Source organism: Mus caroli, unplaced genomic scaffold, assembly GCF_978045245.1.
Source record: "Mus caroli unplaced genomic scaffold, Mus_caroli_1 scaffold_11, whole genome shotgun sequence".
NCBI lineage: Eukaryota > Metazoa > Chordata > Mammalia > Rodentia > Muridae > Mus > Mus caroli.
In genome coordinates, this window is record NW_028227266.1 from 11,920,413 (window position 1) to 12,063,489 (window position 143,077).

Below are 143,077 nucleotides of genomic sequence, written 5' to 3' on the forward strand. Positions count from 1 at the left end.
CCCTGAGTCAGCAAGGCTCAGTGGTTAAGGTGGAGGGAAATCAGATACTGGGCAGAACTTCTGGCTTCCATGTGCACGTGCACTCTTGCTGTGGACATGCAAGCATGTAGCACATACACACATGTGGCCTTTCCCAGCCTTGAACATGCTGAGCAGTTTTCCAAGCTTTGAGCAAGGCTAAGCAGACCTTGAACATCTGCCATGACAAGCCTTATCAACCTGGACAGAGACATCTGTTTTGGCTGCAGTTGCAGGTTCCCATGGGAACTTTGATGTTTTGGCTGTCTGCGTTGACCTTGCTGCTACAACATACTCCATCTGAAGAAGGGGATGGACTTTGTGGGTTTTTCCTTTATACACACAAAGCATATTGTTAAACTTTGAACCTTGATCAGAACCTTTGTCTTGGCTTCATCCTTCTCTCGCCCTCTTACCTTATTCCCAGCCCCCATTTCAGGTAAACCCAGTTTGCCCATGGTTGCTGGATGGCTACACATACACATGTAAAAAATAGTAATATTGTTTTTTAAAGATATATATACACACACACACACACACACCAGAAGAGGGCATCAGATCCCATTACAGATGGTTATGAACCACCATGTAGTTGCTGGGACTTGAACTCAGGACCTCTGAAAGAGCAGTCAGTGCTCTTAACTGCTAAGCAGTCTCTCCAGCCCAGTAATATTGTTTTTGTTGAAGTAAGATATTAAAAGAAACTATCAGCTGATCAGCTGGGCAGTGGTGGCACATGCCTTTATTCCTAGTATCTGGGAGGCAGAGGCAGGCAGATCTCAAGTTCATGACCAATCTGGTCTACAGTGTGAGTTCCAGGACAACCAGAACTACATAGAGAAACTCTTGTCTCAATAAACAAACAAACAAATGAGAGAGAAATGAAAAAAAAAACAGTATTAAATGATTTTATTCAGTTTCACCTCAAAAATCATGTTTAATTAAAACTAACAGTATTATTAAAAATAACACAAGACATGTGCATTACAAAGTAAAGAATCAGAAAACGTTTAGGGCTTAGTTCTAAAGAGTTCCTAGACCCACATCTTATTGCCATTAGAAAGGTTGGAAAGTTGATTTCTGGCTAACAATCATCACAGGTTCTATGACACAGAACAGCAAGGAGTTTTCTAACCATCATCACCATATGCTAGCCATTAATCTCAGTAATAGTGTAATATCCTTTGAAAAGCACAAAAGGATTCCTTGAATGTAGTCACTTTGGGAAGAGGAATAAACAGGTCTATGGATTCCCACCCCTCCCCCACCATCCTGCAGAATTCATGCTGGGTCCTGGCATGAGGTTCAGGTTTAAATAGAAGGCACGAGGTATACCTAACTAAGCAGGTCAAGCTGTGGTCTTGCCCACCACTGTTGTCTGGGTTCCTGTTTGTCCTGTGACATCTCTTTCCAGAAGACAAGCTCCTCTCCTCTGGCTGGCACCAGGCTTCAGCCTTTCCCTTCTCCTGCCATGAAATTCCTGAGGGAATTCCAATTTCTTGTGGTTCACTGTCTCAACAGTCTATATAGCCAAAGAAAGGGCACAAAAGTATCTCTTTAAGACACCACATAATAAGAGGGTAGTTTTATATCTCATGATGGGGAATGGCTGTGTTTGGTGTTGTGTTTTGTTGCTGTTTCTTTTCTTTCTTGTCTTGCAAACAGTATTACGAAAGTACAAACTGTTGGGTAGAGACCTAATGCAGGAAGAGCCTGGCTCTTGGGTAGTTACTAACATCTGTGGAAGGCAACTGCAGACTTCTGAGTGTGGGTCGTCCCCTGAGTGCTGAGAACACAGTACACTGATTTCCAGAGTGGGCTTTTAAAACTCAGTGCAAAGATTCCACACTGTTGAGTCTAATACTCCCTTAGCCCTTGTGAGATGAACTTGAAAAATTTAGTAATGCCCCCCAAATGTAAGTTATTCCTAGACAGCAGGAATAATGGAAGGTCCCTGTCCACATTCATATCTGTGGTATGAAGAGAAGGTAGACTTTGCTGGGCTATAAAGACAGAAGATTGGTTTACTAAAGTGAGCATCTCAGTTAGTTATCTATGTTCCCAATACGCTCCCCTCACATGAAGATGTTAAGTAATATGATGATATGATGAGTGTCATATGTCCACATCCTTGCATTTCAAATGCCATAAAAATAGTGCTTGTGTACTGATTACTTTTACTAGCTGTGCTGAGGATTAAGGTAGGGCCTTGGCTGCTTGCTAGGGAACACCTCTCTCTCTCTCTCTGTCCCCCTCTCTCTCTTCCTCTTTCTCTCTCTCTCTGGTCCTCTACTGTATTTTTTAATTACTATCAGTTGCTGGGTTAGTAATTTTACCTTAGCTAACCATTACACAGCTGCTTTAATCTCTCCCAAAGGCATGGGTCTCTTTGGGCTGATCAATGCGATAGAGGAACTGTGCAGGGGAGAAGTATCCAAGGTACTCCACTGTGTCTGGAGTCGTATCGTAGTGGTAGTGTCCACCTTCTCCATGATGACTGAAGAAATGTGTGTGTTCCAGTCGCAAATCAAGTCCCTAGGACAGCAGGCAGTCTGTTAGTATGGATTCAAATCATTTTGAATATAGTGTATTGAGGGGGAAGGAGTGAAGCCTTTTGGTACTTTTTCTTAAAGGTTTTCTTTATGGCAGGAACTTATTGTGGCTGAGACTAGCTTTGAACTCCCAGTCTTCCCACTGTATCTTCTGAGTGACAGATCACAAGATCTACCCCTAAACCTGTAATTCAATGTTTTGTAGTGCTGGTTGGTCCTTGACTCCAAGGCCTGATGCATGCTAAGCAAGGGCTCTATCATTGAGCTACATCTGCAGCTGACCAGTTTTTAAGTAAGCAATGGAGTCACACTAAGGAAAAGCAAGGATGCTGGCGGGTACAGTCGGTGCAATCACTAGAGTGCACTGCCCTCTTTTTCTTTTCTTTCTTCAAGGCAGCAGATATGAGCACCTTCCTTCATGTCCTTCCAGGAAGACTTTCACCATTTTTATTCAAACTGTAGCTTTCTACACTGTTCTGCATATTGCTTATTCAAAAATTACCAATGTAGGACGTTGGAGAGGTGCCTCAGTAGTTAAGAGCACTGACTGAATTCCCAGAAGATCCATGTGCAATTCTCAGCCCAACATGGCAGCTCACAGCCATCTGTAACTCCAGTTCCAGGGGATCTGACACCCTCTTCTGGCCTCCAGGTGTACCGCTGTGGCATTCTGCTCAGGGCCTCACTGTGTCAATGGACACATTTCTAGTATTTCTACTACTATAGAATGTTGTCCTTGGTAGCCTTTTAACTGATCACTGTGGAGCCTCATAAAGATAAGATCTTAGCAGTCACTGGCTTAAAAGATCCACCAGTGAGGACTTTGGTAGCTGTGCTCTGAATTAGCCCAGAGCACTTTTTTTCTGGCATGTAGCACATGTAGCATTAGGATAGGATGAACACCAGGCAAGATGGCAAGAGACCTGAATCTTGTGCTTTATTATTATTATTTACTGTTTTTTTTTTTGGATGGGGCTCAAGACCAGTGTGTGTGTCGCCCAGGATGGCCTGCTCTCACAGAGATCCTAAAGAATGCTGGAATTAAAGGATGTTCCAACACACCAGCATAACTTCTGTGTTATTTAAAATGCCTGATCTTTTACTTTATTGAAGGTAAAGTCTGCTCTGCCAAACACTCTGTGCAGAAAGCCACATATCCCTCATCTTTCAGGATAATGCTCATAAACTGGCCATGGTGGCAGTGCCTGTAACCTCAGCAATGAAGAGGAAAATGTAAGCAGAAGGATCAGAAGTTCAAGGTCATCCTTGACTACAAAGGGAATTGGTGGCCTGGATTGATGCATAAGGCGAGGAAGAAAAGCCAGGTGAGGTATTATATACCCTTAGTCCCAGGACTTGAGAGACAGAGGCGGGTGGCACCTGGTCTACATAGTGAAATCTGGGATAGCCAGTAACATTAAGTCTCAAACCCTGGGACAGATGGCTGAGATGCCTATTTAACATATGAAAGCAGCCTTGGCAGCGAGGCTCTCCTAGTGTCTCTCAGTCCCTATCTGTTACAGGGGATGGCTGCCATACTCTGCCTTCCCCCAACACCCCACCTGGTCCCCCAGCCCAGGGCCTGGGCTGCCCCTCTTCCAGAGGCTCTTTCCTATATAATTGAGCCATTTTGGTGACCTGCTCTATTTTTAACTTTTGCCCTCCTGGCTGCTGCACTTGGTTCCTCTCTCACCCCCCCCCCCCCCATCTTCCTCGAATGGCTCAGGGTCATGCCCACTCTGCACTCTCCCAGGTGTGCCTGCTTCTGGTTATGCTCTAGCTTTTATCTACAGTCAACCTTCTCCTCCGCCATGCTCGTGGTGTATCCGCATGCTTAAATAACAAAAACCCAAACCTCCTAATCCTAAAACAATGAGGCTGGCAAGATGAGCTGGCAGAAGTGCTTGTTGCCAAGCCAAACAACCCAAGTTTAATCTGTGTATTCACATAGTAGGAGAGAATTGATTCTCACATGGTGCTCTCTCATCAGCACTCATTTGCTTTAGGATGCCACACACACACACACATGTATGTATATACATACATACATATAGCATATATACATGTAGTACATACATTAGTGTGTATATATACACTATATATATACACATACATATATATAGTGTGTATGTGTATGTATATATATATATATATATAAATCTAGAGAGAGAGAGAGAGGCAGAGAGAGAGAGTGCAAGTATCCCACCAAGCATTTTCACTGTATATAAATGGAAGATAAAAGACTCACAGGGTCTTTGGAAACAAAAACTGGTAGACAAACCAAGGGAGCCTTCATCTCATAGAAGTGTAGCCATTTATTGACAGCTTCGTCCGAGTTCAGTGGGCAGGAAGAAAACTCTTCAGGCTGCAATAAGAAATTGTTAAACAAGGAAACACTGACTATTAATGAAAATTAAAATACTGACAATAAATAAGTATGATGTCATTGTTATAAGTTTTATCCTTCCCACTGAGTGCCCTTTGGCATCAGTCACACACGGCAGTATTTGAAGGACTAGCCAATCAGTCTGTACAATGAAAGCTTATTCCTCATTCATGAAGTGAGGCACTACTGTTTTTCTGCCCACGGATAGTCAGTCTTCTTGTTGTACATTCTTGTTCTCCATTTATGTGTGATTTTAATTTAATTTTTTTGCAATATTGGGAATTGAACCTGGGGACTTGTACACTCTAGGCAAGCACAATACCACTAAGCGGTAGCATAGCCCCAGCCCCTCCCCAGGCTAAAATATTTTTCTCATACAGTTCTGGGATTAGAACCAGGGCCTCCTGCCTTCTCGGTAAGCTCTCTACCACTGAGCTGCTCCGCTTCTCCTCTCCACTCCCTTCACCCTCATCTTTAGGTTTTCCTCAGTGCTAGGGTCAGCCCCAGGGCCTTGCTCATCTAAAGGCTCACCTCTGAGCTCCAGCTCGTTCCTCTGTTGTCTGTGCCTCCTAACTGCTGCCAGGACAGCAAGTGGGTGGGGCAGGGAAACATGCCTCTAGAGTCGGGCAGAGGCATCAAAGAGAATAAAGAACTTTTTTGTAATAAGCTTAATCAAGGAGGTGAGAGAACATATATAGGAAACTATAAAAATTGATGAGAGAAATCAGAGTGGGGCCAGGAATCTGGTGCAGCAGGTAAGAGCCACGAAAGCATGGTGGCCCGAATTCAATCCCTACAGTTTACAACAGAAGAGAACCAACTTCAAAAAAAAAAAAAAAAAAGGATTCTTTTTTTTTTTTTTTTTTTCGAGACAGGTTTCTCTGTGTAGCCCTGGCTGTCCTGGAACTCACTCTGTAGACCAGGCTGGCCTCGAACTCAGAAATCCGTCTGCCTCTGCCTCCCAAGTGCTGGGATTAAAGGCATGCACCACCATGCCCGGCAAAAAAAAGGATTCTTGATGTGTGTATGCGTGATGGGGATGTGTGTGCCACAGTGCCAAAACTGGAGGTCAGAAGGTAACTCCGTAGCATGTTTTCTCTTTCTGCCTTTACGTGGGATTTGGGCATTAAACTCTTATCTTCAGGCCTCCAGAGTAGGTGACACTCAGCCTGAGGACAGACTTTTGAAAGTTGTCCTCTTATCTCCACATGTATGCTCCTGTGTTTACACATACAGCACTACACTAAGGCAACACAGAAATTAGAATGGAAAAATATACTGCATTTAGGGAAGGTAGAGATGACAGGAGATCAAGATGTCAGTGTCACTGAAGGCTATGGACTTGGCCCTGTGCTGAGGGTGTCTTAGCATTACAGTCCTTGCCTTCTGGGAGTAAGGCCTTGGCTTCTATCTTATTCTAGAACCACCCCAACCCCCGAAAGCAAAAACCAATAACAAGACTCATCATTGCTCTGTGGTGTTTGTGAGGCCCTGGGTTCGATTACCAACATGGCAAAAGGCAAAGCAGAGACAATCAGTGTAATTGCTATTTAGATGCTGGTCTCACTATGTAACTCTGGCTGGCCTGGAACTCACAGAGATCTGTTTGCTGCTGCCTCCCATGTCCTGGGATTAAAGACATTTATCTTCATACCAAGCTGCTACTTAAATCTTACCAATTTCTTCTTTTTTTTTTTAAGTAGAAAAATGTAGCTAAAATTCTATGAAATTTTAAAAACAATTCTGTAAAAGAAGTCAGAAGTCTTCATGTCTTTTTTTTTTTTTTTCTGGTTTTTTGTTGTTGTTGTTGTTGTTGTTGTTTTTCTGAGACAGGGTTTCTCTGTGTAGCCCTGGCTGTCCTGGAACTCACTCTGTAGACCAGGCTGGCCTCAAACTCAGAAATCTGCCTGCCTCTGCTTCCCAAGTGCTGGGATTAAAGGTGTACGCCACCACTGCCTGGTGTCTTCATGTCTTAACTTCTAAATATACAAGTCTACTGCAATCGACGGTGCCAGCTGCACAGACAGGCATGTTTTATCTATTACTTTCCATTGCCGTGATAAACCACAACCAAAGGCAGCTTGGTAGGAAAGGGGTTGTTTTATCTTACAGCTTACAGTCCACCGCAAAGGGAAGTCAGGACAGGAACTTGATCGCGGCAGGAACTGAAGCACACCATGGAGGAGTGCTCTTTACTGGCTTGTTCTCCATGGCTTGCTCGACAGGCTTTTTTTTTTTTTAAAGATTTATTTATTTATTATATGTAAGTACACTGTAGCTGTCTTCAGACACTCCAGAAGAGGGTGCCAGATCTCGTTACGGGTGGTTGTGAGCCACCATGTGGTTGCTGGGATTTGAACTCTGGACCTTCGGAAGAGCAGTCGGGTGCTCTTACCCACTGAGCCATCTCACCAGCCCCCTCGACAGGCTTTTTATACCACACTTCCCATAACAAGCTGGGCCCTCCCACATCAATCATTAATTTAGAAAATACCCCGCAGAGTTGTCCCAAGGCAAATTTATTGGAGGCAATTCCTCAATTGTGGTTCTCTCTTCCCAGGTGGCTAACCTATGTCAAATTCATAAAAACCTAACCAGAGCATCCCAGCATTTGGGAGGCAGAGGCAGTTGGTTCTCTGAGTTCGAGGCCAGTCTGGTCTACATAGTGAGTTCCAGGACAGCCAGGGCTACACAGAGAAACCCTGTCTCGGAAAACCAACCCCCCCTCCCAAAACAAACAAAAGACAAAAACCCTAACCAGATGTTGCAGAATAGAGAGGCCAGAAACAAAGCATTCCATGTGGTGGGGGCAGGGTGCAAATGGTTTTTGTTTTTTGTTTTTTTGTTTTTTTTTCTTAAAAAATGTATTTATTTTTAGGTGGTTTCATGTTTTTCCTCCATGTATCTGTGTGTACCATGTGCATGCCTGGTTCCCATAAACCTCAAGATAATGAAAGTTATGACCCACTATGGGGAGAGGGGGAGGGGATTGAACTCAGGTCCTCTGAAAGAATAGCGAGTGTTCTTAGTCTCTGAGTTGTTTCCCCTGTCTGGGTGAATGATTTTCAACAAGAAATGATTTTCAAACTCTGTCTTGAAAAGAAAAAAATCTCTCTCTCTCTCTCTCTCTCTCTCTCTCCCTCCTCCCTCCCTCTCACTCACACACATACACACACACACACACACACACACACACATACATCAGCTATATGCAACTCCAACAATCTTATTCTTCAGCACTTTGGTGCCAGCCAAAGGGAAATTTGGACACACACATGCACAGTGATGGATGAAGCTAGACTCTGCACAATATATAAAAGTTACCTTCAATGGGGAAAAAGAATGGCAGCTACAATTTACGGAAAATGTACAAAAACATGGGAAAATTCTTGACATTAAAGGTTATGGCTTATTGGACCTTATGAAAAGTAAAAACTTGTACCATGGATGGGGTATGTATCTGTAATGCCAGCACTTAGCAGGCTGAGGCAAAAGGCTTGTCAGTCCAAAGGCAATGCAGTCTGTGTAGTGCATTTAAGTCTAGCCTGAATTGTGGAAAGCTAGCTGCTGTGTCAGCGAGGGGAGCAGACACAGTGCTTACCATGATGTGGGCTTTCACTTTCCCTTTCTGCACAATGAAGGTGCCTCCCATCCCCACAGGCTTGTCACCATAGTGCTCCTCCAGTGTCTGTCTCATGCAGCTCACAAAGTTAAGTTCTCCTGTTCTTCTCTTGGCTTGCACTTCAATGACCTGCCGAGGGAGAAATGGGACACATAACTGCATAAACTGTACAATTATGTGGAGATAACTACCTAAATGGACCACTGTAAAATTACTGCCAACAGGTAAATATTCTTATCTCTTCAGCACACAAAGGTGAGAGTTGAAATGCCTTATTCCTGTCTTAAATCTCTCTCACTGGGCATGGTGGCGCACGCCTTTAATCCCAGCACTTGGGAGCCAGAGGCAGGTGGATTTCTGAGTTCAAGGCCAGCTTGGTCTACAAAGTGAGTGAAAAAAAAAAAGAAAAGAAAAAAATCTCTCTCTCCCTCTCCCCCTCCCCGTCCCTCTCCCCTCTCTCTCTTCCCCTCCCCTCCTTGCTCTCTGTCTCTGTCTCTGTCTCTGTCTCTCTCTCTCTCTCTCACACACACACACACACCAGCTATATGCAACTCCAACAATCTTACTCATCAGTACTGAGCTGAGTCCTATTCTGAACTCTGGAGATCAAGGTGGTTCAGAAACTTTAAAAGTTACTGGGCTGAAAGAGATTCACCTAGGGTAATGGGGTGACATATTTACAAGGCCTCACTTCCTGTAAAATTCTGGATGAGTTTCCCCTATGTTCTTGGGTACTTTCACACCTCCATCTCACTTCTCAAGGCTCTCTCCTTTCAAGAGCTAGGTCCCCACTGAGATCAAGCAGGCATGCATTCTCTTTGTCACCAACACTTCTAGCTCAGTGCAGGATAATCTGAAACAAACAAATGCCTAGTTACCCCCCCCCCCCCCTGTAAGTAGCCATGATCCTATTGCTTTATTCAAGTGATAAGTGAACTAGATTTGTATCTTGTTACGTTTTACTCAGAAAAGTAGAGCCAATGGATGCTTTGTTTACTAAGTAAACATTCTTAACTTTGGGTTTTAAAAAAGGCTTTTTCTTTCCCTGTACTATTCTGAATCTTTTTTTTTCAAACTAAGTAGGTCATATAAAAACTTTGGCATTGGCACATCCGATTTTTTTTGGGAGAACTAAATTGGGAACAATAAAAACTCAAATTTAGTTATCTGAGAAGATGTAAAGAATGCTATGTTCTTATAAGCATAGTCACCTTGCCAGGTTGGCCCTCACTGGCAAAAAGATTAGCCAGTAGTGCACATCCAAAATCATGGTATTTTTGGCTGTATTTCTCCAGCAGGCACTCTCCATCTGCAGGGTTTTTATGGGCAAAGTAACTTCCATTCACAGGTCGGTTGTGTTCACTTGCTGTTTGAACAATTGGCATGAACTGGAAAGAAAAAAAAATCAGAATTAGTGTAGTAATTAAATTTTTTTTCTCTCAGATGTTGGGCGAATTTTTTTTTTCTTTTTTTTTTTTTTTTTTGAGACCAGGTTTCTCTGTGTAGCCCTGGCTGTCCTGGAACTCTGTAGACCAGAACTCAGACCTTGAACTCAGAAATCCGCCTGCCTCTGCCACCTAAGTACTGGGATTAAAGGTGTGCACCATAACTGCCCGTCGTGTTGGAAAATTTTATCTCAGGTCTTTTCCACTATATTCACATATTGCACCCAGGAGATTGAACCCAGGCCTTTGTTCATGCTAGGACAAGGCTCTACTGCTGGCTAACGTTCCTCAGACAACAACAGGACCACTCCCTAGTGCCACTTCAGCAACAGATTAACCTGTCTGTGGGATGTAGTGGTTCGGGGGAAGGGGCTTTGCTCCCTGCTGTCTGCTTCCTAGCTGCAGGAAGCTGTGTCCCACCATGGCCTCCTCACTGTGCTATCTCCACAAAGGTCCAACACACCTGGGAAACCAACCCTGGATTGAAACTTCTGAAACCATGATCAAGAGTGTCTCCTTTCAAGCCGGGCGTGGTGGCGCACGCCTTTAATCCCAGCACTGGGGAGGCAGAGGCAGACGGATTTCTGAGTTCGAGGCCAGCCTGGTCTACAGAGTGAGTTCCAGGACAGCCAGGGCTATACAGAGAAACCCTGTCTCAAAAAACCAAAAGAGTGTCTCCTTTCAACTATCTGTTGCCATTATTTTGTCATAGCTGTGGCCATTCAACACAAACGTTTCATAAAATTCTTTTCTAATTTCCTTTTAGATTCATTTATTTTACACGTGTAAGTGCTGTACCTACACATATGTGTGGCACACATCATTCTCACAGAGGCCAGAAGGTGGCATTGGATCCTTAGCACCACAGTTACAGAAAGCTGGGAACTGAACCTGAGCCCTCAGGAAGAGCAGCCACTTAACCTCTGAACCACCTCTTCATCCCACTTATATAAAATGTTTACAGTACCTCCTTTTTGGAAACAGCCTCTTGCTGTGTATCCCATTAAGCTGCTGTGAAGACTACCTGGCATTGCACTCACAAATTTAAATATAATCCTCTTGCCTAAACTCTGGGATTTCTGTGTCCACCATGCCACATGACAAAATTTTGTTTGTTTGTTTAGAATAGGATCTCGTTCTATGGTAATGGCTGGCTGTGTAGACCAGGCTGACCTTAGACTTATAGAAATCCCTCTCAACCTCTCAAATATTAAGATTACAGGTATGAGACATCATGCATGGCTCAAAATGTCTAATTGTAGATTTTAACTTTTTTTCCATCTTGCATACTGGGAAAATTCTATCACTGCTTCTGCAAGAGAAGTTGTGTAACTTCTGAACAATGCCCTATCTGATGAAGTTATAAGAGAATGGCGGGCCCTTCTCATTATCATGAGATGTAGACAGTGGCATCTTACTATCACGTGGCATATGCAGTACACACTATGTTTAGTATAAATGTAACAAGGCACATGGTAACACACCACATACAGCATGTACAACTGGCACTAGTACTAGCCATTTACTTTGAAAGTAGCCATTGTTTCACTCTGACTGTCACTTACTATGTTTTTGTTGTTCTTTTTGTTCTCTGTTTAACAGCCTTGGCTGACCTGGAACTTAGTACATAGACCAGGCTGGCCTCGAACTCATAGAAATCCGCTTGCCTCTGCCTCCTGAGTTCAGGGATTAAAAGCATGTACCACCATGACTGGCTACTATCTGTTTTTTATCATAGTCCATGGAGTTCCTCTTTGGATCCTTTACATGACCGCAAGGATTTATAGTGATGAGAGGGATCCTATGACATGTAAGAAAAATCATAAGCCACGTGGTAGTTCATGCCTTTGATCCAGCACTTGGGAGGCAGAGACAGGTGGATCTCTGTGGGTTTGAGACCACTCTGATCTACAGAGTGAGTTCCAGGACAGCTAGGGCTACACAGATAAACCCTAGGCATCCAGTGGACATGGCAATCCAGAACTAAATAGGCAGAGAAAGGCGACTGTAATGAGGTCAGCCTGGATTACATAGCTAGATTCTGCTTCAAGAAACAAGGGAGGGGCAGTGGTGGCGCACGCCTTTAATCCCAGCACTCGGGAGGCAGAGGCAGGCGGATTTCTGAGTTCGAGGCCAGCCTAGTCTACAAAGTGAGTTCCAGGACAGCCAAGGCTACACAGAGAAACCCTGTCTAAAAAAAAAAAAAAAGAAGGTGGTTTTTGGTTTTTTGTTTTTCCCTTAAGACAGGTTCTCCCACTGTAACCCAGGCTGACTTGGAACTCACTATGTGGCCCATGATGACCTTGAATTTACATAATCCTCCTGCCTCAGCCTCCTAAATGCTAGAACCACATGTAGGAGCCACCACTCCTAGCTCAAGGTAGATTTTTGTCAGGCCAGTAAGGCCAGGTTGTGAATAAATGTCAAATTAACGAAATAAAATAATCCTATTTACACACTGACCTCAGAATTGAACCCAAGCGTCTGAAATGGACCTGCCCCCGCTCCAAGGATAAAAGCTCCGGGCAGCTTTATTACTTTTGCAATTTCATTTAGGTCATAAACCTATAAAAAGGAAAAAAAATATTGAAGCTGTACCATGTGAATCTCCTGATTTACTTTTTACAACAGACCACTGACTTCCTCGCCTGCCACACCCGCTTTCTAGTCTGTGAATACAAAGAATAAAAACATACTTACTTTTTGTTTGTTTACAAGAGGCAGTAAGTAAGGCACACCTCCTACTTCTGCAATTCTAGTTTGCCCACAGATGCCTAAAAAACACAAGCCATCTTAAAAGTAGGCGAACATATCATTCAGGTATGAAATTCCAGAAGACACCAATTTATTCGGAACACATGTAAGAGAATCTCAGTTGGAACTAGCGGAGATGAAAAGACACAGTGGTCCCTGCTCAGTTTTGCTTTAACTGCACCAACATCATCATCCTGAGCATGGCCCAGAGGCCAGTGGCATACCAACAACTGATTTCTAAGAGGGCAGGGGCCAACTTTTGGGCAGAGTTTCTACAATTCATTTGCCTAATCCTTTAAAAATCTCCCCAGGTGGTGTTTTCATTTTTAGAAAATGTATTTTTTTTTTGGTATAGGTTGTATTTTAAATTTTTCTAATTTATTTATTTCCATTTTATGTGCATTGGTGTTTTGCTTACATGTATGTTTGGGTGAAAGTTTCAGACTTTGGAGTTACATACAGTTGTGAGCTGCCATGTGGGTGCTGAGATTTGAACCTGGGTCCTATGAAAGAACAATCAGTGTCCTCGACTGCTAAGCCATCTCTACAGCCCCATATTTTAAAGTTATTATCATTATTATTATTATTATTATTATTATTGGTTTTTCAAGACAGAGTTTTTCAGTGTAGCCCTGGCTGTCCTGGAACTCTCTCTGTAGACCAGGCTGGCCTCGAACTCAGAAATCTGCCTGCCTCTGCCTCCCAACTGCTGAGATTAAAGGAGTGCGCCACCACTGCCCAGCTTATTTTTAAATTTTTACAACATTTTACTTTGGTAGAATGTTGTTCTTTAGACCCATGCTGAAATTTTTTTTTATAAGTTTATATAAATAAGTTTATAAAAGTAAGTTTATACAAAAAACAAATAATGATAGATAACCTTTGGATACTAGCAATTTTCTATGTGTGTATTTCTGTAGTTGTGCAGGTATTTTGTTGTTTGCTTTGTGCTAGGGATTGAACTCAGGATAAAAACATACTGTACTACTAAGCTGTCATTCTCCCAACCCCTGTATCTACTTACATTTTAAAATTCAATGTTAAGCTATTAAAACTAAAATTAGACTAAATAAATTAAATTGTATATTATACTTTACTTGCATTTTAACTGATTGATTTATTGTATATGTATATATGAGTGTGGTGTGTGTACGGTATATTCAAATATGTTTATGTGCGTATACTGCACATATATACCGTAAATAGAAGCCAGAGAAAGATACTGGGTGACTTGCTCCATCACTCTCCACCTTATTCCTTAAGGGCCTTTCCTGAACTTGAAGCAAGCTCCAGCAATCTTCTATGTCTGCCTGAGTGCTGGGTTACAGACAAACATGGCTACTTCCAGGTTTTTATGTGGGTGTTGGGATCTGAACTCAAGTCCTCATGCTTAAGCAGGAAGAGCTGTCACCCACTGAGTCATCTCTCCAGCCCTTCTACTTATATTTTCTTTAGGACGTTTATTTATTTTGTATGTGTGTGGTAGTAGAGGGTACATGTGTCAGAAAACAACCTGTGGGAGTCTTTCTCTTCCACCATGTGGATTCTTGGGATTGAACTCAGTTCACCAGGTGTGACAGCAAGGGCCTTTCCCCCCCTGAACCATCCTGCCAGCCGCATAACTTACATTTTTAGTATTAGAACAACACAGTGAGGCAGTTTGGGAGAAGGCACTTTTTAAAGCAGTGTAGAAATTTATTATCTTCTACTTGAGAAGTCTTTCAAGGTTATCATTAAGTGAAGTACATTTAATCAACCTGCTGTTATGCAGAGGAGAGATGCAAAAAAGCCTTACAAGTGCTTTTTGTGTTTGGGGAGGAGCTTGGGAGACGCAGAAATTATCCACAGGTTGTGCATTGAGTGACAAGATGCTGGTGGCTGGAGGAACTACTACAGGGAATTCCCATAGCTGTCCAGGGAATAGGGAAGAAGGAAGCCCTAGGTAGAGAGATTTGCTACACACAAGTGGACATTCTAGGGATCTAGGTGAGACAGAGATTTCAAAGGTGCTTAAAAGTACAAGGTAAGATGAAAAAAACTTGGATTCTACAAAGTAGGTGGATGCCAGGGAAAAGATCCTGCAAAACACTATAAAGCGACTTCTAGTAGACAGAGGAAGCTCGAGAAACAAGGAAGAAAGAGTCATTTACTCGCAAAATGAAAACCAGAAACCACAGATGATTACAATGTGGAGGAAAAAAGAGGTGATCTCAGTTTGTTCATTCACAAGATTGAACTGTGGCAGGAGAGATGGCTCAGCAGTCAAGAGCACTGGCTTGGCCGGGCGTGGTGGCGCACGCCTTTAATCCCAGCACTCGGGAGGCAGAGGCAGGCGGATTTCTGAGTTCGAGGCCAGCCTGGTCTACAAAGTGAGTTCCAGGACAGCCAAGGCTACACAGAGAAACCCTGCCTCGAAAAACCAAAAAAAAAAAAAAAAAAAAAAAAAAAGGGCACTGGCTTACTGTAACTTCCAGAGGACCTGGGTTCAGTTCCTAGCACCCACAACCATCTGTAACTCCAGATGGATCTGATGTCTTCTTCTGGCCTCCTTAGGCACCAAACATGCACAAGGTGCACAGTTAAACACACATACAAAGTACCCAGTACGTATAAAAAAAATGTTTCCAAAATGGTTTCTAATAGTTGCAAAGTGTTGAAAGAGACTACAGTCACAGACTGTTTAACCTGAAAGACTCTTACAACGCTCAACTGATCTTTCCTGTTTAATGTATCTAAGGCTGTGGGACATTATAGGGCTTAGTCCAAGTAATGCGATGAATAGACACTAGGACCAGTGTCTAAGAATTCCAAGCAGGTTACTTTGTGACCAGCTATGTCGATTAATATAAAGGAAACAGAGAAATGCACTATGTTCTAATTCCTTATCACTACAGGCCATAATAGAGGAGGAGGTTAGACTTTTGGTTATGACTCACACGGAGTTTACATGGCCTCCCTCTAGCTTCAGTTTCTCACTAGTAAGCTGGAGCTAGCGCCTTGGAGTGCTGCTGCCACATACATCGGACCCAGGTGTCTGTCACCCTGAGGCTGTTTTACTCAACCAGTATTCAGTTCCTTCCCTTAGTACTTCAAACTTGGCAAATTTCTGGAAGGGGTCTAAGCATTTAATAGATGAATCAACTATAAAGCCTAAAAAGAGGCTTACTTAATTTTAAATTATGTATATGATGTCTGAAAGTTGTAATAACAGCTTTTATTCATAGAGGAAAATAATACTGGTTTCCAAAAAAAGTGTATGACTGAAAACCAAAAACCTTTTTTTTTTTTTTTAAATACGCACCTTTTACAGGAAAGGTAAATGGCTCCTTTGTTAAATCTGGGCAGTCAGCCACTGAGACCTGGACATCAGCAAAGTTGTCCTTTAGCCCCTTCTGCAAAACTAATAAAAGACACACAAAGACGATATTTAACATTTGGTAAAACAATTGGCCACCATATACTAAATCTTTCTTCAAAGTTTCTTTGTTACACTCATAATCGTAACTTATATTATAAAAGAGACAGAGGGGACAGATAGACAGACAGACAGACCAACCCAGGGCTTAAGTGCAAAGTATGTAGTCTGCCACTGACCTGCACCACTAACCCAGGAATGCTCTTTGTTTTTTTATCTTTTCTTTTAACTTCTTGCAATCTTTAAAAAAAAAGATTTACGTATTATCATATTTATATGTACACTGCAGTTGTCTTCAGACACCCCAGAAGAGGGCGTTAGATCTCATTACAGATGGTTGGGAGCCACCATGTGGTTGCTGGGATTTGAACTCAGGACCTCTGGAAGAACAGTCAGTGCTCTTAAGCGCTGAGCCATCTCTCCAGCCCCACAATCTTTTTTTTTTTTTTTTAAGTTTACTTTTCATTTAATATGTGAGTGCTCTGCTGCATGTGCACCTGCAGGCCTGAAGAGGGCATCGGATCCCATTACAGATGGCTGTGAGCCACCACGTGGGTGCTGGGAAGTGAACACAGGACCTCTGCAAGAGCAGCCAGTGCTCTTAACCACTGAGCCATATATCTCCCCAGTCCCAGAATAATCTTACTGATGAATAAAATTAAACTTTAATGTGCTCAGAAGACATAATGTACTCTCTGACACATAAATACCCATAGTTACTAACTTTGGTGTGCTGATTTAAAGAACAATGGCCCCCATATTTGAAAGTTTAGTAACCAGGGAGAACTGTAGAATGGGAATTAGAAGGTGTGGCCTTGTTGGAGGAGGTGTGGCCTTATTGAAGATTTATGTCCCTGGGAGTGGGCTTTGAGGTTTTTTTCTCTCTCTCAGCCAGCTGCGGCCTGTTCATCTGGATGTAAAACTCTTGGCTCCTGTACCATACTTGTCTACTTTCCTCTATGATGGTCATGGACTAACCATCTGAAACTGTAAGCAAGCCCCAGTTAAATGCCTTCCTGTAGAGTTGCTGCCTTGGTGTTTTTGCTGAGCCCTGGGTCCATCACTCTTTTTCATAAGTTCAGGTTGTAACTGTAACAAAGAACCTTTGAAGGAAGGTTTATCATGTCTTGTCCTGGTGTCTCTTCACAGCAACTAACAGACGCAGAAAGGGAACAGACTGCACACAGGTGAGAGCTATTTTCCCTTGAGGGAATTTCAAAACACCTAATGAAAGGACTCTCATGCCATAAGTTCAGTGGTGAGTACAGGTAAATTACGGTGTAAGCCAAAGAAGCCAGACAGAAGAGCAGAGGCTACATGACCCCACTTTAAGTGTTGCAAAGACAGGTGTCTAAGGTGACCTCCGGGGATAGTAAGGCTCACTGGAAGGTCCACGAGGGAGCCCACTAAGGTGCTGAGTATATATTTCATCTGAATGTCAAATTACACCTGCTCACATAGGTACATGTGTTCACATTCTGCAGTCACTATACTTATTGTATAGTGTGCTGTACACTGTGTGTGCTGTACACTGTGCTGTAATACACATGTAGAAAAGCATAGTGTCTTAATATTCCAGAGCCTTTTTTTTCCTAGAACTTTATTATATTTTTTTTTAATTTTTATTTATTTTTATAAAGATTTATTTATTTATTATATGTAAGTTCACTGTAGCCATCTTCAGCCACTCCAGAAGAGGGCGCCAGATCTCGTTACGGATGGTTGTGAGCCACCATGTGGTTGCTGGGATTTGAACTCTGGACCTTCGGAAGAGCAGTCGGGTGCTCTTACCCACTGAGCCATCTCACCAGCCCCCTGTTTTTTTTTTTTTTTTAAAGACAGGTATCTTCCTGTGTATCCCTGGCTGTCCTGGAATTCATTACATAGACCAGACTAGTTCCAAATTCATAGAGGTCTTCTTGTCTCTGTTCAAGAGACATTTCTTGTGTGTGTGTGTGTCTGTGTGATAACAAAACCATAGTTTTTATTTCAACAATATCTATAGTTCTTTTTGTTGTTGTTGTTGTTTTTGTTTTATTTAAGATTTTTTCACTTTTTAGAAAAATTAGGTATTTTCTTCATTTACATTTCCAATGCTATCCCAAAAGTCCCCCAAACCCTCCCCCCCCAACCCACTCCCACTTCTTGGCCCTGGCGTTCCCCTGTACTGGGGCATATAAAGTTTGTGTGTCCAAGGGGCCTCTCTTTCCAGTGATGGCCGACTAGGCCATCTTTTGATACATATGCAGCTAGAGTCAAGAGCTCCGGGGTACTGGTTAGTTCATAATGTTGTTCCACCTATAGGGTTGCAGACCCCTTCAGCTCCTTGGGTACTTTCTCTAGCTCCTCCATTGAGGGCCCTGTGATCCATCCAATAGCTGACTGTGAGCATCCACTTCTGAAACTATTTTTTTTTCTTTTTCTTTTTTTTGAGACAGGGTTTCTCTGTGTAGCCCTGGCTGTCCTGGAACTCAGTTTGTAGACCAGGCCTGCCTCTGCCTCCCGAGTGCTGGGATCAAAGGCGTGCGCCACCACCGCCCGGCCCTATTTATCTATTTTTAATATGTATGAGTGCTATACCCACATGTATGTCTGTGCACCACCTGTGTGTCTGGTGCTGAGGGACGCCAGATGAGGGCACCGAATCATCTAGAACTAAGAACTAAGAACTGTCACCATGTGAGTTCTGGGGACAGAACTCAGGCCATCTGAGTTCAGCCAGTGCTCGTAACCACTGACCCATTTCTCCAGCCCCAGCAGACTGTATTTAAAGAATATTATTACTGTCAATAGTGCACAGCTCTCTGGGTTCCTTTGCTAATTTTCATTGCATAAACGTGGTAGCAACAAGATGACTATAACTATTGATATGGTGGGTACTTCTGGAAGGATAGTTTATATCACTGTAAATAGTAATATGGTGGGTACTTCTGGGAGAATAATTAGATCACTAGAAATAGTGATATGATGGCTATTCCTGGGGGAATAACTGAGATCACTATAAATAGAGATATGGTCATTATTCTTGGAAGAATATTTTTAAAAAGATTTATTCATTTATTTTATGTATATGAGTACACTGTAGCTGTATAGATGGTTGTGAGCCATCATGTGGTTTCTGAGAATTGAACTCAAGACCTCGGCTCTCTCTGGCCCAAAGATTTTTATTTATTATTGTATGTAAGTACACTGTAGCTCTCTTTAGACACACCAGAAGAGGGCAGCATCAGATCTCATTATGGATGGTTGTGAGCCACCATGTGGTTGATGGGATTTGAACTCAGGACCTTTGAAAGAGCAGTCGGTACTCTTACCCACTGAGCCACCTTACCAGCCCAGAAGAATAATTTATATTACTATAAATAATGTATGGTGGTTATTTCTGGGAGAATAATTCATATCACATAAATAGTGATATCATAGTTATTCCTGGGAGAATCAGCAGAGAAGGAGCCAACACTAGGGTTGGAACAAAATGAAATTTGAATTTACCTATAATAATATATTTTTAATTAATTTATTTATTCATCTTGCATTTCAATATCAGCCCCTTTTCCCACCCCAGACCCTCACTCTTGAAGCTCTGTCCCTCCTTCCCCCTCACATTCTCTTCTGAGAAGAGCTACCTCCCCCTCACACATATATACACCAGTCACTGCAGGACTAGGCATATCTTCTCTCACTGGGGCCAGACAAGGCAGCCCAACTAGGGGAATGGGATCTACAGGCAGGCAACAAAGTCAGGGACAGCTCCTATTCCAGGTGTTGGGGAACCCAGTGAAGACGAAGTTGCACATCTGCTACATATGTGTAGTGGTTGGGACTGGCTTTTAAAAGTATTTTTTAAAAAAGATTTATGTATTATTATATGTAAGTACACTGTAGCTGTCTTCAGACACACCAGAAGAGGGCATCAGATCTCATTACGGATGGTTGTGAGCCACCATGTGGTTGATGGGATTTGAATTCAGGACCTTTGGAAGAACAGTCGCTGCTCTTAACCACTGAGCATTCTCTCCAGCTTGGGACTGGCTTTAAAGGTATTATTATGTACAGTTTCATGTGATGATAAGGATCTTGAATTAAACAACTTCTATTTTGTTAAGATCAAGATGGGATAATAATTGTAAATGTTTATAAATAACCCAGCTTAAAAACGTATACAACTTTGGTGTTTTCTTTTCTGAGACATAGAAATTTGGATTTTTTAAAAATAAAAATAATACTGAACAGATACTGAAGCAAAAACTTCTGTATCAAAAGTCCTATTTCAATAAGCTCTAGAGAGGTCATTAGCTGCCTGTATACCTCAGGGGGCTTCTGGTTTTGTTTCCTGAAACAGTCCTTAAATACCCAAAGGCTAGCCAGGCTAGTGGCACACATTTAATTCCAATACTCAGAAGGAAGAGGCAGGAGGTTCTTTGTGAGTTTGAGGCCAGCCCGATCTACAGAGTGAATTCCAGGACAGCCAGGGATACACAGAGAAAGCCTGTCTCAGAAAAATCAAAACAAACAAACTAAAAAACCAATCACCCAAAGCTAACATCATTTTTACCTTCAGCAAGCTCCTCCAGACTTGGCATGTGAAAGGAAAACTCAATGCAAGCCATTCTCCTTCCTCTCAGCAGGGCTGCTCAGACACAGCAGCTGTTGGCTGAGAACCACGAGAGCTCTCAGGGCACCAGCATCAACAGTCCCGGCTCTGGAAATGAATGGTGGAGCTCAGTTACTTGATGAAGGCAAAGGCCATCGAGGTTTCATATCCTCAGAGTTCACTTACATAAGGAGGGCAAAGTGCCCCAAGGCCACTCAGAGCTCACACAACTTCCTGCCAGGTCCATGTGAGCAGGGGCCGAGGGACCTCTGCCCTACAGGCTGGTCTTTCCTTCTTCCTTTTGATCTATTTTTCTGTTCCCTCCCTCCCTCCTTTCTTTCTTCTTCCTTCCTGGCAGTGTTGTATGTGGAACCCAGGGCTTCAGCTACATCCCAGTCCAGATGTGTTATATGAATTTGCTCTTTATACTTTTTTCCTTTCTGTTCTCATTTCTAATTGTTTGGTCCTGGCATTGAGCCAGGAGCGCAAGTAAGCCAGGAAAGCACTTTCTCATGGAGTGCTACACTCAGCCTAAACCCGAGCTTTTCTAACACATGGTCTAAGAATATGGTCTTGAAACAAAATATATGCACTAAGAATTACAAATAATTAATTGGTTTTACAGTTGTGTGCATGTGTATGTAAATACAATCTGTACAGTTCACAGTATTCAATCTCTTAGTCAATACTCTATATTTGACATTTAAGCTAAAAGTTAATTGTCTTAGAGTTATTCCACTGTTTTTAATACTACATTTATTTGTGTTTGTATGTATGTGTGTGTATCCTTGTGTATACCTATAGAGGTCACAGGACGACTTGTAGGAGGAGTTAGTTCTCTCCTCCACCATGTGGATGCCAGGAACTGAACTCAGTCAAGCTTACTGGTAAGTAACTTCACCCACTGAGCCATCATGCTGGCCTCACTACCCACTCTTGTTTTTAAACAGAGTACACATTGTATTCTAAAAGTAGACCTCAGTAATAACAAAACAACAAAGTCTGGCATGATAATAGTATAACAGGAGTTTGTTTTGTTTTTTTTCCCTGAAGCTAAAAAAAAATCATATTTCCTTAATTTGAATTATTCCTTTTATCTGTCATTTTAATAAGGGAAAATTTTAGTTACCAATTGAAATGGAAACCTATGAGTGATTAGATTCTGAAAGTCTTTTTTTACCTTAATTTATAAATAAATATACTTACTTGGTAAGTACTTTTAGCGTTCGATTAATCTGGTAACCTAATCAATCATAATCTTATATTTTCCAAAAATGCATGGCAAACACACTTCACAAAAAACCAAGCGCATATATTCATAGATTGGTACTTACGTCCCTGTTCAGGAAATCAGCCTTATAAGCAAGCTCAGTGAGAATGGAAAGAAAAGGAGATGGGCAGGGTGGTGACAGGCAGGGCCAATCACAGCACAGGACAGCACTCAATATTGTTAATGGAACATCTCCTTAATCAGAATGGTTGGGTTTTAAAGTGCTCACACAGCAAATGAAAAGTGGGTCCCTCACTTATCCATACCCTGTCTACATAATGGAATTCCTCCGACTCACAGGTCCTGCCTCTGCGTCCCCAGTGAAGGACAATCATAGGTGGCTGACAAGGAAGCCTTGACCTGTGTGCTGAGAGTGGAGCTCAGTCCTGGTGAAAAGCAGTGTGTGCTTTTAACTGCTGAGCCAGTTCTACAGGCTCATGTTTCTTAGGCTTAGGCGTTTTTATAAATTATTTCACTAAAAGTATTTATTTGTGTGTGTGCCACAACCCCCATGTGGAGGTCAGAGGACAGCTTGCAGAAGTCAGCTCTCTCTCTGCACGTAGAACCCCTAAGCCATCTCTGGCCTACGATTTCTATTTTTGACCATACTTTCAGAACATATGTCTTCTATGAACATGCCATTGTACATATTTAGCACCTTATTTACAGCCTTTCTTTAAAGATATAGGATCCCTACATTGTCTCCACAAATCATCCTCCTGCCTCAGTCTCCAAGGTAGCTGAAATAGGTGACATTTACTTTAGTACTTTACCAAACATTCGTTTTTATTGTCTTTTAATTATTTAACACATATACTCGTGTGTTTCAAATGAAACATAAGTAATTATTGAAAATAGGTCTCAGCTGCTATAATCATACTTGAATTACTCTAAACATATTTTCAATTGATTGTTTTTAGTTGTTTAGAAGTAAAACATGCTAATTTTCTTTTGAAATAGTTTAAGACTGGTATATCATATACAAATAGAGCTTACACACTCTTTACCCAGATGCCCCATGTTAACAGTTTATCACACTTTGTACCAGGCAACCAGAGATACTTCCTAATATATGGACATGCCCAATCTGCACAATGAACAGCATATTAATCCATTGCTGATTGCTTTATTTTATTTTATTTTTTTATTGAGATAAGGTTCACTATATGGCCCAGGCTAGTTTGGTACTGTGCTCTTCCTGTTTGAACCCCTTGAGTGCTGGGCCAGTTCAATGTATGTATGTACTACCACACCCAGTCTTAGTATAGCTCAGTATATAGTGAGGAAAATGAAAGCACTTTAGATGATTATACTTGTAGTAGAATAATAGGAATTCAAATTAGAGTAACACCCCCCTTTTGGAGACAAGATTTTTCTGTCTAGTTCTGTCTGTTCTGTAGAACTCATTCTGTAGACCAGGCTGGCCTCGAACTCACAGAGTACTGGGATTAAAGGCATGTGCTATCACCGCCCAGTAATATCCCTAATTTTATACTTTTTACTTTCTTAAAAGAAAATCAGTTTGTTTTATATCCCTACCAAAATAGAGACAAAGTTTAACCATGGGAGTCTCCAGACCGAATAACTGGTTTAGAAATGTATGTTTGTGCAGATGACGATGGCAGGGGAGAACACGTGTGTGCAGAGGTTGGAGTTGGAATTAGGACTCAAAGGGAATGGTCTCCATAGATAGTCGGAGCTGCTCCAGCACAGCTTCCAGCCAGATGAAGGCAGATATTTACTTTCCTGATATAAGTGGTGGGAGCCAATGGCTCAGAAACAGGGTAGAGAAAGGGTGAATAAACAGGAAGATAAGTGCAGGGGGAGAAACAACACGGAAAGCAACAGGCTAACGGTGGCAACCATGCTGAGTGTCATGATTAAGGCCACCCTGTATTCAGAAACTGTCAGGCCCTTTAAAGTCCCTCAAAATTCTCAAATCCATGACAGACATATTGTACTTCTTATTGTACAGAAAAGGAAAAAAAATTATCCAAGGTCATTCAGTTGTTACATGGCAGAAACAGAATTCAAAAGCAGGTTCAAACCAGGCATGGTGGTGCACATGTTTAGCTCCAGCACTGGAGGCAGAGGGTTGTGGAGGCAAGAGGTTCTCTGTGAGGTTAAAGCCAGCCTGGTTTACAAATCAAGTTCCAGGATCGTGAGGGCTACATAGAGAGACATATGTCAAACAACAGCAGCAACAACAACAAACTCAAAGGCAGGTCTGTAAATCCAGAATGCACCCCACCCTAAGCTGAATCAGCAGTGAAGAAATGGCCCCTTTGGCTGACACCAGGAAGACTTCAGAATAATCTTGCAGCACCAGGAGAAGTGCCCATCTTCCGCCTAGACGGGACTTCTCCTCTCTTCCAAATATACTGCACACAATATATTGCTAATTATTAGGTACTTATGATATACCACACTTTTACGATATACTAGACTAGTAGGGTTCAAGCACAAGGCTGGCTTTACAGCTTTGCAAATAGTTCATTCAGTCACATAGGACCCTATATTCATACTGATCTAACCACACACACAGGTCTTTGCTTTTTTGTTTTTATTTATTTTTTTCTCCGTGGTGCCATGTACACTAGGCAAGCTCTCTATAATCCAGTTATATCTCTAGGCCAACAACTTTACATTTGAAATGTGTGTGTCTATGAGAACTCAAGGGATAGTGATATCTGCCCTCTCACCACAGACCTTGTCACCCACTCAATAAGGTGTTTGTAATGTTCCCTTACAACTTAGTCCTAGTGGACCTGTATGGGTGCAAAGCCAGAGTCAATGCTGCAGGATTCCACAGACTGTTGGACAGTGTGTGCAGGGGTCAAAAAGTAGAAGGTGCCGGGCGTGGTGGCGCACGCCTGTAATCCCAGCACTCGGGAGGCAGAGGCAGGCGGATTTCTGAGTTCGAGGCCAGCCTGGTCTACAAAGTGAGTTCCAGGACAGCCAGGGCTACACAGAGAAACCCTGTCTAGAAAACCAAAAAAAAAAAAAAAAAGTAGAAGGCAAGTGAGTACACAGGGACAGTACAGAAATCCATAACACATGCCACCCTTAGTCTGACAGAGAGCTTGGCACACTGCGGGCTCAGTCACCACAACAAATCGACGCTCACCTGACCCGCAGTGTCCTCCCACTTGCAGGAATGCCTTCTTTCCACTCAGGAACACAGGTTTAGTCTCCTGCCAGTCTTTTCTGATAGCTCAAGGCCAAGGGAGAGCCGGGGTACCGCCCCTCCCGGAGGCCCGCCCACCACACGCACAGTCACGCCCACCAACGTGTACTCACGCGAGATTTCATCCTTGTCCTAGTCCGGCTGCTGGGCGCAGGAGCGCTCTTTTCGACGCGGCGGGAGAGGTAAGTGGTTGTTCACTGTGGCCGCTCAGGTCCGCTGCGGGCGACGGGGCCGCAGGGCGGGGCTCTTTGGGCGGCTGTCCGCGCGGAAACGGCGCTATTGTAGGGCCAGGAGCAGCGGAGCGGGCCGGGATCCCCCCATCCGCAGGCCGCGCGAGGCTCCGGGTCGCTGTTGGGAGAGGCCGAGGTGTTCTGGGCCTGGAGGACGTTTTTAGTGCCGTGGAAGGCCCGGTGCTGCCTGCGCACTTCTCTTACGTTACGTTCCGAAACGGTCTTGCAGCCGGCCCACGGACACAGCTCACCACGTGGCCTCCAAAGCTTGTAGTCTCGGAACTGTAAAGTAGCGTACAGGTGGGAGTGATTCCTAGGAATTATCTTTGATTTACTCACAGGCGTATCGTTGGGGCGAACGGGCCAACCTTAAATTTCAGTTTTGATGGGTTAATTTAAAAAAGCAATTCATGTAGCGGGCATTTTGCAATCTAAGGTCGTAGTCACCCTGTTTTTCTTAGCCTCGAAAGTTGTGATTAGTTCTAGGATTTTGTGTAGTCCAGGAAAACCGAAGCTTTTTCTCCTTTAGTACATATGGCCGTTTTACCTGCGTAATATTTCTACACCACGTGCACGCAGTGCTCACAGAGCCCAGAAGACATCGAATCTCTTAGGACTGCTTACAGCTATTTTTAGGCTGCCATGTGGGTTCTGGAAGTCTAATCTTAGTCCATTCACAGTATTCTTAACTGCTAGGCTATCGTCTCAGCCTTAATCTAAAGGTCCTTTTACACGCTGTTAAGATTACAGGCCTGTGACCATTTGATCACTAGTGATTTTTGAGCCACTATCGCCATATCCCAACTACCCGAACTCTGTTTCAGTGTCGAGTTCGCAGCCCAGATTGGAGTTAGAAATGCTACTGTGAGGCTAGGTGGTGGTTAAAGCCATGTCGGGTTTTGGGGGTAGATTTAGAGAGAAAACACTGCATTGGAATGTGGCTTCTTTGTTTTCACTCGCATATTTAAAGAAAACTTACTATGTATGCCACATGTGTGAGGGTACTCTGGAAGACAAAAGATCAGTAACAGGGAGCTGGACTTAACAGGAGATTGTGAGCAACCCGATGTGGATGCTGGAAACAAGCCCACTCAGGCTTTAAAGTAAATATAAAATGTACTATCCATAGGGATTTTACAGAAATTCACACAGTGGGAAGGAGTATGCTGAACTTAGAATGCTATGTATGGGAAGGTACATCATTGAACTCTGTAATTGCAGAAAACTGGGTAAGGCAGAGAAAAGCGATGGCTCAATCAGAAGTGAATTCTGCTGTCTGTGTGGCATCGGATACAGCTGGAGATACTGGAAACCAAAGGTAAGGTAGCTTTTGTGGGTAAACTATAGATTCAGTCCAAATGTTCAATTTATTTAGACAGCATCTCAGTAGATAGAGCCAAGGCTGCCCTCACCTAGATAATCCTGCCCATCTAGAGTTGGGATTAAAGGCATGTTACTACACCCTACACTCCAGTAAGTTGTTTGTAATGCTTGTCCTTAAAGATAGAGAGAACCTCAATTAGCATTTATATTCGCTTGGCTAATAACAGTTTGATTAAAACTGTAATTCTACCAACCTGAACATGTAGAAATGGAAGTCTATTTTTTCCAAGAAAACTACATTTAGGGGGCTAGTTCTGGTTTTATTGGCCCATTTTTGTTTAGTAGGTAGTGATTAAGTGGTGCTTTTGAAAGTTAAAACTGAACATTTTAACCAACTATGTCTTGTTTTAGATATAATGGTAAGTACCAGTGGTTAACTGGTACTGAATCTATTCTAAAATGCTGGGTATGGTTTTAGGGGGTTGATCTTTGAAGAAATGTACTTTGAAATTTTAACATGGTTCTTAGGTTTGTCATGCTTTTGTCTGTCTTTCCTGGTGTTCTAAGGTCGGTCAGTAAAGGGTGTTGGAGCTGTGAACTGAAGGAATGCATGATTGGGAGCATGGCCTTGTCACAATGGCCCCAATCCTTGGGGAGGATTATAGCTAATAACTGATGCGGTTTCATTTTTGTTTTTAGTGATGACTCGTCTGATGGCAGCTTATTTAAAACCCAGTGTGTTCCTTCACCTACACAAGAGCAAAGACACCCTACTGTGAAACGTGCTACTTTACCTGCAAGTGTTGAAACAGATACATCAAGTGACTCTTCTATAGAACCAAGGCCTCTGACTTTAAAGGCTATTTTTGAAAGATTTAAGAAAAAGAAACGGAAAAAGAGGAAAAGGAGAAAAAAGAGGAAATATGAGCCAAAATTAAGACCAAGAGGAAGACCATCTGGAACGAGGAACACTAGAAGGTCGCAAATAGATGCAAAACAAATTAAAGACAAAGGAGCTGTGTTTCCATTCTTAGAATCCGAGAGTGGAAGAAAACCTTTACCTTGGAAGAAAATTTTAACATATGAGGTGAGTTTTTTTTTTAATGTAGGTGAATATATTAGGTAAGATTGAATGGTTTGTTGGCCATTCTTAATTGTTGGAGGGAAACCTGAAACAGATTGTTAAGCTCAGTGGTGCAAGCGCAAGGCCCTGGGTTCGGTCCTCAGCTCTGGAAAAAAAAAAAAAAGACAAAATAACAATAGTGACATCTATATAAAGTGCTCCAGTTTTCACTCTTGCATCACAAGAGAAATGTGCACAAGCATATTTACAGTGTGCACACAGATTTATGGAGTTATACTCCAACAAGGTTCCTTATACAGGTCCCTTTATATTATTATCTCTAACCTATTCTGAAGCATATCATACCCAGCTTTCTTTTCAGCAGTAATCAAACCTTTGATTACAAGGTCAGAAGGTATGGTATCATATAAGGCCCACTTTTAGAAGTACCCAGGAAGGGCTGGAGAATAGGACCATGAAGGAAGCTGCTGGTCCTGTGCATTGTTAGCCTAGGACCTCTTGCTCAGAATGGTAACACCCACAATCTAGGCAATCATACAAAGATCCTCTTTTTTTTTTTTTTAATAAAATAGGTCAGAGTTTTTTTTTTTTAAGATTTATTTATTTATTATATGTAAGTTCACTGTAGCTATCTTCAGACACTCCAGAAGAGGTCGCCAGATCTCGTTACGGATGGTTGTGAGCCACCATGTGATTGCTGGGATTTGAACTCTGGACCTTCAGAAGAGCAGTCGGGTGCTCTTACCCACTGAGCCATCTCATCAGCCCCAAAGATCCTCTTTTGAGGATCCCTTCTAGGGTAATTCTGAGCTATGCCAAATTGACAGTCAAAGTTAACTAGTCAAGGGCTAGAGAGAAACTCAAGTACCCAGATACTACTTAGGTTTCTCAAATGTTTGAGTATTAAATGTTGAATGATTGCAAGTGGTCGGAAAATGTAATCAGGATTAACATCTACTTTGTATTTCTTTGTGTATGCACGTGGAGACATGGCGAAGTTTGCCAGTTGTCTTCCTATTCACCTTGTTCTTTTTTTTTTTTTTTTGGTTTTTCGAGACAGGGTTTCTCTGTATAGCCCTGGCTGTCCTGGAACTCACTTTGTAGACCAGGCTGGCCTCGAACAGAAATCCGCCTGCCTCTGCCTCCGGAGTGCTGGGATTAAAGGCGTGCGCCACCATGCCCGGCTTCACCTTGTTCTTATTGTCTTTACTACCCAAGTCTGGAATTACAGTAGAACCATCATGCGCATAACATTTACATGGTTTCTGTGCTCTCAAATCTGGTCCTTCAGATGAACAGCAAGCCATTGTTTATTTAGCCCCTTGGTACAGTTTCAAGCTTGATTATAATTAGTATATGATGTTTTAATATTTAAGGAATTGTGTGTTCTAACTTGCAGCAAGCTGTTGCACGAGGATTTTTTCACCACATTGAGAAACTCAAGTATGAACACCACCTTAAGGAATGCTTGAAGGAAATGCACGCTGGGGAAGATTTAGAAAAGGAGGACCTTGACACTCGTAGGCACAAATACATGGATGATGATGGTTCACTTTCTCCTATTGAAGAGCCATTGTAAGTTGGATCTTGAAGGGTAATTTATGGGGTTTGTCATTTTTAAGTTAATTTAAAGACAGTCACTACTGTACAGCTTTGGCTAGGGTTGAACTCATTTACCTGCCTCTCAAGTGCTGGGTTGTGCATCTATAAAATGAAGATCCTATAAGATTCTTCAGTAGTAATCATAACTTCTAGTCCATTTAAGATTGTTTAATCCGAGGTATATGCACAGGGCCTCCGTTTTGGGAGGATTATTTTTCTTTGACTATACTAGGTAAGATTTGTGACACATTCCATTTACTGTTACAGAACTGAAGATGAAGCAACAAGTCCTCAGTCTGAGTGTGATATCAAGTTGGTTGTAAGTGGCTGGTTTTTATTCTGTTTCATTTACAGAATGTACAAGTTGTATACTATTGAAATTTTGTTTAAGAGTGGAACTACTATTTAGGCTACTTGATTTTTTTTTTTTTTTTTTTTTTTTTTTTTGGTTTTCGAGACAGGGTTTCTCTGTAGTCCTGGAACTCACTCTGTAGCCCAGGCTGGCCTCGAACTCAGAAATCCGCCTGCCTTTGCCTCCCAAGTGCTGGGATTAATGGCGTGTGCCACCACGCCCGGCATTAGGCTATATGATAACCAAGGTTTTGGTTGTTTGTTTGTTTGTTTGTTTGTTTGTTTTTGTGACTCTTCCTCTTAGCCCCAAGTGTTGGTTTGAAGCTTTGTCCACATTTATATTTATGCCTAGGTATCATACTGCTGAGTTATAATGCTAGCTTTGAATATTTGTAGGATATAGAGGCCAGAGGTTAGACTGGCATCTTTGAGACCTCAAACCAGTGGATTAACCTACCAGCATGGTCTTTGTTCCTGCTATTGGCTTACAAAATGTGTATCTGTGCCTGGCTCCAATCTTAAGAATTTTTTTTTAAATTCAGTATTATGTTTTGTTTGCATGTAAGTATACCAGGTGTATGCCTGGTGCCTGGAACTGGTAGGTGCAAGGAATTGAATCTTAGTCTTAAAAGTAAGGGAAGAAGCCAGTGTTGTGGCTTATTTTGTGCTGTTGATTCTATACTGTTTTCTACTTGACTGTGTGACTGCTTTATCAGCATGTACACCTGATTAATGGAAGAGGGCAGCAGGTCACATTTACCATGTGGTTGCTGAAATTTAATGCAGTACCTCTGAAAGAACAGCCATTGGTGTTTAACTGCTGAGGCATCTTTCCAGCCCTGAAAAGCCAGTGTTCTTAACCACTGATCTAGCTCCTGATAAAATACTAAAGAACTTTTAGCTAATCTGGTGTGCTGTCAAATGAGAAAATAGAGCTGGTGTAGGAGGAATATATTTGCACTCACCCACCAGTCAGTGGTAAGTTTAGTTACTAGGTTTTTTTTCTATTAAATGCAGGAAGACAGTTGCTTCATAATAAGTTCAGAATTCCCAAGGAAGAGAAACTTGGAACAAGAGAAGATGAAGAAAGAATCTAAATTTTCTAAAAAAGCCAAAGATGGCACACACACACAGAAAGGGCACAGAAGGACCTTGAAAGGAGATGATCATGTGACTATCGAAGAAGGTAAAGAACATAGATAACAGTGTATGCCAAGTAGATCAAGACCTAATCTGGGGAAGAAGATAAACTTGCTGGTGGAAAGCTAATACTTAGTAAAGCTTTTTTCATTGCTTGATTTCAGAGTAGAAATACTATAAGGATTATTTTACTACTACAGCAAATATGATTGTGATTCTGGAAGGAAAATGCTAACAATCCTATACATGTCTAGATTCAAGAACCCCAGCCTCGCCCTTTTGGTCTTCCGCAGAGCAAGGTCATGAAGAAATGAGTTAGGTGGTGCCGCCATTTCTTCTGTGTCCCTCGCAGAACATGTTGGGCCAGAGTATCTGGAGGTTCACCACCTCTGTGGTCTGTCGCAGCCACTATGACTATGAGGAGGGTCCAGGGAAGAGTTTGCCATTTTCAGTGGAAAAACGGCCATGATGACTGTACTTTGGATCTGGATTTGCCGCTCCTTTCTTTATAGTAAGATACCAGCTACTTAAAAAAAGGATATTTCATCCCTTTAACAGAATGAAGAAAGTTTAAGAGATGATCTGAAAATTGGGTTAAACTCTTGAACTCTTATACTAGAAAAAATAAACTAATGATAAAACCCAGCCTCTTCAGTGCTTAGCCCAAATTATTTCATATTTGTGTGTTTTGCCTACATGCATATGTGTGCAGTATTCCAGATCAGAAGGCATCAGTGCCTGGAGATCTAAAGTTACAAGATGGTAATTAACCAGCCATTTTTGGTTATGGGAGCTGAACCACAATTACATCTATAAGAATGTGATTTCCTTTCCTATTCATAGTTGGGCCTTTAATCGCAGCACTTGGGAGTCCGAGCAGGCGGATTTCTGAGTTCAAGGACAGCCAGGACTATTCAGAGAAACCAAAAAAAAAGTTATTATCTGAGCTTTCTCTTGGAACCCACACCCAGGTTCTGTCTGCAAGTCTTATGTTAAACAATCGCTTATCTTCCCCAAGGGGGGGGTTTCAATATTACTACTGTTCATTCTGTGGTCACAATTGTAAAACTGGCTTTGTGTCAGATATGTACAGCTTTGTTTGATAGCACTTGTGTTTTTGTCAGCTGTTGGATCCTCTTGCAACCCAGAACTCATTGCTCAGTATGAGTTTTGATATATACAAGAAGAAATATAAGCACAAAGGTGTTATTGATGAACTTGGTTTCTACCAATATCATACATAGTTTACCTTATAAAGGTAATGAAGTAGATGGATATTCCTTTTTTTTAAAGGCTTGCCTTGATTATGAAGTCAGAACTGGAAGATACCCATGAATGGATGTTTCAGTGTTGTAAGTAGCATGTAAATTTACATCTTCAGAGTTAACTTTCAGTGATGCTAATTCTATAAAAGTTTCAGATTGCTCCAACCCTCAGTAAATCCTAGAACATTAGAATCAATAATGAACTGAACTGGAATAGGTATGTTTAGCAGAAGAACGCAAAAGTGAGGCTTTAAGGTCTTATACTCAATTTACAGTATTATAAACTTCTCAAGCATGGTTTATAAATTACAGCAGAAATTTGCAACATCGCAAATATAGTGTTTGAAAAGTATGAGTTAACTAAGAATCAGACTGCTCCATTAGTTTTATCTACCTATAGATGCTGATAGTTAAATTTTATCTGCCTGATAGAATTGTCTCTGAGCCTTACTGCCCATCTGCTAATGAAGGCCTAGCCTTGGAAGCTTACAATCTGATGTAGGTTTAGAATATTTTCAGCCTTGGAGACTGCTGAAAAAGTTCACCCTTGACATTGTCTGGTTCATCTCAGCTGTTCTGGCTCATATTCCTTCAAGCTGACTTCTGCCTCAAACTACCTCTCAATCTGTTCTGATCTGGGCTCTTCACTCTTGGCTCATTCTGTATTCACCTGTGTCTAGCTTGTTCTCTCTTAACCTGTCTTGCCTCTTGCCCTCATACGTTGCTTCTCTTTCCTCCTGACATTTGGGCATATCTTATTCTGTTAAATCTTGTCTGCTACTTAGACATCACTTTCATGGGTGCTTTATGTTTCTTCATTGTTTAGGATTAAAGGTATGTGTGTGTCTGTATTCCAGCCAGCACAACCATGTTGCTGGGTTAAGAAAAATCACTACAGTAAAAGTGAGCTTGAGTTCAGCACTATAAGAATGTAACCTTGAGTTTAAGCTAGGCAAAATTCTGAGATTACAATGTGATTTCCTTTCCTATTCATAGATGTCCATATAAAAGATGGCTGGAGAGCTTCACAGTTGTTGAAACGATTGCTTTTGAGGTCTATCCCGATGGGGCTTCCCTAGTAGCCAGACATCGTTGGAAACGCCTCATACAGCAACTTGTGGTTTTACTTGACTCACAGGACTGACTGTTAGGTCTGTGGGAAGGAACTACAAGACAGCTAACAAAGTATAAAACTGATGTTTTAATTTTTTTGTTTGTTTGTTTTTAACTTCAGGCACTGGAACTTCCTTCATAAAGATTAGAGTTGTGAGTGTGAGGTAAGTTTTAGTGACAATAATTTTGGGAAAAGATCGTTCCAGTTCAGATGATGAATTTAACTGTTCAACTGCTGAATGAGCCAAACATGAACTAACATTAACTCTGACAGAACTGGCTGCAGATGGTAAATCATAGTAACTTGGCAGTTTTTATAACTGAAACGATAGCCTTTTTAAAAGTCATGTGTTGTTCTCTAGGAATGGATATGAGAAGACTCTAAGAGATGTTTGGTAAGTAACTAGTTTTGTTTTTTGTATAAAGAATTGTAGATCTCCAGGTCGCATGTAAGTTCTCAGCAAAACCATTGCTATCTATGTGTGTACAACCTAGAAAGTCTCACTTTGCTAGGCTAGTACATCACTCAAATGGCAGATCAGAAGATCTAGAAATGTTCATTCAGTAGGGATAAACATTTAGTACACCATGTACTAGTCCCACACCTAAAATTCTACAAGTTGAGAGTCTGAAGTGAGAAGATTAAAGTACAATCTGAGAAACGGAAACTTGTCTCAAGATCAAATTCTTGGCTGGGTAGCTGGCACAGTAAATATAAGTTCAAAACCCTAGCAGCCAGGCGCACATGATGGCTAAATCTGGAAGTGAGAAACCTTGAATGAATAGTATTTGGAGTGCTCAGGGAAGGTAATGCATTATCAGTGTGTGTGTGTGTGTGTGTGTGTGTGTGTGTGTGTGTGTGTGTATGTATGTACATGTACCCAAAGAACATTAATCCTATTTGAGTAATTTTCCCATTGGGGTAACTCTCCTGCATAAACTCAATAGTTGAAAGTCTACCCAGTAAAGGGCTTAGGATTTTGCACTGCACGGTATCTGCACTCAGCAGTTCTTTCCTGCTGGGTGTTCAAAAGACAGTGCGATAGAAACTCACTATCTGGCATCGTTGGTTTCTTGGCTTTGTGCATGTTAAACCTGGTATTTCTAATGATACAGTTTTTCATAGTACATACATTTTTGTATGTAGGTGTGTTGGGGAGGGAAGAGCAACTTGCAAGTTTGATCTCAGTGTGGGGGTCTTAACCTACTTGGTCTTAAAGCTTGGTTGCCTGATAAATGACCTATTCCTTTTCTTCCTAGGATGACACAAGTGAACCCTACCCTAAAATGGTAAGGCATTTTTCTTTTTCTTGCTGTCTTTACTTACTAGATATATCATATATGAGCCTCATTGTACATAAGAATGGGCATTGTTGGTCATTGTCCAGAACTGGTCAATGTGGCTAAATTGAGATACAGGTCATGCTTCCATCACAGCAGATAAATTACAGTGGTGACAATGAGACCTGTAACATTTGTGTGCTATACTCAACTGCAAAAACATGTTAATTCATTTTATAATAATTTCTTATGATCAATTTTGTAGGTTTAAAGATAACTTGAAGGGTCCCTAAAATAAATTGAAGAAATCCTCAAATCTTCTGGTAAGATGTTAACTCTGAAACCACATGTGAAATGAGGTAATACTGAAATTCACTGCCAGGCTTGAAAAACTACCATAAATGATGTTGTGATGATGGGCAAAAATGTTCAACTGCTCTGAATGGGCTGAATGAAAGTAGCCTTTCTGAACATCTATATTGGATAGACTTGGTGACTCATAGGTGAGCAAGATAGTCTAGCTTCACATAGCCCATCTGGGTATAAAGTTACAGTACTGTAGTTATTCATTTCCCCCTAGTTTTAGCACTCTGATTTTGAGGAGTCTTTTGTAGGAATTTATAATTCTTTGAAACAAATTTCCTCCCTAAGGTTAAGAACTTAGAAGTAGCGGGCGTGGAGGTGCACGCCTTTAATCCCAGCACTTGGGAGGCAGAGGCAGGTGGATTTCTGAGTTCGAGGCCAGCCTGGTCTACAGAGTGAGTTCCAGGACAGCCAGAACTATACAGAGAAACCCTGTCTCATAAAACAAACACCCTTAGAAGTTGCCAGGCAGTGGAGGCACACGCCTGTAATCCCAGCACTTGGGAGGCAGAAGCAGGTGGATTTCTGAGTTCGAGGCCAGCCTGGTCTACAGAGTGAGTTCCAGGACAGCCAGAACTATACAGAGAAACCCTGTCTCATAAAACAAACACCCTTAGAAGTTGCCAGGCAGTGGAGGCACACGCCTGTAATCCCAGCACTTGGGAGGCAGAGGCAGGTGGATTTCTGAGTTCTAGGCTAGCCTGGTCTACAGAGTGAGTTCCAGGACAGCCAGGACTACACAGAGAAACCCTGTCTCGAAAAATCAAAAAACAAACACCCCTGACACACACACAAAACCTTAGAAGCTGTCAAAGACTGTCTTTAAACCAAAGACAGATAAGAAAGGCAAGTTAGGGTCATTTTTATAATGGTATTCTAGAATGCAGTTTCTCATTTGCTGTGGACATGACCATAAAAAGAAGTTCCCATGAGGTTCTTATATGCTGTTGGGAACCTGTTGGGAACATGGTGGTGGATGGGTGGCTGACTGGGACATTTGAGAAAGGTATGTATATGGAAGGGGAGCCCATATACATACAATGAAGGTCATTTCAAAGAGGGCTTTTTTGGGCTATAAAACCCACAGCTCTTAACGCTGTGACCAAAGATTGATGTTCTTCACAGAGACAATCCTGCACTGTTTTGATAGTGCTGTGTTTTTCTGAGAAGATAACATACATTTCCCTGAATCATTTAACTCATTAACACATCTCTCATTGTCTTGTCTTCTCTTTCAGGTGACCTGGATGGACAGCAAAGGAATCAAATTCCTCAAATAATTTATTTGACTTAATTTAAAAAAATAAATAATTATATACAGTAAAAACATTTTATATAGTTTGTATGTATTTTGGGTCTGGAGTTTCTAGTGTTTTATTTCAATTTGTACTTTGTTGATGAAAGGCTCATCCTTTTTCTTGCTTTCATTCATCTCTTTGCTGTTTCACCCCAGCTAACTGCCTGTGTAACCTGTAAGAGAAATTTGTGGAATTAGGCTGGCACACATAGCAAAATAAGTGCCCTGAGGACAGCTTTTTTCTCTTTAGGAAGAGTCACTTTATTCACACCCTGCAGGAACCTGAAAAGCAGTGATTAATGGGTTCTTTGAGTCTTAAGTCTTTGTAATCTCTACTGTGCCTTAGGGAACCAAACAAATAGAATACAAATTTAGATACAGATCAAGAGTAGACTTCATCCCTGGATGGTTCAATATACAGAAATCCATAAGATACATCCATCTCATTAGATGCTGAAAGTCTTGGAAAGATCGGGAATTCAAGGGCCATATTTACATGCTGCCTAGCAACCAGACAGATACAAATTGGATATCACACTATATAGATATGCTTTATAACTGACAAGCATTTTCAGTGAAGTAGTTGGAAGTGGCCCTTCTCACAAAGAGGGAAACACCAAATAGAGAAAAAATGCCCTACATACCTGTAGGTAGCTTCTCTTTGGATACTTTGGTTTGAGGGAGTCGAGTTTTATTCCAGATCTCTCTCTGCCTCTGGTAAGATCGTTCCATAAGTGTCTGTCTTGTCATAAATACTTCTTGTAAACTACCTGATGTAGCTGTAATATTTGAGAAAAAATTATTCATGGGTTTCACCTCAACATTATGAGTTAATGTTATCAAGCTGATTAAAAAGGGGTTTACCTGAAGGTGCCGCTGTGGGTTGGTCCACATAAGGCTCTGATACAGCTCCACAAACAGAGGTTTCCATTGAAGACGTAGGTAGAACAACATCTGCCTAGTTCCAAGAGAGTCATTTTGGGTTTGCTAGCATCTTGCTTTCCTCCCACCTCCCAGTCTCGTGTTTATTTTTTAATACTTTTTAACTTAAAGTCGGGCTGTTTGGCCCAAGAACAGCCTGTTCTAGCAGTTTTGGTGAAGGCATTTACCTGAAAAAACTGTGCTTCATTGTCTTCTCTGTCTTCAAGGGTTAAGTTTGCAAGATCTGTTTCAGTGAAGCTGATGTCACTAGTACTCACTAGAGTGAGATCTGGTTCTTCCATTATACCATAGCCAGTATCCGTTTCCTGGTTAACAGAGAAGAACTGTCCTGCATGATGCTAGGTTAGCAAAGCCTGGGGTAATTACTGGTGTGCCCCTAAAGGTGGGCTTACAGGTCCATTTAAATTAGATTTTGGAAAGAGATGAATGCAGACTTTTCAATAAAATTTTTCCTAGTAGCTATTCCTATTTGACCTAGAAATTGCCATACCATGAATATTGCCCACAATGATATTCTCAGCTTTTGTTGTTCACTACAAAATGATTAGAATCGGATTTTTATTTCACTAAGTCACACTACCCTACCCCTGATCATTAATGCCACTGCATTCATAGGATATGTTCTTCCATGGGGACAAATAATTACATCTTTCAGCCATCCTGTATATTGGGGCTGCCCTAGTAGAATGAATCTCTATTAGGCTCAAAACAATCCCATAGGCAGATGCAGATAAAATCTCAATTAGTAGCCTTTCTACACTTAGAGACACTGATAACTATATGCCAGCTAATCTACTTGGCACCCTCACATCAAGTCAGAACAATACTTGCCTATACCATACTGTGGTATTTTGTTAGGGAAAGCAATGAAGTACACATTGCCCTTCTCAAATTTATTATAAATTTCAATAGCTAATTTATGAGGGGAAAGGTGCTGGAAAGTGCTTGGCATAATCACAGTGTGGGTTAACATCAAAGTCACTGGATACTTCTGACATAGAAATCTTATGAGGGAGCTGGGCGTGGTGGCGCACGCCTTTAATCCCAGCTCTCGGGAGGTAGAAGCAGGCGGATTTCTGAGTTTGAGACCAGCCTGGGCTACAGAGTTCCAGGACAGACAGGACTACACAGAGAAACCCTTGTCTTGAAAAACCAAAAAAAAAAAAAAAAAAAAACTTATAAGGGAAAAACTCAAAAATTAGATAAAAGAATCCAAAACCAAATGAGCTAACCTAAAGATAATTTATGAACCTATGTAGCAAAAATTTTAGGTAGGGGTGAAAAGTTTGGTTGATAGGTGTTAACCTATTAATTTTATAGATGAAATACTGTTGATATGAGTAACGAGTAATTCTAGCACAGATGTGTTAACAACTTGGAAGTTATCAGACCGTAGGTATTACTCCTCCAATTAATTTACCTAACCCTAATCTATTAGTCCAACACAGGGGTGCTTTAAGGAAAGATTAAAAGAAGTATAACTATTAGAGGCATTGCCTACCCAGTGACTAATGTTAAACTGCTGCAGTATCCTGACTGTGCAAAGGTAACATAATTTAGTCCTTAATTAGGAACTAGAATGAGGGTTCAATTGTCTCTTATTTTCAATGAGTGAAATTGACCTTCCAGTAAAGAGGCTGGAATAATATAAGACAAAAAGACCCCATGGAGCATTAGTTAACTAGTTTAATTATTAATAAATCAACCTATTGGTTCACAATCAAATTTTGAAAGATTTGGAATGGGGTGACCTCTGAGAGCCAAATCCTTTGAAATATTTTAACATAGACCACAACTCAAATGAACTTATTATTGACCCAAAAGTGTTTTTGATCAACAGACCAAGTTACCCTAGGGACAACAGCACAATCCTATTCAAGAGTTCATATCAACAATTAGGGTTTACAACCTCAATGTTGGACTTGTCAATGGTGCCGAAGCTATTAATGACTCGTTTGTTCAACGATTAAAGTCCTACATGATCTGAGTTCAGACTGGAGGTTTCAGGCCGGTTTCTATTTACAATTTCTCCCAGGAAAAAGGATGTGAGAAATAGAGCTACCTTATATACCTTATACCAATGCTCTTACATACATTTATATATGTTCAATAATTTTCCTAGACAAGGTCATTAGGGTGGCAGAGCCATGAAATTGTGTAAGACTTAAAAGCTTGTTCCCAGAAGTTCAGATGCATTTTATTAATGTATTAACATTTCTAGTCCCCATTCTTTTTTTTTTTTTTTTTTGGTTTTTTGAGACAGGGTTTCTCTGTGTAGCCCGGGCTGTCCTGGAACTCACTTTGTAGACCAGGCTGGCCTCGAACTCAGAAATCCGCCTGCCTCTGCCTCCCGAGTGCTGGGATTAAAGGCGTGCGCCACCACGCCTGGCTATTCTAGTCCCCATTCTAATGGTTATTTTTACATTCTACTTTTAGAATGTAAAATCGTAGAGTATATACAATTACGAAAAGTTCCCAACATTGTTGGGCCATTTTGGAATTCTCCAACCATTTGCAGATGCTATAAAACTTTTCATAAGGGCTGGAGAGATGACTCAGCAGTTAAGAGCACTGACTGCTCTTCTGAAGGTCCTGATTTCAAATCCCAGCAACCACATGGTGGCTCACAACCATCCGTAATGAGATCTGATGCCCTCTTCTGGAGTGTCTGAAGACAGCTACAGTGTACTTACATATAACAATAAATAAATCTTTGGCTCAGAGAGAGCAGAGGTCCTGAGTTCAATTCCCAGCAACCACATGATGGCTCACAACTATCTGTGCAGCTACAGTGTACTCATATACATAAAATAAAAAATAAATCTTTAAAATAAACTTTTCATAGGAGAACTGATACTCCCCCTAACAACCTCAGTATCATTATTTATTATTGCCCCAACCCTGTCATTGACATTAGCCCTAAGTCTATGAATTCAATTACCCACACTACACCCCTAATCAATTTAAATCTAGGGATTTTATTTATTCTAGCTACATCAAGCCTTTCAGTATATTCCATCTCATGATCTGGATGAGCATCAAACTCAAAATACTCCCTACTTGGAGCCCTTTGAATAATAGCCCAAACAATCTCGTAAGAATAGCCATTATTCTACTTTCAATCCTCCTAATAAGTGGCTCATTTTTCCTATACTCATCACCACCCAAGAACACATATGACTTATTACACCAGCCTGATCCATAGCTATAATAAGCCTTATTTCCACCTTAGCAGAAACTAACCGAGCAATTCTCATAGGAACATGAGGTGGACTTAAGCAAACACAAATGTGAAAAATTATAGCATATTCACCAATTACCCACACAGGATGAATAATGGCCATCCTCATTTACAACCCCACCCTAACACTCCTTAACTTAATTATTTATATTATCCTTACAGTTCCAATATTTATTTCACTTATAGCCTTCATCCACAACAATTAACTCAATTTCATTCCTATAAAACAAAATGCCAATAATTCTATTAATAAACTCTTTAATTCTGCTATCCCTAGGAGAGGCATCCCCCTCTTCTAGGCTTTCTCCCAAAATGAAGTATCATCACAGAACTTCTACAAAATAACTGCCTCATCCTAGGAATGCTAATAGCCTCAATAGCAGTGTTACATTTATTCTTTTATATATGTCTCATTTATTCAATTTTACTTACCATATTTCCAACCAACAATAACCCCAAAATAATTACTCACCACATAAACTTCAAACACAACTTTATTTTCCCTCCCTAAAAATTATAAGTACAGTTGCCCTCCCCCTTTCATCCCAACTAATCATGTAGAAGTTTAGGATATCAAAGTCCAAGAAAACAAACATGTTTAACTTCTGATAAGACTATATCCTACATCTACTGAATGTAAATCAATCACTTTAATTAAGCTAAGACCTTAACTAGATTGGCAGGAATCAAACCTATGAAAATGTAATTAACAGCTAAATACCCTACTTCTGGCTTCAATCTACTTCTGCCTATCAGAAAGTGGGTGGGAGAAGCCTTAGTAATTTCTCTACAACTTCAGATTGCAATTCGTCATGATTATCATCTTAAGGCTTACTCAACCAACTCTAAAGACATCAGAACTCTCTATGTCCTGTTCAGTACCAGAGCAGGAACAGTGGGAAGAGCACTAAGCATCCTAATGCAAGCTGAATTAGGACAATCAGGCACACTATTGGGTGATGACCAAATTTATAACGTCATTGTAACCACCCACATTTGGTATAATTCTCTTCATAGTAATACCAATAATGGTTGGGGGCTTTGGAAACTGGCTTGTTTCAATAATATTTGGAGCCCCTAATAGAGCATTTCCGAGAATAATACTGTAAGTTTTTGACTTCTCATTCCCTCATTCCTTCTTTTTCCAGCATCATGAATAGTAGGAGCAGTAACAGGATGAACTATATACCCACTCCTAGCTGGTAATTTAGCCCATGCAGGAACAGCAGTAGATCTGACAATTTTCTCCTTACATTTAGCTGGTGTATCATCTATTTTAGGGGCTGCTAACTTTATTACTGCCATTATTATTACTATTGTTGTTATTGTTGGTGTTTGTTTGTTTGTTTTTTCGAGACAGGGTTTCTCTGTATAGTCCTGGCTGTCCTGGAACTCAACTCTGTAGATCAGGATGGCCTCAAACTCAGAAACCCGCCTGCCTCTGCCTCCCAAGTGCTGGGATTAAAGGCGTGCACCATCACTGCCTGGCTTATTACTGCCATTATTAATATAAACCCACCACTATAACTCAATATCAAATACCACTATTTGTGAACTCTGGCATTCTTCCAGTCACAATGGTAGTGAAAACCACATGTAGCTGACTAAAGTTGGAAATAAGTAGACTCTGTACAGCCTCCTAAACCTCTGAACAAAATTTGATAGAAAATGAGTGTCTGAAGTGCGGCTTTTCAAATTTGCTTAGAAGTTTTTAATGCAGAGGAATTAACTTACCCAGATTGGAATAGGGCTCCGAAATGGACAGGATTTTAATATGTGCTCTGCTTGTGCTAGCTGACATACATTTCTTACAGCTTCTGTAGTGTCAGTTTCAATGAAGTTCTGAATTGGCTTTTCATTTTGAATACTCAATGGATTAGACCCCTGAACTGAAGCCTCCATCTCCACTCTTCCTACATGTGGGTTTATAGGTAGAACTACATTTTCATCTTCAGTGAGTCTTTGTGACATTGTAACTGCCCTTCTTGACAGCTCTTCAAATCCCAGCATTTCTTCTCTGCTTTCTAACTGTTTTACTGAGCTCTCACTAGAGACAGAAGCACACGGAGTGCTGTGCTGCAGGTGTAACTGATCAAACAGAGCAGTATCAGATGAACTGCAGGCTGGAGTCAAGTTCTCTGTTGAGGGCTGGAGAGAGAGACTTTTTTTCTTATTCTGTAACATTTCAGGATAGTTCTGCTTTTCCATGCTTTGGGAAGGACCTCTTGCTTCAATGCTATAAATACTGGGTAGATCAGCATGTTGCTTTTCCTGTGAAGAGAGTTCTGGTCGAAGCTGTTGAAAAGACTGTTCAGATCCTGCATTAAAAAAAAAAAAAATCACAAAGTCAACAGTGGATAGAGAGTCACAATTTAAGTAAACTGTAAATAGGTTTTATGAACTACAGTTTTAGAAGGAAAAGTTGATATGTATAAACATACAATAAACCCAGTGGTCAGTAATTTTCACAAAAAAGCATGTATTCTCTAATATTGTCTAAGTTCCATTGTTATTCCCATGAGAATTTTGAATAACAAAAATAGAACGTGTGTGTATGTGTGTGTGTGTGTGTACGCATACAATGTTTAGAAAGATATGACTACAGTTAGTCAGGTGGGACAAAAGGGATTTCTGATTGTGTGAGACTCAGTACTGCACACATTCAAGTCAGGTATGTATTGCATTGCTTAAATAAAGGAACAGAACCTCTGATGCAGAGAACCAGAGAGGGGACAGATGAAGAGGTGAGAGGGATAAATGCCAAAGTGATGGAGAGAATCTTCACTTGATTTAGTGGTCTCACTTAGTCACACACCCTCAGTTGTCGCATGAGCCAGGTTAATATCAAGTTGGTTCAGCCTTGGGTTAGGAGAATGTGAGTTGGCTGTCAGTGCTGGGAAGCAGATTGTGCCTGTGGACAATGCCTTAACATGTTTTTCAGATGAAGATTCTGAGCTCTGCTGAGAACAGAAAGAAAAAAGGCTGAAATACTGATCTTATACTACCAGTCAAATCCACCATAGTCCTTTGATATTCTATTCTTTAATTACAGCTTCACCATTACAGTCACAGTTGTGATGATTAAAGAACTCCATTTTCAACCAAGTACCCGTCTTAGAAGCTACTGACCTGAATTTCTGAAAGACAAACTATCAACCTGTACTCCATCCAGAATGCTGTGACTGCTGTGAGATACTGAATTCCTTGCTCTAGTTTCTATAAACGCACTGACTGGTAAGCGGGACACCTCCTTTATTGAGGAGTACAAGGAGCCACACATGGCTGAAGGGAGTGAAGCAGCTTCTCATTCAGCTACAAATTCCACCGAAACAAGATGACTGTGGTCTCCACCTTTTAATCACTCGTCCCTCAACACTCACAGCACTGAACCTCATATACCTGGTAAAAGTCTCTGTCTTCTTGAGATGTCCCAGGGGATGATAAGTCAAAATCTAGATGTGGTTCTAAGGGTTTAAAGAGCTGACGATGCAAGTGTGGAAATATGTGTTCCAATTCTCGAAAGTCAAGGTCCACAGCTGGAACTTTAAGGGCAAAAAAAAAAAGAGATAAGTTTAACTTTAAAAACTTTAATGAAGCTCAGGAAATGAGTGCTAAGAACATGCTCATTAGTGTTAAACATTTCTTTTTTTGTTGTTTGGTTTTGTTTTTTATGTTTTGTTTTTTTAAAAGATTTGTTTATTTTTATGTATATTAGTACACTGTAGCTGTCTTCAGACACACCAGAAGAGATCCCATTACAGATGGTTGTGAGCCACCATGTGGTTGCTGGGAATTGAACTCAGGACCTCTGGAAGAGCAGTCAGTGCTCTTTCCCACTGAGCCATCTCTCCAGCTCCGTGTTAAACATTTCTAATACAGCAAGATTACTTCCATTTGCTCTCCATGCTCACAAGATGCATTCAAAGTAAGTCCAAACATTACTGTTCCCCAGATAGAAAAAGGCTTCCCTGGTTAATTAAGAATGGCAGGCCACAAAAGACTACGTGGGACACTGAGCTGTAAGAGCTCTGAGCTCTCACTTAACTCACTCATCACCAGTGTCTTCCTTGTTGTGGGGCCCATGTGCCGTTGTTGATGTATACTATCTTATTTAATTTCAACTTCTTTTATGAAAGAGGTAAATTAACTTCTCTATGGTCCCATAGGAGCAAATGCTCTAAATCCCACCCAAATCCCTGCCTTAGTTATAGTGATTAATGGTAAAGGGAGCTGTTCTTCTCTTTTTTTTTTTTTTGTTTTTTTTTTTTTTTAAAGATTTATTTATTTATTATATGTAAGTACACTGTAGCTGTCTTCAGACACTCCAGAAGAGGGCGCCAGATCTTGTTACGGATGGTTGTGAGCCACCATGTGGTTGCTGGGATTTGAACTCTGGACCTTCGGAAGAGCAGTCGGGTGCTCTTACCCACTGAGCCATCTCACCAGCCCTGTTCTTCTCTTTAGGCTCTTCAAAAAAAATTTTTTAATTAAAAAAATTAAATTAATTCACTTATGCGTGTGTATGCACATGTACATGACATGGTCATCTGCCATAGTGTAGGTCAGAGGTAACCTCTAGAAGTTGGTTCTCTCCTCCGCCAATGTGGGTTCTGTGAACTGAACTCAGTCAGTTATGACATGGGTTGATAGCAATTGCCTTTAATGCTGTGATGTCTTGCTTATGTTCAGCCTAGGGAGTGGCACTTTTAGAAGGTGTGGCCCTGGTGGGGTAGGTGTGTCACTTGCTTTCGTGGGCTTTAAGACGACCCTCATTTTAGCTACCTAGAAGCCAGTATTCTGTTAGCAGCCTTCAGAGAAGACATAGAGCTCTCAGCATCTCCTGCGCCATGCCTGCCTGGATGCTGCTATGTTCCTGCCTTGATGATAATGGACTGAACCTCTGAACCTGTAAGCCAGCCCCAATTAGATGTTGTCCTTATAAGAGTTGCTTTGGTCATGATGTCTGTTCACAGAAGTAAAACCTTAATTAAGACAAATGCCAAGTCATCTTCTCACTGGTCCCTTTATATTTTTCAGTTAGACAATGCTCCCAGATACTCTGTCTCATAAATGCCCTCAATATTATCTGTGGAACAAATGATGTGCAGGCCATAAGAAATATGAAGCTCAAACAATACTTAAAAACTAAAAAAAGATGAAAGGTGAAAAGCTAGAAAAAGCTATACAAATATTCTTTTAAAATAATTTTACCCTGAAAGTCTCTTTTGTCAGGTATCAGATTTGCTTCAATTACATCCTTGTCCATGATCTGCTGAACATGTGTATGATCACATGTACTTTCTTCCTCCATGGGCAACAGAGAGTTATGAGCACCTAAGGAATGCTGTTGCTGATAAGTGACTTGTATTGAAGGGACTGCAAAACTAAGAGGATCAGTCTCTTCCTGCTTATTGGTAGATTCTTGTTCTAGATGCTCTGTCTGTTCTGAAAATGACTCTGAAATTGAATGTAATGAAAACATTTAATTAACATTTATAATACAGTAATTTAATAATGTCTGGGTACTTCATCACAAACATAATATGTCATAGCAATATATATTGCTGAGATTGGTGGAACCAAGAGGGAAAATGTGCCAGAATGCACACTTGACTTTGCACAGTACTATATTCTATTCGACACTGATGCTTTTTTTCTTTGTAGACTCAACACGGTTTCTACCCCAAACCTAATCCCTTGGACACACTATAAATAAGCAATGCTTCTTCCACTACCACACTGCAGTCCAGCCAGTGCAGTTCCTTAAATATGTTCACAAAGTCTGATAGTACCTGGATCTGTGAGGCTCAAATCTGTGATTTCATAACTTAAGAAGCTTCCAGTAGAAACAGTTACTGAAGACAATGGCTCCTGAGAAATCTCTTGTGTTTCAGCCTAAAATGTAAAAGGGAAATATTAGATCATGACCATGACACATCTAGAAAACCCACAAATCATCCACATTTGCCAGTTGTCAATTCTGAGCTCAGGTCAAGTGTAGGAACCTTCACAGTGACAAAATTCAGTACTAAAACCTTTTCATCATTGCTCAGAGATGACCACACACACACACACACACACACACACAGATATGTACACACCCTCACACCCTCACACATCCATCCATCCACCACTCTTCCTTCTCTCACCACAGACAAACTGCTTTGTAGTTTTGCTTCTCAGAACTAGAGAGATCATGCCCCAGACCAAAAGGCCTTCTGATGCTCAGATTTGGCTATTTTCATCACTGATCCACTTCAGTAGATCTCAGAGAACAGACTTTTAAGTTTTTAATGAACTAAACAAATATAAAACCAAACTGCTTAATAAATTACACCAAATAGTACTACTAACCTCATCGTCTGGCTTTACAAGGGGACCCAGGTATGTACACGCTTCTTCTTTTGAGATAGCATGACTCAATACTGCATGATCCTCAACATCAGATTTCTTGACTTTAACTAAAATGTGAATTTGAGGGATCAAAGTAGGATTAGGGGCAATTAGGACAAAGTAAATTTTAGTACCAGAGGGTGTCATTCTCTGCATTTCTATACCTTATTTTTTATTTTCCTTCTTAAAATTGCCTTACCTCAGGCCAAGGGAAAAAAATATCAACATTTATTGTCATCTATAATTCTCACCAGGGGAATAGTCATTAAGAAAAGAAGGAAGAAAGAAAGACAGAAAATGTAGTTGTCACACTAGTCAAGGGAAAAGTTCCTTTAAAATATTTAAAATTAATTATAAAGCTGGGAGAGTCAAAAATACGTATCAAAATATCAAAACTGACAATGTCCTGTACTGTTGTTCCAACTATAACACAAAAAGCAGGTGCTGGAGTCAACTCCTCTCTTGTGAACCCTCCAATAGAAAGTCTCTCATGTCCTATGTTATGCTTTAACTACAACTCATATACCAATTATCTGTGTTTAAATCAAGCTAAGATAAAAAGAAATCTTTGAAAGTTAATGACTTAATAAGCAACTTAAAATGAATAAAGTGGTGTTGGAGCTTTGCTCTGAAGGCCATCAAACAATATTACAACTGCGTATCTATATGTATTTATTAAAAGCAAGAAAATTAAATTTGGATGCCACTGGTTGGTGGAATAACTGACTTAAAATTCTCCATAATATTTATGAGTTTCTTATATTAGGCCCTTTTCTACAATGCCACAACTTTTAGAAGGTAGCTTTCCTACCACTGTATCCACAATGTGGCCTACAAAGATGCCGACTCATCATCCCTCATATACTCCCCATCATGGGACTCACTGCAGGTTGACAGTTTGGCAGTAAAAAGATTTCCTAGCACTTGCAAGACAGAAGCAGAAGGGTCTCTGAGATCCAGGGCAGCCTAGCCCTAGCTTGCATATATCAAGAGAGAAGTTAGTACCACAATGAGCTATTACTGACAGTCACCAAAGCTACTTACACTGTTGCACATAACCTAACAGTAGTCACCTTTTGTAACACTTCCACTTCCTCCATATCTTTTACCTGCTTCAGCATTGTCATCATGGCTTTTGCTGTTTTCTTGGGCAGGTGGTTGGTGACAACCAAATGGATCATGTGCCAGTGGGCTCTCCAAGAAACTTTGTTCTCTGCTTACTGAGACCCTTAATGGGTCTCGGTCTTGATAAAACTCTGCTTTTCCTGGGTGGGAAAAAAAACCCCAAAAAACTTAAAATCCAGCTCATTAAATTTCCAGTTGCTAAAATGACCATTTGTTTTTAGATATATTCACTTTTAGGTGTCTGCCTGATGTTTTGCCTGCCTTGTATGAATATACACTACAAGTGCAGTGCCTTGGAGGCTGGAAGGGGCAATGGATCCTATGGAGCTAGAATAAAAATTGTTCTGTGCATGGGTCCTCTGGAAGAGCAATTAAGTGCTCAACCTCTGAACCACCTCTCTAGTGTATAAATGGCCACTTATCATGTAAAATGGTCATATAGATAATAGGTTTTAAAAATTCAGCCAGTCTTTTAGTACAGCAAATATGCAGGAACTTAGAGGAAAGCTTCTAAAATATATGATGGGGAAAAATTTGAACTAATAGAAAATATGGAACCAGCCGGGCATGGTGGCGCATGCCTTTAATCCCAGCACTCGGGAGGCAGAGGCAGGTGGATTTATGAGGTCGAGGCCAGCCTGGTCTACAGAGTGAGTTCCAGGACAGCCAGGGCTACACAGAGAAACCCTGTCTCAAAAAACCAAAAAATAAAAGGAACCAAATCAAAAACTAACTTTTTAGTCACATATTCACAGAACAAAAGAAGGATGTACCAAGGTGGAGTGTTGGAGGAGCCCCCTTACCCCAAAAAAAGACTGTTAACTCTAATCAGGCAATCAATACATTCAGAAGCAAAGAAAAACAATAAAATAAAAGAATAAAGGAAAATTATCCAGAAAACAAAGACAAAAGAAATGAGCTACAAGGGAGAAAAGAAGGAAAATCAATACCAATTAGTGTTTTCAACTTAATTATTAACCTGTGTCCCCTCTACCTGCTCTACCCATATGAAATTTCAACCAAGCTGTAGTTTGTGGATTAAAAAAAATCACTACAAAGTTTTCACTTGTCCCTCAAACAGTTGTTATTTTGTTGGGGTAAAAGACATTTTATGAATGACCTTGTTTAGCAAGGCACACATCTTTAATCCCAACTCTTGCAAAGCTGAGATAAAGGATCACACGTTTGAGCACAGTCTGAGCTACACTGTGAGCCCCAGGACATCCCGGGCTACATTGCAAGACTCTGCTTCAAAGAGCCAGAAAATAAACGGCACGAATTACTGCAGCCATCCAAGAAAAATAAAAAACAAAAAAACAAACCAGGACAGTCAGGATTGAGTGGGAATGGAAAGTGGGCAGTTTTAAGGGTTCAAAGAGGTAAGAAACAGTGATTTATTGGATTAGGACACCAACCCTTAAAGAGGAAGTGGAGTGATGTGACTTTCCCTTTAGACAAAATGGCATTTTTATAACCTCAAACATGATTCAGTTAACTATAGGAACCAGTGATAAGGAATTTTCTCACAATCATTCTAAATTAGGCAAACTATTAATTTCCTTAATGGGAAAAGGCTTCCAAAGCTAGTGAAAAAATTCCGATTGTCATTTCATGAAACATATGTTCTTTCCTACTAAAAGCAAGGCACTGATTCTTAGAGGACCTGTGTTTCCCCACTTTCCCATATTCTTTCAGTAAGAAACCAAGGCACTTTATTTTATGGCTCGACACAAAGAGCTCATATTAACATTGCATTTTTACCTATTCTTACTTTTTTATCAAAAAAAAAAAAAAAAAGCTAATTTTCTTGTAAACAAGATTTGCTCTGGTAAATTCACCAAGAAAATTATCTGGTGACTCTAAAATCTAGAGGGTGTCAATAAATTCAAGATTTTCAGGGAGGACTTTTTTTTTTTTTTTAGATATTTAAATATAAAAGTAATATGGTAAAAGGAATTCTGTTCTAATTGCTAGTAAAGCTAACATTTTAGGCATAATTATCCTATAAAAGATACAAGAAAAAGATCAAGGCCAGCCTGGTCTAAATAATCAAGTTCCTGTCTAGAAACAAAACAAAAAAGCTCCATGCAGATGAAGGAAAAGACTCATGAGAATAGATGGAAGGGAAAAGAGAATCAAGTTCCACCTTGAAGGGTTTCCAAGTAGCAGACATAAAGAAAGCACTGTGTCAGAATGTGGGACAGCAAAGACCTTGTCACAGCAAACTGCCCTTCTCCATATGTTCTCACAGTGCATAGTTTCTTACAGTGCACACTGCCTTCCACATGTGAGACAATAAAGCTCATGTTACATGTTATATTTAAGTCAAAAAGTTAAGTACTTCAGTACATTCTATTTTATCTGTTATTGTGTGTATTTATCCGATATGTGAGAGTGTTGGTGTCTGTGTGCCATGGCATGGCATGTATGTAGAGGTCAGAGGACAACTTTTGGGAGTTGGTTCTCTATTTCTACCCGGGATCCAGAGACTTAACTCCAGCTGTCAGGCCCATGCTTTTTACTTGGTAAGCCATCTCTCCGCCCCCCCAATTTTTAATCATTTTTATGTAAACCAGTTTCTCTTTCTACAAGTACTCAAAGACTGCCTCTTGGATACATTTTAGCATACTGAGAAAAAGTAAAAAGCTAACAAACTGGTAAGATGTATTTTTATCACCTTGTTTACCTGGCATGGAAATTCTGCCACTTGCTGGTGACTCTACTTCCTGTATAGTACTAAGCTCGTGCTGGTTTAAGTCCAAAACACATTTAACTTTGGAGACAGGTGGCTTTGAGGCTCTATCACTCAGTTCTTTGGCCAGACTCTCACCTATCAAGTCAAGAAAAGGTTAAGCAAATGAAACTTTGTGACTATCCAGCAAGCTTTTCTCCTATCAGCTAGCTGCAGGGACAGGGTATAGTCAGAAGGTAACAGGGATCATCTTACCACTGTGCTCAGCATGGACATCTGAATGTGGCTGCTCACCATGAGAGCTCCCCTGGCCTGCGTCTCCCCAGGTAAGGCCTTGGGTGTGAGGAAACCACCCTCCCAGCTGTTCTCTCTTCTGCATTTCCAAGTCATTCTCACCTGTGGGATTCCTTGCCTGAAAATATAGGTAGGGAAATGGGAATGAGGGTTAAGAGGTCACATGAATAAGCCATGAGAGTTAAATCTCACTTGAGTCAGAACCTCAACTGAATGACTACGTCCATCACTATAGCAGTTTTGCCCCGCATCTCTGTAATGGCCTACTTCATGGGCTCTACAAAGTACTTGGAAAGCACCATATATTTATCACTTTTTGTTGCTCTGTAACTACAAAGTCCCTGTAACTGTTTCCACTGTTGAACAACCTATTTAGGGAAACCTGAACCCTAGAATAAACAATCTGCTTTATGTTGACAGATCAAAACTGGGACATACTTTTATCATTGAACGAGTAAAACTCCCAGTGCAAAGTTTGTACGTTGGAGCCCCACACCAAGCACTAGATTCCTTTGCACCTGTTAACACATTAGACCCGAGTGCTTCCCTTTGCCTTTTTTCCCCATTACTTTTCCTTCATAACCCCAGGATTTTAACTTCTAGGTTCAAGTACCTCCTGAACATCTAGGTGCTGCACAACTGTTTGCACTAAGGAAGTTAAGAAGTGGCCTAAAGAAGAACAGACCCATTCTAACTAAATATGTGTCTGAGTGATGACACCAGTTTTCTCAGCAACTCAAATGTAAGAAGTGTAGGTCTGGCCTCTATCAGATTATAACCATACCAAATACACCATTATGTCACTTGGGGAAAAACAGGACACAGATTTTGATTCATATACAAATGTTAACAGTCATTAGAGAACAGGATCTACCACACTATAAGAATTCTATTAACCAGCCCTTTTTATAATTTTATCTGAGAACCCACTGCAACAAAATTCCTAAAGATGCATATTCTTTAATGTTTACTGTATTTTAAAAATGACTCTATAAAGTAGATACATTTGTTTTAATTTCCACACTCTCAATAACTAAGGAGAAGGTTGGTTTAGGATTAAAATGGAATCAGGTTTAAATATCTATTATGCTGAAGTTTTAAATTCAGAACATACCTGACTGACATTAAAGAAATTTTTCAAGGTCTCTCTGTGTTTTTGGATTTGCTGCTGTAAGGATGTCTGTCTCTGCACAAGCAATTCTTCTTGGGCTTTTTGCCTAGAGTGTAGAGTTTCTCTTTGTAGATTCAGCTGCTTCTGAAGACTCATGTTATCTTGCTGAGTTAAGACAGATTGGGAACAGCTTAAAAGTCTGTCCTGCAATCTTGGGATCACAGCATCATTAGGAGCTGCATGCTTCTTTTCAGATAAATACAACTCACAAATGCTTTTAGGTTTACTTTCTGCAAAAGGTAGTGAAATGAATGGATGCTCTATTTCCTTGGACCGAAACAGAGGGAGGGAATGCTCAGAAGATTCACTTTTGTTTTGGCTCTTTTGTTTGTGTAAAAGCAGTTCTTTATGAAATACCTTTTCTAAGTCCACCTGCTCTGTCATGTTATCCTGCAGAGGCAGATGAAGCTGTGAAAAGCTCAGACACTCATCATGGGACCTGAGCATCTCCGTCTCATTACTTTTAGTTGGGAAAGACTGTAAGGTCCCGTCAGAATTGGCAATGGGCAGTGCTACCTGGGATGAAAATAGAGAGGAGCTAATTTGTTTGGAAGATACCCTTTGCTCCAATTTATTTAACCTCTGCAAAAGCATTTTCTCTTGCATTTCCTGGCCAGATCTAATGGCTTCCCTTTGCATATCTAACTGCTGTTGAAGTGCCTTTAAGTCATCATGTTGAGGCTGGATAAAATGCTCAGCAGACATCTCTTCAAATTTACATGGTCTGGGAAACATCAACCCTTCTTGGGCTTTCTCAGTAGAGTGAAAAGAATTTGTTGGTGCATGAAGGTGTTCTGGATGTGCAGTCAGATTATTCTGCTGAGGTAAAGCAGTATGTGATAAACCCAAGGTCCTGTCAGGCAACTCCAGCATCTCAGGATAACCTGAAGATACGGTGTCACTGTTGGCTGAACATAGTTCTTGTGCTCTTTCAGTATCAGAAACAGGGAATGAAGCAAGTGAATGCTGTGGTATCAGGGGAGAAAATGGACCAGCCTGCTCTGGGAATATTTTTTCCTTCCATTCTCTTAGTGTTTCTTCATGAGCTTCTTGTCTAGAGTGGATGATGGCTTCCCTTTGTGTAGCTAATTGTTCTTGAAGGGCCTTCAGACTGTCTTGTTGAGGCTGGATGAGCTGGGAAATCTTCAAAAGTCTATGCTGCAGTTCTGGTATCTGAAGATGGCTTGACTTGACTTTACTGTCACTCTCTGTTGAGAGAGGGTGCTGTGTTATACCAGAGTCAGCAGATGGCAAGGACACACACGATGGCAGTCTTAATGAGGCTTTGAAGGACGAAAAGCCTGTCTGTTGAGAAGATGGATTTTCTGGAGTCAGAGGACTAGATTGAAAGCTCTCTTTTTCTGTGTCTACCCATTCTTGGTGTTCCTGCAAATTATCTTGGAGAGGGAATGTATGTTGTGAAACTCTAACTAGTCTTTCCCGAAATCCTGGAATCTTAAAATGTCTTAAGGGATCAGTACTATCACTTTTGACTGATACAGACTCCTGGGATATTTCCCATTCGGTTGTTTGGGATGGAGAAGACAAGGCATCAGTCTGTTGAGAATAGAGCCCCTTTTCTAATTCATTTTGCTTGTGAGCAAATTCCTGATTTTTTTTTCTAGCACCAAGTATAAGCCTCTGAATGTGTGTCTCTTCCTGGAGTGATGTAAAATGTTCTTGTCTTGGCAGGCTGTGCTGTGGAAAGCCATGGGTGATCAAATGACTGGAGAGAACTCTATTTTCTTTCTTAGATGAATACACTTCCTGGAGCCGCTTAGGTACAACTTCTGAAACTGCATGAGAAGCATCTGAATGCTGAACAACCACGGAGGAGAGTGAATCTACTGGCCCAGCCTCACTGTCTTCTGAACATCTTTCTTTATATAAAAGTAATGTCTCTTGACCATCATGTCTAGGCTGAATCATACTCCTCTGTATAGTCAGCTGTTCTTGAAGCAACTTTAAAGTGTTCTGGAGAGGTAGGCTCTGCTGTAGAAAACCTGAAGATCCATCCTGAGCTCTTGAGACTTCAGACTGGCTTGGGAATAGCCCTTTCTTGTTTGTAGGTAAAGGCTGTTTCTGGATTTTTTTAGATTGTGTATCAGCCGATGTTAGTGAACTAAATGACTGCTGAGCTACCTGATTTGGCCAAGAAGACCCAGCTTGTTCAGAACGTACATTTTTATCCAGCTTATTTTGTGTATGTGCAAACAAGACCTCCTGGGCTTCCCGCCTAGCCTGAAGGTTATCCTTCTCAACACTGGACTGCTCTTGGAGAAATTCTAAATGAGTTTGCTGTGATGAGATGGGTTGTGAAGAATCCCAAAGCCTGTCCATATTGTCTGAGGAAACAGTGGCATCACTTTTTGTTGAAGATGTCTGAAAGTTTCCTGATTCAGCTGAGGCAGAGGGCAATGAAGGAAATATATTTCCAATTGGTGAAGGGAGGAATACTGGGAGACCAGTCTGCTGTTCCAGTTCTTTCTGTGTGCATAAAAGCAGCTTTTCCCGAGCCTCTTGTCTTGCCTGAAGAACTTTCTTCTGTAGTTCTAACTGTTCTTGAAGAAATCTTAAGTCACCCTGCTGAGCTGTAATATTCTCTGAGGATGACAAAGGTTGATCATGCATTTGACTGATTACAGACTTGTTTATGGTCGTAAAGGGTTTGTGAATTGTTCCAGAATTGAATTTAACTGGGAGACTAGTAAACGGGCGTTCGGGTACCAGTGGGAGAAAAGAAGACGGTTCACTTGGCTTAGAAGATATATTTTCACTATCCTCTGATGATATCTGTTGGGAATCTAGACTTTGACAAATTATTACCCTAGGAGGTTTAGATACTTCTCTAGCATCTTGCAATGTTTGTGGCCTAACATAAGACAAAGTCCTTGAAAGTGAATGAGAATCTTTAAGGACGAACTCACAGTCTCTCTGATGTGTGTCCACCTGAGAGAACTGCCACTGACGTTCTTGTGACTCTACAGGCTGCTTAGCTAACATTTCTGATACAGCCATTTTTCCTTGCCTCTGTGGAATGTGACCATGTCTTGGTACCTGAATATGACTCTGCTCTAATGCAGGGATCTGTGAGGGTTGCACAGGTTGATATTTGCTAGGACTTAGTTTCAGTCTCTGGCTTGGATCCCAAGAGTCTGAAGCAGCAGCAGGCTTTTGGGATTGCTGTGGTGGCCCTGACACAACAGAATCAGGTACCAGTGCTGAGGCTGACAGGGATGGGAATCTTTCTTTTAATACAGTTTGGTATTCGAGTAATCGTTTCCTGGCAGTTTCAACAGTCTCCTTGTGTAACCTATCAGGAACAAATAAAAAACCAAATACTATTAAATTTTAATTTAAAAAAAAAAAACCCTCAGATTCTCAAATTTTACACATTAAACTGTATAAATAGCAATCTAAGGCTGGCCACATTTACCATGAAAAAGTACAAGCATTCCCATTGCCCTTGAAGAAAACATGGCAATTTCTAAGGGAATCCCAATTAGATCCTCATATAAAACAAATAATAAATCCCAAAGATGTAGCACACTCTCACATAAATCATAACTTGGTCCATACCTGTTTTGTTGTAAAAGCTGATGTTGATAGTTACGAATCATCTGCCTGTGAGAGTCTTCATCAGAAATCATAGCATGTGACATTGAAGCACAGCAAACCTAAAAAAAAAATTTAATTTACAATTTTCTACAGTGCCAGATAAATGCAAAACCTCAACACATACCTTACTACTAATAAACCTGATCACTTTTACCCTGGCACAGCACACAAACTGAAGAGGAAATATGTCACGTTGGGTAGAACATAAAAAGCATTTTCTGGCCTTTCAATGCCATCCTACCTCAGGCTGATCAGCTTGCTTTCTTTGCTCTTCCAGTTGAGCCCGGAAACAATCAGTTTCTAACCGTAACTTCTGTTGCTCAATTTGTTCAAGTAATTCCAACTGCTTCTGCTTCTGCTCTTCTATCTCCATTATCTAGGTAATGAGAACACTATTATTCTAACTAACAATAGACTCTCAAAAGTTCATACACTGCATTAAAAAGAAACACGTCATCACCAAAAGGACTGATTATCCATAAAATAAGTAATCTTGAATCTGCCAGTGGTGTTGCAAGGGGGATTATGGGAGAACCAAGTGGAAAGAAGCACACAGCAGACACCTAAGGGGCAAATGAGTGTAAAGCAGAGACCAAATGCACCCTCTCACCTGGCTGTAAGAAAAAAACATGGTATCAAAGACACATAGATTAAGACATGTTGCACAGATCAAACAAAGCTGCAGCCCCAGGGCGTGCTTACCTGTTTGCGCCTTAATGACATTCGAATTCTGACTGCTTCTTCCTGAGGATGAAGCAGGACTGAACTCTGAGCCACAGCTGGGGCAGGTGGAGACACAGCCATTGCTACAAGAATCCCCAAACAAAAACAAAAGTCAGCATCAATAATTCAGAAAGACGACTCCACTATATTACCCTTCTTTACTAGAAAAAAGATGTGAGGAACCGAGCAAGTTTACTTTGAGGCAGTGACAAAAGTACCTTGTTCCCTTCCAGTCCCTGCTTTGTAGTACAATGGCTTATCTTCACTGCTCAGTGGTCCAGATTCTATCGTCAGCCTATCACTGTCTGTGACTGTAAAAGAAACCACTGTTATGATAGTGTCAAACTTAAAGGGAGCAAATTAACAGGAGCCTTCATTCAGATCAACTATAGATCAACTATTCTCCCTTGTCCTACACAAAGTGGACATTCAGTGAAAGCTTTGTATTCTTTTTGTTAGGTACACACATTAACCATTCAACCTAAGCCAAATACTACAAGAAAAATCAAAGACTAAAGAGAAGCTAAAGAAATGTCAATGAATCTTTACTAGAATAACTAGACTTTAGGGGTTTTAAGATACAAATCCCATCATATGAAGGTAGCTCTTTTGCACAGAGCACTCATTCAACCATCTATCATGGCATGGTAGACAACAAGGAATATTGTACTAAATGACAAGAGGCTTCAAGGAGGTTGGAAGTTTGAAAGGAAGACATAAACGTCATATAACCACCTCAGAAAAACTTAAGAGAATTAAAAACAGGCACTACATAAAGAAAACAAGGGCTGTACTATAAAATAAATAAGGATACTAGATTAGTGAGTCAGGTGTGATTTCTCTGAGAAAATGATCTTTAAGCATCACTGAAAGGTAAGGAAAGAGGTCAGGTGAAGGAGATGAACAGACCCATCCAAACACCAACAAGTATGAAGGCCCTGTGAAGGGAAAAAAAGGAAAACAAAACAAAAAACCCACAAACCACCCACCCACACACACCCACACCCACACTTCTTGGGTTACTCAAGAAACTAGAAGACTTACAGACAAGTGGTATACTCATTTGAAAGAGAAGAATGCAGGAAGGTGAAAGAGGAGACTGTCTATTCTATTCCTGCAGGGTATTTTCAAAAGAACATAATTCCAGATTCAACAAGAGCTTCCTTTTACTGGGTTTCCAACTCTGTATTCTCTCTACTTTTCTGCCTCCTGCAGCTTCTTCTACAGTTGCAATCCCTTGGGTAGTCATAGGTAAGTTCTCTTCTTATTGAATTCTTCCCTCTAAAAAGAAATGCCCATTCTCATGGCCCATTCTCATTTAAATATCTGACTTCTTGAATTCACTCTCTTGCTTTAAGCTATTCAACTAATTCAACAAAAACTGAGTACTTTTTATATACAAGGTGTCTTGAGAACAGAGGAATGAATAAAATCTTCAAGTTTCTCTCTCGCAAATGGGTTAGATATGAACAAAATAAGCAAAATAAAGTAAGTCTACTTCTTGCCTGTTGGTAAGAGCTATAAAGAAAAAGCAGGGTGAAAGAGACTGTGAAGAGATGGGAGCATTACTAGGGTGGCAAAGTCTATTCAACTGTGCTTTCTCAGCAAGACGTCTATGTTCACTTTACTTAAAATACACCCTTCTGCCCTCCCAGTAAGTGGTTAACCATTGAGCCATCCCTCCAGCCTATGTCTTAACTTTTGGCCTCTGTTCTTTGTTTTCTCATACATGAGTCAACTACCACCCTCCCACTCCCACCCTCGAAATCACCTCCTGGCTGCCAGAAATGCAGGCCGAAACCAGGGCTTTGAAGCTCTACCACTGTTCTAAGCCCCAAACACAGGTATGAGCATCCATCCTTTTACCAATGTGCCATCAGACAGAGTAGTGAAGAAAGCACCTTGCTCCTGCTCAAAGGACGTCGCTGTTCTCTCCTCCGTGATAATGGCTCCTGAGTCCATGCTTGGTACTTTACTCTCAATCTCAATGATGCTCGAAGTCACGTCACCTTCATCCTCAGACACAGATTTAATTGTCCAGAGAGATTTTTGACTTCTAATCTTGTTTAATAATCTTTTAAAAAGAATTCTTGAGGGGATTTGTTGGATCTTTGTTGTCAAGGGCACTAAAAAATCAAAACTAACTTCATTACATTTATGCAAATTGTGTTACGTTTACACTCTATAACTGCTATAATTATTTAGCTAAAACAAAAGCACAATTTTATTTTCAGTAAAAGGTTAGCAGTATATTCAACAATAACTTCTTAGTTTAACAACCAAGTATAATTTTTTCAACTTAAATTCAAATTTAGACCATTTCCAATAACATAATAAGTATATATAAATTTCAAGCTTAAATCTCAGGAGGTCACTCTGCTTGCTAGGTGATGGCAGATGCAGAACTCCCAATTAGCTTGTGACTAAGGTTAGTGTTTAAGTCATGCACTATAAGATTTTATGTTCTGTGCTAGGGAATGACCCAAACAGTTCTTAGCAGGCAGGCTTCAGAAAACAAAACAAATTTTATAGCCTTCAGAGTAAGGACTCTGTTTTCAAATCATTCTTGCTAAGACCTGACATGAGCTTGTCTGGCATCCTAAGGAAACCCTTTCACTCACTCTCAAACCAGAAACAAGTATTCTTCCACAGAGATGGCACAACCTTAACTATAAACAGAACTCAAAATTCTTTACAGGAGCAAATTGTGATGAAAGCACACGATGTTTTGTTTTAATCAAAGACTAGGAACACCAAAGAAGTAGAAAACTGGAAATTAGTACATTTTCATCCATATTCAAAGAAAAAAATCTAACAGAATAAAAAGGTAGCAAACAGTTCAGCACATAAAAACTAATGTTCAGCACAGTAATTTGCACTTAAATTCAGATGTGCCTGTCAACACTGTCCAGGCCACTGCAACATCTGCACGCAGTACCAAAAGGTACTTTCTCCTTTTTAGTCTGCATATTCAAAAGGTAACTTAACTGCTCCCTACCTTAATGCTATACAGTAATTTTATCCCGTTCCTTAATTATACACACACACACACACACAGCATATACTTAAGTAATATTTTTTTGCCTGGTTCATTCAGTTAACTATTAGTCTGTGACCTACCCATTTTTACAACAGATTGACCATCCATCCACCCACCCATGCATTCATCCATATTTTGTGTGTGTACCAGGGATGGAATTTAGGGCAAACACTCTACCACTGAGCTACATTGCCAACTTTTATTTGTAATTATTTTCAATGAGGATTTAGTTTAAGGAGGGTAATAGGAATGCCTAGCCTTTTGTTGTTGTCTTCAAGAGACAAACTACTGTTAATTTGTCCAGAGCAGCACCAAACTTCGGGATGTCCTCTTGGCTCAGCCTCCTGAAGAGATAAAACTACAGACTGTATGGTAACACACAGCTTCCTAGCTTTAGCAACATTAAGCTAGATCCTAACATAGATCAACAGGAAACAGAAGGTTTCTTTATGTAATGCTAGGCTTCAATTTTGAATAAAAAGTTTCATTAAAACAATTAAAAATAGGGTGGGTAAACACTAAACCAATCCACTCTCTGCTAAGCGCAGAGTCAGCGTCTTATAGGTGAGGAGAGACTGGTGGGCTGAGCAGACAGGGAGAAGGAAGCCCTGAGTTAGTACCATAAAGAGCTAGTTCCACCATGTAGGGTGCCTGTGATGAGATGTAAACCTGAGTAGCATGACATAAAGGAAATATAGGTAGAAAAGAGGAAAATGAGCTCAGCTCAATGGTGTGGGGGTGGTCTCTAAGGAGATACAGAAGTGATAGAGCAAAGTGTGTAGTCTGCTTTAGGTAACCAATTACCATCACTCAATGACATTCATTCATTCATTCATTCATTCATTCATAAGGGAAGGGAATATGAAGGTCAGAAGACAACTTGTAGGAGTAGGTTCCCTTCTTCCAGAATGGGGTCCCAGGAAATCAAAGTAGGTTGTTTGGCTAGGAGACAAGTGACTTTACCCACCAAACCATCTTGCTGGACCCATCAATCACCTAAGTTAGGAAGTGAACGTTCCAGTAGGCAAGAGATGACTAAGTTTAGTGCTGGATATGGGTGTTAAGCACTTGTGGGACAGTCAAGTAAGAAAGTTCAACGCTGAAGGTAGGGGTGGAGGGTAGAAGATCAAAGTTTGTATTCCTCATCATGATACATGAAGTACCCAGCAGGAATGGAACACAATAGAATGTCTAATCATCTGGTCAACTCTAAAGATTGCTAAGCTTTCAAATAACTTTAGAACTAAGCATCTATCTCATGTAACCTAAAGGTCATTACATAGTGTGACATGTGATTGGCTCCCTCCTGCAAACACACAAGCAGAGTGGCAATGCTCCCATTAGTAATCTTTTTTGCACTTAAATTGAACAGGTTTCCTAAGTATTAGCTAGTGACTGAAATGCTTTTCTGTAAGTTTTAACATGCAGCTTAAAGGCTTAGGTCCCTGTTCCACTAGAATATAGTATTTCAGTGTCTGGCACTTGACAGTTCTCAGTTTCACCTTGATTTTCTTGTTCCATTGAAAGGTCCAGTTCTTCATCTTGGAGCTGATCAGACATTGTAGGCAAAGGTTCTGGCTTAAGATGTAAAATCAGGTTTCCTTTCACCTCTGAATAAAGAAATACTGAGACATGTTTCCTTCTAATATGACTGAAAAATACTTAGAAACAAAACAAAACCAAAAAAAAAAAAAAAACCCAAAAACCAAAAAACAAAACAACCCAAAAAAAACCCCAAAACCAAAAAACCAAACCCACAAGTATTTAACTATAAAAATTTCTAAGTTTAAAGCATGAGGGTCCTTTTTATACAATAACTCATTTAAAAATAAACACTGCTTATCACTACAAATGTTATTCCCCACAAAAACATTTAAAAGCACCGGTGAAAGTCCCTTACTCCTATCTGCATTGTACATATCTTCAAAGGCAAACTCCAGCTCTCGCTGCCAGTCTTCCTTCATCTCACTCCGTCGGTATGGCAACTCCAGCATCTGTGGCGGCATCTGTGCCACGGTCTGCCTCCTACGGGCCAGGTCCTCTTTCTGCAGCTGTTTGAGTTCTTCCATCAATCGCTCCTGGTTCTTTAACAGAATAAACAGATTAATGACTGCAGAGTCAAACTTCAGATAGTTCTATTAACGGGCGAGGGGAAAACATGAAGAATCCGGCCTAAAACTACCCCCTCTCCCATTTGTTCTGACCTAAGACATATTACACTAATTTATATATCCAATGAAATATCTGGTGAGTAACATACTGTAAATAGTATGTTGACCCTAGACTAGTAATGGGACAAACTAAGTAGCAGAGGTGACACTGCTGAGACCATCAATCTGAAAGGTGTCTGCCATTACCCATTCTCTGGGGAAAGGAAAGCCGTGGCATCACTTTCTGTTTCAGTGCCAGGGCCCCTACAAGGTGCTGTAGTTCAGCTCTCCGTTTCTTTCAGGTCCTAAGAGATTGTGCTCTACCTGACAATACTTTCTGTCACTCTACACTGATTCCCATGAGTAAAGGGGAGTTGTGTAGAGGACAACTAACATGAAAGTTTAATCAGATTGTCTTAATAAAGTTAGTTGACTTAATTTTGATGGTATGGGCAAAGAAGAGAGATCAGAGAAACTTCTTCAGTTTGTGGATAAGCATTAATCATAAAGAAAATGAAGTATAGAAAAAAACAAAACAAAACAAAACAAAACCAGAGGCTATGAAGGTAACCAGAGAACAGCATATCATTTTATGGTTAGGGCAGAGGGCAAAGGGATTAGAGACAAAAAATATAAAACTGGAAGAGGACAAAATCCAAATGCCAATTACAACAGGCCCTGGAAATATATTCCCAGACCAAGAGGTCTTAGGCTAAAGGCTCAGATAAGGCAATGAAATTAATAGGAAGATGCCATTGCTCTGGATCACTTGTTTGTTCTTTTGTTTTTGTTTTTGAGACAGGGTTTCTCTGTGTAGCCCTGGCTGTCCTGAAACTCATTCTGTAGACCAGACTGGCTCTCTGATATGGATGACTTTATGTGAGAAACACTAGTCTAGAGAAAGAGGAGTGGCCTGCACAACTGGTTTTCAATGATAGCATATGTGCTACTTGCTATTTGAGTAAGTGCATTGCTCTGGCTCACTGAAAGCATGATATGTCACTCCATTAGTATTGTTCCTAATTATGATAAATTTATGAAACTCCATGCATGTTCCTATGAGCTTTATGCAGTCCTCAGGAAACAAATTATGAAACTTAGCTCAGAGGGTGAGCTAAGACAGATCAACAACACAGAGGTAAATCCAGGCAAGCTGTGGAAGCTCATTTCTGTAGCCACTCAACACTGCTGCTTTTATGGAAGGATGGACTCAACTTAATCTGTCCCTCACAGTTTCTGTTGTTATTTATCATAGGGTTACGTCTTATATAAGAATGATAAAAAATTCAGACACTCCCATAATCAGCTTCTAAACGCTGACACCATTGCAAACACTAGCAAGATTTTGCTGAAAGGACCCAAATATAGCTGTCTCTTGTGAGACGATGCCGGGGCCTAGCAAACACAGGAGTGGATGTTCACAGTCAGCTATTGGATGTATCACAGGGCTCCCAATGGAGAAGCTAGAGAAAGTACCCAAGGAGCTAAAGGGATCTGCAACCCTATTGTTGGAACAACATGATGTACTAACCAGAACCCCGGAGCTCTTGTCTCTAGCTGCATATGTATCGAAAGATGGCCTAGTCGGCCATCAATGGAAAGAGAGGCCCATTGGACTTGCAAACTTTATATGCCCCAATATAGGGGAATGCCAGGGCCAAAAGAATGGGAATGGGTGGGTAGGGAAGTGGGGGGCGCTATGGGGGACTTTTGGGATAGCATTGGAAATGTAATTGAGGAAAATATGTAATAAAAATATTAAAAATCAAAAAAAAAAAAAATTCAGACACTCGATTAACTGAGTCATAATTCACTTCCATCTTATGAAAGCTAAAAATTTGACAGAGGTCACAATCTAAACTCTACTATCTAAGTAAACGTCCTTAGGATAAGCACTAAATGTTCAACGGAGCACTTAAAAACTCTCTCCTAAGGTGCCGGGGGTTTAAAATGCACAAACATAGTCAAACATAGAAAGTAAAGAGAAACAGGCTACATGATGAACCATTTTCATGCTGTGCTACGAAAATAAGCAAAGACACGCGCCTACCTTAGAGTCAACACTCTAAGAGGCCGGTCAGTGCTTTTGCTCAGAAAATGCTTAATGGATCAACTGCAGACTTACACAATATAATGCAATAAAAACTACTACATCAAAAAAGTGATTAATCTTCTCAGTAAACATGTAAAACAAAGATACATTACGAAAGCAGCTTTATCTAACCTGAGCTTAAAAGAGGATGGCAAGGGCTGGAAAGATGGCACTGACTGCTCTTCCAGAGGTCCTGAGTTCAATTCCCAGCAACCACATGGTGGCTCACAACCATCTGTGATGCGATCCTCTGCCCTCTTCTGGGGTGTCTGAAGCTACAGTGTACTCATGTAACTAAAAATATAAAAATTAAAAAAAAAATAGAAAAAAGAGGATGGTAAAGGATATTGGGATATTTTAATGAAATTATACCAACATACTATGTGACGGTTAATGTTTTCAGCATGACAACATTTTGAATCACGTGAAAGATGGGTCTTTGAGTATGCCTGTGGGGAATTATCTTGCTTGTGTTGAGGTTGAGGAAACCTGCCCATTGTGGGTGGCGTCATTCCCTGGCTGGGTGCTAGACGGTACGTGAAAGGAAGCTAAGCAGTTGCAGGCATTCCTGCTCTGTTCCTTACTGGTGTAATGTGACCTGTTCCTGCTTCCTTCACTTGCCCTCCATGATGAACTGTACCTAAACTGTGAGGGAAAAGAAACCCTTTCTTAAGTTACTTTTTTCAGGGCATTTTATCACAGCAACAGAAAAAGACAATGAGATACTATATTCATACTCTAGGACTCTGAAACTTAACCCCCCCCCCCCAAGTAGTTCTGCAATGCCAACCAGCCTAGCAGCAGCAGTCACAGGTCACCACAGGTCACAGGGACAGCAATTCTTACTTGGGCCAAATGGATCTTTTTCATGGCTTGGGATCCCCGCACATGTGCCCTTTCAAATTGTTTCACTCTCTCCTGTGCCGCCTGTTCCCGTAGTCTTTCCACTCGTCGAGCTTCTTCTTCAGCAGCCAAATGAGCATCTGGCTAGCAGTCAATCAACACAATTTTAGATCTTTTTTAGGAAGTGTGAAACAAAGAAATAGCTTTAAAAAGTAAAGTCATTAGTAGAAAACCTTTCCTACTTATATAAAATTAAATTAGTAAAACAGGTTTTTTTGGGGAGAAGAGGGATTCGATGTGGAGGGATGGGTTGGGAGGGATTCAAGACAGAGTTTCTCTGTGTAGCTTCTGCCTCCCAAGTGCTGGGATTAAAGGCATGTACCACACCTGGAAGTAAAGCTTTTAATGTCTACAATTATCAAAATATCCAGCCATAAAATGACCGAATTATTAGTACAAAGTCTTATAAATACATTCAAAAACACATCAGGTTTTTTTTGTCTATTCAAAGATATTACTCCTTTTTTTTTTTTTTTTTTGGTTTTTCAAGACAAGGTTCTCTGTGCAACCATGGCTATCCAGGAATTCTCTGGTAGACCAGGCTGGCCTTGAACTCACAAAGATTCACCTGAAGCTGAGGTTAAAGGTGTGCACCACCACTGCCCAGCCTTACTCCATGATTTTTAAGAAATTCCTCTAAATGGCAATGCTGATTCAACTAAAAATGCCAGAATGATGACTAAGACATAAGCCTAGCTTCCTAGAATTCATGCATACACAGTGAGTATGCCACTTACCACACCGTGACACTCTTATGTGAATATTTACTCTCAAATACATATGCTTTACTTGGAAGTCCAGAAAAGGGTGTGTGATTTATTAGAGCTGTAGTTAAAGCTGGTTATAAGAAGTTTAATGGAGGTCTAGGTACTCTATAAGAGCAGTCAATACTTAACTGCTGAGCCATGTCTTCATCACTAAAGGCAGCATTTTGAATGAAAAGCTTTGTTCTTTATATGATCAAATTCTATCAATAAATTGAAACAATATTAATGAAAACATTAACTTTGATAGCTCACTCTTACAATCTTTGTACTCAGACACTGAGTTTGAAACCAATATGGACTAAAGTGAAACACTGTCTCACAGAAAGAAGACGAAAAGTCCCCAAATGCACAGACAAGCAGGTTAAGAGACTGACAGTGAACAGGAAGAATTACACTAATTAACTAAGCCTATTAAAGAAGCTTCTTTTGAAACATAGAATACTTTTGCAAATCTAAATGCCAGGCAGAACAAAAATAGATTAAATAAAAATTATAATGAGCACAGTACATTAAACAAAATAAGCTATTGAAACAGTATTTCACTCTATTCAGTCCATGAAATTTCATGAGAAAAGTTCCTATGGAGCCTCTTGAGTATGAATTTAAAGCAGAATGCCAATTCTGATAAATTAAAATCTTAAGGGGGAGGAAAAACTTCAAAAAATACACAACCCGAATGATAATTATGTCTAATGTAGAAACGCTGAAGTATGCACTATGGAGAGGAGACTAGTTATGGTGGTGCACATCTTTAATCTTAGCACATAGAAGGCAGAGACAGGTACATTTCTGTGAGTACCAGGCCAGCCAGGGCTACAAATTGAGACACAGTTTCAATCAATCAATCAAACAAACAAACAAAGAAACAAACAAACACTGAAGAGCAGTTGGGGAGATGGCTCAGCAGTTAAGAGAACTGACTGTTCTTCCAGAGGTCCTGAGTTCAATTCCCAGTAACCACATGGTGGCTTGCAACCACCTGTAACAGAATCTGATACCTTCTTCTTTCTGGTGTAGCTGAAGACAACTACACCCAATCTATAGAAAATACACACACACACACACACACACACACACACACACACACACACACACACACACGAATGGGAAGAAAGCCATTCTGATGTTGGTACTTTATAAAAGGCAGTTTAATTAACTTTATCAAATGCTATGTAGTTTGAAAGCAATAATATTTCCTCTAGAAATCTATTCTTAATATACAATCAAATATAGATATAAATGCCCAAGATTATTATGTTTCTATTATCTAGTTAAGCATGAACTATGATTTGGCTGTTAAAGGGACTGGAGAGATGGTTCACCAGTTAAGAGCAATGACTACGCTTCTGTAGGACCCAGGTTCAATTCCCAGTACGTTTATGGCAGCTCACAATTGTCTGTAACTCCAGTTCTAGGGGATCAGCTATCCCTTGTTCTGGATTCTGCGGGCACCAGGCATGTGATATGCTACACAGACATCCATAAACATTAAAAAAAAAAAAAAAAAACCAAAAAACAAACAAACAAAAAAACCAACTATTTTTAAATATTCATGTGTACATTTATACATAAAAACAGACTGTAATTCATATAACATTACTCATTTTGTTTTCTGGTAGTGGAACACTGATGTTTCTCCTAGTTTACCTTCTATATAAAGTTCCATTTCTACAGAGTCTATTATTTTATGACCACAAGTTTTAAACCCCACTTTATGTTATAATGGAGCATATTTGGTACAATGTATGATAAAAATATATTTGTCATTTTAAAAGACAGTCACAAATAGTCATGGATTTCTTCCATTATACAGGCACAGCATATATAAACTTCAAAGCACATTTAGAAGGCGTTGTATTCTCTAGAGTAGTTAGTAGGATTGTTCACATTTTGAGAGCTGGCCACACCCGACATAGAATCAAGATAAAATCCAACTGAGTGAACACAGAAATATTCAGGTGAGGTCACAAACAAATAGTAATACGTCAATCACCTGCTTTGTACCCATCTGTCTACTCACAAAGGTGGAAATATGGTGGTAGGTGGAACTGTTGGTTTTCAATGAAGGAATTCTGTTTACGTCAATGTTCTGGAAAACAGGAAATAACACATAGTTAGACTTACAATTTCAATTAAAAGAGGATCCAATACAAATAGTAAAATTGTTTTTTCTTTTTTGAAACAGTATTTTGCCTTGTAGCCTGAGACTAGCAAGTCTCCTGTCTCAACCTCCTGAGTGCTGGGATTACAGTGTGTACTGCCACAAAACTGCACTAATCTATGCTATACTTTGTTCTAAAGTCTGTTATATTTTAATCCCCACTAGAAGATGCTAGGAGGGAACAAGATACAAACTTCAGGAGTGGTGAGGGAAGTTCTTCTAATGAATAGATTCATCCTTTTAAGTGATTAATGGATCCCAAGGCTAATTGTTTATAAAGTGAATCTGCTACAAAAGCCAGTTTGCATAGATCTCCTTGTTTGTGGCTTTGATGCTCTCCATCAATTTGTGACTGCCAGTGAGAAGACCACCACCAAATGTAGCCCATTAGACTTGGAGAAACATAGTCTTTTCTCTATGAATTACTTTGCCTATTGCACTGTATTATTAGAAACAGAAATGCACTAAGACTAGTGTTAAAATCTGCTTAATAATGGAAAAATCTTTTCAGTTAAATTACTTCATCTTAAAAAAATTACTAGACCTTCTAATTCTTCAAATACCTTCGAGATATCTGTAATTAGTCAATGTTTCTATTTCAGTTCAGAAGCTCACTCTAACTTCTCAGTTGTGTAAAGAGACATTTAGTTTTGCTATAGCACCGCCTACACTCTTTACTGGGGACTTGTATCCAGGGCCTTGCACATGCAAGGCAGGTGCTCCTTCACTGATGTCATCTTTAGAACTGAGAGCACTTTCAAATGTCCTGAACACAAATGTGCTTAAAAGACACACCAAATCAAGTTAGAGCAAAACTAGTCACAAAAATTCCACTACTGTTCATCATGAATTAAGTTCTGGTCTGGAAATACTAGCTAATATTTAAGCACACTAATTCCACAAGTCTCAAAAAGCTGAAATGAGCTACTTGCCCATTTCTGTTATTTTGGCATAAAAACAGTCAGGCCATTACAACTTATTACGTATTGATATATAATTAAATCAATTATACTAAACAAGGGGTTTCTGAGAGCTCACCATAGCCAACCTAGGCATTGTAATAAAACAGAAAATAAAGTAACAATCCCTGCTCTCAAGAAACTCTTGAAAAAGTTACAATTTAAAGTTAAAAGTTAAAGTAACACTTCTAAAAATGAGTGCTTAATGAATTGACATTCTGTATGTAACCTGATGAAAGTTCCTTCACAGAGAAATGCCAACAATTTGAGTCTTTTCTGCATCTGGCTTTGTCCCTCAGCTTTTGGGGTGGGGGTGGGGTTTGAGACAGGGTTTCTCTGTGTAGCCCTGGCTGTCCTGGAACTCACTTTGTAGAGCAGGCTGGCCTCAAAGTCAGAAATCCGCTTGCCTCTGCCTCCCAAGTACCGGGATTAAAGGCGTGCGCTACCACACCCGGCATCCCTCAGCTTTTTTATGAAAAGAAAGCAAACAGTTATTTCTATGTCATATGGTCATGGTAACAATTATTGTGGGAATCACAATGTGTCTGAGAAATCACCTGATAAACCACAAAGCGGTAACACTGACAAGCGCAAGGGGAGATGTATAACCGAGGAATGATTAGACAGCTATAACATGGATGAGTGGGGAAATGGACAGGACCCCTCCCGAGATTTAAATTATCACCAATCATTATTAGTTAAAACACAACTTCCAGTGAACTAGACTTTAGAGCTTAGTCAAGTCAGTCCATGCACTGTCAGTATTGTTAGGATGACTTGTTAATGATTTTGCTGAGTTAGCATCTAGCTTCCAGTCTGAGTTCTGCTCTGCTCTAAGCTACCACTGGACTTAAACCATTAGGGTACAAGCTAAAAGCAGAGCTCACCAGTACCTGAGCCTGCTTCACCCATCAAAGGGGGAGACAAAATATTTAACTATGACAAGTCTCATAACTACACATACCTGGGTTTTCTCTCTCTCTCTCTCTCTCTCTCTCTCTCTCTCTCTCTCTCTTTCTTTCTTTCTTTCTTTCTTTTTTCCCTGCATCTAGTACTATTTCCAAAGGCAGGGCAAAAAGGAAAGGTCATGTGCTGGACACCTTGGAGACAAAAGCAGGCAGATCTCTATGAGTTTGAGGCTAGCCTGGTCTACAGAGTGAGTTCCAGGATAGCTAAAGCTACAAGAGAAACCCTGCCTCAAGCAAACAAACAAACAAAATAAAAATCAGGAACTAATTACGTCAATCCAACAGAGGTTACCTTTATTCTCAGCAGTAGGAAGGCAGAGGCAGGAAGATCTCTGAGTTTGAGGCCAGCCTGGTCTACATAGTGAGTAGGACACTCAGGACTACATGGAGAAACTCTCAACAACATTAATAAAATAAAATAAAATAAAGTAAAGTAAAATAAAATAAAATAAAATCGGGGCTGGCGAGATGGCTCAGCAGGTAAGAGTACTGACTGTTCTTCCAAAGGTCATGAGTTCAATCCCCAGCAACCACATGGTGGCTCACAACCATCAGTAATGAGATCTGAGGCCTTTCTTCTGGTATGTCTGAAAACAGCTACAATGTACTTACATAAGACAATGAATAAATCTAAAACAAACAAACAAACCAAAAAAGCAAATACCTGTGTTTGGGTTTTTTTGGTTTTTGTTTTTTGAGACAGGGTTTCTCTGTGTAGCCCTGGTTGTCCAGGAACTCACTCTGTAGACCAGGCTGGCCTCAAACTCAGAAATCCGCCTGCCTCTGCGTACTGAGTGCTGGCATTAAAGGCGTGTGCCACCACTGCCCAACCCCAAGCCTGTTTTTAAAGGTGCACTTTAGCAGATAAAACACAATGGTGTGCATGACACTGAGGTTTTCAACACTATGGCTGTTCACATTTGCAGTCTTAGTGTCTCACTAGTTTACCTTAATGAAGTCTAAAGAAGGGGATTCCTGGAAGCTAAGAGCCTTAAGAGAAAAGTGATGAGCTTGTAGAATTAGATCTTGAAATAAACTCTGGTTCTCTCCTGAGGTTAGTTAACACTTGATCTTCATGTTTCCTAACTTGAGACACAGCTGTAACCTTTACTTTGCATGGCTGTTATGGTGAGTAAATAAGACATACCATAACCATAGATATGAGTAGTGTCCACTCAGAACCTAGGAACTGTTCTTGGGTAAAAGTTTAGTGTAGATTATGTAAATAGAAACTTCGTTTCATGATTGTTTGCTTGGTTTTTCAAGACTGGGTTTCACATAGCCTACTCTAGCTTCCAAGTTGCCATGCAAGCAAAACTATCCTTGCACTCCTGATTTTTCTGCCTTCATCTACAGGAAAGGGGGTCCATGTTTAGCTAAGATGTTTGAGAAAGTTTGAGAAAGCTAAACAGTTTGCATTTCTCTCCTCAGATTTCTCATATTTGAGTTTTATGTTTGGAAAAATGGTTACACAGACACACCTCCACTCAAGATCCTTAAATGGCACACATTAACCTCAAGGGACTCAAACACTCTTAACTTAGTCCTTCAAACCAAAGTCCTATTTTTCCCTTTTATACCATAAACTCACAACCAGCTCAAAACATATTCTAAGATACAGTTCTTTCCCAGACACCTGGATAAGTGTGAATAAAGAACCCACTGTAAAACATGTTTTTGGTTTTTTTTTTTTTTCTCTTAACCAAACAAGAACACAATCACCCTAGCCGAGCAGTAGTATCACACACCTTTAATCCCAGGATTCAGGAGGCAGAGGCAGGTTAATCTCTGAATTTGAGGCCAGCCTGGTCCAGGACACCCAGGCCTACACAAAGAAACCCTGTCTCAAAAAACAAAAGAAAAAAGAATATAATCACCCAGATCTTCTTAGTTTATAAGAGCTAAATATCTATAAACAACACACGTGTGCACACACACAGCAAGGTGTGTTGAAGATCTAGAAGTGGGGCTGTATATGTTCACAGGGAGCCAGAGTTAATTTTCTGGGCTATAGAACCAAGAAGCACTTGAAAAACATGGATACAGAGCCAGCTTGAAGAGCCTTACTTTCAATGAAGAGGATTTGAACTTCCAAGAAAGATAAAAAAGAATAATTACAATAGCTGTGTGTAGCATAATAAAATCCCACATCTCCGGAATGATAGTCACAAAAATGAAAGAGACCCTACCACCGCTGCCAAAAAGGAAAAACCAAAACAACAAATTTGCTATTCTGGAACTGATAATTCTATCCACCCAGCACTCTGAAAAGCATTCTCCTTCAAGAAGCTAAAGGCTGGCTTATAAATATTAGAAAATATAATAAAAGCAACAAAAAAGCACTATGGGTTAAAATACCGCCTGCCCCTTTAATTCCCTGTGCGGTCCTGGGGGAGTAGCTGAAATAGGAGACTTCCCTGGGGGCCCGCACTGGGTCATGGCAGATGGCTCAGTGAGAGCAGGGGGGCTGACAGAGTCTGACACTCACGCTGACCACACGCACACAAATACATGACAGAGATCCTCACACCAGTATTACTTTTTCATGCTTTTTTTTAAAAAAGCTTCTATATAAAACAACTAATTTTGACAATCATCTCTATAGCCACTCCAATGACCACGAAATGCTAATGTAAGTAAGAAAAGTGAATCTTTTCTTTTTCCCTCTTTTTTTTCTTTTGAAACAAAGCCTTACTATGCTCAATAGCCATCCTCCTGCCTCAGCTTCACAAATTCTGGGAATATAGGTATGAGCTAGCACGTCCATTCTAGTACTCATACAGATTGTCCATAGAACAATTAATGTAACTTTTCAGCAAATAAAGGCTATAAAAAAGTAAAAAGCAGAATGGCCAGTAGCATGAGAGAAACCAAACCACTATGCTTTGCAAACACAAATTGTTTTGAGATATGGGTTTTGGGGAAAAACTCAACAAATATGGGAACAACAAGTATTAGGTAACACTGAGCAAAATGTCCATATTGTTATTTTGTACAGTTCTTAAAGATATACATTAAAGTATTAATGGTTAAAACAGTATCTAGGATTTAAAATACTCCATATATACTCATGTATTATTATTTAATTAAAACTCGTTTAAACAAAGCTCTAGGCAATTCACCTCAAAGGGGGATGGGACAGGCGGTGGCAGCCTGGCCATTTTAGCAGATCTCTGTTTTTCCACAAGCACTGCTTCCTTTCGAGCTTTTATGTGCCTTAAAAGACAAGAGATGCCACCAATTAGTTTCTCGGGTAATACCTGTTTTCACCAAGAGAACCAGAAATGCATTTACTTGGTATCAGTCAAAAACATAAAGCCAGAGATTCATCTTCTAGGTGAGTCCACACTCAGTTTGCTGCTTGACAAAACATATATGTTTGAACATGTTTACCAGCTACAAGAGGCTTATACAAAGGCAGGAGGTTCAACTGAGAGGGTCAATCAAGTATTTTTTACAATAAGAGCAGAACTAGAAATGTTAAAGATAGGCCACTGTGTAAAATAACGAATCCAGACCATTAACATGCAAAAGTTACTAATGACTGAAGCTTTCCAGTCCACAACTGTAGGTACATGTCTGTGTATGTGCCTGTGTTTTCAGACAGTCTCACTATATAACCCTGACTGTCCTAGGACCCAGTATGTATAGACCAGGCTGGTCTTGAACTCACAAAGATCTTTGTGCTTCTGTCTCCCAAGCAATGGAATTAAAGGTGTGTACCACCGTACCCTGTCCTAAGACCTCTGTAATGCTTTCAATCACACAAAACTTTTTGTTTTTACATCAGAGACAGTTTGTGGCTGGTGTTAAGTCTGAAATGTCCATACATTTCTTCAGAAACTCAGCTAGTAAGGCCACGCCCTGCCACATTAGTGAGCACAGGTCAGAGTGCCGTGGATACACAACCTTTCATCTGGTCCGTCCTTTCGCAGCCTCCCACACACCCTCTATTTTTTGCCACAATGATTTCAGCTGAGAATATGGTAAAAGTTATTACGTCACCTGGTTTTCTGTTTCATTAATATTTCTTTTTGATTTTTCTGCACTTTTAGGGCTTCTTTATGCCTCACTTCTGCTTTTCTTTTTCTTTCTGCTGCCCGCCGAGAAAGAGCATCCAAGTCAGGTTCCTAAAAGTATATATTACTTAAAAATTCATGTTATACAAGAAGAATAGAAATGTGTCTACATGACATCAGCATCTTACCTTGCAATTCCATCATTTCTTCCCATAGTACACAAATATCTCCCAAAGCATGGCAATGGGACCACCACCACGCCATAGTACTAAACATCTAACTTCCTATAAAAACATAAAATATCAAGCTAATTTGCACTGAGTTAAATTACCCAATAAAATATTTTATTTAAACTAAACCGCCAAATGTATGTAATACAGTTGGTTCTCTGGCCTTCAAACATCATGAGTGTCATTCAAATGAGTTAGTCTTGGGAAAATAAGGCCAACACTGACACAAAAAGGTAAAAAAATAAAAGAGAAACATTAGAACTCAGGACTGTTGGTACAAACACACAAGCTAACATTTCTTTCCTTCTTCCCTCACTCCCTTTTGCTTTTATTTTGTTCTGTTGGGTAGCTCTGACTGACCTGAAACTCACTATGTTTACCAGGTTGGCTCTAATCTTAAGGAAGTCCTCCTGTCTCTTTTCTTGAGTTTTAGATTACAGGCATCTATACCATGCCTGGCCAAATGACCATTTTCTAGCCATAAATCACAGTAAGCAAATCAAATAAACTCAAGAAATTATCTGAAAACACCGAACTCTGCATTGCCTTTAGGAAAATTATCAACAAAAACAATTGCATATTTGGTCATACATATTTAGAGGTATCAGAAATGAATTTGAATTTGGAATCTGAATTTAGCCCCCTGAATGGGTCCAAACTGCTTGAGATGAACAATTTCTGACTGTATAGGTTACCATCATCTTATACAGGCAAGATCTGGAAGAAGTAATGCTAAATTATTATTATTAATCAGAAGAAAGGTGCACTTGGCATGACTTACAAGACAATGGATACACCATTATTCTCATGGTAGATTAAACTGATTTAAAAAATAAAGGTCAGCTTGCCTCTCCCAGTTCTACACATTAAAACATGCTTATCATGTAACCATTCAATAAATCAATTTAATATAACCACACTGTCTCCATCAGTGATCAGATGAGCTTTCACCACTTACATTTTCTTTAGCCTGTCGATGTCCGTCTCCCATATGTCTTAAACTTGCCAAATATAGTTTTTCCAAGTTCTGTATTTTCTGGCTTTGTGCTTCTTCCCATTTTGTCCTTAGCTCCTCAGCCAAATGAGAAACCTGCTGACTTCGCCTCTGTTTTATGCCTTCTCTTATCTGGAAGGCAATGCCCCTTTCTTGTTCTCGAACCTGAAAGATGAGTATTTCATATAAAATACATGAAGGGGGTTTAAACATTTAAAAAAATCTGAGAATAAGAATGCAAATGAACTCTCTTCAGGTCTATTATTTTCCTAAATACTCATTAGACATAGACTATAGTTAGCAAAAAAAAAAGTTACAATGACAGAGAGAAAAAAAGGGAAAGACTATTTAGAAAATTTTTATTGCATTCATTTGTGTGTGTGTGTGGTACAGCACAGGAGCCAGAAGACAACCTGCATGAGGGTCCCTGCTTGAGGACCTGGACTGCCAAACTTGACAGTAAAATACCTTTATCTACTGAGCCATCTCAGCAGCCCTCAAAGGTATTTCTAAAATTACTTAATCAATTCTTGTGGAGCTGGAGACATGGCTCAGTGTTTAAGAGCACTGACTGCTCTTCCAGAGGTCCTGAGTTCAATTCTCAGCAACCACATGGTACCTCACAACCATCTGTAATGGGATCTGATGCCCTCTTCTACTGTGTCTGAAGACAGCTACAGTGTACCCATATAAATAAATCTTAAAAAAAAAAAAAAATCTTGTTTCATCTCCTCTCCCTCTAATAACCCGTAAGATGCTAAGAATAAGGTGATTTCACAAGTTTCACAGTTAAGGTTAGATGAGAGCTCCCTCTCTGGAGCACATCGCCTCTGATTCTAGGTAGGAATCTATTTCATGACTCACACAAGCTTTAGACTGCTAGAAAGGGAAATCTAAACTCTCCTAATAAATTTGTCTTAGACACTCATGTCAGTAAGTCTGGTTCATCTTTCCAATAGTCTTTTCCAAATTCTTCCTGAGCTTCCTTTCCTAATGCTCACCAGCTATGTACCACTGAGAAATGGGACCGATTTTAACAGCCAGAAATTGAGGAGGATTTCTGCAAATAATGTCTTCTGGATATAACGTAAGTGTTGCAGGCACGGATCTTGCTGACACAAGATCAAGTAAGTCAGCACTCCTGAGCGGAGGGAGGGCTCATGAGACCCCACCCTCACTACAGAGCTATTGGGAGCTGACAGCTGCTGGGGGACAGTTCTCTTCAGCAATATGGTCCCACAGTAAACTGCCCATGCTCCAATGGATGGCACAATGCAAATGCAGGAAGAATTAAATGAACTCTGGGTTATTTTTAAAAAAAAAGACAGAAATAGGAAAAATATGAGAGAAAGTTGGAGAGAAATTGGAGAAGAGAGGGGTGAGTAGTGATCTAGATATAGTCTATCCACATATGCAATTATCAAAGAATAAAAAAAATTCTAAAATATAGATAGTTAAATAACTATTTTCTAATACTTGAGTTAAGCAATATCTTTCAATTCTTCTCAAATCTACTTACCAGCTTATTTTTCAAATAAAAACAAGCAAGAACCAGGACTCTTTCAAGGATAGAAAAAGCTTGTAAACAAACTTTGTTTATAACAATCTAATCCAAAATATATGAATGTTTTAAGGAAGACAAAAAACTCCAAGTAAATGATACCTGTAGCAATCTTAGTTTTCGTCTTCTTTCATAATCCTCCTTCAAAATGAAGGCTTCTTCACTAGGGCTCAACCTCAGCTTCGTATTCATTCCCTTTCTTTTCATTTCTGAGTATGTTAAATATAAAGGATCTGAATTGAGGAGAAATAAACAGATCAGTGCCTATGAAACAGAATTACTGAAATATGGTAACAAAATGATTTTAAAACGTCATGTTAATATTTTCAGTATTTAAAGGCCAATCTATATTTACAGGTAAACAAAGTCCAACTAAGTTACAGTTCTGAATCTGCTCTTTAGTTCACTGGTTGTCTGTTGGATGAGGAAAATGAAGAGTGGGGAGAACTCCTCACAGATTCGCCCCCATCTATACCTGAATGACAACAGTTCAGACCTTTTTTCCCTGTCTTGGCATTTCCATACTTTATTAAGCACTTAAAGATGTATTGGCATCAAACAAATGTTTTCACAAGTACAACTTAACACTAATAATAACCTGTACCTAATAAAAATAAAAAGGTAACTTTAGGGGCCCCTGGTTGCTGTACATAATTTGATCTCTTAGCACCATTAAATCTCATGGAATATTATCAATTCCACGGGCTTCGTTTAAAAGATCCCTCAACAATTACAAACATGCTGTATTAGTTAGGGTTCTATTGTTTCAATAAAACACCATGACCAAAAGCAACTTCGGAATAAAGGGTTTATTTCAGCTTGTATATCACAGTCCATCAGTAAGGGAAGTCAGGGCAGGAACTCAAATGGCAGAAACATAGAAGCAAGGAGCTGATACAGAGGATCTATCTGCATGGTAATGTGCTGGTCGTTGGCTCACTCAAACTACTTTCTTATCCCATCCAGCATGACCTGCCCAATAATGGCACAGCATACAATAGGTCTGGCCCTTCCACATCAAGAATCAATCAAGAAACTGTATTACAGATGTGACTATAGGCAGATGTTATGTGAGCATGTTTTGATTGAATGTTCTCTCACCAGTGACTCTAACCTGTGTCAAGGAGATATAAAAGTTAACAGGATACATTTTTTTGAATGACCATTTTTAAGAATCCCTATGGGATAATTATAATGGCTTAAGTACTTAGATTCCTGGGTCTCCTCTTCTATTGCTAAGGCTGGGTGTTCCTGATGTCGTTGCCCTTAAACCTTCCTTCTGTCTCTGCAGTGCTGGGATGGAACTCCAGGCTTTGCACATTCGTGCTCATGTTTCCACTGCGCTACAATCCCATTCCTCTTCTCTAGAACTTAAGAGTTTTCTTTAACATGCTCCTATCTAGAGGAATGTGCTGTGTGAGAACTGGTGTCATTTGAAACTCTTTCCAAGTAATTCTGCTATCAACTTGTTCCTAGCACAGCATGCCATGATCTTATCTGAGATGAGTGCACATCTCTCTGGTCTCTTTACAGTGATGAGGCAGGCAAATTTATTACTGGATATTTACTGCTAGCTTGAGCTCAGATGCTGCTAAGGAGCTATCCTCCATGAATGACCTTGACTTACGCATCTCACCTAGAATATAGACTATTTATATTCATATAGGGATAGCTTTTCCTTTAGCTTTTCATTATTATTCGTCTTTTGTAGATAGGGTCTTAATAACTGAGTGTAGTAGCTATAGCTTTAAAAACTCTTAATATTCAAATATAACAACTGAAAAATACTGTTTTAATGAGCTGCTTGGGTCACCTGGTAGAAACTACCCCCCCCCCTTTTTTTTTCTTTTTTCGAGATAGCTGCCCTGGCTGTCCTGGAACTCACTCTGTAGACCAGGCTGGACTCAGAAATCCACCTGCCTCTGCCCAGCTTGAAACCAACCCTTTTTGCAGAGAATTCTTCATCACAATTGTGGTCAGGACAAGTATGATCTTATTCATCACCTCATCTCTTTTGTCTAAAAAACTGTCTTGCATCTTATAAATAATTCAGGGTGGACTGAACGAGAAAGTGATTTAATCCATATACAGTACTACATGGCAGACCCAGTCATGACTACATCCAAGGACAAATGTCAAACAGTAGTAATTGCTTAAATTGAAAACCTTTTCTGCCGGTGGGGCACGCCTTTAATCCCAGCACTTGAGAGGCAGAGGCAGGTGGATTTCTGAGTTTGAGGCCAGCCTGGTCTACAGAGTGAGTTCCAGGACAGCCAGGGCTATAGAGAGAAACCCTGTCTTGGAAAACAAAAAACAAAACAAAACAAGCCTTTTCCAATACACTCCACTGAATTCTTAAGAAAATACTCCTGAGGATGGTTGAGGCTCCAAAAGAGGAATATTTTAAGTTGTCCTCCATAGGAGACAAGTATTCCTCCCACACCTATTAAGTAGAATCCTGTTACCTGGCTTGTTCACTAGTCATTTCTACCCACGTGGACTCTTCAAGTTCTGTGTTTTAAGTGTCCAATAATGATGGACACAGTAGGACTTATCTTGATAGATTTCATTCTAAGGATTAGGCAGTATCTGACACACAGTAATCAAAGAATTAATAGTAGATGTGGATGCAAGAGCCATTCGTTAGCAAAAGGCAGAAGCCAAGTTTCAAATCCCCTGGGTCTTGTTAACTTTATTCCGTGTAAGGGGGGTAATAGCCACCACACGTGGCTGTACTATATGTATGTGTGGCTTAATTACTACCCAACCGCCGAACACATTCTAATGTAAGATTGACGACAACCATTCGCTGCTGTGGTTTGAGGCAGGGTTTATTGCCTAGGCTGGTCTTGAACACGAGACATTTCTCCTGCCTCAGCACTGCCTTGCATGTGCTGGGATTACAGGGTGAACTAACACTCTCCAATGAGACTGCCATTTTTTCAAAGCTTGAGTGTAAGACAGAAGAGTACCAGAAGAGCTACGGGTGGCCGATGCCTCAGAAGGGCCGAGCTCTCTACAGGACCGGCCTCGGGGCGGTTTAAAGGGCCGGAAGGTTCGCCAGCCTGCTCGCGGCCAGCCAGAAGAACCCTGGCGGGCCTCCATCACTCACCTGACAGCGTGTGTGGTCGGGCCTCACGACACACGGGCACCCGCACCCGGCCGGTTACCCAGCAGCCGTTTGGGTACCTGCGGGACAGCCATGACCCGGCTCTCGTCACTTCCGTCATTCAAACGGCCCGCCAATGGCGGGATCGGACGGCGGGAACCAGCTTGGGACCGCCTCCGCAGGGGCCGCCAGGAAGGCCGCGCCGCGCCAAGCCCCCGCCCACCTCCAGCTCGGCGCACGCGCAGCCCCGCCCACGTGCACGCACGCACGCACGCGCAGCTTGCGCAACGGGCCATTATCCCTCTCAACTGTCAGGGTCTTGCCCACTTGCTCTGTGGTGTTTTGTCGCCGGCAGTCAATCCTGGGTCGGGTTCAGAACATGAAGGAGGATGTGTGGAATCGGCGGAAGACTTGGACCAGGAAGTGCAGTTCACATACTATAGTCTGACACCCAGACAACTCAGGCAGTTCACATACTATACTCTGACACCGAGACAACTCAGGCTACCTTTATTTATACATCTAGTTTTTCACGTCTCTTTTAAGAACTTCCTATGTTCAACCAAGTGCACACTGTACTTCCTTCTCAGTCGCCACGGTTTCCTGCTAACCCATGAACAGTATCAAGAAAGATGAAATATAGATTGAGCAAGTGGTTAATATCTAACCCAGCACATTGATACATAAACAATTGAGGTTACAGTATAGAGAGGCGATAAACTACATACCCGAGGAATTCTGATTTAATTATTGACGCCTAGCATGTCCCCCTAGGAAATCTCATTCCTCTAATGCCCAGGGCAAATTAGTAAACCGAGTCAGTTGCTCATCCTTGCTTGGTGTACCTCTGAATATTCCTGTTAAGTCTTGGAACCAACAATCTAGAAAGACCTTCTTAAGCTTTTAATAACCATGTAACTATTATTTGGAACAGCACTGTAGGGCAAATTGTTAGAACTAAGTAACCATAAGGAGAGACCATCTGGACATTAGCTGGTGTACACAGACTAGGCCCTCTTGTTGACCAACGGCATCATTATTAACAAACATAGGACTAGTGATCAATTCCACTTTCATGGCCCTCAGAGACAAATAGGAATGAATCACAGTCCAAACTTTCTGATTCTAGGGAAACATCTGTCACAAACAAAGTGAACGTAGACACTTCCACAACAAAGTCAAACACACAAATGCAAGACAAAAGCTAGCCAAGCATTCCTTGGGGAAAGGCCAGGAGATTCTGTTCCAATATCCCACAGGTCTTTGCCATGTGGGAACCCAACTCCTCAGGCCTTGCCATAAGGAGACCCATCTGCATTAAACTCATGCACCATTCCCAGCAGAGGCATGTTCACTTGGTCGCAAGTCTGGAAGAAGAGGCATAGGAAGCACTTTTGGCTCAGTTGCCTGACACCCCTCTGTCATTTGCTGACCTGATGACTGGACAGCTCTACCCAGCTGGCGTCTTGGGCAGAAAGTACTCAAGTGGAAATCTGAGACTGAGACATGTTCTGTTTTGAATAGGAAACCAGGAGGGATCAGAGCAAGCTCAGTTGGGTGAGAGAGTGTCAGCCCATACATTGTGGGGGAACACTCTCAAAGAAGCAGGGGGACGGAGGATGAGATAGGGGTTTTTGGGGGTGGGGGGACTGGGAAAGGAGATAACATTTGAAATTTAAAGAAAATAGTCAATAAAAATAATTTTAAAGAAAAATGCCGCATTTTATTGGTTATCTACGAGGGCCAGCCTGATTCAAGTTAGGAGGAAGTTATGAGAGATGCTGTGGCAGCTTAATCCACTGTGGTGCCCTTAGTTATATTTGGCCTGCCCTCTTCCCAGGGTCCATGGAGACCCAACGATTAAGGCATGTGAAGGCAGTTTGCATATATTTTAAAAGTATAAGATCATCTGCTTAGGCTTCTTTCTTAAGCACTTTGCCCCTTGATACAGACCCAGAACCCCTAGGTCACAGAGCTATGGCCAAGACCAGGCCATTGCCACCCTCTAGCTTGCTTGCTATTGTGACTGTCCCAAGGATGGGCACATGACCTAAAGTGGTTAAACCACAGTATTTTTCAGTAATTGTTCTTGGAATCAATAAAAATGAACACGTTCTTTTTTTAATTCAAACTAGAATATGAATCTGAGAATCAGGTGACAACACAAGCTGATCTGAAAGCACAAGTGTGACATACGCCAGAGAGCACAAAGAGGTAACTCTGTGTTAAGATTCTGTATGCAACTATCCTCGAAGTCTGCAACACACCTGCTCACTTGTATTTTCTGACAGGAACTCTGAACTTAAGATGCTTTCAATATGGAGTTCTGTGTTTTCTAAATTAAAAGAGGCTGAAGTTTTGTTTGTGAGACATGATCTCACTGAATGCTCTGGAACTTGACATAAAGATAGGCTGACCTTGAACTCACAGAGATCCTCTGCCTCTATGTTCCTAATGCTGTGATTAATGTGCCATCCTGACTTGTGAGGCTATAGATTTATCTCCGTAGACATGATATTTGGTATCATGGGGGATAAAACAAAGTAATGGTTAATATGTTGGCTCTAGAGTCCAACTTCATGGTTGTAAATCTCTAGTTTACCAACTCTGACCCTGTGCTAATTCCTGAACTTCCCCTAGAAGTCAGTTTTATCAACTCAGATGTAGTAAGGCTGTTCCAAAGGTGGCTGTGAGATTTAAAGCTGTTAGGACAATGCCTGGCACAAAGTACATGACATGTGCTACTTTCTACACTTTGATTTTTAATACGTTCTTTCATAAATCTTGTTTTGGAGGCAGGGTCTCTCTATGTGGTCCTGGCTGTCTTGAAATTTGCTGTGTAGACAAAGCTGGCTTTCAACTCACAGAGATCTGCCTCCCTCTGCCGCCTGAGTGCTGGGATTAAAGGCATGGCCACCACATCCCATAATACTTTGTTTTTGACTGAAGAAAACTGAAAATAAACTTTTAAATATGTGTTTTAAGACTCTGGTTTTGATCTTAATTATGTCTTTGAACTTTATAGATGTAGAGAAGGTACATATGTTTAGATTCTAATGTTGTCCACACATTGGGAATGAGTGTGTGTGTCTTTGAACACACGTGTGCACATGCATATGTGTGTGCACATTTGGAAGTCAGAGGTTAGTGCCAGATGTGTTTTTCTATGACTCTTCATCTTGTCTTTTGTAACAAAGTCTTTCACTAATCCCAGAGCTAGATTGAGTGGTAGGAAGACTAACAGATCTTAAGGGATATACCTGTCTCCAAACATCCACTCCCTGTACCTAAAACACCACCATGCCTTGTTTTTACATGTGTGCTGTGGATATGAACTTAGTTACTCAGAGATACTTTATTCATTGGGCCATTTACCTGGCCTTGGAGTGAACAATCACTGCTGGTCAGAGGAAGCATTGTGACATTAGTGTAGCTAGTTTTTGTGTAATGTTGCTTCTCTTCAGAATATAGCTGAAGTCAGGTCAGCTTGGAGCATTGGTTACTTTAGCATCATGTGACCACAGTACCTGGAAGGCACAACTTAATGGAGGGAAGAAAGATTTATTCTAGCTTACAGTTTTAGAGGTCTTCCGTCCATCCCGGCAGAGAAAACAAGAAGCAGTTCCTATCTTGGTGGACAGGAAGAAGAGAGAGTAAAATGGGGACAAGTCCAGGATGATATTCTCTCAAGGTCAATGATCAACACCTTCAAATGAGGCCCCACTATCAAAAGTTCCCAGCTAGCACCACCACGTAGAGTGCAAGCTCTGCCAGGCTGACACCGAGGAGACAATGCATTCAAGTCACAGCACAAGAGTTTCACATACAAGAGTATGAAGAGATAGCTTCATAGCTCTGAGTTCACTTTAATCTCTTACCAAATCTGGGAAAAAACCCTAACATTTAAGTGGGGGGAGTCCTCAGAGTCTTATGTATAAAATCAAAAGAGTGTCATGTGGTGTGCACTCCTGTAATCATGGCACTCAGGACTCAGAGGCAGGAGAATCACCACAAGTTTGAAGTAGTCTAAGGTACATAGCCAGTTCCTGGCCAACTAGGGATGTGCAGTGAGATGCCTATTCAGCAAACAACTAAAAAAAAAAAATATCTTGCAGGAACAGAAGTAATCAAAGAGCTGTCTGACAGCCTGCCACTCTGGCTCTCCGCATATTAGCACCACAAGTGGCAGTTCAATGGTGGTGAGACTGGATGTGCAAGAAAAGATGGGCTTAGTCACTTCCAAACTACAAGTACCATTTCAAAGCCATGGCTCAGGGCCTTTACTCAAGGAAGAAATGAGAAGCCTGGGCTAGAGAGATGGCTCAGCAGTTAAGAGCACTTGCTCTTCTCGCAGAGAACCCGGGTTCCATTCCCAGCACCCACGTGGTGGTTCCCAACCATCCCTAACTCCAGTTCCCCCTTCTGACCTCTGCAGGCTCCATGGATACATGTGCTACAGATACAAAATGTAGACAAAACATAAATTAAAAAAAAAATGAGCCGGGCGTGGTGGCGCACACCTTTAATCCCAGCACTCGGGAGGCAGAGGCAGGCTGATTTCTGAGTTCGAGGCCAGCCTGGTCTACAAAGTGAGTTCCAGGACAGCCAGGGCTACACAGAGAAACCCTGTCTCGAAAAACCAAAAAAAAAAAAAAAAAAAAAAAAAATGAGAACCACTTTTCCATCATTTAAGTCTCTTTGGCGTATCATTCCTATGATATGTATTAAGACCATTGATTCTAAGCTGTTGGGTACATGCTTACAAAGACAGGGAAGTTTAGACAAAAAAGGAAAAATAATTTACAACCTAGAAAAGTATACAGTCAAATGGGGCTGAGTAGAGTCAGCATTAGTTTTGCTGCTGGATTCAAATGTATGAACGCCTGCTTTACCTGAAATTACCTTCTCTGAAGCTCTTGAGGATAAAAGTATGAACTTTTACTGAACATACCTGTGCCAGAAATTCCCATGCCATCTAACAGCATCCGTAAAGACAACATTTTAAAGTCTCGAGCTGTGAGGCTGGAGAGATGGCTCAGTGGTCTTCATCATTTGTTGTCCATACTGAAGTTCAGGCTTCCATATCCAGTTTTCACTCACAGGGTGTCTCTCAGCCATCTGTAAGTCTAGCTCCAGGTGATCCAACACTCTCTTCTGGCTTCGGTGGAACACACATCCCTGCAAACAAAACATCCATACATATTAAATAAATAAATAAATAAATAAATAAATAAATAAATAAATAAAAATACACTCAAACTGTAAAATCCAAATAGACTGCAATCATCTTATTTAGAAGCATAATTATAAAAGACCACAGTATGATTTGTCCACCATTACCGACCCAAGGCAGGCAACATCCATTCTAGCATTTCTACTGCTACCATCTGACTCACTTCCATTTGTTTCACGAGAAACAATCCTGTTTGTGTAGCATTCTTCATCTAAAATTATCTCCAAAGTGAGGCTAGAAAACACAATGTGAAATCATACTACTTGAGAGACAGAGGCAGGAAATTGTATTTTGAAGCCATTTGGGCTGTGCCAAGCCACCCTGCTCTATATAGTGAGAGACCCTGCTCCAAATAACCAGGATACAATTCATAGACCACAGGAAGCTCAATAAGAAGGAAGACCAAGGGCTGGTGAGATGGCTCAGTGGGTAAGAGCACCCGACTGCTCTTCCGAAGGTCCGGAGTTCAAATCCCAGCAACCACATGGTGGCTCACAACCATCCGTAACGAGATCTGGCGCCCTCTTCTGGAGTGTCTGAAGACAGCTACAGTGTACTTACATATAATCAATAAATAAATCTTTAAAAAAAAAAAAAAAAAAAAAAAAAAGAAGGAAGACCAAAGTGTGGGTCCTTCTTAGAAGGAGAACAAAATACTCACAGAAGCAAATATGGAGGTCAAGTGTAGAGCAGAGACTAAAGGTCACCCAGAGATTGTCTCACCTGGGGATTCATCCCATACACAGTTACCAAACCCAGACACTATTGTGGACACCAAGAAGTGCATGCTGAAAGGAGCCTGATATGACTGTCTCCCGAGAGGCCCTGCCAGAGGCAGATGTTAGCAGCCAACCATTGAACTGAGCGCGGATCTCTAATAGGATTTAGAGAAGGGACTAAAGGAGTTGAAGGGGTTTGGAACCCCATAGGAAGAACAACAATATCAACCAAACAGACTCCCCAGAATTCCCAGGGACTAAGCCATCAACAAAGGAGTACACATGGCTCCAGCTGCATATATAGCAGAGGATGGCCTTGTCAGGCATCAGTGGGAGGCGAGGTCCTTGGTCCTATGAAGGCTCGATAGATGCCCCAGTGTAGGGGAACCTAGGGTGGGGAGGTGGAAGTGGGTGGGTGGGTGGAGGAACACCCTCATAGAAGCTGGGAGAGGGAGGATGTGATAGGGTGTTTCCAGGAGGGAGGAAAACCGGGAAATGGGATAACATTTGAAATGTAAATAAAGAAAATATCCAGAAAAAAAATAAGAACAACAAAATACACCAACAGCAAAATTATTTTCCTTGCCCATGAGCATAGCAATACTTTATACACATTTAAACAGTTGCTGATTAAAGTGTTGCGCAGGCCAGCAGCAGTAGAGACACCAGGAGATGGTTAGAAAGTCAGGCTCTCACATCGTGCTTTGATTTTTCTGGACTAAATCTGATTTTTACATGTTTGTTTGATTTTTTTTTTTGAAGTGGTAGGTATTACACTGAGGGCCTCATGAATGCTAGACAAGTACACTCCAATCCCTCAGAATCTTTATTTCAAATAGATCTACCAATCATTTACAGCACTTTAATGTTTGAGAAGTCCTGACACATGCAAAACCCCACAGTAAGTGATAAGCCTCTGTGTTATGCTACATATGTTAGGATCAATAGATGAAAATATGGCATTGTGTTTCCAGCCACAGTGGTAATTCTTTAATTGGATTATGGCAAATTCCTTAGTACCTATCTCTTCTTTCCAGATCTAACTCCTAGAGTCCTTCCAGCCTTTCAATGTTATCCACCATACACCTGTCCCACTCTGATGTGATAAAGCTTTGGTTCTAAGAATGTGGTGGTTTGAACAAGCTTGGCCCAGGGAGTGGCACTATTAGGAGGTGTGGCCTTGTAGAGTGGGTGTAACCTTGTACAGTGGGCGTGGCCTTGTTGGAGGAAGTGTGTCACTATGGGGGTGGGCTTTGAGACCCTTCTCCTAGCTGCCTGGAAACAGTCTGCTCCTGGTTTCCTTTGGATGAAGATGTAGAACTCTCAGTTCCTCCAGTGCTATGCCTGCCTGGACACTGCTGTGCTTCCTGCATGATGATACTGGACTGCACCTCAGAACCTGTAAGCCAGCCCCAATTAAATGGTGTCCTTTTTAAGAGGTGCCTTGGTGAGCCGGGCGTGGTGGTGCACACCTTTAATCCCAGCACTTGGGAGGCAGAGGCAGGCAGATTTCTGAGTTCAAGGCCAGCCCGGTCTACAAAGTGAGTTCCAGGACAGCCAGGGCTACACAGAGAAACCCTGTCTCAAAAAAATCAAACAAACAAACAAAAAAAAAGAGGTGTCTTGGTGATGGTGTCTCTTCACAGCAATGGAAACCCTCCTTAAGACAAGAGCATCACTGGAGAATCATCTTTGACTTGTTCCTAAACAAAGGACACTTGATGATATTTGCATCTTAGGAATGATCTGACCAGCATTATTGTCCTGTGTTGCCATCATAGAACTACCTTTCCTTCTAGCTCAAAAGGTGAATCTTGAACCTGAATGCTTGCTGGCCCCGTGAACCTTAGGTTTTGAAGCCTAGAAGATAAAGATTGAATGCCACTGTTGCTACCAACAAGACTTATACCCAGAAAACCTTCTGGACTTCCTCATTTTTCTCATCTCTAGAATGGGCTTGATGGTGATAATTCAGCTCTCAGGCCAATCACTGGAGAAACAGTAGCACAATGTGATGACTTTGTTTATTTTACGCAGACACTGGAATCATGCATAGTGTCTGCTGGTGGTGGTTTAAAGGGGCAATGTGCTGAAAAGAAACACTTGTCTTCTTATCTGGGCCTAGTGGTCCAGTGACACTATGGTGTGTTATGATGTCCTTAGCTCTTTAGTGAAGCCAAGGAGATGTATGAAGACTGAGTAGATCCCCATCGCAGGACATGGGAACATTTCCAAAGTAGAACCTAGGAGAAAATGGGAGAGGCAAGGGAGCATGAGTGGGGAACCTGGGACGTGTTATCAAAAAGAATAGATTTCCTTTGAGACCTGTATCCCAGTTTGGTTGTGCCTACCTGGTTTGAGGTATTGATCCTAGACAGGCATTGTGACTTTTGAGGGAGAAGAGACACTGTTGGCATTTGTGTCTTCCTCTCTTAAGCCTATGAAGAGCCCGGGGCTCTTGGACGTCTGACTTGCCATGGACATTTCTGTCATTCCCACAGGGAAGTAATGTAAACAGTCTTATTCAGGTTGGTGAAGTTCAACTTCAAGGATTCACAGGCCTAGGTCCTTCTCTGAGGATTTCTATTGCTGTGCTCATGGCAATTCTTATAAAGGAAAATATTTAGCTGGGGCTGGCTTAGAGTTTTGAAGGTTTAGTCCACTATCACCTTGGTGGGAAGCATGGTGGCATGCAGGCAGACATGATGTTGGAGAAGGAGCTAAGAGTTCTACATCTTGATCTGCAGGCAGCACGAAGAGAATGCCACACTGAGACCTCAAAGTCTGCCCCCAGCGACAGACTTCCTCCAACAAGGCCACACCCACTCGACAAGGCCACACCTCCTAATAGTGCCATTCAGTATGGGCTTGGGGGCCGTTTCTATTCAAACCACCATGACCCTGAAAAGGGATCATTAAGCTTTATGACTGGAAAATGAGAGGATCTAGCCTCACTGTCTTGCCTGTGTGGCGGAGGAAGATAAACTGTAGGAAGTGGCATCAGAGCTTTACACACATTAGCCCTGAGGATTAAAATATTCACCACTAGAGGGTAGACTAGACAAACTTTGGAATGTTTGCTCACTATTTTTTATTTCAACTGACTTGTGGATCTAGGGAATTCAACCCAGGGCTTCACACAGGAGGCACTTGCTTTACCCATGAGCTACATCCTAGCCCCAGAATTTCCCCCACATTTCCCAAAACTCTCCTGCTTACAAAGAACAACTTAATGTCAATGGTATCAAGTCTACTATGGCATTGCCATCATTGTCTAGCTGCCACATTATCTAAATGTGTCTAGAATGCCCATTCTGCCCCAGGAGGGCACACAGGCACATGTGTACATGATATAGCCTAGCATTGAGTGCCTGCTATGTGGCAAGCACTGCACTGTGCATTTCATCCACTCTGTCTTCTTTGATCCTTACAACACCTGTCTGGTGCAGAGTTTTAAATTAATAATTTTATGTAAATTACCAAAAGAGAAATTATTTAACAGATGAAGAAACAGACTTATAGAAGTTAAATGTATTAATATCATTTTCAAAGCAAGCAGCTAATAGGTAGTAGAGTCGGGCTGTTTGTTGACATTGTTTGTTGAAAGGGATGAAATTAAATGATACATCAGCTATGATCTCTCAAGGGGCTTCAGGGACCACTGTCTGGCAGCAGTAGATTTAAGTGGAGGAAATAGTTCTAAACAAGTTCTGCTTGTTGGATGGTGTAATCAATAGCAGTATTGTTTTTATGATTTAAAAATTATTAATGTGTTTGTGTGTGTCTACATGCACATGTGCATGTGCACATATAAATGCAGGATCCCATGAAGTCCACAAGATGGTGTCAGAACACCTAAAGCTAGAGTTGCAGGTGGTTGTGATCCATGCTATACAGATGCTGGGAATTGAACTTGGGTCCTCTGAAAGATCAGTTAGTACTCTTAACTGTTGAGACAGTTCTCTAGTCCCCTATATTGTTAATCTTTAAAAAAGAAATACGCAGGATGGAACATGGTAGCTTAATATGCAGATGATTGTCTTGTTACATTCCAGAAGTTGTGCCCAAGACAATCGACTCTGATCTGTGTCCTTATATGCTGCTTTGCTGGGTGAGTATTGCTCCTGGGGACTGTGAGTGCGTTTGACGAGCTTTGATGTGTGATTCAGAGTCTAATGCCATACTTGCTGGCATTATTTTTGTTTGGTTTTAGAATTTTATGTACCTGAGTGTTTTCCCTATATGTATGCCTGCATCACATGTATATCTGGTGCCCACAGAGGCCAAATGAGAGTATCAAATCCCCAGGGACTAGAGTTACAGATGGCTGTGAGCTGCCATGTGGGTCCTGAGAAACAAACCTGGGTCCTTTGGAAGAGCAGTCAGTGTTTTTAACTGCTAAGCTGTCTTTCCAGCCCTGCTGCTTTTATTTTTGAGGCAGGTTCTTACTGCCCTGAAACTGGCTATGTAGACCAGGATGTCCTTGAATTCATAGAAATTCACCTGTCTCTGTCTCCTGAGGCCTAGGAATAAAGTGTGCACTGCCACACCTGGAGTGGCATTGCTCTTTAATAAGCCTGGTTTACAGGAAAGTATGGATACTGTCTAGCATTTTGTTTTGTTGTCTTCGTACCCACACCTCTCTGTTCATGTGTAATGTAAAGCGTCTTCCTTTCTAGTGAGATCCTAGGGTCCTTAAGTGCCAGGATTATTTAATAGATAGTGGCATGATTGAGAATAAACAGACTGATGTTATAAATGGGGCATTTGAAGCACAGTAAAATCAAACTCATGCCCAAGATCCTGCATCTGGAAAGCAATGAAGGTGGAGTTGGCGGGCTTTTCCTTTGTGTGGTAAAGGATCAGTGGAAGCTGGCCATGCAATTGCTAGAGGGGCCAGAGCAATCTGAGTTCTGGAGACAAAATTTTCCTTCTTCCTTTTTGATGTGGTGACTCAGACAGGAGCCCTGTAAAGTGGCACTATAGTGAGTAAGGATTTTTAGTAGGGAGAGCCTGGTCAATCCCCTACTGGCTATAAAACAATATCACACAAGATGCTGATTACTGCCGAGCCTCCAGATGTCCATCCTGGGGACACCTTTCAGAATCTTCTAAGATAAGAGCCCAGGTATCTGCATGTTTTTTAAAAGACAAATTAAAAAACAAAAACAGTACACACACTCCATCTTTTCCTAGCTGAATCATGTAAGGGATAACGAGTGTTGAGAATGTGCTTGGTAATTACTTAAAGTGCAGACAGAAGGCAGTAGCATTGGCTATGTAGCAAACTTACTAGAAGTTCATCGCAGGCCCAGATTCATATCGACTGACTCCAAATTTGCATTTTAATAAGATCCCCGAGAGCAGTGTGCCTGAGAGAGAAGCATGCTCTCCACACTTCACCTTCTTGGCTTCATTTCACTTTCAACACATAAAGTAGGTTTTCAAAGTGTGGATGGGATGGTAAGACCCAGGGAAGGTTAGACACTTGAACTTCAGGTAACTCTAGAACATGTGTTTGTAACCAACACACAAGAGATTCTCATAGTTCAGCATATGGAAGATTTACCTAGGGAGCTTATGGAAAACACTGACTCCTGAGCTTCTCTCTGAAATTCTGACTCCCTTTTGCAGCAGTGCTTCAAATCAACCATTTTTTACCCATTCATCTGGGGACTCTGAAACAAGATGCCACAGAACACATTTGTGCAAAATCCTGCATTGTATTATACTCACCGAACATGGTTGTGGGGAAAGAGCTACTCTGTATTTCTGGAGAACTTCAAAGTGAAGTCTTGACTGATAAAGATTTTTCTATCAAGTCCTTGACCCAGATGCCCCTAGAAATCTCTGAATTCAATCCCAAGCTTTGGGAGAAATGTAAGCCCTACTGTAGTATAAGAGACATATCAAAGCAGGGGTTTTATTGGATGCTAGACAGATACAGAGTCCAGGTAAGGAAAGATCTGACATCTATTCAAGAACAAACCCCAAACTATCTTTCACATGTTACAAAATTAAATACAAATGGCAGTATTGGTTACCTTTTAAAATTTTTATTACGATTTCATGTATAATTTAAAGCACTGGATGGCTGTAACTTTTGCTAGTTAACTGTGTACCCTTGAAAAATAATCTATACCAGCCAGCACAGCAGAAAGGTCTGTGCACTACTGAACCCCTTAGGGCATTGGCCAGTAAAGAAGATGAACACTAACAGCCATGCAGGTGCTGATGTACAGCTCAGCAGAATGTGTTGGAGAGCGTGTTTTGTTTGACATGTCTTCTGAATAGTTCAGTACTGTGTGTGTCCCCATTATGATACACACGCATGCGCATATATACACAAGCATTTACACTCCCTCTATCATCTGATGGTTCCCACAGCTGAGCCAGGATGAACACAGAACAGAAAGTGAGCTGCACAGAGGAATTAGAATAAGTAGTGATGAATTGTTTAAGCATTTCCACCCCAAGCCTGTTCCTTCATTATTTTGTTCAACAGTTCGAATTGAACATTAATCATGCTCCAGGCCATTTGGTAGCCACTTAAGTGGCAAATAGGAGTTTACCAGCTCAAGGTATCACAGTCTTCTGAAGCTGTGCAATTGGAGGAGGAGGGAGAAAACACACACGCGCGCACACACACACACACAATTTTAACACATTAGCACAATGAAGGAGGCTCTACTCTAAAATGCTCTCCACATTGGGGGGAGTCTAGGGCTTGGTAAATGTAAAGACGAAGTGTAAGCTCTCATCTCTGGAATCATCTCTGGAATGTTTCTTTGGAGTCAGACACCTCAGTGTGACCAGAATGCCCTCCCCCAGCCCTGAGCAGGCCTGATCAGACCTTGTTTGCCACAGTTGCTAGCTCACCTACTGTGGAGTCTTCCAAAGTAGGTAAAGTCTATTGTCCTGCTACATCTGCAGTTTCCTGCAAGGAGCCACTACCTGCTGAGCAGCTGAGCTTGTCCTCTAGAAGAGATCCTAGCAAAGCAATGAGATCCTGGCAAAGTGGGGGATGGGTTCCTCCCTTTATATTCAGACCTTAGAATTAAAACATTGAACCTTATCAGAGAACTTTGTCTTAGGTCATTATTTGTCTCGTCATCCTTCCTATCCACTCTAGCTTTCCTTTTAGGAACCCAGTGGGGCTCCACAGAAAAAGGAAGAGGACGGTATCCTGCATGGTAAGCAACACACAGCATTAATGTTAGCACTATAAATTTCATCTTTTGAAGGCTGCAGGAAGCGGGTGCAGCTGCATGGGCCAAGATGTTTACTGCCTTGCCCGAGCATGCACAGTGTGGCTGCATGCGTGTGCTGCCTGCCAGGCTGGACTGTTCCTGGTAATCTGGACCTGTCAGCCTATCGGTGACCAACCTGAGCTCATGCCTGGAGTGTGAGTGAATTCTGATTGGATGAGGTGGGGAGGAGCTAGATGAGGTCAGTCAGCGCAAGTATAGGAGTTTTGTTGTTGTTACAGCCCTTGCCGGAAGTAGAAGCTAGTTTTGTAAGAGAAGCTGTTTTAAGAGAAGTTGTTGTAAGAGAAGCTGCAAGAAGGATGGAGGAAGAAGAAGCTGCTGGGGAAGAGAGCTGTAAGAGAAAAAGCCTGAAGTAAAGAAGTTGCTGTGTGAACCCGCCTTGGTGTCCATGTTGTTCCTGTCTCTGTGGGTGGCGAGGACAGTGACAGAAGGCTGTTGATTACACGGGTGCAAAAAGGATACAGGCTAAACTGAGTCAGCATCAGCCCAATGCTGCTATCAGCTAGGGATTGACAGTGGAAAATGGGACTGGAAAATTCTAAATAGGCATTTGTCCAGAGTCAAGAACTGCATCAGGTGAGAGGAGTAGGGCTTAAAATAAAATAAGATAAAATAAAATAATGTAAAATGAGTAAAAAACAAATAACAATAACAACAACAAAAAGGAGATGCTAGATATACAAATGACATGAGAGAGATCAAGAGAGAAGGAAAATGGATTTTGGAACTCTCCTAGGGACAGAGGGAAATCTGGAGATGTCCTGCTTCCTCTCTGGCCTCTACAGGAGACATCCTAAGTTCTGGTTCCATCAGGTTCTCTACCCTCTCTGTATTATCTGTCCTTGGTGCACCAAATCGTTCACGAGTCAATTTGTCTGGTTTTGTTTTGTTGTCTGAATGGCTGTTGTTCTATGTTTCATGTTGAAAAGAAAATATGGTTAAACTTTATCTGCTGGTTATCCATCTCTTGATTCAGTCTCAGTTGCTCCGAACCCTTAGCCAGGAGTCAAGCACAGCAGGAGAGGCCCTGCTGAAAAGCTGCTTTTAAGAGGAGTCAGCAGCTTCTTAGTTCTAAGGCAAATTAGTTGATGGGTGTCTTTTTCTAGAAAAATCTCTGCAATTGTGATTACTGGGCTTATCAAATGACAAGGTGCCTTTTCTCTTGAAATTATACCTAGAAAAGTAAATATTCTTTGGTCTAAATTTATAAGATTCGTGTAACTGCTTCACTTGGTTTCTGGCTCGTTTTAAAGGTATACATATACTCTGCATGTCTTGGTCATAGAGTATTGGTTTGTAAGTTATCAGGTATGATTTAAAAAGGTGTAACATTGGTAACAGAAAGTTAGCTTAAAACTGGTAATTCAGGGTTGGAGTCATTTTAAACAACAAGTGGCATGAACCAGCCCAGGAAACCAGACCTCTAAAGATACTTCTATGTTGGGATAATATTTCATGTAGTTCTTATCCTAGAAACTAGACTTATAAGGGGTAAGATTTAAAACAGTGTCTCTTTAATGAAGCATTATAAGTTGCAGTGTTATGCATTCATATGTAAGAACTGGCAGCCAAACTTTGTAACGTGAAAGTGATGCTTCTGGTAAAGAGAATAGATTGCTTAAAATTGGGTTTTGATTTTCAAAAGTTATGGTTATGTTCTAGTATTGCAAAAGAAACTTAAAAATTATGGTTAAATTGCTAGTGTGGGATTGGCTGCAGTTTGCAGTTTGATTGTAAGCTCAGGATTCTTAACTCACCCATATATTGTAATTAGGATGATTGCTAGAGTAATAAACGTTAAAAACAGCTGTGGCCCATATGGGCCTGCTACCACCTTTACACAAGTTTTATCAGATACAGTGGTAGAAGCAAAATTTAACCCCTCAAGATTGGAAAGTAGATCTCAGAGGAAATTTATTGGTTACCAAACAGGAGTTTGTGGATAGGCTACTAAAAACAGCTAGTAGAATTTTTTGAGACCCTCAATCAAGGGTTCCTTTTGTTACACAATTGTCTCATGAGAACACTTAATACAGCTCTCTGCGGCCAGACAGCCATACAAAGCAAAGACAGGCTTATCTGGATATATTCGTCTTTGTGCAGAAATTGGACCCTCATACAATCAGAGTCTAGCTATGGTTGCTGCCTTGCAGGGGACTCCAGTACATACAAGCAATGCTTTCACAGCAATGAGGTGATAAGGAATGTTTTAAGTATAAATCATCTTAGGAAAGACTGTCCAAAAATTAGAGGTTTAGACAGACAGTAGAATTGCTCCCCTGGAATCTGTCCTCACTGCAGGATAATCTTTGGGTCAGGATTTAGGCAGTATGCTCAGATTAAGAAATATTTACATTTGAGTTAATGCAAAGCTTAGAGCACCCTCAGAGAGGTGTGACATTTCTTTTGTTTTGCAAACCCTGCTTAGGGAAGTTTTTGGGGCCTCACCTCACCTCGCTCCTGGGGAACTATTTTTAAGCCAAAACATCATTATTACAGATCTATCCAGGTGTTGGTCAAAATAAAGTTTAAACTTAAGTTTTATGAAAGGTCAATGAGGCTGTGGAACTTCTAAAGGCATTACAATCTGCCTGCCTACGCCATATAGAATTATTATTGATTTCGAAGGTTTTTTTTTTTCCTTTGCATCTTGTTAATTGTGAAGGGTTTGCTTCTAGTGAGTCTGTAATCATTGGAAAGTTTTGCCTCTAGGAATGGTTAAAAGCCTTACATTATGGAAAAAAATAATTGTCTCTGCTTCAGTATAAGAAGCAAGGACTTTGAATCTTTCAGTGTATATTGTTTATTATGTGGAGAGTATTTTATTAACTAATCCCTCTGAAGGGGAATTTTACTATCTTTGCTCTTATACAACAAGCTTTAAAATTTTAGGGAGTAGTTACTGCTCCAGAAAACATTCTGAGGTAATATCTTTTTCAATATTTGGGGCCTCAGTTATATCCTAGAAAAAGTGTGGTACAGAAAATTCAAGAAAGAAAAGATTTGCTTACTTCAAATTATTTTCAAAAGCTTCCAGGAGATGTTAATTGGCTAAGACTTCACTTTAAGCTCACCACAGGAGGACTCAAGCCTTTGTTGGATGTTAGCAAGGGAGATGCAAATTAATTGCTGAAAGACAATAGCTTTGCAAAATGTAGAGGAAGCTTCTGTAACCAATTGTTAGCAATTGTAATCAATTGTTAGTTATTGTTACTCAGTGTGTCCACAGCAATTCTTTGGGAAAAGAGAACATTAATGTCGATTCATCTTTTTCCATCTCCAAGCTGTTATGATGTTAATAAAAAATTGTAGGATAGAATCATGAAGGTATTTTCGAAAGAATGTCTTAAAAACCTGACACACTTGTTTCAAACAGCAATTAAATTGGTTATTAAGGAATACTGATATCCTATTGCATAGCAGACTTTTTAGGTTAAATGATAATCATTATCCAAAAGATAAGTTGTTAAGGTTTGCTTGTATGCATGCTTTTGCAATTTCTGTAAATTTATGCATGCATTCTATAAAGAATACATCTACTGTATTGATAAACAGCCCTTCTATGGGAGAGAAGTATATGTGATTGGATCACATGTTTATTCTTTTGAGTTTCCTCCTGCTTCAGCACAGATAATTGAACCATGTGCTGTAGTCAGTGTTTTTAAACTGTTAAAATCAAGCTTTTAATTTGTATATTGATAGCCAATATATGTATATAGCGCAGGGCTTACAATTGCTTGAAGTTGTTTCTCTTTTAGATACTGCTAATTCTCAAATTTTGCAATTGTTTATGCATATATAACTCAAGATAAGAGAAAATACTGTTCCTTTAAAGGACTGTCTTTGGACATTTAAAAACTCATCCTGGACTGCCTGGACAAGACCCTTTAAGGCAATGCCACCACAGATTTGTATCCCATGCAGATTATAGGCCTTACACAAGAACAATTGGTCATATAATTTCATTCTTTACATCATCAAAATAGTAATGGCTTGAGATAGTAATTTGGTATTTTTAGAGAATGTGCATGTCAAATTGAAAAGACTTGTTCTCATTGGCCTCAATTTCTGCCTGTTCCACATAATGGTGTTAGTCCTCGAGGATTACTTAATCAATTATTGCAAATGGATACCCATATTTCTGATTTTTGAAAAATAAAATATGTACATGTGACTACTAACACCTTTTCAGGCTTTCTAGTTGCAACTGCTTTAACAGGAGAAGCAACTAAAAAGGTAATCAGTCATTACCTGCATTCTTTTTCTATGACTGGTGTTCCAAATCAGATTAAAACAGACAATGGAACTGGCTATTACAGTCAAGCATTTGAGATGTTTTGTCAACAATTTAATGTTCTCCATGTTATGGGATTTTTTTTTTATCATTCCCAAGGACAAGGTATTGTGGAACTTTAAAACTATAATTCCTTAAAAAACAAAAAGGGGGATTATATTTAAATATAATTAATTTAAATTATTATTTAAATCAAGCCTTTTATTTTTAAAATTTAAAAAATTTGGATGCCAAGGAACTCTTTGCTGAGTGTCTACAGCATCTTATAACTAGGCATACTCATGCATAGGTGAGATGAAAGTATCCACTCATTGGCATATGGCCTGATCCTGATCAGATATTTAATATGGGGAAGAGGGCATGTTTGTGTTTTTTTCCACAGAATGCTGCAGGAGCTTGCTAGCTGCCAGAGTGATTGGTGTGACATGCAGACACAAAAGGATAATGCTGACCTGTGAGCTTGCTGTGTGCCCTGGCAATGATGACAGGAAAGCTGTGTTGGGTGTATGTTCCTTGACCCACATTTGTTTGCCTATGTCCCAGATTAAACATGCTGCCTTGCTTTTAGACCTTGTGGGGCAGAGAACATAGAGACTGTGGAAACTGACTTAGAAAAATTAATCAAAAGGAGGAGTTATAATTATTCTTCTCTTTCCTTTAATGTGACCAGTTATTCTTACTAAATCATGGACGGGTCTAGTGCCACACCCACTCCAGTGGAAACTGTGTCACAAGTCCAACTTGTACTCAAGTTTCAAGGATGCTTAGTCTCCTGGAGTCTGGGCACGAATTCTTCAAACTTGTCCCTTCATCAGTTGGTGAACGGATCTGTGTGCTTTCCTTCAATATTGTTTTACAATTTACTGGAAAAGAGCTGGAAATCTCAGGGCTAGTTAAACAAAGTAAACAGAATTTTCATTTTACAGTCATGTATGGAAGACTATATTACAAATTAGACGAAAGTTGGTGGCTTTCTCTGATAAATGGAGGTTCCCTACAGAAACATAAAATAACAACTAAGTCACTTCCATATACAGGAGTTTACAATGGCCTAGGAGGAAGGTGGGTTGTGGTCTAAGAAGGAACTAGAGTAAATACTTAGAATAACAGCTGAGTCACTTCCATACACAGGAATTTACAATGGCCTAGGGAAAAGATGGATTATACAATAGACTAGAATTGGAACTATGGCAAGGGCATAAAGCCCTTGCCCTTGGCTTCTAAGAATAAGCTCACCTTAGGTGGGGCTGCTTTTTATCCCAGTTGTAAACACTGCCTGGTTCCTGTTAGCTTTTATGTAATGCATTTCTGTTTTGTGTAATGAGTCATTTTGCATTAGGTAACCTCAATGTACCATGGATGACCTTAATGTATTACCTAACTTCCTTGTTTTCCTCTGTAATATAAGTCTGATGCTCGCTTTGAGAAATTACACTCAGATCCAACACTCTCTCTGGAGTTTGGGTCTATTTGTCACCTCACTGACTCCTTGCCCACCTGAGTATTGGAATCCTGATTCTCCCACAGGTTGAGGAACTGACTGAGTCCAGTCCGTGCAGTCTAGAAATAAATTATTGGAGATTCCAATTATGAAGATGGATTAAAAATCTTTATCAGCCAGCTTACCTGGCTCTTACCACTATTTACCCGAGAAGTAACAGTTTTTTTCTGTTGATTCTCAAAGCCACCTCCCCCACATAGGGAGGCCAGACCCTGGGTCTGATCATTGCTACTTTGCAACTTAATTGAGTGCTTGGGACATCTCCACAGACAATTTTAATCCTGTTGCTTTTAACTTTTGACTTTGTATTTTAAGCAGGTCGGTTACCTCCATAAGGCTCGCCTTCAGCAAAGTTCAGGTGGCAGTATACATCACTAGGAAAAAAATGCATTGAGTGCATATCATGGCTTTGTTCTGAATGGGAGAAAGGTGTGCTTTGAGGGCTGGCAGCCAAAACAGGCACCTGACCTATGACTCTTATCAACCTAAGACAGGGGCATGTGCTAAGAGGCCATGCTTGTTAATAATAAATACTAAAAGGCTATGTTTGTGCAAATAAACACAAACAAGCTGCATGTGTAAGTAAATAAATAAGTAAATCTTATGCCCCAGTCCAGCTAATTTTTAATAAATAAAAATGGAGGAACTGTGCCCTCCTTCAGCCTTAAGAAGGCTAGCTCACCTAGGGTGGAGTCTTTCAACCTAGGTAAAGTCTATTTTCCTGCCACATCTGCAGTTTCTGCAAGGAGCCACTACCTGCTGAGCAGCTGAGCTTGTCTTCTCGAAGAGATCCTGGCAAAGCAATCAGATCCTGGCAAAGTGGGGGATGGGTTTTCCCCTTTATATTCAGACCTTAGAATTAAAACATTAAGACTTATCAGAGAACTTTATCTTGGCTCGTTATTTCTCTAGCCGTCTTTCCCATTCACCCCAAGCTTTTCTTTCAGGAATACAGTAACCAGTGGCTGCTAGCAGCTATAGACCAGCAGTCTCTGAGTTTATTCCAGACTTAAAGATGAGGTAAAGTCCTGAGAGAGTAAAGACTTTCCATGGTTACATGAGGATGCTGCTTTATGAGAGCCTGTCTTTCTCAGAATTCACAGCAGCACCTTTTTGACCTTGCCATCTTATTTCCACGGTTGAGGGTTGACAGGAAGAAGAAATGAAAATTTATACCCAAAGAAAATCTGACATAGCCAGTAACACCTCTAATGACTGCTGCTGTGTTACAGGAATTCAATCTATAGTCTTGGGTAAGTGTCTGGTAATTTTCTAGAGAAGCAGGTGGCTTGGGCAAGGCTGAATAGAAGATTTTCTTTTATAAAGAATTAAAAGATTTTCTTTTAAAGCCTAAAAGAGATCTATATGTTGCAATCCGGCCACAGTCTTCTTCCTGTTGTAAAGTAGGATGCTAGAGGCAGGTAAGGTATGTTAAGGTACTTAACATGTTAAGAGAGATGGAACAGAGAACACAGAAACATCTATGCCCTGCAATTGTCAAAGGACACGTAGTGTTTTCCTGACTTGTGGATGATCATGGTGCTTTGGGAATGGGGTGAAATCTGACACTGTGTATGTGTGTATCTGTGAGCCTCTCTAAATTTGCTGCAAGAGACAGAGTTATCCAGACACGTAAGACATGATAACAAACGAGATTCCCAAGTCTCTCTCTAGGTTTATATTAATACAGGGTCATTTCTGCTCTCCATGTCAGTGAGGTGCATGCTGATGCACCCCCATCTCCCTGGAATACTTTCTGTCACTGAGAAGAGGGAAGGAGATGAGAAGTCCCCCTTCTGCTCAGTTTTTCTTGTCTAGAGGAGCCCACAGCTTCTCACAGATCAGCATGGCAAGCTCTGAACGTCTCACAGGATATATGCTTCAGAATGGTACTTGAAATATTTGTGGATAGACTAACTCAGTTAAGTGATTAATACATCTAATAAAGTTAAATAGTTAATACATTATCTTTCCTGAGAAATATTTCATTTCCATTTTGCTAGTGTGCTAGTGAAGTGTGAGGTGACTCACTGGTGGGTGAGCCATTCTGTCAGGGAGCCTCCCAGGTCTCGTCCTTGTCTTTTCCACACCAACTTTGTGATTGTCCAGTCTGAAACACAGTACAGGAAGCCTAGTACTCAGTGACATCTGTCAAGTTACAGCAACTTTCAGTGTGACAATGGAAGTATGAACCTCAAATGTTTGTACTCACCCCAAACAAAACAAAACAACCAAACCTAACAATTATAACATTAGTTAAATTTTATCAATACAAAAGTACATGATAGAGGCTCGAGAGATGGCTCAGTGGTTGAGTGCTTGTTGAGCAATAAATACATTTTACATTAACAAATATTTATTCAAACACTGTTAAAAAACAAAACCAACCAACCACCAAACAAACAAACAAACAAAAACCCAAACCATGGGTTTCTCTTTTTCTCATAGGTCTTTGGCCACCAACCCATGAGGGTAGACAGAAGCCATGAGCAGGATTCAGATGGCCATGAGTATGATGGAGGAACTTCCAGGAGTGAGCTTCAGTGAGAACACTACTTCATTGTTCCAGGTAGACTATATAAGGGCTCTTACGGGGTATGAGTGGAAAGGGCTGATTGATTGGTCCTAACACAGTACCTAATTATCATATGGGCAAGGAAGGGCTGATTGGTCCTAACACAGTACCTAATTATCATATGGGCAAGGAAGGGCTGATTGGCCATAACACAGTACCTAATTATCATATGGGCAGGGAGAAAGAGCAAGACTCTTTCTGAATCATGTAGCACTTGCAGAAAGTTCTGTGTAGGCTTATCCTTCACGTAAGGTCAGGCATTGGCGTTCAGAAACACTCTCCAAAGAAAGCTAGGTAGAGAAAGGGAAGCCCCACTGAGAAAGAGAATCCTCCATTTTGCACCAAGCTTTGAGAGCTCTCGGACATGGTAGACTGTGACCTTAGCAACCAGGTTCTCCAACAATCTAAGGAAAACCAATGGAGGAGACAGGTCTTACTACGTCCAGTATTATGGAAGGTATGGCTCCATGATATGGAATTGAGGTTCTGAGAGCCTGAGTGACTAATCTAAGGTCACACAGCTAAGTAGTTTAGCCAGACTCCTTCCAGGGCTCTCCCTCTGAATAATTCTGTTCTTTCAGTCTCTGGCACAGCCTGGACTGCTCTTGGTAACTGGAGTTTGAATCAGGCAGGACAAGAGCATGAGATCCTGGAGCAGGGATACCCATCCAAGACCCAGATGTCTGACCCACCTAGCTGTAGTATTTTGCCCTGGGGCATGCCAAGCAGAGGAGCATTCATAGATACAGAGGGAGATTTCTTTCTCAAGGGCTCCATTTGCCCGCTCCAATTACATTTCGAACCTTCACCCTGTCCTTTGAGGACTTGTAGCCCCTGCTATGGAAGCAGGTTTCCAGGGTTACCAGAAATTCATAGCTGAAATCTCTCTCTGGTTTCTGAGTCATGGTCCTTGTCAGGATCCTGACTGTCATTATCCTCATCTACTGTGTCTCTGAGGACACTTCCCTCTTAGGTTTGTTTTCAGGGAAACTGCTAAGTACAATACCAGGAAGACACAAAATAATTATAGGCCCTATGTCTTTAGTGACATTTCTAAAAATCCCTACCCAGGAGCCAGTACGTAGGATGATGTAATGGTTATTTTTGGTTATCAACTAGACCGCATCTGGAATTAACTAAAACCCAAGTGGCTGGGAACACCTGTGAGATTTTGGTTTTTTTTTTAAATTGTATTATTTGAAGTGGGATGACTTACCTTTAAACTGGAACTTCTGAGGTGGGGAGGTATACCTTTAATCTGGGCTACACCTTAGGCTGGCAGCCTAAATAAGGAACATGGAAGAAGGAAGCTGGCTCTTTTTGCCTACTTGCCTTCACTCTCACTGACAAGTTCGTTCTTTAATAAATGTCCTAATTCATACTACTTTTAGTTCTGGCATACACAAAAATCAACTGAGACATCCAGCTTTGTAGAGTGAATAACTCCTGGATTCTTGGACTTTTCATGGTCGACAACAATGTTGAACTAGCTTGTAAGCCACTCTAATAACTGTATATATTAAACACATGTTGCCCCAGATATCAACAGCAGTCCAGGCTGTGTGAATAATTTTGAAAAAAAAAAAACAAAAAAACAGAATTATTCAGAGGGAGAGCCCTGGAAGAAGTCTGGCTAAACTACTTAGCTGTGTGACCTTAGATTAGTCACTTAACCTTGTTGAACCTCAATTTCCATACTGTGGAACCATACCATCCAAAACATGGGAGGTAGTAAGACCTGTCTCCTTCATAGATTTTCTTTCGATTTGTTTTTTTAATTATGTGACTGTGTCTATGTGCAAGTTCAGAAAAAATTCTCTGCTACCCCCAATAACCAATTTGTTAATACCTACTACTTAGAAGGCAGTATTAGGTCCTAGGAATATAAAATGAAACAGACTTAACCCTGACCTTAAATATATATTAATATCTGTGTATAATAGAGTATATATCTATATTAATATATACCATAATCACATATATAACTGGTACTATATAATCATATAATATGGAAAAGAAAGTATATATGTGTATATATATATATATTTATGAATGAATGAAAACAAGAGCAAAAGTGGAGATTTATTTTATAGTTCTGTTCCTCTAGAGACCCATGACTAACAAAGGTAGGAACTACTTCACTCCTGGTACCAGCAGAGCTGGGGTGGGGTCTCTGCTCAGTCACTTGCTATGTGTTTCTGACTTAACCACTGCATGGATCCCATTTTGGTCTCATTGCTTGGTATCTGAGATGGAGAACAGCAAGTACCTTATTACAATAGCTTAGGAGGCTTTGATGAAAGGAATTTATCAAGCAGGGATGCACAAACATGGTATGCAGGGGACTCAGGCTCAAGGATGCATGTTAAAATACGGCTGTGTGCATGTGTGTGCACATGCATTGCAGACCAAAGGATGACAAGTGCCATCCTCAGCAGTGACATCTTCTTTTTTTTTTTTTTTTTTTTTTTTGGTTTTTCGAGACAGGGTTTCTCTGTGTAGCCCTGGCTGTCCTGGAACTTACTTTGTAGACCAGGCTGGCCTAAAACTCAGAAATCCACCTGCCTCTGCCTCCCAAGTGCTGGGATTAAAGGCGTGCGCCACCACGCCCGGCGCAGTGACATCTTCTTGGCTGGGATGTAAGCCCCAGGGATCTTTCTGTGTCCACCTCTCCAGCTTTGGGATTATAAGTGCATATTACTATGCCAGCATTATTTTATGGGTTCTGTGAATTTAACTCAGGGTAAGCACTTTATCAATTGAGCCAGCTCCCTAGCTCTAATACGCAGATTTTTAAGTCAACATGAACCAGCTTTTAAAGTCTGAAGCCACCCTTGAGATGCTGATTTCTCCCAATCCCCCAAATAATATGACAAGGTCGAGAACCACTTACCAAAGACACATTAGAACATTGTGGGGCCACAGTGTGTAATGAGCGTCTGAATGCCAAGGGGCATGGGGAGGTACAGAAGTATTTCTGAAATTTTCCAATTTGTCCTTCTTGATATTTAAAGTGTGTCACAGGGGCGAGTCTAACTGCAACATTTATTGTTTTCCCCTTTATTACAGGAGTAATGAATGGTCTTTGAGGACATAAGGCTAGCTCATATCTCAATACTTTTCTTGGCTGACATCCAGGCAGATTTACAGTGCCAAGGTCTAAAGGCTTGAAAATATCCCAGCATTGTATTGCTCTAGCAGCTAAATCAAACCTGATGCCCAGAACCTGCGTGAGCAGAATAATGAACTGTACTGCACTCCTTCCAAGTCCTGCCAGTGGGGGAGTCTTGTAGGGCAGGAGGAAGCCGCTGGGAATGGAGAAGCTGTGTTACAGGAGTAAGTCCCTGCAACCATTCACCAGCAGGCAAATTATTGTTTGCGACAGATAAATGTACCATTTCAGTTTGCCTAAAGTTTGATGAATTCTCAACACAAAGAAAGTAAACAGTTTAGTTACATCCAACCTCATGTCGTTGGATGTGCTTCTGTGTCTAGAGGTTATATCCCACTCTGAGAACTAGACTGTCTCAGAAAGGCTTTGTCCAGTTATACAACTGGCTAGAGAGATTGTTATCTTCAAAATGATCAAAGCTAAAGCCACCACTGCTCTATGGGTTTAAAAGCTCTAACTTATATCAATCATTTTATCTTTATGATTGTAAGCTGAATAACATCTCCATTTTCAATCTGTGGGAATTTGTGTGCTGTGTCTAAGGTCATGTTATAAATGACATAGCTGGAAGGTAAATCTGTCTTTGGACTATTGCATTTATTCTTTGACTTACTTTAAAAACTTCTTCAAAAATACTAATGCCCAGGGGCTGGGGTGATAGCTTAGCCTTGCAAGCACATTAACCTGAGTTCAACCCCTAAAGCCCACATAAAAAGACTGGCATGGTGGTATGTATTCTAAATCATGGCACCAGAGAGGCAGAGACAGGGATTATCCCCAGGACTTTCCAGCCAGCCAGTCAGTCTAGCTTTTGTGGGACAAGATTTCTCCTGGGGAGATGCAACACATATACCTACTCAACCCAGAGAGGGAACCCATGACAGATTGAAAACAGATACCACCAAAGTCCAACTTGGTGAACCAATGAGCTTATTGGAGTTCCTTACAGGAATATGGGGGAGGGGTTACTTCCAGGAGCAGAAGTGACTCAGAGACAGCTGCATCACCAAAGCTCACCCCAGCATGGGTGATTATAAAGCTGGGAACCTGGAGCACACAGCACAGCCTGCAGGCAGCCCAACAGGTTGGAGAATGTCCTTTCTAGGTGCCTCAGTTGCTCTAAACCTCTTCTGGGCAGCTAGTCTGGTCTGAAACTCTTCTCTGCAGCTCAGATTTCTTCTGTCAGTTTTCACTGCTTACTCTGACAGAGTAAGCAAATCTGGTCAATTTCAGGAATTTCCTGAAGCTATTTTTGAGTTGTTTGCCTTCCTGCTCAAAATGGCAACTGAATGTTATTTTATTATTATTATTTTTTGGGGGGTGGGGTTCAAGACAGGGTTTCTCTGTCCTGGAACTCACTTTTCGGACCAGACTGGCCTTGAACTCAGAAATCTGCCTGCCTCTGCCCCCAAGTGCTGGGATTAAAGGCATGCGCCACCACTGCCCGACTTGAATGTTATTTTTTTAATCTCAGAGAAAACCATTACTTGGCTAGGTCCAAGTTCAGTGACAGACTCTTCTAAAACAAGGTGGATGGCTTTTAATTGTTCTTTGACCTCTACATGCATGTGATGTGGGTGTTGGGACTTTAAGAAATTCATTCACCAGCCTGACTCAAGTTTCAGTTCTAGTAAATTAGGGACTTTTTACTCAAAAGAGAAATGTATAGGACCAAACCAGAAAGAGTTCTCTAGGTAAGGCCCCAGCTATTGTTAGTCAAAAGATTATAAAGGCAAAACTACAAAGTTAGAATTTTGAGGGAGCCAAATTTACTTGTATTCTGTCTGGTTTAAGGTAAGGCTTGATTTTGTAACATGTCCAGCAGGTGTCTCAGCCATTCACACCAGCAGATCTTAGCAGTTAACTTGTTAGTCTTGTGACCTTGTAGGAATAGTTAAGGCAGTGAAATATTTTACAACAATCAACAATTAAAGAATAGCCAAATTGGATCAAGAATTGGTCCATCTTGGGCTAACTGACAGCATACATTCAAGGCAAGAGCAACTTTCTCAGGACTTATAGTAGAAGCTTAAAACAATTTTATTTTTACAAGTTTTATCACAGCAAATTTATCCTCTAAACATAATATTCACTACTATCTCACATGCACACTTTTGTGCCTATGTGCACACACACACACACACACACACACACACACAGAGAGAGAGAGAGAGAGAGAGAGAGAGAGAGAGAGAGCACGAGAGCGAGCGAGAGAGCACATTGTCAGTGTTACAGCTCAGAAGGGAAAGGTATCCAGGAAGTCAGGAACCAGTCACACTGCACAGCAAACCTCCCGTAAGAGATTTACTGGGACAGACACAAAAATAGTGGTTGCCTCTATTAGGGCAAGAAACAGGACTGAGCAGGAGAAAGGTTTATATAGGGTTTCTTAGAGAAAGAGTTTTCCGGGATGGAAAATTTCAGGGTGGGGATTGATGTGATTTCAAGTCAAATCCAAGGATTGGTTAGATTTCAAGCTCAGGGATTGATGGGGTTTGATAGGTTTTCAAACCTGGAAGTGGGTTGAAACCTTTTATCCTATGCACACCAGTCTCCAGTTCTTACCATAGCCATCTCTGGGGTAGGGCTACTCTAAGAGTTGTAAGTATGAGGGTGACTCAGAGTTGAGAGAAGTTGTTCTGAGAGGTTCAGGGACTGCCAGAGGGATTTTTTTTTTCCTTCAAAAGGAAAAATACTTGTTTACATAGAGCCAAACTTCCTTCTTTTAGTGTGTAATTTCTGGCCTAGACTCCTGACAGACTAGGAAGAAGGAACCAATGTTATCAAGCCTCTTCTACGGACAGATGGCCTGCTGGCCAAACATGTGGTGGAGTACTATCTCCTTTTATGAAAAAGATACTAATACATGACAAATACAAGTTCTTCATTCAAAAGTGCACTACACCTTCCAAGCCAGATCCTGCATGTTCTGCAATGGCAGCTGATGCTGAAGATTCCGATTCCCCGGGCTGGAGTGAGTTCCAGACTCCAGCATGGTTAAACACTTTCCAGGTGATTCTAATGTATAATCAAGATTGCAAGTCACTGCCATGCAACTCTCCTCCTGCAACAGACTTAGAACTCATTTGTGTATATGAGGGTACTAGATGAATCCATCCATATGCCCAAACATGAACACATACTCAGTTTACCTATACGCCACCCCCACACTCCCACTCATTCTCCACTCTTTGAGAATGTTCTTTTTCTTTTCTGTGATACTAGGAATTGAGCTCAGGGCCCCATGCATGCCAGGCAAACAATCTACTCCTAAGCCATATGCCCAAGTCAAGAGCACTTGTTAGAATATTAACTTCATTCACTCACATACATGTTTCAAGTTTTTCTGGTGAGCACAGCTTGACACCAGACAGAAGAACAGATAAGGCTGAGTGAGCCCAAACCTCTGGAAACTTGGAATTGAGTACAGTAGTCATGGGGCCAGCTCCCTGCCAAACTCTACCTGCTCTAGAACACCTAAGTGCGACACTCAACTGAGAGGACCATGACAATCAGTTGCGTAGGGAAAACACTTGAAGTCCTTTCCCATGCTACTAGAGCATCACTAGCATCCAAAACTGAGCCAACAGGAAACATCTGCCCCTGGATCCCACCCTCCTCCTCAATGTTTATAAAGTCCCTAGCCACATGAACCAAGTTGTTTCACCGAGAATTGTCTAAGAGTGGCTGTTTTACTGAGCTGAAACACTTTGGGGAAAAGTTTTCTCTCCTGAAGCATTCATTGCTTGACCTTAGACCAGCCTGGCAGGCTGGGTTCAGTGTCCTGCCAGGAAGCTGCCTGTTAATACCACCCACCATCGCCCACTGTGGCCTACTGCTGCCTACCACTGCCACTGCCCCTGCCCCTGCCGCTGGCATTGAAACAGCCACAGAAGGAGGTGAGACCTGGGACTCTACTCCCTGCCCTGCATGGACTCCCCTTCTGAGAGCTGTAATACTTTGGCTGTTTCTAGCCAGACCAGAGACCCATGGAACCCTAGGTTCCAAGGAGGATGACAGCAGAGAAAGGAAGAGGTCCACCTGCAGTTCTAGGTATACAAAGGGTATTGACAAGAGAGAGAAAGTACAAAGGATGTAGAGAAAAGTTCAGAGGGATGTGTTGTTGAGTCACAGGGACTATCTTGGACATATTTCTAGTTTTGTCTAGAGTCAGTCTGCCCTAGGAAGTCACCAAGACCTGACAAGTAGATATGATGGTTCTGACTGAGGGCCATGTAATATCTAAGTTACCAATTCCTTATTCCTGGGACAGTCTCTGAGATACTGGGTTGGCAATTTCAGGAAAGTGGGACAGATCTTCCTTTAGACTGGGTGCTGGCTTGTCTAATCTGTACCAGGTCCCATGTGCTCAGTCTGAAGTGGCAGGAATGTGCAGCACATGCTTTCTGTCTCACATGTGTGTATGTCCTACATACAGTCACACATCTGAGTCGTCAGTGTGGTTTGCATGTGAAATGCCACTCAGAACTTCAAGTGTCACTGGAAGTGTCACTATTGCTCCATTTTGGAAGATTGTGAAGCCTTTAGGAGGTGGAGGTTATCAGAGGAAGTGAGCATGGGGTGATGTTCTTGATGGTTTTTAATCCAGTCCCATGTCCTGTCTCTTCTCTATTTATTGCCTTGTCAAGATGTGAGGACATGAAGAGTCTCAGCTGCTCATGCCTTCCACCAGCACAGAGCCTTCCCACCATGCCTTCCACTACCATGGAGCCTTGCCACCATGTCTTCCACCAGCACAGAGCCTTGCCACCATGGCTTCCACCACCAGGGAGCCTTCCCACCATGCCTTCCACCACCAGGGAGTCTTCCCACCATGCCTTCCACCAGCACAGAGTCTTCCCACCACCACTGTGAATTGTTTCTCCTCAAATTGTGGGCCAACATAAGCCACTTACTTCCTAAGGGCTTTGTGTCAAAGAGAAAAGCAAACCAAATGCACTTATTATTTAAGATTCCAATGAATTGCCTCAGAATTACTGTTGGACAGAGACTGTAATTCCCTGTCCATGTTAAAAGAAAACAATGCAGTTTTAAGAAGCATGTTCAAAATTTGTCCAGGTTAAAAAAAAATCATAGTCAATTGTATCCAGTTGCTTGCTCAGAATCCTAGCTGGATCAGAGACTCAGCCTTCTAAACAACAAACTAACACTAAGTGGCATAGATCAGTGACGTAGCCTTGAAAAAGAAAGCTTTATCATTTAGTTTGCTTGAACCTAAATAAAAGTGTTTGGGGCAAAGATTATATGTTATCTAAAGAGAAAGCAAATCATTACTTTCATTAATTTTTTCTCCTGAGCTAACATTTTAGAAATGCTAATGATATTTGAGTTCAAGTGGTATTAATTGAAGGAATACTTAGTTGGGAGAGTAATCATGGAGTTTACACAGTTGTTTATTTTTATCAAACATTAATGAACCTGTAGCTGTAGGTCACATGAAGCTGACTTCTGACATGAAGATTAGTCAGGTGCTCTTGCCATCCTCAAGGCTTCTAATCTAGCAGAGATACCCCAGAAGCCCTCTTTAAAGTAGGAGAATTGTTTCCATATCTGGTGATCAGGTCAGGAGAAAGATGCAGAGTGTAGCTGGCATGGACTGTTCCTTCTGTTAGCTTTCCACTGTTCTTTTCTTCGTAAACTCCAGCCACCCAAGGAATAAGACCTCAGAGAACTCATGGGCTGGTGCCACCAGGACATCCAGGTTTACCTGCAGTGCTTTTTGGAGTCCTTGGTAGTGAAAATACTTGCTAACTTCCTGCAGTTATTGATTCATTTTATAAGTAGGACTGGCCCACTCTGATATGATGACCCCTTGCTTGGTCTTTTCTAGATGTATTTCTCGATCCCAAGCGTCACAGGGATTGGGATAATACATAATGAACAAAATTCTACAATCGATCCATTATTAGAATGTAATTCACTGGAATGAGGCAAGAATGTTCCTACCCAACTAGCCAAAGGGATAACAAAGTAGAAAGTGTTTGAGTCTGGACATGGGATAGCTAGGCCACAAGGTAGGAGTGAGCCAAAGACCCATAGGATGTAGTATCAGTGGATAGGATCAGACCCCAAATGGCAAGGCCAAGGAGAGAACAACAATTCCAGTCAGATATTGCAAATACTAGGACTGGAAACAAAGGCTGTGGCAGGAAGAAGTCCACAGTCTGTTCCACTCTGGAACACCCACTGTACCCAGCACAGGCTCCCTGTGAACAAGAGTACTCTTCTTGGTCCACTAAGTGGCATCCCTAGGGTAAGCCTTTCATTCTTTTCATGATGCTCCTAACAAAAGATCAAATAAAAAGCCAAGTCACAGGGTCCTGGAACAAGACTTTCAACAATGTAATTGCAGCAGTTGAAGCTTTAGTGTGTGTGTTTATGTTTACAAGGTGTTTGTGTGTGTGTGTGTGGGGGGGTGTCAGGGGATAACTTGTAGGAAGTGGTTCTTGTTTAACATTTGGGGGCAAACACAGATCCTCAGGCTTGGTAGCAAGTGCTTTTATCTGAGCCATCTTGCCAGATCTGCTTATTTTTAAGATGACTTTAATTCTGCTTCTTTCACTTTCTCTACATGTGTTCTTCAACCTAGGATGAAGGTGAGGCATGGAATCTTCAGAAATGTCATGTCACATGGAAAGCTAATTAATTTAATGTGGTGGTGGTCACAGAAAGTAATACAACTGAGCAACAGAGAGGAAGGAAAGGAAATATCATGTTGGAGTTAAGAGTATGGGCTTTAGACACACCATTTAGAACTCCAGGGTTCCTGTCTCAAAGTTGTGTGTGTGTGTGTGTGTGTGTTGTGTTGCATGGGTGTATGTTCTAGGTATATGTCATGGGCTTACATGGAAGGTGGTCCTCCAGAGATGGCCATCTCTATTACACACAACAACATATCTTTACAGGTTTCCTTTTATAGGACTTGAGAAAGTTGCTAGCTGCGACAGTGAATCCAACTGTGACCCTGGCAGCTCTTCTCCATACATTGTACTCTAGGAAGCATCTAACACAGGATGGGGAGTAGATAGGAATGTGCAGTTTGGGTAAGTGGGCTGTGGCAGCCTATAGTGGTAACGGCCCAGTCCCTCTGCTCTCTCATTGTAGACATTTGCTTTCTGCTCTTATTTCTCAGACTACAATGATGGAATCAGAAGCAGAGATAGAAATGCACATGCATCCAGGGTTGGTGGGCATGGGAGTGCATTTTCCTTCGGCTTAGGGGGCCTGGAGGAAAGTTTTATGGAGCCCAGAGGAGGAAAGGCTCAACTTTCGTCGTTGAGAAGTGAGTGTGGAAACAGTCTCTCCAAAATGCCTTTTCCTTTTCTTCCCCTCTAAAATAACCAAATTTGACATTCTCACCAAAGGCAGCTTAGTTACTGCTGCTTCTAGAGACCTTGTCCTCCTCTAGGAACAGGTGCCTGTGGACCAGAGACTTTTCTGAGAAGCCCCCACAGGATTGCTGTCACGTTTGCAGCATGGTCTGAGTTCTGCAGTTTTGTAAGGCCAAAGCATGAAAGACAAACGAGGGGCTGCTGAGGCGTCCACACAAAATGGCAGTTATGATGAAGACGCTGGTAGACGTGGTGTCTGTTCTGTGCTTTGGGAGGACAGTCAGTGAGCTGCATGCCTGGACCTTCAGGTGGGTTTCTTTAACTGAGGACTTGCCTGTGGTCAGATTTGACTCAGTACAATTCTGCTATTCCTTGCTGTGTTGTCTGACTTAAAAAATCCCCTCAACTCAGTTCCATAGCCAAGGCTGGGAGGAAGAATCAGAGAGGCTTCACCGCTGGCTGCCACTCTGTGCAGCCTTTCCAGTGGAGGTTACCCCTGGTTTAAACTGTAAAACCTAAATCACTTTAAACAAATGACAAATTTTAAAATCCATTTCTGAGCAAGAACTATCTGCTTTTATGATTTGGATAACTACTGAATTGTAATGGATTTTCTTTCAGATTTATATTCTGTTCTTTACTTACTAAGCAACCAAGCAAGTTCTTAAAAAAACAGATTGGATTGGGTAATCAAAAGGTTTTATTCAATATGCAACCCACCTTCTCCTGTGATAATAGGAACAACTAATCTCTACTTTTAGTAGTGTTAGTGCAATACACTTATGTACTTATGTGCTTATCTATACATGTAGCTCTATATGCTTAAGTAATACATGTACCTGTGTATTTAAGAAACTACCACATATAGACTGCCCAATGCTACTGATGTATCTGTCAATAATAATAAATAAAATAAAAAACTAACTGTAATGACTTATTATATTTTCTTTCCTTCCTTTTTTATTTTTTTCTTCTTTTTTATTTCCAAGAAAAGGTTTCTCTATGTAACAGCCCTGGCCTTCCTGGAACTCATTATGTAGACCAGGCTGGTCTTGAACTCTTTATGCCTCTATGCCTCCTAAGTGCTGGGATTAAAGCTAGTGACTATTGTTATGATGCAATGGTTCCAGTAGGGTTTCTCTGGAGTCCCTCATCAGCCATGAGAAACAAGTCCATTTCGATTTGTATTTATTGGGTCTTGTGTTTGGTGACTATGATGATTTGAATGAGAAATGTCCCGCATAGGCTCCGTCATTTGAATGTTTGATCCCTAGTTCCTGGCAGAGTTTGGAAGGTTATGGAGTCATTGGAGGCAGAGCCTGGCACGGCAGTTGAGAGTTTAGATCCTCACTTTGGTTCCAGTTCATGTTCTTTGTTTAGTGTTTGTTGTTTGTGGTATGTGATCTCTTAGTTTTCCCCCTGGACACATATTGCCATTCTTTGCTACCATATGGGCTCCCCCTCTGGACCATAAGCTAATATAACCTCATTCTTCCATAAGTTGCTTTTGGCCATGGTGTGTATCATAGCAACAGAAAGATAAGCTTCACACATCTCTTTTGTATCATTCTTGAGGTACACATAGACCCTGTAAGTGGGAGATAATGAGATCTCTACCACCAATGATATTCTTCTTGAGTTGTGTATTTCTTCTCAGCTCTTGCTTCTTCTCTGTTCTGGAAGATATGAACCTTTATTGTGAAAGCTTTCAGGTAGGGCATGGAGTATCCTGCTTGTGAAGCTAAGGAGAATGCTCCCTTTGTTCGGAACTTGTTGAAAATATTACCACATGAACATGCCTGTTTCCCTGCCAACAGTCAGCTCCATGACGGCATACTCACTTCCCCATGGGAAAAAGAGATTATGGAGTACTCAGCCATCACTCGGAATGCTCACTTGTGTTGCACAGGCCTGAAAATCTGCTGGCAATCTTTAGCTAAACGAGCGTCAAAGCTGTGTTTTCACTAGGCTTTCTCAAGCTATACTGTATATAGTTTAGTGCTATATACTCTTACCAAATGAATATTTGTTTAAAAATGATTCTTGTTTCTTTACTTCCTAACATCCTCAGCTACTCCTACCACCCCCATCACTCAATCTTTTTGCAGAAAATACTTAAAGTTGCCTAAGCTGCATATTAGTCAACTTTTCATTGCTGCATCAAAACACCAGGGAGTAAATATTTATTTTGATTCACAGTTTTGTAGCTTTCTGACCATGCTTTTGTCAATATACTGTTTTGAGGCCTGTGATGAGGCAGAGAACCACACAGGGTGTGAGGGAGGCAGAACTGCTCACTTCATGGTAGTCAGGAAACAAGGAGAGGACAAAGCCTCTCTTTCAATTACATACCATGGTGACTTTCTCCTCCAAATTAGACCCCACCTCCCGAGGCCTCTACCACCTTCCACAGTCTGTTAAGCATGATAGAAAAATAGGTTAACCCATGAGTGACCTCAGAGCCCCCCACTATCTAGCACCTCCGAATATTGCCACACAGGGCTAAGTCTCATACATAGTTGTTTACAGGAATATTAAAGATGCAGCCTATAACTCAGGAATCCCTAAAATACAGTGACTATAGGAGACAGAATTTATGTGCACAATAGTCTCAGCCAGTTCTTGCCTTCACCCCTGTTGCATGGCCATATTTGTACCATGATGAGTTCTGTTTCCAATGAGGCTGCAGTTGGCCCTGGAGAGATTGTGTGGGCAAAGCATCAGTGAGAGAAGTGTTTCCTGAAGGCCAGGACACAGTTAAGTGGAACATCACTTGCTTAGTGTGCATGAGGCCTGGGATGATTAATATTAACTTGACAGGATCTGAAATCAGAAAAGAGAAAGGCCTCTGGCCTTGTACATCTGTGAGAGATTATCTGGATCAGGTTAAACAAGGTAGGAACACCCATCCTAAATGTGGGCAGCACCATTCTGTGGGGTAGGTAGGATCCTAGACTGCATAGGGCCGCATACAGAGAAGAAAGCAAGCCGCATACCAGAATTCATTTCTCTCTGCCTCCTGACTAAGGACATAATGTGACCAGCTGTGTGTCATGTCCCTGCCATGGTGGACTACATGCTGGAACTGTGAGCTGAGACAAACCCTTCTTTCCTGAAATAGTTTCCATCAAGTCTGTTGTCACAGCAACAAGAGAAAGTTCTAGGTTCAATAACTCCCCCACCCCCACCCCCCAAGATAGTGAAAGCTTGGGAAATCAGCTGGAAATTACTATGGCCAATATATGGAGATAGTAGTTCCAGTCAGAGACTAACCTGACTAAAGTCAGGACCCGATTTGACTCTGTACTTTCTATAGAATATCCCAAGATTGAAAATCCGGGTGAGTTTAGTATTACTATGCCACAGGTTACCTATATTCTCAAACATTACACTGACTTTCCAGATAGTCTCTCATGTACAATACCTTTAATTTTAGGCAGTGAGTGCAGTGTGTAATAACTACATAGCACACTGGCTAAAGCTTAGAAATACAGCGCAAACAGTGCACTTGGCCTATGTCAGCAACTGTTCTCCACAGTTTATTTTGGACAAAGGTCCTTGTGGAAAACCAACTAACATACTGTGTTAAAATGGGCTTTTTCTGTTTACATGCCCTTCAGATGCTCTGCAAACATGCTAGTGTGATCATGTGCATGCATTTGGAAGTCATGTGTAGGTGTGTGTGTGTGTGTGTGTGTGTGTGCCGTGTGTGGACACATGAAGTCTAGAGCAGAACTGTGGGTGCCTTCTATCATTGTGTACCTTATTGGCTCAGTAAAAGTCTCTCACTGAACTGGAAGCTTACTATTGGCTAGGCTGGCTGGTCAGGGGTTGGTTGTGTTCCTACTGTCCTTGGCTCCCAGTGTTGAGGTTATAGGCATAAGTTTGATTTTTATATCAGTGCTGGGATTTGAACTTAAGTTCTCATGCTTGCCCAGTCAAGGCTGAGCAAAAGCAACACTTACATAAGTCCTCTAGTTCTATTTCCTGTGCTATCCTCCAGGACAGCCAGACAATGTTGCCCCTAGATGCAGGTCAGGTTGAAGGCACTGGGAGAAGGGCGGGGGGGGGGGGGTGGTGACACGGGAGAGGTACTGGAGGTTTCCATCACCCCATTGGCTTTGCTTTAGTCCATCTTGCCACCCTAATTCCTCTCAAGAAATTCTCAGGTGTGAGGAGCTGCCCTCACATTCGACATTACAAGATGGCGCTGATATCCTGTGTTCTAAGTAGTAAACAAATAATCTGCGCATGTGCTGGGGTAGTTTTCCACTCCATGTGCTCTGCCTTCCCCGTGACGACAACTCGGCCGATGGGCTGCAGCCAATCAGGGAGCGACACGTCCGAGGCGGAGGACAATTCTCCATAAAAGGGACGGGGTTTTGCCATTCACTCTCTGCCTCCTGAAGAAGTAAGCAATAAAGCTTTTGCCGCAGAAGATTCCGGTTGTCCTGAGCGTGTTTTTGCTGGCGGGGACAAAAGCTCGGGATACTCAGGGAGTGCTTATGTTGTTATAGTTTGGGTCTGAGTTGGAAAAGACCCCGTCACTTCATCACTAGCTTGTGGCAGCATGGGAAAATTATGCAATCCTGAGCACAGGAGGCCGAGTAAGACAGAAAGGTCATGGTGGGCATTGTGGAATACAGGTGATCTCATTGGCCTACTTTCAGGGACCTAGCAGCTGCTTACATCCTCATCTGCTGTTGCCAGATACACCAAGTGTGTGCTGCAGATAAAAGGGCCCCAGCCATTCCAGAGTTTCTCTCTCTCTCTCTCTCTCCCTCTCCCCCCCTCTCTCTCACCTTTTCTTTCTCTCTCTGCTCCCTCTCTCTGTACATCTGCATGGGGACACTTCTCTGGCCTCATTCTCTGAAACTAGTGAACTCACCTGGAAGTTGCTCCTAAATAAACCTGCTTTTATACTTCTTAAATTTGTCTAGATTTGGTTTATTACATCAGCACAGAAAGTTATTATCCAAGATAGAAACCTGTTAGGCATGTCCTTGAATCTTACATCACATGTCTGCTCCAAGCTTTTCAGTTGTCAGGAGGTGAGCATCTTTGCTCCACACATGCTCCCTGGCATGATAATCTGCTTCATTCCATCCAGAAATGCCTGGAATCTCTGAGACCATGAGCCCAAGTTAACCTTTCCTCCTGGGAGTTCCTTTTCTTAGGTGTTTTTGTCATAGCAATGAAAAGATAAGTCACACATGGGTTCACTGCTAGGAATGTGTAATTGAGTTAAGTAAGTAAGCTCCTGCACGGGGCTTTCATATACCAGCAAGATTACTGGAAATTAGCAATAGATCACTACAGTGATGGGTAAAAATAGAGGAAGTAGTAGGGGTGGGAGAGATAGAGGAAGTGGTGGGGGTGGGAGAGATAGAGGAAGTGGTGGGGGTGGGAGAGATAGAGGAAATGGTGGAATGAGTGAGATAGAGGAAGTGGTGGGGGTGGGAGAGATAGAGGAAGTGGTGGGGGTGGGAGAGATAGAGGAAGTGGTGGGGGTGGGAGAGATAGAGGAAGTGGTGGGGGTCGGAGTGATAGAGGAAGTGGGGGGGTGTGAGATAGAGGAAGTGGTGGGGGTGGGAGAGATAGAGGAAGTGGTGGGGATGGAGAGATAGAGGAAGTGGTGGGGGTGGGAGAGATAGAGGAAGTGGTGGGGGTGAGTGAAGGTGCTGGTGCAGATCCTGGTTGAGGTGTTTGAAGTGATGGTAGTGATGGTTTGAATATGAGTGGTCCCCATAGAATCATATATTTGAATGCTTAGGGAGGGACATTAGGAGGTGTGGCCTTATTAGGGAAGGTATGGCCATATTGGAGTAGGTGTGGCCTTGTTGGAGGAAGTATGTCACTGAGGTTGGGTCTTGGGGTTTCAAATGCCCAAGTCAGGCCCTGTGACCATCTCTCTTGTTAACTGCCTGCCAATCTGGGTGAAGAACTCAGAGCTACATCTCCAGTGCTATGTCTGCCTGTATGCCACTATACTTCTGCCAAGATGACAATGAACTAAACTTCTGAAACTGTAAGCCAGCTCTATTTAAATATTTTCCTTTATAAGAATTGCTGTGGTCATGATGTGCAATAAAGCCCTGACTAAGACATTCATTCTTTCTATATACTTGGCTTTTTTCGTATGTCAATCTTGATATCTCTTTTCCTAAGCACTGTTTCTGTAGTGGCTAGTTTTATGTGGACTCAACACAGGCTAAAGTCATCAGAAAGGCAGGAACCTCAACTGTGAAAATGCTTCCATAAGATCAGGTTGTAGGCAAGCCTGCAGGGCATTTTTTCAGTTAGTGACTGATTGGGGAGGTGGGGTAATCTATTGTGGGCGGTACCATCCTTGAGCCGGGCAGTCTTGGACTCTCTACGAAAGCTGGATGAGGAAGCCAGTAACAGCACTCCTCCATGGCTTCTGCATCAGCTCCTGCCTTAAGGTTCCTACCCTGAGCTCTTGTTCTGACTTTCTTCGAGATGAAGAGTTATATGGAATGGTAAACCAAATAAGCTCTTCCTCTCCAAGTTGTGTTGGTCATGGTTTTTATCATAGCAACAGAAACCCTAACTAAGACTCTCACACACCATACTTAAATGCAGGAGGCTGTCAGGCGTGGAGGGGCAGCAGTCTGCTTTAGAGCTAGCTCTTTCCCCTCAGAAAGGAAGCTACAATTGTAAGGAGGGGTTCAGGCTAATTATCATTTTATGAGGCGGTTTCAGCCCACACTTGAAAGGCTTTGTGAGGACCATTCCCTTTTCTCCAGATTCTACTGGACACCCACACCATGCCCTGTGTCACACAGGTTGGGAAGGGGAAGCATTACCCTGGTGTCTACAGACAGCTGATGCAGTTTGCACAAAGCCCCAGCACCAAGCCTGCCTTCACCAGCAGCACGGCACAGAATGTCTACTACCGGAGAATGCCAGGGGATCCCCATGACCTCTAACATCAATTTAAACTCAGATAATGAGTTTCCCTTTTTTCTTTTCTGATGAAATAATGCTCTGCATACCAGGTCTTCTTATTAAAAAGTCTTTAAGGGCAGCTATTGTGATTCAACTGAAGCACAGGAGACTAGATCGGCAGCGTAGCTCTGCCCTCTACTGACTGTACACTTTACTCCATTCATTCCACATACATTGACTGAGCATAGAGCCCACACCAGGCACTGTGCTCAGTTTGATGGACAGCCACAAAGATGAAGTATCCCCATCAGGAGACTGGTAGAGCCAACAGAAGAAAGTAAATACCCAGCAAAAAATGGGCATTGGGGTATTGATATTAGTGGATTTGGGGGTTTGCATATATGCCTGGCATATGTCTTGGCACTGTGTTGTCTTGGGGCTGTGATGTGGATCCTTGGTGTCTGAACAGTTGGCATCCAGATGCTATTCCTTCTGCCCCTCCAAGCCCACTGTCTAGAGAAAATGAGGGGAGGACACAAGGGCAGGAAGGAGACAGAGGGGAGGAGACAGAGGGGAGGGGGGAGCAGAAAGAGGGGAGTAAACAGAGGAGGGAAGATAGAGGGGGGGAGACTGGTGGGGGGAGGAGACAGAGAGGGAAAAGAGAGGGGAGGAGACAGAGAAGGAGGAAGAGTATGGTTGCTGAGGAGTGCAGGCTTTTAGGGGAGAGAGAAAGAAAGCATCCCAGTCCCTCTGAGGCTATCACTCCTTCTAGGGGCAGTGACCATAGGAGACAGGCAGTGAAGGGTTATACAGTGAACTGTAATGCATAAGTGGTGTGTGTGTGTCAGTGTGTGCATGCACATGCACAAGTGTATGCCTCTGTGTGTGTGCGTGTGCATGTGTGTGTATCTAACTTCTTTTATTATTATTATTATTGGGTATTTATTTCATTTACATTTCCAATGCTATCCCAAAAAGTCCCCCACACCCTCCCACACCCACTCCCCCTCCCACCCACTCCCACCTCTTGGCCCTGGCATTCCCCTGTACTGAGGCATAAAAAGTTTGCAAAACCAATGGGCCTCTCTTTCCAGTGATGGCCGACTAGGCCATCTTTTGATACATATGCAGCTAGAGACAAGAGCTCTGGGGGTGTACTGGTTAGTTCATATTGTTGTTCCACCTATAGGGTTGCAGATCCCCCCAGCTCCCTGGGTACTTCCTCCAGCTCCTCCATTGGGGGCCCTGTGATCCATCCAATAGCTGACTGTGAGCATCCACTTCTGTGTTTGCTAGGCCCCGGCATAGTCTCACAAGAGACAGCTATATCAGGGTCCTTTTTTTTTTTTTTTTTTTGGTTTTTCGAGACAGGGTTTCTCTGTGTAGCCCTGGCTGTCCTGGAACCCACTTTGTAGACCAGGCTGGCCATGAACTCAGAAATCCACCTGCCTCTGCCTCCCAAGTGCTGGGATTAAAGGCGTGCGCCACCACCGCCCAGCATCAGGGTCCTTTCAGCAAAATCTTGCTAGTGTATGCAATGGTGTCAGCGTTTGGAGACTGGTTATGGGATGGATCCCCAGGTATGGCAGTCTCTAGATGGTCCATCCTTTTGTCTCAGCTCCAAACTCTGTCTCTGTAGCTCCTTCCATGGGTGCCTTGCTCCCAATTCTAAGAAGGGGCAAACTATCCACACCTTGGTCTTCATTCTTCCTGAGCTTCATGTGTTTCAAAAATTGTATTTTATATCTTGGGTATTCTAAGTTTCTGGGCTAATATCCACTTATCAGTGAGTACATATCATGTGAGTTCTTTTGTGATTGAGTTACCTCACTCAGGATGATGCCCTCCAGGTCCATCCATTTGCCTAGGAATTTCATAAATTCATTCTTTTTAATAGCTGAGTAGTACTCCATTGTGTAAATGTACCACATTTTCTGTATTCATTCCTCTGTTGAGGGGCATCTGGGTTCTTTCCAGCTTCTGGCTATTATAAATAAGGCTGTTATGAACATAGTGGAGCATGTGTCCTTCTTACCAGTTGGAACATCTTCTGGATATATGCCCAGGAGAGGTATTGCGGGATCCTCCGGTAGTACTATGTCCAATTTTTTGAGGAACTGCCAGACTGATTTCCAGAGTGGTTGTACAAGCTTGCAATCCCACCAACAATGGAGGAGTGTTCCTCTTTCTCCACATCATCACCAGCATCTGCTGTCACCTGAATTTTTGATCTTAGCCATTCTGACTGGTGTGAGGTGGGAATCTCAGGGTTGTTTTAATTTGCATTTCTCTGATGATTGTATCTAACTTCTAACCATAGCTCATGACTACATTGTTCTATCAAAGAAGTCTTTGAGTGGTGGATGTCATAATGGGTCTTAACTGCCTGTCATGGGTTTGCACTTTGGAAAAGTTTCTCTCAGGCATTTATGGAAGGAGTAGCAAGTTTAAGAGATTAGAAACTAAACCTTTGTTCTTGCCGAGCTCACCAGTAGGCTTATCAGTAGGCTCTGGAGTTTGCCAGGTACTCACTGGGATGTCCAGGTCTTTGTGTCTCAGAGCAAGGATAAGACAGAGCACTTGGATAGCAAGAGAAATAAGAGGTTCATTAAAAAGAATGCACTTTTTTTCAAGGGAGAGAGCAGAGACATCTTTAGAAACGTAAATGTGTTAACGAAGAACAGGGGCTTCTTTGTCACATGGGGTGAGGTTGGAGGTTTGTGGGTCATTTGCACAGCATGGCCTTTCTGGCTTATTTTCATGTTCAGGCTTTCTTCTATACTCTCTGTCACATGTAGCTTGTAAGCCACAGGTTACCTTAGACAGCAGAATGCCTCTGCACCTGAGCTGGTGGCTTCAGCCTGTTCCAGCTGGTCTCAGGCCAGGCAGTTCCAGGCTTCCCTGTCTTGCAACAAGTTTATCTTTTGTGTTAATTTCACAGCTTTCTTGTGAGATCTTCTGAACCCCACTCCCTGTCCATCTTTAGTGTTGATGGTTCCTTTTGATTGTTAGCTTGATTAGATTAAGAAACACTTACCTTGGGGGTGTCTGTGAGGGAATTTTCAGAGAAGACTCACTTTGAATGTGGACAGTGCACCCCATGGGGGGAGGCAGGAGGAAATCAAAGGGAAAAGGAGGAAGCCAGCTAGCACCCGCGTTCCTCTCTCTCAGCTTCCCATTCCTCCAATATACAAGTAGGTGAGGACTCCAGCCACACTGCATCCTTTCTCTTCCTGCCATATTGGATGGTGCAGTGATTTATATGAGAAATGTCTCCCATGATCTTAGGCATTTGAATCCAGGATCCTGGTTGATGCCACTATTTTGTGAGATTTAGGGGTGTGGATTTCCTGGAGGAAGTATGTCAGTAGGGTGGGCTTTGAGATTAAGGCCCCATGCCATTTCTAGTTTGCTCTCTCAGCTTCATGCTTGTGGTTCAAGGCATGAGCTCCCAGATTCCTAATCCTGCTGCCATTTTTATCTCGCCACTACCGTCTCTAACCCTCTGGTACTATAAGAAAAATAAATTCTTTCTTTTACAAGTTGCTTTGGTCATGGTGTTTTATCACAGCAGCAGACAAGAATTAATACAGATGTTGTACTTTAAACTGTGAACCAAGACACCCTTTTAAGTAGCTCCTGTCAGGCATTTTGCTGAGGCAATGAGAAAGCAACTGAGTCAGCACACAATAACAGTGAATCCTAAAGACAAGTAAGAGGCCTGTTGGGTCAGAGTGTTTGGGGTAGCGAAGGAGGAATCCACATAACATGGAGATGGGAGTGCATAGCCCATTGGACTGCTGTGGGAAGGAAGGGCAGAGTGTACAGAAGGGAGGAGCTGAGCAAAGGCAGTCCAGGGAGTCCTGTCATGTTGTTCCCCTCCCTTCCTTCCACCATTCTCTTTCCTGGTTTCTTCTTTTTGGTAAGACTGAGCTTTGAGTTAAAGTCTTCCTACGGTGAGTGTAAATTGTCGGGTTAATAATGGCTGTCTTCTCTTCACCAGATACAAACCGTCCATATTCTGCATATCTTCACTGCAGCTGATGCTAGAGGATTCAGCAAATTCTTTCCTTTTCTCACACAGCACAGGAGAAGGGCATCTGAGCCCATCAATGCTGATAAAAGCCTGCAGTGAGTACAGCAGTGTAGAGTATAGTGCAGTGAACATAGCAGTGCACAGTGCAGTGCAGTGAACACAGCAGTGTACAGTACAGTGCTGTGAGTACAGTGAGCACAGCAGTATAGAGTACAGTGCAGTGAGCACAGCAGTGCACAGTACAGTGCAGTGAGCATAGCAGTGCACAGTACAGTGTAGTGAGCATAGCAGTGTGCAGTGAGGTTCAGTACAGGATTGTTCTCTGTGTGTTGCTTCTATCACTGTAGTTATACTACAATTAAAACCACTAATACTGTATGACAAACCACAATTGGATTGAGGGCACAAAGGAGAAGTTTGGGGTATGTTTAAGAAGGTGAGGACACAGACACAGACATGTGGCTGCTATGAAATGCTGCCATCCTTCAGGGCTGTTCCCAAATATACAGCCTTCTCATACACAGAAGTATTGAGGCAAAGGGTAATGCAGAAAGAGAGGAGATGAGCACAGGCCTGAGTACCACTTAGGACACTTAACTTACCCACTCTCCTTTTCTGCAAAGACAATTATCCACAATTATAGTGTCAGAAATGACCTAAAGACTAGAGTCAAAATTGGGTATTCATTTATTCCACCCATTGGTCTGTGTGTCAGCAAGAAGCCACCACTGGTTCTGTTATACTTAGCAGTGTCACAGTCCCCAGGAAGCCAGGCTGATGACAATGGCTCAAGCTGACCAAGCAGCAGTGGCCACACATGGCAAGCAAGTTTCAACCAGTGCAGGAGGGTGCTCCATGCTCAAGCCACCCATGTCCACCATATGCCGATGAGTCAGGGGAAGGAAACTGGGGGAGAAATCTCAATTCCTTTCTCAGCATTATTGGAAAGAATATTTTCCCCCTCCAGCTCTTGGGAAGGCCTGCATCCTGTGAGAGTAAATCAGGTAGAATATCTATATTTTTATAGATAAATTATCTATATTTTATATACTGGTTATATATATATATATATATATATATATATATATATAAAACGGGCTGGTGTTATGTCAACTTAAAATATCTATATTTTTATCTTTGCTGCCTTGGTTCCTTCTGGGCAGTCTTCCCATGGGCCTGCTTTCCCTTTGGGTGAGACATTTCCTGTCTCACCCTCCTGCTCCTTCATTGTGTGGTCTGTGGTTCATCCTACGTCCCTCTCATGGTGGACTCCTTTCTTCCCTTCTCCTGTATTTCTTCCCTGGAATCCTAAAAGTCCCACCTCTGTCTCCCTGCCCAGCCATTTAGTTGGATCATTATTGACTAGTCAAAAAAACAACTGTGGGCAGGGACCCACAGAGGATATGCGAATTTCCATGTAAGCACAAATCAAATCCCCAATACTAGGTTAGCCCTCAGGTGCCACTGCTGTCTGAGTCCTCGCACAACTGTATTTGGCTTTCATGTGGCCTCTCTGTTCAGCTGGGCCCCAGTGTTGAAGGTGTCACTGAAGGACCATTCTTTCAGGCAGTCTGATTCTCTCTGCGGACCTTGTCCACTTTTATGTAGGGTCTGTCCATTTCCAGAAAACAGTCCAGGCTCATTTTAGCATTCATGCTAGTCCTAAGAGACAGAATCAGAATTCAATTCCTAAGAGACAGGCTTAGCATAGTTACAGTGTCACTTCAACCACACTCTGTTGGTCAAGTCAAGTGACAAGGCCAGGCCAGATGCAAGGGAAAGGAAGATCAAGCACATAACCAATGACATGAGGAGACTGATGGCAGACATCTCTGTGGTATCTACCACATTAGATGTATCTGAACTGATGCTTTAAGTCGCTGAGGAAATGAAGATGGCTCAGACAGTGAATGAGTCCCAGATAAACTGGTGATAACTAGTAGTGATAAAGATCTGTAGCACCATCCTAGTGTGATGAGAACTAGCATGGGGGGTGGGGGGTGGCATTGGTGGTCTGCCCTTTAGCCCAGAAGAACCCAAAGAACCAGAAGGCTCTTGTTATATAGTATACTGGCTGGTGTTATGTCAACTTGACAGAAACTGGAGTCATCAGAGCCGAAGAAGCCTCAATTGAGAAAATGCATCCATAAGATCCAGCTGTGGGGGATTTTTCTTGATGAATGATGGATGAAGGAGGGCTCAGCCCACTGTGAGTGGTGCCATCCCTGGGCTGGTGGTTCTGCATTCTATAAGAAAGCAGACTAATCAAACCATGATGAACAAACAGTAAGTAGCACCCCTCCATGGCCTCTGCCTCAGCTCCAGCCTCCAGGTTCCTGTCCTGTGTGAGTTCCTGTCCTGACTTCCTTTGGTGATGAATAAATAGCAATGTGGAAGTGTGAGCTGAATAAACTGTTTCCTCTCCAACTTGCTTTTCGGTCATGGCATTTTGTTGTAGCAATACAAACCCTACGTAAAACTTGCAGATAACTAATTCTTCATGCAAACTACATTAATTTAAGAATATGTATCAGTGACCAACAAGCTGGAATGGGGCATAGGGCTCGGGGTTAGCCTTATACTTAGAGAGACTACTGTCTTTGCAGGAAGGATCATGAATCAGTGGAGAAAGAATGGACTTATTAAAGAATACAGGATGGCTGTTCATGTGGAAAAGTACAACATCAGCTCTGTGAGCCACAGTCCCGAAAAAGAAGCTGTGCCTTCAAGTGAAACTCTCGGCAAGGCTGATTAAGATCAGTGATTTTGGTGAAGTTGGAACATTGAAAATCCTAAGTCAAGTTATCTTGTGCCACCTCTGTGCTCTTCAGAGCCATTCACTGCCCTCCCCTGTGGTGGCCATTAGGTAAAGTATTTGGAATGCACAGAGCATTGGTTTTCCTTTGTAAGGTGATGACTTAGCAGCCCCTTAGCTTTCGCCAACCCAAAGGCTGAGAAGATCCTCAGGTGGCATTTGGGGCCTAGAGCTGAGAAGCTTCTGCTTGGCTGCAGCTCACCTACGTAATTAATGTTTCTACCAATGTATTTGAACAGTGCCTTGATTGATGAGTTCCTTTGTTCTGTCACTATAGAAACTAAAATGTTACTGCAATTGGAACGTAGAATTTGGAGTAACCAAAATCTGTGTTCCCAGGCCATGGCCATTCCTATTGGGCTCCAGAATAAACTGTTTCTTATCCAATGTGAGGAGAAAGTTGTGTCTTTGTGTCAACAACACATACACAAAATTAAATTCCAGGTAGATAAATGTAAACAGGTGAAGAAAACACAATCTGCCTGTGCTCAGGATTTTAAGTGGAATGCGGAGCTTTTTGTATTTTTTTTTAATATTTTTTTATTACATATTTTCCTCAATTACATTTCCAATGCTATCCCAAAAGCCCCCATACCCCCCCCCCCACTTCCCTACCCACCCATTCCCATTTTTTTGGCCCTGGTGTTTCCCTGTACTGGGGCATATAAAGTTTGCGTGTCCAATGGGCCTCTCTTTCCAGTGATGGCCGACTAGGTCATCTTTTGATACATATGCAGCTAGAGTCAAGAGCTCCGGGGTACTGGTTAGTTCATAATGTTGTTGCACCTACAGGGTTGCAGATCTCTTTAGCTCCTTGGATACTTTCTCTAGCTCCTCCATTGGGGGCCCTGTGATCCATGGAGCTTTTTTCTTCAGAGAACGAACGCTTTTAGGAAGTCTTGCCGCCATTCCTCAAGATTTATCTAACTCGTATACGTTTATATTCTATTGTATTAGAAAATTTCATTTTTAAAGATAATTTATCTCCCAATTCCATACATATCCCCTTTGCCTCCTTTCTAACACCATCTTCTTTCTAACAAGTCTCCCTCATTCTCCCCTCCTTGTGGTCCACAGGACTTGACTAGGGTTGCTTGCATGAGCGTGGGTGACTGGCATTACTTACAGGGCAACTAGGGGTGTGATGATTTCCCTTCTCTATTAACTGTCTATAGCTCTTCTGGCATGGGTGGGGTCTTGTGAGACTTTCCCATATCCATGATGGATGGGTGATAAGCCCAGTCTTATGCAGGCAATCACAGCTGCTGTGAAGTCAGGAGTGCATAAGCCACATCATGTCCAGAGGACAGTATTTCATAGAGCTATCACCATCCCTCCGAGTCTTGTATTCTTTCTGCTCTTCCCCGGGAAAGTTTTGAAATAAAATGTCCAGATTCAACCCTAATGAAGGTGAGGATTTTAGTTGATGTTAAGTCTTCAAACCTCTGTGAAGTTGAGGATACCTGCATTCTGAAGCTCCATCATCTACCTGTTAAGTGTCACGGGTACCTCTAGACACACTTTCCTACAGAGTCATGAGGAAGAAGGTAGAAGTTACACTGTCCTGTCCTCAGAGATGGGTCCATGTCTGGTTCTATGGCTGAAGCTAAGCCAAGCAGAGTATTTCCTCCCTGTAGGATCACTTTGTTGGAAGACTGAAGCACAGAGAAGGATGGGTCAGGCTGCTTGCTATAAGAGAAGTGCCACTTTCAGTAGAGCTATAATGCAGAAAGAAGCAGAGAAAGTTTAGGTGCACACGCCTATCATGTTTTGAGTATGAACTGTCCCACACAGGTTAACGTGTTAAGTTCTTGGTCCCAGATAGAGGTGATTCTTGGCGAGGGCCTGGAAATCTTAAGAGGTTGGGACTTAGCTGGAGGAAATCAATTCTAGCACAAGGGTTCTCAACATATGGGTCATAACCACCTCAAAACTATCATAGGAAAACACAGATATTTATATTATGATTCATAACACTAGCAAAATTACAGTTATGAAATAGCAATGAAAATAATTTTTTTTGGTTGGGGGGTCACTACACCATGAGGAAATGTATTAAAGGGTCATAGCATTACAAAGGTTGAGAATCACTGTACATATGCGTCTGACGATTATATTCATCTCTGCTATTGCTCAATCCCTGCTTCCTATCACTAGGCCAACAGTCTCCTTTAAAGGCTGCCACTGTCAGGATGTCCTGTTCAAAGTACATGGTTGCATACAACCCTGGGGCAAGGCCTTTAATATCCAATCTAAATAATTCCTCCTTTTGTCTCTCACAGGTACTTGGTCATCTTGTCATCAAACTGAACAACTCATCACAGAGCATTGGAGTCCTTATCTATCAAAAGACTAGCTTCATCCTTTCACCTGTGACTGTAGGAGCCAGAGCATCCACTGGCTTGAGGTGGCAGAGGTGGGTGTCTGTCACTGGCAATCAGAAAATGTAGCCAACTTGCCAATAGATGAAATCTGCAGCCATTTGCTTATCAATGGGATAACTAATCAAAGGCCAAAACCTGGATTTTCATTTGTTTGTTTGTTTCTAGGGACTCATTTCAATCTATGACTTGACAGTGTTTGGAGTGAATATTTACAGTACAGCATCCCAAAGTATTCTGGAGAGTAACTCAAAGGTGATTCTCAAAGAAGGATAGGACTTCTAATTAAAAGATATTTTAGAGGGATGGAGGGATGACTTAAAGGCTGAACACACCCAACACTCTTCCAGGGGAACTGAATTTTTCTAGGTTACAAGTCAGGTGGCTTACACTGCCTATAACTCTAGCTCCAAGTTGTGTATACACACACACACACACAAATACATTTTTAGGAAAGAAATTTTTTAAGTAACAGAAAATGGGATAATATCTACATTAATTTATACAGAAAAGGCTGTTTTGAAACTACAGTTTAAATATTTCTCTTTAAAATTGGCTTACAGATTTGAAGCTGTTTTTCATTTGTGCAGAGGTGGAGTTCCTTTGATAGGACTCTAACAATGTCATGACTTCCTTTCTTTCTTTTAACCCTATGATGTTTAAAATACTTGAAAAGTGGAGCCGCCTGTGGCCACAGGCACAATTCCTCCTTTTTTATTTATTAAAAATTAGCTGGACTGGGGCATACAATTTACTTATGCTCTGTGGTCCTGCCTGGGAATTATGGTGGCTGGCAGCTGTGCCTGTCTTAGGATTGATTCTACTTGGTCTTATTCTGACCCATCTCAGAAAAGATGTGCAGCTTATTTGTGTTTATTTGCACAAACACAGCATTTTAGTGTTTATTACAAACAAACACAGCCTACTGTCACATGCCTCTGACTTAGGTTGATATAAGCCATAGACCCAGTGTCCGGTCCTTGGCTGCAGGTCCTCATTGCACACCATTTGCCCAATCAGACCAAAGCCACAATATGCTCTCAATGCATTTCTTCATAAGGATGAATCACTGCCACCTGCTCTTTGCTGAAGGCCGGCCTGTATGGAGGTAACTGACCTACTAGAAACACAAAGTCAAAGTTGAAAGCAACAGGATTAAGGTGGTCTTTGGGGAATGTCCCAGGCACTCAATTCAGTTACAAATTAGCAATGTTCAAGCCCAAGCTTTGACCTCATGGTGTGAGAGAGGTGGCTTTGAGAATCAACAGAAAAACTGTTACTTCTCATGTAAACAGTGGAGGCTATGCTCCAAGTTAACTCTGCTGGCTGATAAATATTTTTAGCTATCCTATAAATAATAGGAATCTCCAATATTGGATTTATTTCTAGACCAGTCCATCATTGAGTCAGAATAACTGGTCACATTAAAGGAAAGAGAAGAATAATGATAACTTCTCCTTTTGATTACTTTTTCTTTTTCTTTTCTTTTTTTTTTTTTTTGTTTTTTTTTTTTTTTTTTTTGAGACAGGGTTTCTCTGTGTAGCCCTGGCTGTCCTGGAACTGACTTTGTAGACCAGGCTGGCCTCGAACTCAGAAATCCACCTGCCTCTCCTCCTGAGTGCTGGGATTTGACTACTTTTTCTAAATCAGTTTCCACAGTCTCTTATGTTCTCTGTCCCACAAAGTTAAAAATCTTGAAGCAAGGCAGCTTAGCTTGTCTAATCTGGGGCATAGGCAAGCAAAGGTGGGTCAAGAACATACACCCAACACAGCTTTCTTGTCACCATTGTCAGGCCACACAGCAAGCTCACAGGTCAGCATTATCCTTTTGTGTTAGCATGTCACACCAATCACTCTGGCAGCTAGCAAGCTCCTGCAGCATTCTGTGGAAAAAGCACAAACATGTCCTCTTCCCATATTAAATATCTGATCAGGATCATACCATATGCCAATAAGTGGATCCTTTCATCTCACCTATGCATGAGTATGCCTAGTTGTAGGGTAGTATAAGGCACTCAACAAGGAGTTCTTTGGCATCCAAATTTTTAAAAATTTAAAAATAAAAAGTGTGATTTAAATAATATGCACAGGGATATAATTTCTCCCTTTTTTGTTTTTTAAGAAGATATAGTTTTAAAGTTCCATAATACCTTGTCCTTGAGAATTATAAAAAAAAATCCCACTAACATGGGTAACATTAAATTGTTGACAAAACATCTCAAATGCTTGACTGTAATAGCCAGTTCCAATATTTGTTTTAATCTGATTTGGAACACCAAGCATAAAAAAACATTAACATAGGCAATGACTAATTGCATTTTTAGTTGCTTCTCCTGTCAGAGCAGTTGCAACTAAAAAGCCTGAAAAGATATCAATAGTCACATGTACATATTTTATTTCTCTAAAATCAGAAATAAGAGTATCCATTTGCAATAATTGATTAAGTATAAGTCCTTGAGAGTTAACACCATTATGTGGAGCAGGCAGAAACTGAGGACGCTGAGAAGTAGTCTTTACAACGTGACACGCACATCCTCTAAAAATACCAAATTTTTAACTCAAGCCATCACTATTTTGATGATGTAAAGAATGAGATTATATGGCCAATTTTTCTTGTGTATGATGTATAACCTTCCTGGAATATAAATCTGGGGTGGCATCACAGTAAGAGGACTTGTCCAGGCAATCAAGGATGAGTTCTTAAATGTCCAAAGACAGTCCTTTAAAGGAACAGTATTTTTTCTTAACTTGAGTTGTAAATGCATAAATAATTGCAAATTTGAGAATTAGCAGTATTTAAAAATGGAGCAATTTCAAACAATTGCAAGCCCTGAGCTACATATATAATATGATATGATATGATATAGTATATATATGTGTATATATATACATATATACACACACTATATATATATATATATATATATATATATATATATTGGCTTTCAGTATACAAATTAAAGCTTGATTTTTTAACATTTCAAAACACTGGCTACAGCACACAATTATTTGTGCTGAAACAGGAGAAAACTCAAAAGAATAAACATGTGATCTAATCACATATACTTCTCTCCCATAGAAGAGCTGTTTTTAAACACAGTAGATGTATTCTTTATGGGATGCATGCATGAATAAATTTATAGGAAATACAAAAGCATGCATAGAAGCAATTTTTAAAAACTTAACTTTTGGATAATGATTATCAATTTTATCTAAAAAGTTTGCTATGCAATAGGTCAAATATCAGTGTTCTGCAATAACCAATTTAACTTGTTCGAAACAAGGAACAGACACCTCGTCAGGTTTTTAAGACCTTTTAAAAATACCTACATGTTTTTAATATTAAAATTCTTTATTAACACCACAACAGCTTCATAATAGGATGTTAAGACTTTACTTGGCAATGAATAAAGATGACTCTACATTAATGTTCTCTTTTGCCAAAGAATTGCTGTGGGCACATTGAGACACAATAAATAGAATATGCAGCTAATGTTTGATTACCATTGATTACAACTGATAACAATTGATTACAGAAGTTTCCTCTACTTTATGCAAAGCTATTTGTCTTTCAACAGTTAATTTGCATCCAATAAAATCATCCTGTGGTGAGTTTAAGGTGAGGTCTTAGCCAATTAACATCTCCTGGAAGCTTCTGAAAATAATTTGAAGTAGGCAAATCATCTTTTCTTTCTTGAATTTTGTTTTAAATTTTTTTGTACTATAGTTTTTCTAGGATAAAACTGAGACCCTAAATATTACAAAGATATTGCCTCTAAATCTTTTCTGAAGCAACAGCTACTCTCCAAAACTTTAAAGCTCATTGGGTAAGAGTAAAGGGTTGAAGTAAACTTCCCTTCAGAGGCATTAGCTAATAAAACATTTTCCATTTAAGAAATAATATACACTGAAAGATTCAAAGTCCTGGCTTCTTGTATTGAAGCAGAGACAAAAAAAATTCTTACATAATGTAAGGATATTAGCTATATCTAGAGGCAAAACTTTCCAATGATCACAAGCTCACTAGAAGCAAACCCTTTGCAATTAACAGGATGCAAAGGAAAAAAAAAAAAAACCTTCCAAATCTATAATAATTCTATATGGAGTAGGCAAGCCCGATTGTAATGCCTCTATAAGTTCTACAGCCTCATAGACCTTTTATAAATCTTAAGTTTAAACTTTATTTTGAACAACATCTGGTTAGATCTGAAATAATGTTGTTTTAGCTTAAAAAAATAATTACCCAGAGGCAAGGAGAGGCAAGGCCTGCAAAAACTTCCTTAGGCAGGGTTGTAAAACAAAAGAAAACCCACACAAGCCTCATTGAGGCTCCTCTGAGCTTTGCATTAACTCAAATGCAAATATTTCTTAATCTGAGCATTCTGCCTGAGTCCTGACCTAAAGGTACTCCTGCACTGAGGACATATTCCAGGAGAGCAATTCTACTGTCTGTCTGCCTCTAATTTTTGGACAGTCTTTCTTAAGATGACTTATACTTAAAACATTCCTTATAACCTTAGTGATGTGAAAGCATTGCTTGTACTGTAGTCCCCTGCAAGGCAGCAACCATAGCCAAACTGATTGTATAAGGGTTCAATTTCTGCACAAAGAGGAATATATCTACATAACTCTGTCTTTGTTTTGTATGGCTAGATGACCAATGTGAGCTGCATTAGCATTCTCGTAAGATGATTACTTTTGTAATCATCCTAATTAACAATATATGGGTGAGTTAAAAATCTTAAGCTTGTGATCAAACTGCAAACTGCAGTCAATGCAACAATGGCAATTTAACCATAATTTTTAAGTTTCTTTTGCAATACTAGAGCATAACCATAACTTTTGGAATGCAAAACCCAATTTTAAACAATTTATTCTCTTTAAAATCAATACCAGAAACATCACTTTCACATTATGAAGTTTGGCTGCCAATTTGTATATATGAATGCATGACAGTGCAACTTTTAATGCTTCATTAAAGAGACATTGTTTTAAATCTTATCCCTTATAAGTCTAGTTTCTAGGATAAGAATTACATAAAATACTATCCCAACATAGAAGCATCCTTAGAGGCCTAGTTTCCTGGACTGGTTCCTGCCACGTGCTGTTGTTTAAAATGACTCCAACTCTGAGTTACCAGTTTTAAGCTAACTTTCTTGTTACCAATGTTACACCTTTTTAATCATACCCAATAAATTATAAACCAATACTCTATGACCAAGACATGCAGAGCATATTTATACCTTTAAGACCAGCCAGAAACCAAATGAAGAGGCTACATGAATCTTATAAATTTAGACCAAAGAATTTTTATTTTCTAGGAATAATTTCAAGATAAAAAGCACTTTGTCATTTACTGAACCCAAAAATCACATTTGCAGAGATTTTTCTAGGAAAAAACTATCATCTTATTTGCCTTAGAGCTAAGAAGCTGCAGACTCCTTTTAAAAGCAGCTTTTCAGCAGGGCCTCTCCTACTGTGCTTGACTCCTGGATAAGGCGTGGGGCAACTTTAATCAGCCTCTACTGTGTAAACTGAGACTGAATCAAGAAATGGATAGCCAGCAGATAAAGTTTTAAACATTTTTTTCTTTTCAACATGAAACATAGAACAATAGTCATTCAGACAACAAAACAAAAACAGACATGAATTGACATGTGGACAGACTGGTGCACCAAAAACAGACAATACAGAGAGGGTAGAGAACTTGATGTAAACAGAAATAAGGATGTCTCTTGTAGGGGCCAGAGAGAAAGCAGGATGTCTCCAGATTTCCCTCTGTCCCTGGGAGAGCTCTGAAATCCATTTTCCTTCTCTCTTGAGCTCTCTCTCTCATGTCATTTGATTGGTATATCTAGCATCTCCCTTTTATTTTATTTTTTTTGTATTTTACTTATTTTATTTTATTTTATTTATTAATCCCTACTTTTCCTGCCTGATGCAGTTCTTGACTATGGACAAATGCTTGTTTAGAATTTTCCAATCCCATTTTCCACTGTCAACCCCTATCTGATATCAACGCTGGGCTAATGCTGACTCAGTCTAGCCTGTATCCTTTTGCACCCTTGCCTTCAAAAGATGACACTTGTAGCACTATCATTAATGCTGTATGTTGCTTACTGTGCAGTGATACATTTTCTGTTTTCTGTGGAGCCCCACCAAGACAGTGCACCCTGTTCTTCTTTCTGCTTTCAGGCCACTCGTTGGGCGCCACCTGTAGCTGCCTGCAGCTGCCTGCAGCTACGGGTTACTGGGTTCCTAAAAGGAAAGATGGGGTTTTGGATGGGAAAGGCTGCGAGAGAATAATGAGCCAAGACAAAGTATTTTGATCAAGGCCAATGTTTAAGTAATATGAGTCTGAGCTTATAAAGGGGGATGACCCATCCCCCACCACACCAGGATCTCGTTGCTTTGTGAGGAGTACTGTTTGTCAGGATAGTGTTAGAACAGGTTCAGCCTCTCAGCTTGTGGCTTCTTGGAGGAAAGCTGCAGATGTGGCAGGATAATAGACTTTACCTAGGTTGGAAAACTCCACCCTAGGTGGGCTAGCAAGTGTGGCAAGCCAGGTCTGAGCAGCCTGCTCAAGGCTGGGGGAAGGGCACAGAAACATCACTGATGTGATGACTAAATTGTACTTTTTATGGATCATCCTCTCCAAGCAAACACACTAACAACTGCGCTCCCAACTACATTTCTGAGAGAACTTGACACCTGTGGCAGCATGCAGATCTCCTTCTGGGGGGAATGGGAGGAAGGAGACATTGCCCAGAGCCGAGAACAAGGCCTTGACAAGTCTATTTTCTCAAAACAATGTTTTGTTTGCCCTTTAAAGTTAATGAATTATGTGATCTAATAATAACTAATTGTATCTTCCCTCTGTCATAAAGCTCTTAAAGCATTTCACAACCAATTAGCTAAGGAGCATCATTATTGGGACATTCTGAAACATGACTGACTATTAAGGGCTGGTGCAGAGGAGTCTCACTAGTGAGCAGTCTGGGGTGAGGGTGGGAGGGTGAGGGAATGGTCATGCCAAGCAAGTAGGCTTTGAAGCCAGAAAGGAATGCTCAATGTCTCACCAGCTTGCTGGGACCTAGCTTCTGTTTCCTCATTACTTGTGCACTATCCATTCAGTCCAGAGTGCTGTGGAGACTGCTGCTTCGACATTCCCAGGGTGCATTGGTGCATTGCTGCTGTTGATAAGTTAAACATGCGTACCCTTCCAAAGCAAAGTTCAATACTGAATAATTATCTAATATATTCGGTTGGTATAGGCTAGCAAACTGGGTGATTTAAGGCATAATGAATTTTGGGTTAAAGTCATGTTAGAAACCATTCTGAACTTGTGGGTTAGACATAAGCATTCAAATGCCAATGACTGCTACTGTCACCCTCAAAAGATAATCAAAGTCCTTTGTAATTATTTGCTAATAGCACCAGAGAGCAAAAAGTAGTGAAATGATGTGGCATGGTTTTCTCAGCATTTTAAAATATACACTTTGCCTGTGTCTTTTTTAGTTGACATGGTGTGGATATGCTCATTCAAAGCAAATGCAAGTAAGCTGCATTTAAATAGTTTGTCATGCCTTCTCAAAAAAGGATTTCAAGGTAGCCTTAAAAGTCCATTACAACTTACTTGATTATCTAGAGGCTCTTAACCTGATTAGAAATGAAATGCTCTGTCTTATTTGGTAATTTGCATCAGGAAAGGCAGCAGGAGGCTGGGATGCACTATGAAATCAGGCTGAGATGCACTGATAACTCTGTCAGGTAGTCCCACCCTCAAGTGACAAGAGTAACTTGTTACTAGTCACTATCAATAGGATATGCTCAATAATGTCTCCCACAAAGGTGTCCTTGTCCTAATTCTTGGAGCCCATTAATGTCACCCTATGTAGCCCCAAACTACTTTGTGGTTGAGATTAATTAAGTGCCTCAAGAGAGAGAGAATATTATGAATCCTTCAGGTAGGCATTAAATGGAATATCCTATATATTGAAGAGAAGAAGGTAGAAGATGGAGATTTGACCCAGACAGAAGAGTGGACAAAGTAACCAAGGAAGCAGATACAGAGGATGCAGTCACAAGTCATGGAACTCAACAGAAACAGAATCAAGAGATGTGGAATGGATTCTCCTTGGAGCCCTGGATGTGTTTCCAGCCTTGTTAGCACATGAGAGAGTAAGTTTCTGTCATATTAAAACATGAATTCATGGTAATTTGGTATAGTGGCCATGGGAAGTTCCAGTCAAGGCTGAAGTCAAGGATCCAAGGTGTGGTGATTTGAATATACTTGGCCCAGGGGGTGGCACTTTTAGAAGGTGTGGTCTTGTTGGAAGAAGTGTGTGTGTCACTGTGGGAATGGGCTTTGAGACCCTCCTCCTAGCTGCCTGGAAGATAGTAATCTTCTCCTGTTTGCCTTTGGAGCAAGATGTAGAACTCTCAACTCATCCAGAACTATGCTTGCCATGATGATAATAGACTGAATCTCAGAACCAATAAGTCAGCCCCAATGAAACGTTGTCCTTTAAAAGAGTTGCCTTGGTCATGGTATCTCTTTACAGCAATAGAAACCCTAAGACACAAGGTGACCCTGATGGCTAATCTTGATTGGCAACTTAACTATTTCTGTAATCAACTAAAACCTAAGCATCCGGTCACATGTGTGATGGATTTTCTTGATTGGATCATTTGAGGGATGACTCATCCTAACCCTAACCCACACCTTTTGGTGTAGTTTACATAAAGGAATATGGAAGAAGGAAGCTTTTGCTTTTGCCTGCTTTCCTAACTCTTGCTGGCAAGCTCATCTGTCCTGTTACTGAGGCATCCTTTCATTAGTGTTAAAACCTACTTATTTGGGATTCCAACGTAGACTGAAGAATAGAAGCTCTCTAGGACTCTATTACCAGATTGGAACTGCTGAGATTTCATGTCTTGTATACAAAACAACTATTAGATCTCTGGGCTTCTGTCAGGAGTCAGCTGTTTAGGATTACCCTGACCACAGACTATATGCCATTCTAATAATAAAATTTCCATTTGCTGTCTGAATATATATGGATATGATATATAATATGCATGAATATGAATATATATATATATATATATATATATATTCATTCCATATCCATTCTATCTGTTCTGTTCCTTAGAGAACCCTGACTAATATAGTGATCCATATCCATAAGTGAAAGGATACTGGAAACCACCAGAGGTTAGAGTTTTGGTGACAGAGTGTACATTTGCTTTAACTGGTGCTATGGTGCTACCCTAGAATGTGATGCTACCTCATTTAACTTTAACTGTCAACTTGACAAAGTTTAGAGTCACCTGAGAGGAGATTCTCAATTGAGAAGTTGCTAAGATTAGATTGGCCTGTGGGCATGTTTGTGGGAGATTGTCTTCCTTGTTAACTGACTGGGAGGGCCCAGGCCAATATGGGCAGTACCATTTCCTGGGCAGGTGGTCTTGGACCATATAGGAAAGCTAGCTAAGCATGAGTCTCTAGACTGTCAAGCAATGGTTCTCGGTGGTTTCTGCTGTATTTCCTTAGCTGTGAATGTGTTCTCTGGTTGTAGGTAATGCTGTATGGAATATCAAGCAGCTCTGCCTTTAGGCCAGTATTTTGAGTTCCTGTTCTGGCTCCCCTCAACAGTAGATTGTGACCTGGAAGTATTAGGTGAAACCAACCCTTTTCTCCTCCAAGATTCTTTTTAGTGTTTTATTGCTGCAGAAGAATGAAACTAGAACAAATGAAGATGGTCTCCGGGGACATGCATTGCTTTTGGTTTTTCTTTCTCTCTGTTATCTGGTAGATTTTCATTTTGAGACTTTATAGTCTCTGTTTTACTTACTCTATTTTTGGCAGAAGACTTGCTACAGGTTGAATTCTCAATTTTCACAGCAGGTTGTATGTATGGCTTGAATATGAAATATATCCCAGCTAATTCTGTTATTTTGGGAGATTGTGGAATCTTTAGGGGATGGGATCTGGCTGGTGAGAACAGGTTTCTAAGGGTGGGTCTTGAAACTTGTACCTATTTCTGATTCCAGTCTAGCACTTTCTATTTCCTGATTGACTATGAATAAGTCATACCCTACCATGTATTCCCTTCCATGATGAACTGACAGCTCTCTAAAACCATGAGCCAACCTCTTTCCTCTCCCTTAAGTTGCTTCTGTCAGGTTTTCTATCATGTGGAATATTTGTACTAAGAAATGGGATGTTGCTGTGATAAACCTGGCTGTGTGGTTTTTAGACCTTTGAAACTGGTTTGTAGAGGAAGCAGATGGAGCTGTTGTCCAGTCTGTTGGGAGTTCCAAAGATAAGAATTCACATAGAAATGACAACAGTAAAGACTGTACATATGTGATTTCAGATCAGAATAAGGACTTCACTGACAACTGGGTTGGAGGCCATTAACGTTAGATTCTGGCAGAGAAAGTGGCTACAATCTGCCATGTCCCAAAAATTTTAGTAAGGATGAATTAAGTTAATAATTCATTAAATTATTTATTCATTAATTAAATTAATTTGACAGAGGAGATTGTAAGGTGACATAATGTTCAGTTTGTGGCATGGTTATTTCTGGCTGTGTTCAGTCTTTATAGTGATACTGAAGAGAGAACAAAATGATGTAGAAAGTGTGTACTTTGTCTGAAGACAAGAATGGTGTGGCTAAATCATTGTTGAGGTTTTGTCTTTTACTGTTTATTGTAATGCTAATTGCTGGCCTCTAAGATTTGGAGTCTGCATGTAGCCTGAGGAACTCTGCCTCCAGTTAATTCTGATAGGTAAATAAAGATGCCAGCAGCCAACAGCTGGGGAGAAGAGACATAGACAGGGTTTAGAGATCCTGGGTTTGAGACCATGAGGAGGAAGGAAGAAAGGTGAGAGCCACCATGAGATTGAGAAGCAAGGAGAGAAGAAAGGAGAACCATTATGAGCTAGGGGCCTAGGGAACATGTCCCAGAGTGCTACCTAATTGGACTTAAGAGCAACCCAGATGAAACGCAGTAAGTAATAACTTGGGATATGGATAGGAAGTAGATTCTAACAGCATGGAGGGTAGGCAGCTGCCCAGCTATTGTGCTGCCTAAGGCATATTTAAAAATAAAGTCTGTGTGTGTGTCTGTGTGTGTGTTTCATCCAGCAACATAAACTGTCAAAGGCCGGCAGGAACCCTTGCCAGAATATTTTTAAAATATTTTTCTACAACAAATCATCTATAGTCATTAAAAAGATTAGCACCATTAAAGATAAATTGTATCCCTTGGATTGGACCTTGAGGACAAGATTGCAATATCAAAGGCTCTAGGTGTAAAAGGAAAGCAGATTTGGAGGATTGTGCTGCCATAAGTGTGCCCTAGTTGAACAGGGCCACCCGGGGGGATACTTTTCAGTAATATAGACACTCAGAAGCAACTATAACTGTGGTCCAACTGTACCCACCTACACCTCACATTTCTAGCAGATTTTGGCATTGTCTATGAACTGCTGGCTTGTAGATGTAAAGAATATAAGAGCTACAGAGTCATGGAGGCTAGCACCATGTTTACAGAAGGAAATGCTGGTGAGCCCAGATAAGCTGTACCAAAGGCTTCCTGTATGAAGCTCTTGAGTTAGATATGGATGAAGTTGTGATCGTGATTCCTAAGTTACAACAAGATCCCAAAATGTTGGAGAGGCCAGGAATTTGGATGGCCTACTAAGGAGAACTGCAGGTATTGAATGGAGCTATCTAGGAGAAAGGACATGTGTGTGGCAGATGGCATGGATGCAGGGATGAGTTGGGCTGCCTGAGCCTTTCAGATCACAGGTGATGTTACCATTTGCCCCAGAGCTATTTAGTGTTTGGAGTTCTGAGTTTTGGTCTTGCTTTGGTAGAATATTTCCTTGTTGGCTTAGTCAGGGTTTTATTGTTGTGAAGAGATATCAAGACCCAGGCAACTCTTATAAGAGAAAACATTTAGTTGGGACTTGCTTACAGTTTTAGAGATTTAGTTCATTATCACAGTGAGGAGCATGGTGACACACAGGCAGACATGGTGGTGGTGAAGTAGCTGAGAGTTCTACATCTGGATCCACAGGTAGCAGAAAGAAAGAGACTCTGGGCATGGCTTGGGATTTTGAAACCTGAAAGCCCATTCCCTATAACTCACTTCCTTCTATAAGGCCACACCTCTTAACCCTTCTCAAGTAAAGTCCTGGTATCTAAGCGTGCAAATCTATGAGACTAGAAGGGGGGTGTTGGCGGGGAGGGGGTGTTATTCTTACTCAAACCACCACACTGAACCCATCCTCACTTTTAGAGCAAGAACGTGAGAATGTTCGTGGGGTACCACTGTATGTTGGAATTGCATAAATTTCTCTTTGATATCACAACTGGGAGTTTGCTGTCAGTCTCTGAGAAACTTTTGAGTTTGGACTTTTTCAAAAGTCAGTGTTAGAACTATTGAAACTGTATGGAAGCTATATGGACTCTTGACGTTAGCCTGGGTACATTTTGCATTATAAGATGACCAAGCAGAAGCATGTTCTGGTTTGAATATGGAATGCTCTCCCACTGACTGGTGTGACTGAATATAAAGAGACACAGGGAGCCTGCCTCTGCGCTTCCCTGCTGTGTGGGGCTAAAGAAGTTTACACTCCTTCCCTCTCCCTTCATAGGCATCTCTGGCCTTTGGAGAGGGCCCAGACTGGTGCTGGATTATTGCAATTCCCCTTTCTTGACAGCGCTCCTCTCACTTCCGGGGGAGGGCAGATGCCAGCCTTGGGAACAGTAAGAAATCACCATACCAAAGCCTCTATGTTGCCAATACTCCATTTGATCGATAACCAGCGTTTCCCCAGTGCAGGTGGCTCCTACCTTTGAAGGAAGCAGAGACCTTTATCCTTAAAATAATAGAAATATTAGAAAGCTCACTTCCGGAATATGGGAGAAGGGCAATTAAGTGTTCCTAGAAAGCTGAGGCCAGGTTGTAAAAATACACTAGCTTCTGATCACACAATAAGTGACTTTTCCCAGGCCAGGAAGGTCCATCTAGAGCTGCACGGTTCTGCCCCGCTGTCTGAACAAACGTTATCAGGTTTGAAGGTTGAACTCCCATTATCACCTCCCCAGTCATGTAACTCCAAAGTTCGAGGATCCTAGCTTAATACATATACACATATATACTCCAAGCCCCTAGACGCAGGCATCACATTCCTAACCTGTGCTGTGGAGAAGGCTTGCGATCCGAATCTGACTCCTGTAATAAAGGCGTGTAATAAAGGCTCTCTTTGTTTTTACATCGGAATTGCAATTCTTGGTGTTCTTCTGGGGTTCCCGAGAACTGGGCACAAAAAATACTGTTCTTGGAGTGATGCAGTGTGCGACATTTGGGATGTGGAGGCCCCTAACGTGAGCCTTGACGGTTTTTTTCTGCCTTTGGCTGCAGTCTAGCTCTTTCTGCTTCCTGATTGGCCATGATAGATGGATGAGCTTCTGCCCCATCCTGCGATTGCCATGGACACTATGTGAGATCCAAAAGAAGCCTTTTCTTCCCTATTTCTTCTATCATAGCAATGCAATCCAACTAACGCAAAGCAGGCTGTGGACATCTCAATGAACCCCAGCATCTCTCTGGCCAGTTCTTTCTAGTGAAAATGAAGTGTGGTGTTGGGGTGTAGGTGTTCTTGTCTAGAGTGGGCATCTTCACAAGCTGGGCTCTGAAGTGGAAGCTGTGGGTCTCCTGGACAAGGGAGCCTGCAGGATGGTACCGAAGAGTTCCCTGGCTGTGTGGATTTTGGGTATTAAGTAACCTGTCTACTTTGAGGGCTTTAACTTCTGACAAGAGTCTTCGGGGAGGGGGGCCTTTATGTCACTCACTATGGGGGCTGAAGGGAATCTGGCTGAACAGAAGGAATACTGCTGAGGACAAAACGGCTCAATCAAGCAAAAGTGATTCCAGGCCTGACGCCAGTCTAATATCAGCCACCAGGTTCTCATTATCTGCTTTGAACCTCAGTAGGCTTTGCCTACCTTTGATAGTGCTCGCATAGGGCTCTGGCTAGAAGATTAAAGCAGCTTTCTGGCTCGTTAGGAAGAAATCATGTGGAAGTGGGTCTCACAGCCAGAGACAGTCGCCTCTGAAAGACGCCACTCTGCGACCAGATTATCTCCCTGCTCGGGAGTATAGAAACGCTGCTGATTAATTCTTTCCATTAGGACCAACATTTCCTGCTACTCTGGGGTTTATGATTGAAACAATACGTTCTGATTACCATTGTGTCCTGCGTAATTTAGATGCTAAGTGCAAGAATGTGAAATGTAAGGTTTTGGTTGTTTTTAGTCCTGTGACTGCCGGTGAGAATGTACTTTAGAAGTGGAGTTACAAACAATGAAACAGTAATTAAAGACCCATGTTTTTTCCTGGGACTAAAAGATCCCACTGTGCCAAGATTTTGATTGGCAGCATGTAATTAAAAGGTATTTCATATGGTTATAAAACAGAACCAGCAAGGAAAAGAAAACATGGAGGAACACTTTTATACAGGAAAGCATTTTAAAAATTTACTCATTGTGAATATGAGCACTCGATTAAGCATTTAAAATCAAATGCCTAGGGTACACCAAAAGTGTTTTATAACAAATTTTTACCTTTTGTTTACAATCAGCAATTGAATGTATACTGTATTTTTAAAAAATATAAATGTGTATAAATTACTAGGAAAAGGGGGAAGTTCTGAGATCACAAAATGTTGATATTTTAGAAATTAAATCTCAGTGTGCTTGGATTTATCCCTCTTGCTATTGTATTCATTTACTATATTTTAAATTAATGTAAAAGCTTTTCAGAGCAACAAAGGGGTAAATAGGAGGTTGGAGGGGAATATCATTAATATACAGCATATGCTTGTATGAATATATCTACAGGGGATATAGCTAATATACAGCATATGCTTGTATGAATATATTTATAGGGGATATAGTTAATGTATAGCATATGCTTGTATGAATATATCTACAGGGGGATATAGTTAATGTACAGTATATGCCTGTATGAATATATCTACAAGTTTTTCATTGTTGGTCTTGTTTTAGATAAATTATGCTTCATTCATAAATTTTAATGGCTAGCCAATTTGAATGTGCCCTGCAGTGGGGAGGTATCTGTGTGGGAAGGGTGTCAGAGAATGCTTCCTCCTGCCCCAGAAGCGGCTTTCACTGAGTGACAGCTGCAAAAGTGCCCCCCCCCCCCAAAAAAAACAAAAAACAAACAAACAAACAAAAAAGCCAGGCGTGGTGGCGCAAGCCTTTAATCCTAGAACTCAGGAGGCAGAGGCTGATTTCTGAGTTCAAGGCCAGCCTGGTTTACAAAGTGAGTTCCAGG

General features: G+C 41.2%; 3 protein-coding genes, 1 long non-coding RNA gene, 9 other non-coding genes and 2 pseudogenes across 30 annotated transcripts; 11 read left to right on the forward strand and 4 right to left on the reverse strand.

Annotated features, from left to right (window-relative positions):
• Nucleotides 1-900: 900 nt before the first annotated feature.
• Nucleotides 901-25,300, reverse strand: Bkgd (beta-keto-L-gulonate decarboxylase). Of its 4 annotated transcripts, XM_029482149.2 has the most exons (10): nucleotides 25,184-25,300; nucleotides 20,748-20,894; nucleotides 16,079-16,177; nucleotides 12,724-12,797; nucleotides 12,487-12,588; nucleotides 9,790-9,966; nucleotides 8,558-8,707; nucleotides 4,819-4,935; nucleotides 2,355-2,553; nucleotides 901-1,540 (listed from the first exon to the last, which is right to left on the reverse strand). In XM_029482149.2, exons 2-9 carry the CDS (start codon nucleotides 20,800-20,802, stop codon nucleotides 2,380-2,382), a joined length of 948 nt encoding a protein of 315 aa, XP_029338009.1. In that variant the 5' UTR covers nucleotides 20,803-20,894; nucleotides 25,184-25,300; the 3' UTR covers nucleotides 901-1,540; nucleotides 2,355-2,379. The 4 variants fall into 4 exon arrangements, with proteins under 4 accessions (XP_029338009.1, XP_021027607.1, XP_021027606.1 ...); XM_021171948.3 differs by having other exon boundaries at nucleotides 901-2,553; XM_021171947.3 differs by lacking the exon at nucleotides 25,184-25,300 and adding an exon at nucleotides 22,121-22,195 and having other exon boundaries at nucleotides 901-2,553.
• Nucleotides 25,301-25,368: 68 nt separating this feature from the next.
• Taf1d (TATA-box binding protein associated factor, RNA polymerase I subunit D) lies at nucleotides 25,369-36,329 on the forward strand. 9 transcript variants are annotated; one of them, XM_085844409.1, is made up of 11 exons: nucleotides 25,369-25,425; nucleotides 26,695-26,791; nucleotides 27,496-27,883; nucleotides 29,280-29,455; nucleotides 29,750-29,801; nucleotides 30,851-31,019; nucleotides 33,473-33,515; nucleotides 33,714-33,746; nucleotides 34,612-34,641; nucleotides 34,898-34,955; nucleotides 36,234-36,329. In XM_085844409.1, exons 2-10 carry the CDS (start codon nucleotides 26,721-26,723, stop codon nucleotides 34,923-34,925), a joined length of 990 nt encoding a protein of 329 aa, XP_085700535.1. In that variant the 5' UTR covers nucleotides 25,369-25,425; nucleotides 26,695-26,720; the 3' UTR covers nucleotides 34,926-34,955; nucleotides 36,234-36,329. The 9 variants fall into 9 exon arrangements, 8 of the variants coding, with proteins under 8 accessions (XP_085700535.1, XP_085700534.1, XP_085700540.1 ...); XM_085844408.1 differs by having other exon boundaries at nucleotides 34,898-36,329; XM_085844410.1 differs by lacking the exon at nucleotides 25,369-25,425 and adding an exon at nucleotides 25,580-25,773 and having other exon boundaries at nucleotides 34,898-36,329.
• LOC147001967 (cytochrome c oxidase subunit 7C, mitochondrial pseudogene) lies at nucleotides 31,329-36,329 on the forward strand (annotated as a pseudogene).
• On the forward strand, nucleotides 32,062-32,167 carry LOC115032068 (small nucleolar RNA SNORA40; annotated as a pseudogene).
• LOC115032015 (small nucleolar RNA SNORA18) lies at nucleotides 33,287-33,417 on the forward strand. The gene has a single exon (XR_003837664.1). It is a non-coding gene; the product is annotated as a small nucleolar RNA SNORA18 (small nucleolar RNA).
• Nucleotides 33,557-33,627, forward strand: LOC115032074 (small nucleolar RNA SNORD5). Its single transcript, XR_003837712.1, has one exon. It is a non-coding gene; the product is annotated as a small nucleolar RNA SNORD5 (small nucleolar RNA).
• On the forward strand, nucleotides 34,333-34,469 carry LOC115032003 (small nucleolar RNA SNORA8). Its single transcript, XR_003837652.1, has one exon. It is a non-coding gene; the product is annotated as a small nucleolar RNA SNORA8 (small nucleolar RNA).
• On the forward strand, nucleotides 34,696-34,828 carry LOC115032010 (small nucleolar RNA SNORA1). The gene has a single exon (XR_003837659.1). It is a non-coding gene; the product is annotated as a small nucleolar RNA SNORA1 (small nucleolar RNA).
• LOC115032002 (small nucleolar RNA Z40) lies at nucleotides 35,035-35,108 on the forward strand. The gene has a single exon (XR_003837651.1). It is a non-coding gene; the product is annotated as a small nucleolar RNA Z40 (small nucleolar RNA).
• Nucleotides 35,850-35,965, forward strand: LOC115032014 (small nucleolar RNA SNORA32). The gene has a single exon (XR_003837663.1). It is a non-coding gene; the product is annotated as a small nucleolar RNA SNORA32 (small nucleolar RNA).
• On the forward strand, nucleotides 36,040-36,173 carry LOC115032008 (small nucleolar RNA SNORA25). Its single transcript, XR_003837657.1, has one exon. It is a non-coding gene; the product is annotated as a small nucleolar RNA SNORA25 (small nucleolar RNA).
• On the reverse strand, nucleotides 36,259-79,602 carry Cep295 (centrosomal protein 295). 7 transcript variants are annotated; one of them, XM_029482145.2, is made up of 28 exons: nucleotides 79,448-79,602; nucleotides 76,438-76,568; nucleotides 74,739-74,939; nucleotides 73,537-73,661; nucleotides 72,654-72,747; nucleotides 67,464-67,532; nucleotides 64,620-64,760; nucleotides 61,432-61,615; nucleotides 61,034-61,141; nucleotides 58,393-58,617; nucleotides 56,710-56,802; nucleotides 56,471-56,574; nucleotides 56,010-56,144; nucleotides 55,730-55,827; nucleotides 52,094-55,463; nucleotides 50,941-51,097; nucleotides 50,671-50,823; nucleotides 47,978-48,133; nucleotides 46,830-46,936; nucleotides 46,268-46,370; nucleotides 45,687-45,932; nucleotides 43,875-44,017; nucleotides 43,291-43,435; nucleotides 42,210-42,793; nucleotides 37,402-37,539; nucleotides 37,157-37,250; nucleotides 36,937-37,071; nucleotides 36,259-36,465 (listed from the first exon to the last, which is right to left on the reverse strand). In XM_029482145.2, the coding sequence occupies exons 1-28, from the start codon at nucleotides 79,563-79,565 to the stop codon at nucleotides 36,449-36,451; spliced, it is 7,374 nt and encodes a 2,457-aa protein (XP_029338005.1). In that variant the 5' UTR covers nucleotides 79,566-79,602; the 3' UTR covers nucleotides 36,259-36,448. The 7 variants fall into 7 exon arrangements, with proteins under 7 accessions (XP_029338005.1, XP_021027613.1, XP_029338004.1 ...); XM_021171954.3 differs by having other exon boundaries at nucleotides 50,680-50,823; nucleotides 67,437-67,532; XM_029482144.2 differs by having other exon boundaries at nucleotides 43,291-43,432; nucleotides 67,437-67,532.
• On the reverse strand, nucleotides 46,457-46,526 carry LOC115032016 (small nucleolar RNA U2-30). Its single transcript, XR_003837665.1, has one exon. It is a non-coding gene; the product is annotated as a small nucleolar RNA U2-30 (small nucleolar RNA).
• LOC115032017 (small nucleolar RNA U2-19) lies at nucleotides 46,653-46,728 on the reverse strand. The gene has a single exon (XR_003837666.1). It is a non-coding gene; the product is annotated as a small nucleolar RNA U2-19 (small nucleolar RNA).
• A 13,272-nt stretch (nucleotides 79,603-92,874) lies between the features above and the next one.
• Nucleotides 92,875-112,449, forward strand: LOC110302560 (uncharacterized). Its single transcript, XR_002378810.3, has 3 exons — nucleotides 92,875-93,240; nucleotides 100,908-101,028; nucleotides 108,856-112,449. It is a non-coding gene; the product is annotated as an uncharacterized LOC110302560 (long non-coding RNA).
• The last annotated feature ends 30,628 nt before the right edge of the window (nucleotides 112,450-143,077 follow it).

Excerpts from the sequence above, each read along its gene's own strand:
- Bkgd (XM_029482149.2), bottom strand. The coding sequence starts at position 20,802 with ATGGCTTGCATTGAGTTTTCCTTTCACATGCCAAGTCTGGAGGAGCTT. Across the intron at positions 12,798-16,078 it reads ATTTACCTTTCCTGTAAAAG|GCATCTGTGGGCAAACTAGA; the intron begins GTGCGTATTTAA and ends TGTGTTTTTTAG. Across the intron at positions 4,936-8,557 it reads AAGTGAAAGCCCACATCATG|CCTGAAGAGTTTTCTTCCTG; the intron begins GTAAGCACTGTG and ends TTCTTATTGCAG.
- Taf1d (XM_085844408.1), top strand. The coding sequence starts at position 26,721 with ATGGCTCAATCAGAAGTGAATTCTGCTGTCTGTGTGGCATCGGATACA. Across the intron at positions 29,456-29,749 it reads TCTCCTATTGAAGAGCCATT|AACTGAAGATGAAGCAACAA; the intron begins GTAAGTTGGATC and ends TTACTGTTACAG. Across the intron at positions 33,747-34,611 it reads AAGACTCTAAGAGATGTTTG|GATGACACAAGTGAACCCTA; the intron begins GTAAGTAACTAG and ends TTTTCTTCCTAG.
- Cep295 (XM_029482143.2), bottom strand. The coding sequence starts at position 79,565 with ATGACGGAAGTGACGAGAGCCGGGTCATGGCTGTCCCGCAGGTACCCA. Across the intron at positions 73,662-74,738 it reads ATCGACAGGCTAAAGAAAAT|GAACCTGACTTGGATGCTCT; the intron begins GTAAGTGGTGAA and ends ATATACTTTTAG. Across the intron at positions 44,018-45,686 it reads TGACAAAAGAGACTTTCAGG|TTCCAGCTGTGGACCTTGAC; the intron begins GTAAAATTATTT and ends TTGCCCTTAAAG.